This window comes from Capra hircus, chromosome 11 (assembly GCF_001704415.2).
Source record: "Capra hircus breed San Clemente chromosome 11, ASM170441v1, whole genome shotgun sequence".
Taxonomy (NCBI): domain Eukaryota; kingdom Metazoa; phylum Chordata; class Mammalia; order Artiodactyla; family Bovidae; genus Capra; species Capra hircus.
This window is the reverse complement of record NC_030818.1, coordinates 86,433,191-86,569,470: the sequence shown is the minus strand read 5'-3', so window position 1 is coordinate 86,569,470 and position 136,280 is coordinate 86,433,191. Positions and strand designations below refer to the sequence as shown.

Sequence of the window (136,280 nt, the reverse complement as noted above, 5' to 3'; positions counted from 1 at the left end):
CACGTATTGCTGAAACCTGGCTTGGAGAAGTTTGAACATTACTAGCGTGTGAGATGAGTGCAATTGTGTGGAGTTTGAGCATTCTTTGGCATTGTCTTTCTTTGGGATTGGAATGAAAACTGACCTTTTCCAGTCCTGTGGCCACTGCTGAGTTATCCAAATTTGCTGGCTTATTGAGTGCAGCACTTTCACAGCCTCATCTTTCAAGATTTGAAATAGCTCAACTGGAATTCCATCACCTCCACTAGCTTTGTTCGTAGTGATGCTTTCTAAAGCCCACTTGACTTCACATTCCAGGATGTCTGGCTCTAGGTGAGTGATCACACCATCATGATTATCTTGGTTGTGAAGATTTATTTTGTACAGTTCTTTTGTGTATTCTTGCCACTTCTTCTTAATATCTTCTGCTTCTGTTAGGTCCATACCATTTCTGTCCTTTATCGAGCCTGTCTTTGCATGAAATGTTCCCTTCAGTTCAGTTCAGTTCAGTCACTCAGTCGTGTCTGACTCCTTGCGACCCCATGAATCACAGCAAGCCAGGCCTCCCTGTCCATCACCAACTCCCGGAGTTCACTCAGACTCACGTCCATCAAGTCAGTGATGCCATCCAGCCATCTCATCCTCTGTTGTCCCCTTCTCCTCCTACCCCCAATCCCTCCCAGCATCAGAGTTTTTTCCAATGAGTCAACTCTTCTCATGAGGTGGCCAACGTACGGGAGTTTCAGCTTTAGCATCATTCCTTCCAAAGAAATCCCAGGGTTGATCTCCTTCAGAATGGACTGGTTGAATCTTCATGCAGTCCAAGGGACTCTCAAGAGTCTTCTCCAACACCACAGTTCAAACGCATCAATTCTTCGGTGCTGAGCCTTCTTCACAGTCCAACTCTCACATCCATACATGACTACTGGAAAAACCAAAATGGTCACTTAGTATCTCTGATTTTCTTCAAGAGATCTCTAGTCTTTCCCATTCTGTTGTTTCCCTCTATTTCTTTGCATTGATAGCTGAGGAAGGCTTTCTTATCTCTTCTTGCTAGATGTCTTTAAGTTACAATTTCTCAAGGCTAATTAAAATGTCATTTTTAAAAAAAATAAAGCCCATAAAACTTCCTTTCTTTAATTAAACTTGGGATGGGCTCCTTTTTAAAACTTAAAAAATCAATTTCTAAACAATTTTTAAAGGTTACTAGGAAATATTGACTTTTATAATTATTTGTAGTTTACAGTTATTACAAAATATTGGTTATATTCCCCATGTTATAAATGCATCCTTGTGCCTGTCTTACACCCAGTGGTCTGTACCTCCCACTCCCCCACCCCTTTATTGCCCTCCATAACTGATAACTACTAGTTTGTTCTCTCTCTCTGCTTCTTTTGTTACAGCTAGTTTGCTGTAGTTTTTAGAATAAACATAATACATATATAGGCAATATCATACATATTTATCTTTCTCTGACTGACTTATTTTACTTAGCATAGTGCCCCCCAAGTTCTTCCTTGTTGCTGCAAATGGCAAGGTTTCGTTCTTTTTATGACTGAATAGTATTCCACTGTACGTGTTGATGGACCCTTAGGTTTTTTCCATGTGGTGTAGAGTTCCTTTTGAACGTGTTCTTCACCCTGTTTTCTTTCTACCTCATTTATCAGGGATTTTGTTTTATGTATTTAAAAGTATAATAGCGTATTGAACTCATATATGTAAAACCCAGTTTCAGCAATTCACACATGAACCATCATGTTTCAGCTACACCCTCACCACTTCCTCATCCTTGGATTACTTTGAAAGATTTAAACTCAGTCCATGACAATTACCTCTGTGGGTTGTAACGTACTTGTCTGACCACCCCTTCCATCTAGACGTGATGACAAGTCTGGGGCTTAGTTCATCTCTGGGTTTCCTGGGCCTACCCCAGTGCCTGGCACATAGCACACTCTCGTAAAGATTTCTTGATTTAAAATTGTATCAATTAATCACTCCTCATCCTGACCCAAAGTCCTAGTTATTTGTTACCTACATTTTGGCCTTTGGAATACTGAAAACAGCACAGCTCTCTGACAGATGATGGTTGTTTCAAACATGCCCAGTTATACACCGTGTCTCTCCAACAAGAAATGTCATAGCTTAGAGTCAGGAAACACACTTGAAGGAATGCAGTGTTTTCTGCCAGATAGAACAAGGTGTTCTCAGTCCTCGGTGCCAGGATGGCGCCCTCCCTGCAGTCACTGGCCTGAGGGTTCAATCCAGTGTTTTATAGGGTGGAACTACAAAGCAGGTGCTGCTTCTCGGGTGTTTCTAGTTTCATCTCTAGCACAAATATTCAGTCATTAGACTGGGATGAACTTGAATGCAGTGCTTTATTCAGTACCTATCCTTGAAGCTAAGAGCACAGACTTTAAAGCCACACTGCCTGGATCCAAACTCTGGCCCTACCACTGGCTACCTGGATAGAGACTGGAGAGAACAAGTTTTGTAATCTCTCTGCCTCTGTTTCCTCATTTGAACAATGGGGATAATTATAGAATCTGCCTCAGAGGGCTTGACGTAAAGATAAAATAATTGCATGCCATAAATCATTGAGTCCAGGATATCTATTACTTTGAAATCAGGATGTGTCTTGTGTGTCAAGCATATTTAATTGGCAGTAATTTTTCTTCTAATAGTACATGGGATAATGGTGCATCTTATAGTTAATGAGCTTTTAGATTCAATAAAATGTATATGGGGCGCTTAGAACAGTTCCTGACATAGTAAGCACTATGCACTAGTTATTATTAATGCTGGGGAACCAAAACATTAAAAACAGTTTAAGAAAAAAAAAAAAGTTGTAGACTCTAAATAACCTTAAATTCTGTGTTATTAGTTGCCATTCCAGAAACCTTCAAGCAGCCTTCAAGATCCCTCTCCCAATTCCTTACTTCCACAGCCCATTCATCTCCAAATCCTTTTGATTCTCCCTTTCAGATGGAGAATTCATTCTTCTGTGTCCTCACTGTGAGATGAGATCAAATCTCATCCTCTCCCACCTGGCCCAACAAAACCCATTTGTTCTGATCTTTGTGCCTCAAATCTGACTCTCACAGGAGACAAAGCCATGTCTCTAATAGGCAAACCCAATCACGTTAACACTCCAACTCAAAACTTTTTAGTTCTCCGCAAACCTAGAAGAACACATCTGAACAACCTGGCTGCCCCCTTCTGACTTTCCCAGCCACCGCACCTGGTGTTGGCCCCTCCCAGCACCTCTCTCATCCGCGCCCTCACTCCCTAGACTCTCCGAGCTGAAATACATACAGCTTGAAAAATATGAGACCCCCAAATGGGATTGACACACATTCACTATGGATATGATGGATAAAATAGACAACGAACTAGAGCCTACTGTATAGCACAAGGAACTTTACTCATTGCTCTCTGGTGACCTAAAAGGGAAGGAAATGCAAAAAGGGGGGAATATAGTATACGTATAGCTGATTCAATGGCATCACTGACTCAATGGGGATGAGTTTGAGTAAACTCCAGGAGTTGGTGATGGACAGGGAGGCCTGGTGTGCTGCAGTCCATGGGGTCGCAAAGAGTCGGACACGACTGAACGACTGAACTGAACTAAACTGATAGCCAGTTTGCTTTGTTGTACAGTAGAAATTAACACTGCAAAGCAGCTAAACTCCAATGAAAAGTAGAAGAATGTGAGACCTTCTCTCACGCCTCCTTCAAGTCTTTGCACCTGCTCTTCTGATTACTTCCACCCCCCCAACCACCCTCCCCATGTACCTCAGCAACTCCCACTCAATCTCCTTCATTTCCAGGAGGCTTTAAATAACCTAGATTCTCATCATACATTATATGTAAACTCACGGCACTGTTTCTTAACCTAGAACTTACAGATGTATTTGTAAAATAGCATCTCAGGTGTAGTTTTTTTTTTTTTTTTTTTTCCTATTTCAACAATAACCTTTTAAACAGTTGCCATAAGCATATCTGATTCTCTGATTGGCATCTTCTGAAAAGTACTACTGCTCATACCATCACCAAGCTTGTGTTTCAGTTTACAGTTCACTGGTTCCACGTGCCACTGCTTTTATTGTCTCAGTTCAGTGGTTGGAAGGAGAGGTGATAGTGTGAAAAAATACAGTAGGGGCAAGTGTGAGCCTACTGAAAACCCAATGATGTCACGGCCTGCTGTGTGAAATAAGGTTTTGCAGTTGATCAAATCGGTAACAGAGGTGGAAGGAAGTAAATAGGGTGGGGATAGAGAATGTGAAAGCCCTCAGGCCATAGCAGTGCTGCATATTCATTTAGCAAAGCAGCAATTGATTGTCGTTTAAAAAAATATATCAATCATCGTAGTAAATTAATTTGAGTTATATTGGTTTTAATTTTTTTTTCAATTTTGCATGAAAATAACATGAGTTTGTTTTGGTGTACAGTAATACAAGAGCGAAAAGCCTAATAAACTTATAGCTGGGTTTACATTTGTGCATCCTTAAATAAAACACTAGAAAGAATTAAGTCCTAAATGCAACATGACGGTGTCCTGGATTAGATCCTGGAACAGAAAGATGACATTAGTGCAAAAACTGGTAAAGTGTGAATGAACTATGTAGTTTACTTAATAAAAACTTGCACCAACGTTAATGTCTTCAGTTCAGTCGCACAGTCATGTCCGACTCTGCGACCCCCATGGACCACAGCACGCCAGGCATCCCTGTCCATCACCAATTCCCAGAGTTTACTCAAACTCATGTCCATCAAGTCGGGGATGCCATCCAACCATCTCATCCTCTGTCCCCTTCTCCTGCCCTCAATCTTTCCCACCATCAGTTGCCAGGGTCCAGCCCCGGTGGATCCAGGGAATTCGAAGCGAGGACGGAGTCGGAGTGTGGAAAAGGACTATTTAATTAGAAATATAAAGAGATTAGGAAAGAATAGTGTAGTAGGAAAATTAGTGGAGAAAAGAGGCCGAATAAATTGGTTTTCGTGGAAAACTAATAAAACCTCGAGACAAGAGGTTTGCACCATCTACGTCAGGCCACAGGCCCCCACTTGAATAGCGGAGGGTGCCCCGCCTTGGGCTCCCTCTCGTGGGTCTTAGAAGCCAGGGCAAGTAAGTAGACTTGGCGAGCCTCTGTGCTCCAGATGGGAATTCACCCGGAAAAGGGGAGAAAAGAACGACATGCGGGAGCCCAGCATCGGTGCAAGACTCACAACTTTATTTTCAAAATCAGCTTATATACCCCAAGTTGTACATAAATAACGGAATATGCAGAGTTATGCAGGGGTCCTGCATATAACAGCAGTCCTGACCCTCATTGAGACCAGGCTTTCTTTTTGCATACCTTCCTGTATACAAAAGGTCTCAGGTGGTTTACATTATCTTCTGGCCAAGAGGCCTGTTAATTTTTATGGCTCTCTTCCTAGATAAATGTCTATCAACCAGAAAACTTTTTCCCTAGAAGTGTTTTTTCTTTACCCTGCATCACGTTACATTCCTGTAGAACAAAGGTGCAGTGGGTTATAACAAAGAAAGTACTTAACTCAAAGATCTAATGTTGCTAATACCAGGTCTACTACATGTTTTTTCTATATACCAACTATATCTACAAATAAAAGTATGAAAATTTGGCAGCAAGTATTGGCTCAACAAAGGAAACCTTTAATCAGTTCTATTCTAATAATTTTGACTCCTCGGAAGCCCCTACATTCCCAGGATGTTTTAAGCTTCCTGTGCCTCTAGCGGTGGGGAGGCCGCAAACAATCACATGCGCAGCTGTAAGAGTCCGGCAGGCAGGCTAGAAAGCTATCTGAGGGGTTTTTGGATTGAAACTCTCTTATTATGCCCAGGAGATTTATTATCTAAAAGCTCTAAATTATCTTTTTCCAGAAAAAGGTGGTGGGGGGACAGCCCCCTGTTAATGTCAGAAGAGTAGGTGGAAAGCATAACACAGTTTACTGCAGGCAGACTCTGGTTTTTGAGGGAGATGTTCAGGAAAATCCAGGGGGAACCCCTGAGGCCTGACTCGCCTTGCCCATCAGGCCTCTCCGCATGACCTTGTCATGGGTGGGATCTCCCGTGCTGGCTCCCAGCAATCAGTGTCTTTTCAAATGAGTCAGCTCTTCACATCAGGTGGCCAAAGTATTGGAGTTTCAGCTTCAACATCAGTCCTTCCAGTGAACAGTCAGTACTGTTCTCCTTTAGGATGGACTGGTTGAACCTCCTTGCAGTCCAGGGGACTCTCAAAAGTCTCCAACACCACAGTTCTAAAGCATCAATTCTTCGGCGCTCAGCCTTCTTCACAGTCCAACTCTCACATCCATACATGACTGCTGGAAAAACCATATCCTTGACTAGATGGACATTTGTTGGCAAAGTAATGTCTCTGCTTTTTAATATATTGTCTAGGTTGGTCATAACTTTCCTTCCAAGGAGTAAGCGTCTTTTAATTTCATGGCGGCAGTCACCATGTGCAGTGATTTTGGAGCCCCCCAAAATAAAGTCTGACACTGTTGCCACTGTGTCCCCATCTATTTGCCACGAAGTGATGAGACCAGATGCCATGATCTTCAGTTTTCTGAATGTTGAGCTTTAAGCCAACTTTTTCACTCTTCTCTTTCACTTTCAGCAAGAGGCTCTTTAGTTCTTCTTCACTTCTGACATAAGAGTGGTGTCATCTACATATCTGAGGTGATTGATATTTCTCCCGGCAATCTTGATTCCAGCTTGTGCTTCATCCAGTCCAGCATTTCTCATGATGTACTTTGCATATAAGTTAAATAAGCAGGGTGACAATACACAGCCTTGACGTACTCCTTTTCCTATTTGGAACCAGTCTGTTGTTCCCTGTCCAGTTCTAACTGTTGCTTCCTGACCTGCATATAGGTTTCTCAAGAGACAGGTCTAGTGGTCTGGTATTCCCATCTCTTTCAGAATTTTCCACAGTTTCTTGTGATCCACACAGTCAAAGGCTTTGGCATAGTCAATAAAGCAGAAATAGATGTTTTTCTGGAACTCTCTTGCTTTTTCCATGATCCAGCGGATGTTGGCAATTTGATCTCTGGTTCCTCTGCCTTTTCTAAAACCAACTTGAACATCTGGAAGGTCACAGTTCATGTATTGCTGAAGCCTGGCTTGAAGAATTTTGAGCTTTACTTTACTAGCATCTGAGATGAGTGCAACTGTGCGGTAGCTTGAGCATTCTTTGGCATTGCCTTTCTTTGGGATTGGAATGAAAATTGACCTTTTCCAGTCCTGTGGCCACTGCTGAGTTTTCCACATTTGCTGGCATATTGAGTGCAGCACTTTCACAGCATCATCTTTCAGGATTTGAAATAGCTCAACTAGAATTCCATCACCTCCACTAGCTTTGTTCATAGTGATGCTTCCTAAGACCCACTTGACTTCACATTCCAGGATGTCTGGCTCTAGGTGAGTGATCACACCATCATGATTATGTGAATTGTGAAGATCTTTTTTGTATAGTTCTGTGTATTCTTGCTACTTCTTAATATCTTCTGCTTTTGTTAGGTCCCTACCATTTCTGTCCTTTACTGATCCTATCTTTGCATGAAATGTTCCCTTGGTATCTCTAATTTTCCTGAAGAGATCTCTAGTCTTTCCCATTCTATTGTTTTCCTCTATCTCTTTGCATTGATAGCTGAGGAAGGCTTTCTTATCTCTCCTTGCTGTTCTTTGGAACTCTGCACTCAAATGGATATATCTTTCCTTTTCTCCTTTGCTTTTCACTTCTCTTCTTTTCACAGCTATTTGTACAGCCTCCTCAGACAGCCATTTTGCTTTTTTGCATTTCTTTTCCATGGGGATGGTCTTGATCCCTTTCTCCTATAAAATGTCATGAACCTCTGTACATAGTTCATCAGGCACTCTATCTATCAGATCTAGTCCCTAAATCTATTTCTCACTTCCACTGTATAGTCATAAGGGATTTGATTTAGGTCATACCTGAATGGTCTAGTGGTTTTCCCACTTTCTTCAATTTCAGTCTGAATGTGGCAATAAGGAGTTCATGATCTGAGCCACCGTCAGCTCCCGGTCTTGTTTTTGCTGACTGTATAGAGCTTCTCCATCTTTGGCTGCAAAGAATATAATCAGTCTAATTTTGGTGTTGGCCATCTGGTGATGTCCATGTGTAGAGTCTTCTCTTGTGTTGTTGAAAGAGGGTATTTGCTATGACCAGTGTGTTCTCTTGACAGAACTCTATTAGCCTTTGCCCTGCTTCATTCTGTACTCCAAGGTCAAATTTGTCTGTTACTCCAGGTGTTTCTTGACTTCCTACTTTTTCATTCCAGTCCCCTATGACATATTTTTGGGGTGTTAGTTCTAAAAGGTCTTATAGGTCTGCATAGAACCATTCAACTTCAGCTTCTTCAGCATTACTGGTCAGGGCATAGACTTGGATTACCATGATATTGAATGGTTTGCCTTGGAAACGAACAGAGATCATTGTTTGTTTTTGAGACTGAATCCAAGTACTGCATTTCGGACTCTCTGATGGCTATTCCATTTCTTCTAAGGGATTCCTGCCCACAGTAGTAGATAAAATGGTCGTATGAGTTAAATTCACCTAAAATTACTTAAGAATAAAAGTTTTTTTGTTTGCTTGCCTGCTTGTCTTTTAAGAATCAGCTGATATTGAGAGTCCTCCTGCTAGGTCCATAGAGCTTCACCGTTTCTTCTGGAGCCTGCTTACTCGTTTTCTCTCCATGAGCATTACAGGAGGCCTGTGTATAGATTTCCCAACTATCCACCAGGACCAGAACACTTTTTAAAATTTTTGTATTTATTGATTTGTGGCTGGGCTGGCTCTTCGCTGCTGAGTGAGCTTTTCTCTCGTTGCGTTGAGCAGAGGTGACTCTCTAGTTGCGGTGTGCACGCTCTTTTTCAATGACTCCTCTTGTGGAGCACAGGCTCTAGGGTGCAAGGGCTTTAGTAGTTGCTGCACGAGCTTAGTTGCTCTGAGGTGTGCGGGATCTTCCCCGATCGGGGATTGAACCCGTGTCTCCCACATTGCCAGGTGGATTCTTTACCACTGGACTACCAGGAAGGCCCAAGAACCAGAACTCTTGATGCCTCTCACCCCTGGCCTCCCTGCTCTCACGCCTACCTGGACTCTTAGCCCTGAGAACAACCTTTTAGAAACACCACATCAGATGATTCCCTTCTCCTTCTTAGAACCCAGTGCACTCACATTTAAATCCCAGCTCCTCCCTGATGCCGATGCGATCCTCCACCGCCTGTCTTCAGCCTGCCTCTTTCTCCCCAGTGGCTTGGCCACATTACTTGCTTGCTTTTCTGACCTCAGGGTTCTTGCACGTGCTGTTCTCTCTGTCTAGAATGTTCTGACCTTAGCATTTTGCCACTTTGCACCATCTGGATCTCATTTGAAATGTCCCTCCCCACCCCCGGATGCCTTCTTTGACCCACAGCAGTCCCACCCCCACCTGGCTGCCTCCATCACATTCATGTGCTTTGTTGTCTTTCTTACATTTATTACCTGGAATGACTTTGCTCTCAGACACTGATGAAAGTTTTTTTATCCTCTGGTTCCTCCGTGCTCGCCAGCATGGAAGCCCCTTGAGAACAGGGACCTTATCCATCTGACTGCTATACATGTATGTAATTACATGCAACACTGAGAACAGGACAAATATAAATTTGTTGAATGAAAGAGAAAGATGTTATTCTCAGTGATTCCCAAAGATAATGCTCTGTCTTTCAGGCTCTTGCTGATGGCATGGTCTTCCTCCCGCCTGACAGACCCCGTTTCAGAATACTGAAGTTCCTGGTGGCTGGCCACACCTTGCCCAAGCCCACCTATTTCCCTGTTTCTCTAAATCATCGCTCAGGCTTCCCGTAAATTCCTGCACGGGAATTTACACACCTTAAAAATATCATCAACAACTGGATTGGTTTTCTGTTGCTAATAGGAAATTACCACAAACGTAGCGGCTTAAAGTGAAGTGAAAGTTGCTCAGTCATGTCCGACTTTTTGCGACTCCATAGACTGGAAAATCCCATGGGCGAAGGAGCCTGGTAGGCTGCAGTCCATGGGGTCGCTAGGAGTCAGACACGACTGAGCGACTTCACTTTTACGTTTCACTTTCATGAATTGGAGAAGGAAATGGCAACCCACTCCATTGTTCTTACCTGGAGAATCCCAGGGACGAGGGAGCCTGGTGGGCAGCCGTCTCTGGGGTCGCACAGAGTCGGACACAACTGAGGCAACTTAGCAGCAGCAGCAGCAGCAGACTGTAGCCTGCCAGGCTCCTTTGTCCATGGAATTCTCCAGGCCAGAACGCTGGAGTGGGCAGCCATTCCCTTCTCCAGGGGAGGTAGTGGCTTAAAACAGTATCAATATTGACCCACAGCTGTGTATGCCAGAAGACTAGTATGGCATGGCTGCTTCTCTGGCAGAAACCATGGTGTCATCCAGTCTGGCTGGTCTGGAGGCTCTGGGGAGAGAGCGGCTTCCCAGATCATTCTTGCTTTTGGCAGAATTCAATGTTCTGCAGTTGTAGAACTGAGATCCCTTATTATTTCCTTGCTGGCTGTCAGCCAGGGGCCACTCCTAGCTCCCAGAAGCTGATCACAGGTTCTTCCCCTGTGACCGCTCCCCCACTTCCCGCCACGGGCAACTCGCAAAATAGACGCTTGTAGTCTTTCAAGCCAGCCAGAGTAGGTCTCAGACTTCCCCTCTGCATCCAACAGAGAAGGACTCGTGTGAGTGGGTGAGCCCTATCTTAAGATCAATTGATTAGTAACCTTAATTACATCTGCAAAACCTTTTTGCCATGTGATGTAACATAATATCATATTTACAGAGGAGGGAATTATGCAAAGGTGAAGGACATTGGGTCATCTGGGAATCCTGCCTAACCATGTGCAGCTTGTATAGTCGTCACCATCACCATCATTGTCATCATAATCAGCATGGACAGGTTGTCTTTCCCACCCAGAGAAGAAGAGAGTCCCTCCTGAGATACAGCAAGGATTTGAGAAACTAAATTAAGTACACGTGTATTCAGCTATTGGGTTGAAATGCCTTTAGGACTTCCCTATAAAATTTTTGTATTCTTTTAATACTTTGCTCTTGATTATGTGTCCTGTAACCATATTCACTCATATACTCATTCAGCAAATATCTATTGAGGGACGTTCCTGGTGGTCCAGTGGTTAAGAATCCACCTGCCAGTGCAAGGCACAAGAGTTTGATGCCTGGTCTGGGCAGATTCCACATGGTGCGGGGCAACTAAAGCCCACGTGCCACAGCTACTGAAACCTGCATGCTCTAGAGCCCGAGCTCCTCAACAGGAGAGTAGCCCCCACTCACCACAACTAGAGAAAACCCACGCGCAGCGGTGAAGACCCAGTGTAGCCAAAAAAAAATGTAGCTATTGAGTTACTACTATGTGCTCAGGTATTTGTCAATATGTCTGCTTCAGGTTGCTGGGTTCTAGAAGGCATATTTGAAGTGACATTACACCTATGAAAATGCTTTGCAGATGACATTATTATATGAAAATAAGATACTACCATGTAAGTCTTTCTCTGTGGGCTGACTTGGCACACAGATTCCAGAGTCAGTATTATGAGCTAATGTTCAAGTTTTCTGGAATGCACACGCAGCTTGCACATTGGTGCTGCCCTGCATTTTCACATGGCCTTGTGTTATGCTTTTTGTCCATTTTATACAGCTTGGGCAAGAAAGAGAGGAATAGACTTAATATTTTTGCTGTTAAAAAGATTTCCTTTTTAATTATGTTAAATCCACAAATGGATGATGGTGAATTGTAGAATGTTTGATCATGGAAATCTGTTCCCTAGGTAGACACATAATAAACACTTCATGTCTGTTGAATAAATAAATGAACAACTAAATTTAAAAAGTCAAAGTTACATACATGTTCTTAAGAAAACAACTTTCAAAAAAAATAAAAAATAAAAAAAAACAACTTTCACAAATGTTATTGATTTAAATTTATTATTGTTTCTGCTAGTTTTTAAATTTTTTTGTTTTCATTAGTATTACATATATGGGCATTTAGCTATCTTAAACTGGAATGAGTTATTATCTACATTATGGACAAACTTAAGCTGAACTTTAAGTAAGGCTGTGTTTCGTTTTATTGTCTGCTCTAGGTGGTGGTGGTAGGGGGTAATATAAGTTATCTTATTTCCGTAAGATAATACAATCCAACCCTGAAATCTCCCCTCTGATTCTTTCCCTCTTTTTTTCCTCCCTTTATGTTCCATTCATTAGCCATTTAGTGGACCTATTTCCAGACCTCATGCATATTAGAGATAAAAGACTGCATAGAGCACAGTCCATGCTGAAAAGGAGTCCAGAGCAGGAGAAATTAAGCCAGGGGAAGTAGAAGTCAGACTAGAAGGCTTCTTATACTTGACCATGGAGATTCTCACTAGGGCCTGAGAACAAACCAGATCACAGCAAGCACCCCATACCTTGCCCCAGACTGTGGGATGCTACCTCGGGGCACATTTCCCCCTTAAATCACACACTTACACTTTATGTAAATAACACCAAATACACATGGGCATGCATTTCCAGTCTATTTAAAGGAGCTTTTTTGGAAAGTTTAACGTATTTGTTGTTGTTTACTCACTAAGTCATGTCTGTCTGTTTTGTGATCCCATGGACTGTAGCCAGCCAGGCTCCTCTGTCCATGGGATTTTTCAGGCAAGAATATTGGAGTCTGTTGCTATTTCCTTCTCCAGGGGATTTTCCCAACCCAGGGATCGAACCCACCTCCTACATTGGCAGGCAGATTCATTACCGCTGAGCCACCTGGAAAACCTGAGTTTCATGTGTAGAATCCTTTGAATAAGAACAGATGTTTACTGAGACTGAGCACAGGCTGATTATACTACCCCAAAACTGGTGACTTCTGTGCTTGAAGGTTTATCACCATCCCCACCTCTGCAGTGGGATCACTGGCTGACGAGGAAACCACAAGCGAATTCATTTCATCTCCAAATACCCTGTTCACAGCAGGCCTCATCGAACGTAATTATTTCTTGACTCAGTTGTCAGAATTAAGCAGCTAGACTATAATGGTAGTCAATGTTCTCTGTTCTAAGAGCATTCAAAGTGATCAGGTTATAACAAAGGAACAAAAGCCACTGGTTTTGGAAAAAAGCAACTCACTTCACAGATGACCTGCCCAGGCTCTTCAGAGCTCCAGGGCTTCCTGCTCCGTAGAAACAGAGACAGTGACAAGCATGAGATATGCAAAGGCCCAGTACGGTCATGAAGAGCCCTGTGCTCACAAGAGCTTCACCCACACCTGGTTTAAAACTCTGCTGTTACATCTTGAAATTCTTAACAATTTTGGAGCAGGAGACCCTGCCTTATGTGCCCAGTCCCACGTACTGGGCATGATGGGTGCATCAGCAAGGGGCTCCAACTCATTCAGGGGGTGGGGAGGCTTTCGGGAAAAGGAAGGGGCAGTGGATATTGGGAAATGCAGCCAAGAAGGTACAAAAGAGCCAGATAGTGAACTGGTATATTGCATGTTAAGGCAACTGGAAATTCACCCTGAGCTAATGGATGTCAAGCTAGATGGGTGGGGTCAGATTTGCAAAAGCAGCCTTTCAGGCTGATATGTGAGTTATATTTGCTGGGTCCAGCTATTAAGCAGTGATTGCAATTATCTGAGTGAGTAATGAGGAAGGCCTGCACATGGTACCACTAGGGACAAAGAGAAAAATCAGCAGACCTTCATGATTGTCGTTAGGGCTAAGGGAGAGGGCAAGGTTAAATGTTCCTCCCAGTTTCAGGGTCAGGCATGATGGTAGAAAACACAAGAACAGATCCTGGTGGTGGGGGAGGGGTAGAAGGTTGGGGGTATAAATAAATAAATGAGAAGATGTTCATTCTCACCACACTAATCTATAGATTCAATGCAAAACATCAGCAGGCTTTTTTTTTATTTTTTGGTAGAAATTAAGCTGATTCTAAAATGTGTAGCAGTACAAAAATTATTTTCAAAACACTTTTAAAAAACCACAAAGTTAGAGACTATTTAAAGGCCTACAGTAAAGTCACCGTAATCAAGATGGTGTGCTTCTGAAAGAAGAATCAACAACTATATCATGGAAAAGAAGAGAGAGTCCAGAAAAATATCCCAATTTATATTGTCATCTGATTTTCATTACCACCCAAAGTTTGTAGTTTATATTAGGCTTCATTTTTGGTATTCTGTGGGTTTTGACAAAAATGTATAATGACATGTATTCATCATTGTAATAGCGTTGGGTTGGCTCAAATTTAAATTTCAGTTTTCCCATTAGATGTTACAAAAATATTATATAATACAAAGTAGTTTCACTATTTTAAAAATCCTCTGTATTCTGTCTACTCATCTCTTCCTCTCCACTACACTTGAATTTTTTAAAGTTATGAAGAACAAGTAGTTCCTGTGGAAGTGGATGAAATATCTCTGGGAAAATGTATAGATAAGGCTTCTTAATCTGGAATCCAAGAGTCTAGGTGGGCCCACAAACCCCTTGATGATATCATATGAAAAGAATCCTATGTACATGTAATATACACATATTTTTCCTGGGAGGAGAGATCAACAGAGAATCAAAGGGTTCTGTGAGTCCTCAAAAGCCATGAACCTCCAGTGTAGCTCAAGAGAGCAGTGGATAATGAATGGAGACAACAAAAATAAAGGGAGGTCAGAGAAAAGACGCGCAGGAAGGAGCCTGAGTGACCACATAAGACGATGGAGTCATGCAAGTCCCAACAAGGGGTGATTCCAGAGGAGAGTGTTAAATGAGTTGTAGTGCAAAGGAGACTCTTGAGAGCCCCTTGGACAGCAAGGAGATCAAACCAGTCAATCCCAAAGGAAATCAACCCTGAATATTCGTTGGGAGGACTGAGGCTAAAGCTGAAGCTCCAATACTTTGGCCACCTGATGCAAAGAGCTGACTCATCGGAAAATATCCTGATGTTGGGAAAAATTGAAGGCAGGAGGAGAATGGGGTGACAGAGGGTGAGACGGTTGGATGGCACCACTGACTCAATGGACATGAATTTGAGCAAACTTTGGGAGGTGATGAAAGATAGGGGAACCTGGCGTGCTGTAGTCCATGGGATCACAAAGAATCGGATATGAGTTGGCGACTGAACAACAACCTAGATAGGGGAGCACTGATAAACACGACCACACCTGTTCCCTGGGCTGAAAAATGGGAGGAGGATTGTTTTTGAGGAAGTGGTGAGGACAGAGCCAGATGGGGGCGGCCTGAGAAGGGAACAGCGCCCACCTACACACGCTCAGCTGGAGATTCCTCCCACCAGGTGCAGCTCTTCCTGTCTCCATCCCTCATGAATCTGGGCCACTCTAAGCTCTTAAGGCCCTGTCACTTCTCCAGGGAGAACCCTATTTGAAATGGGTTTTCCCAGCTACTCTCAGTCTCATTCCCACTTTTGATCTTCTTTGTAAGAACTTAAAAAAAAAAAATGTTAATTTCTTATGCTTATTTACCTGTTTACTTGCATCTGACCTGCCTTCCACACTAGAATGGAAGCTGCCTGAGGCCGGGGTCTTGTGTCCCCTGTGGTTCCCCTAGCCATGAGCACAGGCTTGTACACACAGTAGGTCCTCCACAGGCAGGGGAATGCGGGTGTGCCTGGCAGTTGGGATGTGAACACAGTGCTGGACATTTAGAATGAAGGAGAGAGACCCGGGGGGCAGTGGAGTAGGGCTCAGGGACCAAGGAAAGGGGTTTAAAGAAAGATGATGATTAAGGGAATTCCCTGGTGGTTCAGAGGTTAAGACTCAACACTTCCGCCGTGGTGACCCGGGTTCAATCCCCAGTCAGGGAACTAAGATCCTACAAGCTGCAAGGCACGGCCAACAATTAAGACAATAACACAGAAAGAAAGAAGGCTGAGTTTGCACGCTGAAGGGGAGGATCGTAGAGTGACGGTGTGCTGGATGATGAAAGACAGCTAGGAGGTAGCTGACAGAGGAGATGGGGGAGGCTTTGGTGATGAGCCGGGGAGGGGGTGCCAGCCTCAAAGAGGGGGACCTGTCATATCCTCTAAACAAGAACAAGGCAGCAACAGGGTGAAGGACTACATAAGGTGGTAAATCCATAGACCGGCAGAATTAGAAGCAACACTGACATCTGAGGGTATCACTTTCCTGGGGAGTGGGGGGTGAGGTCATCTTCAGAATGAAGGCTGCAAAGCCTCCAGGAGAGACTGCAGCCGAGCAGCGAGGCAGACCTGGCTGAGTCACCACAATGGTCTTGGGTCAATTTACCGTGTCCCCCACGAGCGGGGAGGTCTATGAGAGCAGGACCGGAACTAGCTTTCACCACTCAGTCCCTGGCACCTTGAACGGTCCTGGCTCGCGGTCATGGCTCTGCATATCTGTTGAAAGCACAGAAGGGTGAGTGACGGAGGGAAGGGACAACCGGACGGAGGCCACGTGTGGAGCCGGGCAGCACGGGGGCACCTCTCGGGCACGGCTGGGCTGCCTGGGGAGCGGGGGGAGACTGAGCACCAAGGGTTTTGCTGAAATAAGGTGAGGTGGATTCACGGGAAGAGTAGGTCGTGAGAGCATCAGAGGTGCTGATGAGAAAGCAGTTCAGACCGTTTGCCTGGCATGAAAAGAAGCCGCATTGTGAGGAGGTGACCAAGCAGGGGAAGGCAGAGGTGTGTGCGTGTGTGTCTGTGTGTGTGTGGGCGCGCTGAGGGCAGTGCAGTGGGAGCTGGGTATGAGAGCGGGATACTGGTATTTAAGCTTTCCGAGGTGGGGCAGTTTCAGGTGATGACAAGGCACAGGGTGCGGCCACAGGAGTGGGCAGCTGAAAAGACAGATGGAAGGTCCTTGGAGTGGAGGAGCTTTGGAGGCCGGGGATGGACGTTGTCCATGGGGACACTCAAGCCACCCCGCTCGAGCTGGAGAGAACCACCATACCAAAGTCAGATGCTTGGGTCCTCGCAGAGGAGCAGGGGGAGGGGCTAGTGATGGCATTTCACTCATTCATCTTCATTCATTCATTTAGGAAATACCATCGATTTGCTTTGCCTTCACGGGCAACCAGGCAGACAGGAGTCTTTCCTTGACCTACTCCACCGTCTCCAAGGACCACACAGGTCTCTGCTTTCCCCGTCCCTTCCTGGGAAGGGGAAAGGGAGTTGCCCTGCTGGAGCCTTGGCCGCAGCGGCTTCTCCGCAGACGCAGAGGCCTCTGGTCTGGCCACACCGGTTACCCTCGCCAACCCCAGATGTCCTCGAGGTGGCGGATCAGCACGAAGGAGGCAGGTTGACACGCAGCCAGTGTATTTGTCCTGGAAGATGTCGCCAAGTTGCCTACAGGCTCTGGGATCAGGGGGAGGACCTGGAGCACCCTGGGCAGGTCGGGAGTGAGGAGAGCAAGGCACAGAGAAGCAGCAAGTGCCCAAGGTGGGATGAGATGGGCTGGCCGAAGATATGAGGGTCTCCAAGGGCCTCCCAAACTCAGGCATGTGGCTCAGGGTCATCCCCCAACCCAGACCCATGGCAATCTCCCAAGGGATTTCAGCACCCAGTCTCACTAACATCTGGAAAGTCCTGCTTTGTGTGTCACTTCATCAACCTGGTTGACTCTTCAGCAGGTTTCCAAAACACAGAGACTCGCGGAAGATTCATGCTGCTCCTCACGGCGGTTGCGTGTTGGGGGCCCTCATTCCTCTGTGACATTCTTATTCAAAACTCCCTAGGAGTGCAGTGCTCATTTTCCAAATGGAAACCATCCTGGTGTCACTGTCACCAGATCAACCTATGGAGAGAGAAGATGGTCAAAGGGACCTTGACAACCTCCTTTTAAAAACTGCCAGGCAGGAGCCTCCTTTGTAGAGCCAGGGAACCGCCTACGCTGTCCTCCCCACAAGCCCAGCCAAGGGACCGGCTGCAGGCTCTCAGTGGAATGCCAGGACGAGGAGGACAGGACCGGCCACTTCCTCCGTCACTGTCACCTGTGCTCTGGCCTGCTGGCCAGGCGCAGGTCTCCAGGGTCAGTTAGGGAAGAAGAGCTCACAGTGCTAGTCTTGGTGACTCAGATATAGGGTCTGGACGCACTAGGTCATCTCCAGAGCTGGCTGCAGACTGAAGGCAGGAGAGGGGATGGGGGCACCTGGGCCGGGGCATTCCCACTCCAGCCACGAACCCAGCAACTTGCTCCAGCAACCCTGCAAAATGTTGGCTGCACAGTGCTGAGATCAAAGCAGAGTTGAAGCACTCCAGAAATCTGACATACTTGACCTCTGAGATTATTAAGCAAAGCATGCTTCTCAGAACCTCAGGTTCAGCAATGTTTATCAGATGCTGATGAAGCCAAGGTTCATGGCTATGAATATTTATTGATCAAACTATTAGCTATCTGATGATATGTTTGCTGTGTCACAGGATGTATTATGTGATTACGAGAATTCACTCATTACACAGACCTTTACTGGCAGCCGTCCTTGTGAAGATGGAGATGAGGACAAGAGTGAAGCCTGCTGATCCACTCCAGCGATGAGGACAGACAGACGGACAGCAGGCTCTCGGGCCCTGGCTCTGAAAACCCTGAAAGAGGAACGGGTGGGGATCCAAATAAGGATTTAGAAAGGTTTCGCCGGCGGGTCACGCTTGGGTGGCCTTGTTTGTTTTCGGTTATTTTTTTGGTAAATGGTATTTGTGGTTGCTTTCTATATTTTAACAGCTTTATTGAGAAATATTTCACATACCATACAATTCACACGTTAAATTACAATTCTGTTTTTACACAGTTGTGCAATCATCGCCACACTCAATCTCACCTTCTCAGAGAAACTCTTAGCAGCCGCTTTCCATTTTCCTCTAACTCTTCCCCACCCCCTTGCTGCTGCTGCTGCTGCTAAGTCGCTTCAGTCATGTCCGACTCTGTGCGACCCCATAGACGGCAGCCCATCAGGCTCCCCCGTCCCTGGGATCCTCCAGGCAAGAACACTGGAGTGGGTTGCCATTTCCTTCTCCAGTGCATGAAAGTGAAAAGTAAAAGTGAAGTTGCTCAGTCGTGTCCGACTCTCAGCGACCCCATGGACCGCAGCCTACCAGGCTCCTCCGTCCATGGGATTTTCCAGGCAAGAGTACTGGAGTGGGGTGCCATTGCCTTCTCCCCCACCCTCTTGCTTTCCCCCAAACCCTAGACAACTACTCATCTGCTTTCTGCCTCAATGAACTGGCCTATTTTGGATATTTCACCTAAAGCGAATCATGACGATTTATGGTCTTCAGTGACTGGCTTCAGTGTTATCAAGGTTCATCCATATTGAAGCGAGAGTCAGCCCCCCACTCCTTTCTGTTTGTTTGTTTTTTGCCTGGCTATCAGTTCCCTGACCTCGGACTGAACCCTGGCCACAACAATGAAAGCCCAGAATCCTAACCCCTAGTCCACCAGGAAAATGAAAGCCCAGAATCCTAACCCCTAGTCCACTAGGGAACTCCCCACCCCTGCTCACTGTCATTGCCAAATAATATTCCATTGTGTGGATATGCCACAGTTTATTTACCTGTTCATCAGTCGATAGACATTTGAATTGTTTGGGGTATTATGACTAATGCTATTGTTCACATTTGTGTCCAAGTTTTTGTGTGCATGTAGTTTGAATTTCTTCACTGTATACCTGGGAGTGAGGTTGCTGGGTCATCTGGTAACTGTGTTTAACATTTAAGAAACTACCAAACTGTTTTCCAAAGTGGCTGAGCCATTTTTTATTGCCACCAACCGTGTATGAGGGCCCCAACTCATCTCATATCCTCATCAGCACTTGTTTTCCTTTTTTAAATTATAGTTCTCTTGGTGAGTGTGAAGTGGCATCACATAGTGGGCTCAACTTGGGCTCCTGGTCATAAACTTAAAGTGGAATTGTAAGGGGGGAAAACTCTCCTCAATCCTATTTGGGTCTCAAGCTAGGCCTAAGAATTAAACTGACACAGAACAAATTAACAGAAGAAAAGCATACGATTTTTAAAAACCAGAGCAGGAAGCTTTTCCATCTTTCAGACAAGCACACAATGAATCTGTGACAAATGGACAAGACAAAGGGGCTTATATTGAGGGGTAATAAGTGCTGAAGACGTAACCTTGGAAGATAAGGGTTAGTTTAACAAGGATGTTGGAACAGATCTTAGTCCCCGGCTCCCCCCCCCCCACCCAACCCCCCACCCTGCCCATCTCTAGTGATAAGAAAGTCTTTCTTCCCCCTGGATCAACGAGGACACTTTCATATGGGAGTTTTATCTCCTGCTTTCAGGAAAAAGAGCAAGATCAGTGTCCTTCTTGCTCTGATGTGTCTTAAGTGCCTTTCATTCAAAGTAATCAATATGCCAAAGTGGCCTGTTCAGGGGTGAAATGTTCCAGTCTCTGCCTCTATCTGCATGTCTTCTTCCCCATGTGTCTCTGTGTATTCTCTTATGATAAATCCAGTATGATGTCATCCCAATATCCTTAACTAATTATATCTGCAAAGACCCTTTTCCTAAATAATGTCCATCCCATCGACAGAGGAGTTGACAGCTACAGTCCGTGGGGTCACTAAGAGTTGGACATGCCTGAGCAAGCAGGAAACTTCTGCACCTGAGATTCAGGGTGGATGTGAATTTCTGTTGGGGAGAATACTATTCCATCTGCTACAGGAGATGAGAGTAAAGATGACAATGACGTAGAAGAATCAAAAGAAAGAAGACAAGTAGGCAGATATAGATATATTTAAATTTATTTATTTTTAAAATTTTTATTTGAGTATAGTTGATTTACAATGTTGCATTAGTTTCAGGTGTACAGCAAATTGAATCAGTTATATTAATACATGTACCCACTCTGTTTTTTAGATTCTTTTCCCATATAGGCCATTACAGAGGACTGAGAACTGAATAGAGTTCCCTGTGCTATAGCGTAGAACATGTAAGGTATGCTTTGGATTGGCCATTAGGAAGCTACTGAAATGAAGAACTGGAGAACAGAATGGAACACAAGAAAACATTCACTTCATGTTTTTGAAAGGTTGTAATAAAGCTAGGAAAGTCCTTTTGGGTTGCAACAGATATTTGCTTATTTCCACATCTAAACATTTGAATGTTTGCTATATGCCAGGCCATTTTTGGGCTTTCCTCATGGCTCAAATGGTAAAGAACCTGCCTGCAATGCCTGAGACCCAGGTTTGATCCCTGGGTCGGGAAGATCCCCTGGTGAAGGGAATGGCAACCCACTCCAGTATTCTTTCCTGGAGAATCCCATGGACAGAGAAGCCTGGCGGGCTACAGTCCATGGGGTCACAAAGAGTCAGACATGACTGAGTGACTAACACACATACACACGAGGCCATTTTTATTTCCATTTTTATTGAACTTCTGGTGGCGCAATGGTAAAGAATCCACCTGCCAGTGCAGGAGATGAAAGAGACGTGGGTTCCATCCCTGGATTGGGAGGATCCCCTGGAGAGGAGAAGGGCAAGCCACTCCAGTAGTCTTGCTTGGAAAATTCCATGAACAGAGGAGCCTGGTGGGCTAGAGAGCAGGGGGTTGCAAAGACTAGGGCACGACTGAGCGACGAAGCACAGACACAACGAAAACAACAGGACCTTGGTGTCCCCATTTTATAGGCGAGGAAACCTGACTACAGGAGCTTGTACTTGGAAAGGGCACAGCTGATCCATGACAGAACTGGAGACAAGGTCAGAGCCTCTCAAGTCCAAGGCAGAGCTTGAAACGCTGGTGGGTTCTCTTTGCTGGAGCCGGGAGACTCCTCCTCAAGCACTGGCCACTCCTTCCTCCCTCCTGGGTTAACTGCATCAAAGACATGTTAGAAGTGACTGAACGCATGAGTGACAGATGGGTCACGTGTTTACAACTGGGCAGAATCAGTATCTTCCGAAAGAACCCAGGAGGGGGGAAAAGGAACTTGGAAATGAGAAACAAAAGGAGAAAAAGAGGCCAAGGAGAGAGAGGTGCTTTTTAAGGTGGCTGATACTCAGAGCACACCTTGACTGAAGACTGGTAGGGACCGGTCGCTGAACCCTATTGTTTAATCTTCAGAAAAAAGTTATAAAACAGGAATGATTATTATCCCCACTTTACAGCCCCCTGAGCCCTAACTGTGCAAGTTCACTTGGCTGATGAGTGGAAAAGCCAGGAATTGAACTCCACATAGTGTGTTAGAAGCTGCTTCTCTGGACTGGAGGAGTCGTTTAGATATTGTTGTGTAACACTCAGAAGAATGGAGTTCAGATCCCAGGCCTACCACTGACTGTGCTCTCATTCAACTCACTTAATCTCCCTGGGCTTGTTTCCTCATCTGTAAAATGAGGATCATGGCACTTCTTGAATGTTTATATCTCATTTTTATGCATGTGCTATATCCTGCTCCGTGTTTTGTATTCATAGCTTCATGAGTTGGGACAGCTCGAAATTCTGTTTACCATGCTTGTTTTGCTCTACCACGGGTCTGAAAACTGATTTTTTTTTGCAAACTCCACAGAGGCTGGAAGATACTGGAGGAAAAAAAAAAAAAACTTGTTAAAGGAAATGAACACTTATCTCTGTGTACTCAAGTAAAGGAATCGTGAGAATTCCTCGGCTTTATTTTCTTTAAGAAAAAAAAAAAAGAACACCATCAGGATGCTGTCCTTAAAATCACAAGGGTTTTGGCTGGATAACAAAATATAGATCGAAGTACTCTGAGTCCCTAGAGAAAGATGTTGGGCAATAACAAGGGATTATTATAATATGCCAAACGTAATGGCAAATAATATGCCAAACGTAAACCCCTAGAGACCTTCTAAGAAAGCAGAGGGAGTGAGAGATGAAGGGAAGGTTTACTGAGCATAGCGGGTTCTCAGGCTATGACTTTGGTGCTTCGAACACTATTTTCTCTCATCCTCAGAGCAGGCCTGAAAGGCGAGCATAATTGCCCTCCTTTTTAAACATAGGAAACCTGTAGCTCAGCGAGGTTAAGCAGTTTATCAGATTATCTGATTCCAAAGCCTAATCTCTTCCTACAACACCATGCTGACACTCCAGGGACAATTTGGCTTGCATTTTTCTCTTCTAGAGACCTGTCCCTTCAGAAAAACTTCCCTGGGTCCTTCTCAGCTAAGTCTGAACAAATTCACCCAAGCCGATTGCAGGTGGAATCATGCATCATTGAGAAGGGTTGTCTCCATGCAGTAAGGAAGAGGGCACCGTGTGGGAGAGGCCAGTGGACAACAGACCAAAAAGACCACCCTTGTCCTTCTAGTTCCCAAACCTGATGGGACTGTTCCCTTCTGCATGATTTAGCTGGCTCAGTGCACAGCCAGTGACAACTGCAGAAATATTTCTAGAATATTTAGCCAAAGCCAAATTCATAATACGCTAGAGATAATTCAAGGCTGATGGCATTTCCTCCCCAGCTTTTTTTTTCCCAGGAAGAGATAGCATTCTTTAACCTGGGTTGTAACCTGGGTTCTTCCAGAACTGTGTCTACAAACCTGTTTTTATTTTCGTAACCTGGGGGTATTTTATAAATGTTGGTCAAGGCACTTCAACTTAGTGCAGCTTTCAGAGACTTTGGGAGTTGGGGTGGAGAATTTGAACAAGGGTACTAAATGCTGCTTCAGGCTAATATATGGAAGGAAACCACTTTTGTTCTATTGATGTATGGGATGGGAATGCTGTTTTGTATTCTTCCAATATTCTAAAGGGGGCTTCCCTTGTGGCTCATCTGGTAAAGAATCTGCCTGCAATGCGGGAGACCTGGGTTTGATCCCTGGGTTGGGAAGATCTCCTGGAGAAGGGAAAGGCTACCCACTCCAGTATTCTGGCCTGGAGAATTCCATGGACTGTATAGTCCATGGGGTCAAGAAGAGTCGGACATGACTGAGCGACTTTCACTTCACAATATCCTAAAGGATCAGGCTCTACAACTTTTGGTTGATGCCTCTCTCTTTCTGTTAAAGAGTGATCTCACTTTATAGGGAAACAGGAGAGTAACACCTTGATTCAAAATGGATAAGTACATATACTGTCTTGAAAACTGCAAATCAAAAAGCCCTGGGACAAGACAGAGTTGTTTCTGTCTCTCTCTCTCTCTCTCTTTTTTAGTTTAAGATGTAAGTTGTTCAGCAAGATCTCTTTATTTGCCTTTGAAATCAAACGTATCTGACTCAAGTTCTGGTGTGGTAAATTAGTGATAACATAGACTGATAAATTTATTTTTATCTCTAAAAAGCAATCTGTAGCAGGATGCCAAACTTTATGTATAACATATAATCTCAGTCATGTCCTAAAGCCCATATTTGTATATATGAATATACATTTAAAAAATAACACCAGGAAGAAAAAAAATAATAAAAAAATAAAAAATAACAGAGGCAATTTGAATGTTAACAGTGGTTATTTTTAAATTGTGGAAATATAGCCTTCGAGCTCTAGAGCCTGTACTCTGCAACAAGAGAAGCCACGGCAATGAAAAGCCCAAGTACCACAATCAACGACAGCTCCCGCTCTCTGTAACTAGAGAAAACCTTCGCAGCAACGAACACCCAGCACAGCCAACAATAACTAAATAATTAAGTGTTTTTAAAAAAAAAAAAAAAAAAGCGAAAGACCAGAAAGATTGTAGATTCTGAGTAAGATGAGCAAGACTACAGTCCTTATTCTTTTCTTAATCAGATATCCTGGAGTTAATTCATGTCAGACTTTTATTTCACCAAAAAAGAGGAAATCAGATTTATAAAAAGAAGAGGATTCATAAGCAAAGTTGGGGATGCTTCTAAACACGTTGCCCAATCTCTGAGAAGCCAGGTCTCTGAATAAGGAAGGATGGGAAAACCTGTACTTTGATGGAAAGCACAGGTTCTCACATTGAGGACCGGGCCTGCAGGCTTTCTGGGAGCAGTCGGAAGGACATGGGATTTGGATCAGAAGTCTGAGTTCCACTCACAGCATTGCCACTTATCAGTCATGTGACACCAGCAATTCCAGCAACATCTGTGGGCATTGATGCTGTTGTTCATAAAAGAGGTCTGCTCCCAACTCTGTGTGTTAGTTGCTCAGTCATGTCCAACTCTTTGCAACCTCATGGACTGAAGCCCACCAGGCTCCTCTGTCCATGGAATTCTCCAGGCAAGAATACTGGAGTGGATTGCCATTCCCTTCTCCAGGGGATTTTTCTGACCCAGCGAGACCCGAACCTGAGTCTTTTGCATTGCAGGCAGATTCTTTACTGGCTGAGCCACCAGGGAAGCCTGACTCTAAGGGATCTGTCTTCCCTGGTTGGAAAGAATGGTATTCCAGATAAAGTCCAAAATACAAGATCCCAGGTCAATGTCCAACCAGGCCACTCCTTCCCTGAAATTGCCACTTAACCTTCCTGTACACACTGGGTTTCCTCATCCTTGGTTTCAGGTGTCCTCCCTCGGGAGGGAATGTCGCAAGGACTGACTAATGCGCCCGCATGTCCCAATCACGATGATACAGTGGACAGCTGCAGGGAGTTCCGACCTGCCATTCCCGGCTCTACAATAGGATTGCAGGGCCATCTGCTGTGACCTTAAAACTCACATTTCCGTCCTGCATCTGGGGCTCTTACGCATTAGGCTTCTTTTCAGAGGTCTGAAAGCATTCCCCGTAGCAGGTGGCCAGTCTGGCTAGCCTCAGGTGGCAAGGGGGAGCACACACTCAGGGACTCAACTGAAACTTCTTCAACATCCTCTCCCCCCTAAAAAATAATTTAGAGATTTTAATCTTTCCCAGAAACCACTGAAAATACCATCCACGAAGAAGGATGCACTGAAGTTTTCTCCTAGCCTCCAGAGAAAATGAATTCTTAGAGGTGTTTTTGTTTTTCTTTAAACACTCACGCGTTAAGTTCTGGGGGGTTCCATCTGTTGTTTTCAAACAGCACGGATTATGAGCTCAAGCCGCGGTACTACGCGGTAGTTTTATTGATAAATTCCTACTACAGTCACTGCAATTACAAAGGCGGTCAAGTCGAGTGGGCGCGCCCTGCGGTGGACAGTTTGCTTGGCAACCTAGGGCAAGCTCACGCCCACGTCCAGAGGAAGACTGTTCCTCTGCCCAGGTGTTCCAAAACATATACGAACCTGTCGTGGCGCTTTCCAGACACCAACAGACAGGTCAGTTCTGTCTCTTGGTGATCCCCCTTGAGACCCGGTCCCCGGTTGCTGTCAAGGGATGGAGTAGAGGGTGGAGAGACGCGGGGAGGGCAGGTGTCCGGGTCCCCAGTGCCTCCCTTGTTTCTCTCGGGCGTCCGCTCTGCTCCGTCGCGGGGTTGGGACCCCCGTCTGATGCTCTCCAGAATCCCGCCGGTCCCCAGCCCAAGCTGATCGGGGTTCGGGAATCTGGCCAAGACGCGAAGGGAACGGATCCGCCGCCCCCTCGCGCGGCACGGTGGCCCCAGGGGCCCAGCGCCCCGGGCCCCGGCGGCGGCTGGAGGCGGGCTGCCGGCTATGCAAATTCTCGGCGGGGCGGGAGCCGCCTCCCGCTCGGATAAAAGCTCAGGGCGGGGCGCCGCACAGAAGCCGCTGCCTCCCGGGAGCCGGCCGTGCGCTCCGGCCCCGCGCCCGCCCGCTGCCTGCTCGAGCAGCCCGCGGGCTCCCGGTAAGAACGCGCGGCGGCTCGGGGACCCGAGGCGGCTCGGGGAGAGGGCTCGCGTCGCGACCCGGGGGACCAGAGCGAATTGCCCGCGTCCCCTTGGTCCGCGCTCCTCCTCGGCCCACGCGCGCCCTCCACGAGCTTTCTCCGTGGGAACCCGGGCGCCGGCGCCTCTGCTGTGCCCTCCCAGGGGCCGGGGCAGGTGGCATCTCCTCGGGGCCAGTTTGTCCCCAGGCCATCAGCCATCGAAAGCGAAAGGAACTGCGTTCTGTGTGCTCGAGGTTAGGAGGGGTGAAGATTGTCTTGAAGTGGAGGGAGACGGGGGTCGACCAGAAGAGCTTGCACGATGGGACTCTGGCTATTATTATCCTGGGGTTTTTCGTGGCCATCCCGGGAGCTGCTTTGGGAGGCGATGGAAGGGAAGAACAAGCCGAGGGGAGAAAGGTGTGGGTGTGTACACGTTTGAATGAACGGAACGGATCGACTTTAGACGCTGGACAGAAACTTCCAACCAGATTCAGCGTGTTACCCACCTCTGCAGAATAGACACCTAGTCTTGCGGAAAAATGACTTTAATAGTCCCCTCTCTTTCCCTCTCCCCCAACCTTAGTTTACAAAAAGAGAGGTTTTTCTGGAGTGGGTTTTTTTTTTTTTTTTCATACTTATTTGGCTGTACTGGGTCTTAGATGCAGCATAGTTCACCAGGACCTTAGCCAGGACCTGGACCGCCAAAGTCCCTTGAAGTCTTTTAAAACTAGCATCAATCTCAAGGTTGATCAGTTAAGATCTGGGTTTGCCCAGGCTGCCCTTTGTGGAAGTGCCTCCTGTCTGGTTCCTGCATCCCTGCACACACACACAACCCCCACCCCCCACCCCCTATCCTGCATCCCAGGAGAGGGAGAAAAATAGTCCAGGAGGTGCCCAAACCCAGGCTACTGTCCCCCGCTTTGCAATATCCAGTGTGGGTCTTTTTCTGAAATAGGAGAGACAGAAACCGAAGTCCTCCTCCTCCTCCCCTCAAAACCAGTCCGAATAACCTGAGGGAAGGAGGATTTTTGGGAGTCTTTGTGAAGACCGGAGGGCTTTCCAGGTGGAGATAAGCCTCCGGCACATGGCTGTCCTTGGAGCTATAGAATCTGAACTGGAAGGTCAGAGAAGGAACAAATGGGAAGTGGGAAAAGCGAGAGGATTAATTTTGAGGGAAGGGAGTGGTGAACAGGTAGAGATATTTGACACTTGTTTCCTCCTGTTTCTGTTTGTGTGTGTTGCTGTGGTTCTGGTTAGTAGCTGGATCAAAGAAGACTGGAAACATGTCGGAGTTTTGGTTAATTTCTGCCCCCGGAGATAAGGAAAATTTACAAGCCCTGGAGAGGATGAACACAGTAACCTCCAAGTCTAACCTGTCTTATAACACCAAATTCACAATTCCTGACTTCAAGGTACAATTTCCTGGGGAGGAGGAAAGAGGTCATGGGCTGGGGTGGGTGTCTTCTGGAAAGCCAAGGAGAAAAACTATGTCAAAGGCACCAACGCTGAGGTTCAGCCTGGGTGTGATGCTGGACTGGGGGTACAGATGGGACTGGCCTGGGTGGGGGCTTCACGAATAGTCCCAAATTAACTGTGGTGACTGTGGACCCAGAGCCACGGACAGAATGAGGAGGAGACAAGGGTGTGGCTAGCAGTGACTTCAAAAGATGGAAAGGGTGTCTTACACACTTGGGTCCTCAGGAGTTGTTCTCAGATCCTTTCTGTCTTCAACATCTAAGAAAACGTTTCAACATGGTTTAAATGTGCAGGGTTGGAGATGTTCATCCTTGATTGCGTTCTTGGGCTGGGAGCAAGATGGGTAATCTAACATCCCTCTGGTTCTGATGGAGAGAGAAAGAAGGAGGTTCAGTGATAACTGTGTAGATGGCAGAAAGAGATTTTAAAATGAAACAGACATGACAGGATCAAGATATGTGAAATCTTAAAAAAAAATTGATAATCCTTTAAAAATTTATTTATTTGGCTACGCTATGGGATCTTTAGCAAACTATTCAGTTCAGTCGCTCAGTTATGTCTGACTCTTTGCAACCCCCATGGACTGTAGCACGCCAGGCCTCCCTGTCCATCACCAACTCCTGGAGTTTACTCAAACTCATGTCCATTGAGTCAGTGTTGCCATCCAACCATCTCATCCTCTGTTGTCCCCTTCTCCTCCCGCCTTCAATCTTTCCCAGCATCAGGGTCTTTTTCAAATGAGCAAACTCTTAGTTGTGGCAAATGGGATCTTAGTTCCGTGACCAAGGACTGAATCCAGGGCCCCTGCATTGGGAGCATGGAGTCTGAGTCACTGGACTACGAGGGAAGTCCCTGTGTAGTCTTCTTAACTTCCAAAAGAGTAGACTGTTTGCCATGCTTCCTCCAAGAGAAGAAGCGTAAGGCAGTCTTTCTGCCCTACAAATATCTCTTGGGGTCTGGAGTGTATGTGTGCTGACAGTCAGTCCTGTCCAACTCTTTGCAACCCCATGAACTGTAGCCTGCCAGGCAAGAATACTGGACTGGGTTGCCATGTCCTCCTCCAGGGGATCTTCCCAACCCAGGGATCACACCTGCATCGCTTCTGTCTCCTGCATTGGCAGGCGGGTTCTTTACCACTAGCCCCACCTAGGAAGCCCCAGGTTCTGGAGGGATGTTGCTAAAGGCCCAGAGGCAGTTCTTCTAGTGAATTGCTATATAATCCTCTTTTAAACCTCAGTTTGCCTCTCTGGCAAAAGACCCGCATAGTTGTTAATGAGGCTACTGCGTTTGCTAGAGTTTATGGACCGGTACATTGGAGGCCTATACACAACATCTTTAAGTGCATCGTCACCACTCCCACATTATAGATCAGGACGGGCTGAGGAAGGAGACTGGGGCTGTGGAACTGGTAAGCAGCAACATTGGCTTCTGAGCCCATTTCTTGCTGATGTTTCCAGCCTGCTGTTGTTTGTCCATGATCACATATGTGAAGCTTAGTAAACGAAGCATCCACTCATTGCTTACTTACTACATGTGAGGCATTGTATTAGCCCAAGGGTACAAAGATTTAAAAAAGACATGACTTCTGCCTAAAGTTACTTAAAATCAAGTCCTTTGAAAAGGAATAACACTTCTAGGAATATCCAGGCTTCTTGGTTTCCTAATTACTTCTCAATGTCTGATGAGTGGTTGATGAATTGAGATTGAACTTTTTCCTTCTGATTCTGTGAGTAGGCCTTTAAATAACGATTTTGGACGCGGTAGCAATTTCCACAGGAAGAAACAGGTCGTCATAAGTAAGCTATCCTGAAAAGAAAAGGACTTTCCTAAATGAGAGCGGGAGGAAAAGCTGGGCTTGCCCCAGAAAGGTCATTGTTAATAACAGCAGAGAGGGCCAGACAGAAGGCTTGGCTGTACTAACGTGGAGGAGAAGGGCTTTCAGAAATGGTGACTTCCTCGACTGGCTTTTGTCACAGCTTTTCCTCGGCTCTGAGGATTAATCCCCTGGAGAGCAGACTGTCTTTCTCTTTTTCTGTCTTTTTAAAAAAATTTTATCCCACTTGGTTATGTGGGATCTTAGTTCCTCAACCAGGGTTCAAACCTGCGCCCCCAGCATTGGAAGTATGGAGTCAAGCACTGGACTGCTAGGGGAGTCCCCCAGACTGCCATTCTTAGGAAAGTGAGCTGAGGGCAGACCAGGACACATAAAGTCACTCCTTCCTCTGGCTGAAATGCTAGTTTATCCTCTTGGCCAAAAAATAAAATAATAGTAATAACAATAATATTCCCAAATCCACTGGTTTCTCTTGAGAGCCCTTCTCGGTTTCCAGTGTGACCATTGACCCAAGGAAAACTAAGCCAAGATGGAAGTTACAGAATTCCCTGCCCTGGAGTTGAAAGGGCGCTCCCCCACCCCTCTGCTACAAAGTCTGAGCCCCTGACTTCTCTCCCATCTTTCTAGGTGGGGACCTTGGATTCCCTTGTCGGCCTCTCTGATGAGCTGGCGAAGCTTGATATCTTTGCTGAAAGGTAAAATATTTCTTATTTACTACATACAAGTGAGAATGTGCCAATGTTGTCAGAAGACACAGTGCTTTTGCTTTGGCTGGCCCTGGACGTCACAGGAAGAGCCGGGTGGGTCTTCGTGAGGGTGCAGGAGACCTTGAGGGGATTTGCTTGCTCAGGCAGCATGTTTTTTTAGGGGGCTGTCATTCAGAGGACTATGAAATAAGGTGCTGAAACACTTAGAAAAATATAATGCAGCTTAACCCCGCCAAAAGCTTTTCAGTTTTTGGTTTTTTTTTTGGTTTGGGTTGGTTTTTGTAGGAACATATGCAAGTGCACACCATTAAAAATTCAAATTACAAAGAAAAGCTGTCCAGTAAAATCTGCTTTCTTTTCACCTGTTTTCCATTTTCCTGTCTCCTTGTTTTCCCTCTTTTAAGGCAATGTTATTATAATTTTTAGGAAAGCCTTCCAGAGACAGGCTGTACCTGTACCAATAAATATGAGCATATTCTTAAAAATAATTTTATACAAATGATAGCATATATCCTGCATCTTGTTTCCCCGCCCTGAATCCCATTTCTTAGAGATAATTTCATGTCAGCCCATAATTATAAAAATAAATGGCTGTATTACCTTGACTAAATGTAACCTAATTTATTTGAATTTTCCTATTGATGGACATTTAAGTTTTCTAGTGTTTTGCTATTACAAACAACGCTGTAATGACTCCCTTTTTTTGTACTTCTTTGTGCCCATGTAGGAGTGGGAAAATTATTTTAGAACTTTAAAATCATTTATTTAAAAAAATTATTACAAATCTGGTACATAATCATTGGGAAATATTTATAGATCATTATTGTTGTTAATTCACTAAGTTGCATCCATGGACTGTAGCCCACCATGGACTGTAGCCCACCAGGCTTCTCTGTCCATGGGATTCACACATTTTACATGCTTTTCCCTTCATATGTTATACTTTGGATCTCACCATTAACTAGTCCACTGTAATGTTACACCATATGGATTTGCCATAATTTATCTTTCAGGTAGGTTTTAAATAATAATACTACCTTGTCTTGGTGTAGATGAAACTCTGTGGTTTAACAGCTGTTTGCACTTGGTTCTAAGAAAAACACAGATGAAATAGGTGACGAAAGAGTCTTCAGGGGCCGGGGCATACACCTGCCACTCTGCCTGTCCAGGGGAGACCAGGTTTTGGCCGCTTGATCCTCTTTAGGGGGTTTCCTTTTCTTTTTTTTTAATTTTATTTATTTATTTTTGCTTGCGCTGGGTCTTCACTGCTGCACGGGCCTTTCTCTACTTGGAGCCAGTGGGGTCTATTCTCCAGTTGCAGTGCAAGGCTTTTGCATTGCAGTGGCTTCTCTTGCTTTGGAGCACAGGCTTCTTCAGTATTTGCAGTGGGTAGGCTCAGTACTTGGAGAAGGAAATGGCAACCCACTCCAGTGTTCTTGCCTGGAGAATCCCAGGGATGGGGAGCCTGGTGGGCTGCCGTCTATGGGGTCGCACAGAGTCGGACACGACTGAAGTGACTTAGCAGCAGCAGGCTCGGTACTTGTGGCACAGGGGCTTAGTTGCTCCAAGGCATGTGGGATCTTCCCGACCCAGGGATCGAACCCATGCCTCCAGCATTGGCAGGTGGATTCTTTACCACTGAGCCACCCACGGTTGCCTATTTTCAGGGACTATGGACATGTGCTTTTATTACCTTCTCAGGGGAATGGTGATTTGGATGCTATGGCCTTTTCTGATTCATTTTAATGAAAATTGTGTAACTAGGATTTCTAGTGATCACACTAGAGGTTTCTGATCTGTAGCTTGGTGCCATGGGCTAGAAATTACATTTTCTGTGTTCTACTTCCTGTTCAGCCACCCATCACCTAAGAATAAAAAGAAGCCCTTTGTTAGTAACATCTTGCTCTGCGTGGGATGTTGGACTAACCACAAAAAGGCAATCCTAATTATCAGGCAGTTTGTAGCTCACAGTCCTCGAGAAAGAAAACCTTCACCTTCCTCATCTGTAAAATGGAATGGTAGTGATCATCTCTGTGCTTTCAGGGAAGAGTGAAGGGGAGTCAAATCATGTTGAATCAAGAGTGATCAAATCCCAGGACATGTTTTAAGAATCACTAACATCCAAGAAACAAGTGGGTTGGTCCCTTAATATCAGCTCCTTTCAGCAGCTGCTCCACCCCATGGGGAGGTGGGTCTAACAGATTCTGGGGAGCCTAGCCCACTATCCTGGGCTGGCAATGCCTTTTATTGGCAGCCCTGACAAACAGCAGGATGCTATACAGTGAAGGGGCAGCAGCATTGGCCTAAGGAGAGTAAATTGTTAAAAAAAAAAAGAAAGGAAAAGTGTGAATTGTTCCTAGGCCTGCTGCAGAAATGACAGCTAGTCAACATTTTAATTTCTCTAGCCTGTCTTTGCTACCAGTTTTCTTCCTTTCTTCATGTCCTTAAGTTCTTCCTTGTTGACCAGAGCTCCTTCTACCTCTCATAAAATTTTGTGACCTTAGATTATTATCACTTCACTTTCCTTTTTTGTTTGTTTTTTGGTTTGGTTTTTTTCAGTAAGCATTAGAGTTTTATCCTGTGCCTATTCGTTACACAAATGACTTCTGTTTAAGGGAATAATGAGCAAGGCAGATTAAGTCTGTAATTGTGAAACAACACCTGAAGGAATTAAAGAGTTTTTTTTTTTAATATATAAACAGAGTGAGCTATGGCAGAATGAAAATCACTGTGCCTTGTTGTATTTTTTTCCTTGTGGGTACATATTCCCAAGAGCCTTCCTATCAGGAGAAGAAAAGTGGTGTGGACTGAACACCCTGAAATTCTTATTTCTAGCATTCATCCAGTCTGGAGGTCAGATAACTTTTGTTTGGGGGTTAATGCTGGGGCTTAGGGTAAAACAATGGGAAACACTGATAAAATACAAAGATCAGCTTCAGTTAGAAGGGCACAAGTGTTATTAGATAAATAAAGGCTAGCCGGGAATGTAACCCAGGCAGCATGAACCCGTGAGCACTGCTTCTGGTTAGGAGAGCAGAGAAGGATCAGGAGTTTTCAAGGTGTATTGTTTCCACATCCTTTTATTATTTATTTACCTGGGGCACTAGAGTGTTTTTCCGTGTAGCTGGAAGGCAGCTTTTGCTTGCTTACTGGAGCCTTCCGTTTATTTTTGATTGATTGCCCCATACCGTCTTTGGTAATTAACCCTGTGTTTACATTTTGATTCATGAACTTTTGAGAAACCAAATGATTGTCCCTTGAAAGGAGCCCTCCCCCCACTTTTTTTTCCTTTTATGTTTGAGTTCTTCTCAGTATCTTAGCCTGTTTTGTGGTGTTGGTTAAAATATTACATTTCACTGGCGCTTGGGCTGTCAGAGGCACCTCATGAGTTTCTTTGGTGCTTTGGTGACTGTCACCTGCCCCTGAGAGCATTACCTGGTCTGCAGAGTCACTGGTGGATTTTCTTTAACCACGTGGTTCTGTGAAGCTGCCTGCGGGCTGGCTGATGAAAGATTCCATATCCAAGTGTGGATGTCTGTTTAGTGATGCGGGTCTTAGAGAGTCAGCTCTTCAAAGGGCATTCTAGAGACAAACAAAATATATTACCCAAACTTCTCTTCTCTCCCCCTGCAAGAATATCAGGTCAAAATTATCTGCATTGACGCAGCTTAGATTGACTGGACAAATATCAGCTGAATGCCTGTTTATGCTTTCCTCAGGGCTTGGTAGTTCTGCTGCATGTGAGCTGACTTCCTGCTCCCTGAAATGGCTAGTCTTCCCCACATCCTACTCTCCCTGTTATTGCCTGTTTCCCCCCATTCATCTCCCCCAGACTCTTCTCCCAACCTCAGCCCCTACCTTCAGACTCTACTAGTATTGGGCTGGCCAAAAATTTCACTTGGGTTTTTCTGTAAGATGGTACAGAAAAACCCGAATGTGCTTCTTGGCCAACCCAATACCACTGAGCACACCTGTCCCCTCCTTCATAACACCCTCTGTGGTGCCCTTGTATATTTCCTTGTGGCATCATTAGAAGACTGTCTTCCCAGCTAGACTGTAAGCTCCTGAAAACCAGCTGAATGAATGAACAGAAGAAAGAATCCTGGAATATTAGAGCTGACAAGTTCTTTAGAGATCTAATCTCTTTCATGTTCCAGGTGAGGAAACATGCCCAGACAGAAGCTTCTGGAAAGAACTGGGTGGGCTGGGGGAGTAGAGGGGAATAGACCTTTGATCCAAATTCAACAATTTGCCCATTAATGGTCAGTCTGTTGATCTGTGCTTTGCGGTTGTTAAGTCACTAAGTCACGTCCGACTCTTGGCGACCCCATGGACTGTAGCCTGCCAGGCTGCTCTGTCCGTGGCATTTTTCAGGCCAGAATACTGGAGTGGGTTGCCGTTTCCTTCTCCAGGGGATCTTCCCAACCCAGGGATCAAACCTGTGTCTTCTGCATTGGCAGGCAGATGCTTTACCACTGAGCCACCAGGGAAGTCCATAAAATATATTTTAAAAATCAATTTAGTTTCTTTTATTTTTTAAAATGTGGCTACTAGAAATTTTATATACATCTGGTTCACTTCTGTTTCTATTGCACAGCCCTGGCCTAGAGTTGTAGACGTGCTAAGTCGCTTCAATTGTGTCCAGCTGTTTGCAACTGGATGGACTGTAGCCTACCAGGCTCCTCAGTCCATGGGATTCTCCAGGCAAGAATACTGGAGTGGGTTGCTATGCCCTCCTTCAGGGAATCTTCCCAATCCAGGGATTGAACCCCCATCTCTTAGGTCTCCTGCATTGATAGGTACATTCTTTACCACTAGTGCCACCTGGGAAGCCCATAGCTGAAGGCAGTGCTTCTCAGACATGTGAGTCCCCTGGGGATCTTGACAAAATACAGAGTCCGACTTAGCATGTCTGGGCTGAGCCTAGGATTCTGCATTTTTTTCCCAGCTCCCCAGTGATACTGGTGCTGCTGGGGACTACCCTGGGTGCAGCACATTCGAATAGGGGCTCTCAGAGTGTCATGGGGGTCAGAATCATATGGAAGATTTATTAAAACATGGATTTCTGGGCTCCCCTTCCACAATTTCTGATTCAGTAGCTGTGATGTGGGACCTCAGAATCTGCATTTCTGCAAGTTCTCAGGTGAGGCTGATGCTGCTGGTCTCGGTGCTGAGACTGAGAACTGCTGCTTTAAATGGTGATGGGATGATCCATTCCTGGAAAGTTTAAAGCACGTCACTCTGAGGTATTGGGGCTTGCTGCACTTTCAGGAGTAGTTCTGTTCCTCCAAATTTCCAGGATTCTCCAGTTTCCTCTTTGGGAGAAGTGTATCAATTTTGGTAAATTTCATTTTCCTCAAAAATAATCCACATTGTTAACTTTTCCAAGTTATTTGCATAGAATCAGCTATTTTTGTGTTTTGTGATAGTCTCTGCTAATTTTTCTCTCTGTCTCTCTCTCTCTTTTTTTTTTTTTTTTTGGTGTTTTCTTTGATAAGGCCATCCGACAGTTTACCTATCTCACTCTTTAAGAGAAGCAGCTTTTTTTCCTGAATTTTTAAAAATCAATCTTACACTCTTACGATTTCTAATTGTCGCATTTCTGCGTTGACCTTCATTCCTTCCTCTTGCTTCGTTTGGGTTTGTTTCCTTGCTCTTTTCTGCAAACGTAACTGGTTTATGTGCAGCATTCATTTATGTTCTTTTTGTTCATTCTGTGATGTTTAAGGCAATGGATTTTTCTCAGCATATTACATAATTGTTGGCATGTGGAATTTTCATTATCAATTTTTTTCTATGTGTTCTGCAAGTTTTTTAACCTTTATAAAATTTCTAGACTGTTGAGTTTTGTTTGTTTGTTTTGTTTCTGTTTTTGTTTTGTACTTTTGTTGCTTTGTTGTTAGAGAATAAAAAAAAGAGATAAGTGCTATTTCTATCTTTGGAAATTTGAAGTTCCCTTTGCTGCTTTTTCTACGTGTTATACGGGTGCCTATATGGATGCCTTATACGGATGTAGTCTCTAGTTTTCCTTGTATAGAGCTGACATATATCTGTTGGTGCAACAGTATCAATGATTTCCATATCTGCTGTCCATGTTTCTAATCTTGGTGCACTTTGCTACTCTTATTGCTGAATCACCAAGGTCTGTGATGGTTATGGCTCCCTGGGATGTTCTCTGGTGCTTCTGTTATATTGTTCTGGTCTTGAGTCCCCAGAGAAGTGTCTAGGGATGCTGCTGGTTGTCACTTCCCTGTTTTGCTAGGCATCACGCTTTGAGCAATATTGCATAGGAACCTGGAATGTTAGGTCCATCAATCAAGGCAAATTGGAAGTGGTCAAACAGGAGATGGCAAGAGTGAACATCAACATTTTAGGAATCAGTGAACTAAGATGGACTGGAATGAGTGAATTTAACTCAGATGACCATTATATCTACTACTGTGGGCAGGAATCCCTTAGAAGAAATAGAGTATCCAACAAAAGAGTCCGAAATGCCATACTTGGATGCAATGTCAAAAATGACAGAATGATCTCTGTTCGTTTCCAAGGCAAACCATTCAATATCACGGTAATCCATGTCTATGCCATGACCAGTAACGCTGAAGAAGCTGAAGTTGAACAGTTCTATGAAGACCTACAAGACCTTCTAGAACTAACACCCCAAAAAGGTGTCCTTTTCATTATAGGGGACTGGAATACAAGAGTAGGAAGTCAAGAAACACCTGGAGTAACAGGCAAATTTGGCCTTGGAGTACAGAATGAAGCAAGGCAAAGGCTAAGAGAGTTTTGCCAAGAGAACACACTGGTCATAGCAAACACCCTCTTCCAACAACACGAGAGAAGACTCTACACATGGACATCACCAGATGGTTGACACCGAAATTGGACTGATTATATCCTTTGCAGCCAAAGATAGAGAAGCTCTATACGGTCAGCAAAAACAAGACCAGGAGCTGACTGTGGCTCAGATCATGAACTCCTTATTGCCAAATTCAGACTGAAATTGAAGAAAGTAGGGAAAACCACTAGACCATTCAGGTATGACCTAAATCAAATCCCTTATGACTATACAGTGGAAGTGAGAAATAGATTTAGGGACTAGATCTGATAGATAGAGTGCCTGATGAAATATGGATGGAGGTATGTGACACTGTATAGGAGACAGGGATCAAGACCATCCCCAGGAAAAAGAAATGCAAAAAACCAAATTGCTGTCTGAGGAGGCCTTACAAATAGCTGTGAAAAGAAAGGAAGCAAAAAGCAAGGGAGAAAAGGAAAGATATATCCATTTGAGTGCAGAGTTCCAAAGAACAGCAAGGAGAGATAAGAAAGCCTTCCTCAGCTATCAATGCAAAGAAATAGAGGAAAACAATAGAATGGGAAAGACTAGAGATCGCTTCAAGAAAATTAGAGATCCCAATGGAACATTTCATGCGAAGATGGGCTCAGTAAAGGACAGAAATGGTAGGGACCTAACAAAAGCAGAAGATATTAAGAAGAGGTGGCAAGAATACACAGAAGAACTATACAAAAAAGATCTTCATGACCCAGATAATCACCATGGTGTAATCACTGACCTAGAGCCAGACATCCTGGAATGTGAAGTCGAGTGGGCCTTAGGAAGTATCACTATGAACAAAGCTAGTGGAGGTGATGGAATTCTAGTTGAGCTATTTCAAATCCTGAAAGATGATGCTGTGAAAGTGCTGCACTCAATATGCCAGCAAATTTGGAAAACTCAGCAGTGGCCACAGGACTGGAAAAGCTCAGTTTTCATTCCAATCCCAAAGAAAGACAATGCCAAAGAATGCTCAAACTACTGCACAATTGCACTCATCTCACATGCTAGTAAAGTAACGCTTAAAATTCTCCAAACCAGGCTTCAGCAATATATGAACCATGAACTTCCAGATGTTCAAGCTGGTTTTAGAAAAGGCAGAGGAACCAGAGATCAAATTGCCAACATCTGCTGGATCATGGAAAAAGCAAGAGAGTTCCAGAAAAACATCTATATCTGCTTTATTGACTATGCCAAAGCCTTTGACTGTGTGGATCACGATAAACTGTGGAAACTTCTGAAAGAGATAGAAATACCAGATCACCTGACCTGCCTCTTGAGAGACCTATATGCAGGTCAGGAAGCAGCAGTTAGAACTGGACATGGAACAACAGACTGGTTCCAAATAGGAAAAGGAGTATGTTAGGGCTGTATATTGTCACCCTGCTTATTTAGCTTATATGCAGAGTCCATCATGAAAAACGCTGGACTGGATGAAGCACAAGCTGGAATCAAGATTGCCGGGAGAAATTTCAATCACCTCAGATATGTAGATGACACCACCCTTATGGCAGAAAGTGAAGAGGAACTAAAGAGCCTCTTGATGAAAGTGAAAGAGGAGAGTGAAACAGTTGGCTTAAAGCTCAACATTCAGAAAACTAAGATCATGGCATCTGGTCCCATCACTTCATGAGAAATAGATGGGGAAACAGTGGAAACAATGGCTGACTTTATTTTTTTAGACTCCAAAATCACTGCAGATGGTGATTGCAGCCATGAAATTAAAAGACGCTTACTCCCTGCAAGGAAAGTTATGACCAACCTAGACAGCATATGGCAGAGACATTACTTTGCCAACAAAGGTCTGTCTAGTCAGGGCTATGGTTTTTCCTGTGGTCATGTATGATGAGAGAGTTGGACTATAAAGAAAGCTGAGTGCCAAAGAATTGATGCTTTTGAACTGTGGTTTTGAAGAAGACTCTTGAGAGTCCCTTGGACTGCAAGAAGATCCAACCAGTCCATCCTAAAGGAGATCAGTCCTGGGTGTATATTGGAAGAACTGATGCTAAAGCTGAAACTCCAGTACTTTGGCCACCTGATGTGAAGAGCTGACTCGTTTGAAAAGACCCTGATGCTGGGAAGGATTGAGGTCAGGAGGAGAAGGGGATGACAGAGGATGGGATGGCTGGATGGCATCACCAGCTCAATGGACATGGGTTTGGGTGGACTCCAGGAGTTGGTGATGGACAGGGAGGCCTGGCGTGCTGCGGTTCATGGGGTCGCAAAGAGTCGGACTCGACTGAGCGACTGAGCTGAACCGAACGCTTTGGTTGCCTATTGTTTGCCATGTGCCAGGCACTGCATTAGGTGCCTTCCATTTCCCTTGTGGCTCAGTGGTAAAGGATCTGCCTGCCAGTCCAGGAGATGCAGGTTCCCTCGCTGGGTTGAGGAGATGCCTTGAAGAAGGAAATGACAACCCCCTCCAGTGTTCCTGCCTGGAGAATCCCTTGGACAGAGGAGCCTGGTGTGCAACAGTCCATTGGGTCGTGAGAGTCGGACATGACTTAGCAACTAAACCACCACCACCATTTGTGTGTTTCCTCATAGATCCTCACCATGTTCTAGTTGAGAACCCTGATGTTCTCAGAGTTAAGCCACTTAGCTGATGAGCATCAGGCCTTCACCTGGTCAATCTGCTTCTCTCTCTTCCAGGCAGATGGAGGTTAACTTCTTGTCTTCCTGCCCTGGCTCTGTCTCCTCCTTCTGGCCCTGCTGGGACAGTCGCTGCTTTGACAGTCCCCCAGCCAGCTCCCAGCAGGTCTCACCAAACCAGAAGTCACCTGCAGGGAAGGAGGGTTGTTGATTTCTGTGTAGGAGGCGAGCGCCAGCCTCAAGCAACACTGTGAAACTCACAGGTTGACTCTCTGGAGGGGAAATTTAGGATCAGACCCTTTCATTTTAGACCCAGGCCAGCTCCTGGGAGCCACGACGCAACTGTTCTCCAGACCTCAGCAGCCCTGTCCACATCACACTCTTCACGAGACTTGTTTTCAGGGGCTTCAGGGGCAGCTTTAAATGGTTCTTTTTTGGGCACTGACTTCATGTCATTCTTGACGGACAGCTTATATATATCCTTTCTCCTCTTTTGTGGTCTCTCCCACCTCAGTCAAAGGCTCCTGGGGTCCAGGCACTTGTGTTCAAACAGTCTGGGCATCTCCTTTCTGACCATCCCTTCGAGACCCCAGTGAGGACTGAGACTCATGGCCTACGCCTCCCAAACCTGTCCTGTATCCATCCACTCCTCTGCCTTCCTCCAGTTCACCTTCAACGCCTTCTGTGTTTTTGCAACAACCCCTTGACATTGTGACCTGCTCGCTTTTCATCACTGCCCACGCAGCAGCCCCAGTTATCTTTTTTAAAAAACAATATGTGACTTTTTTTTTTTTTTTTGCTGGAAGACCCTCTCATGGTTTTCCAGTGCCCACAGTAGAAAACATACATATGACTGGCTGCCAGACCCCTAACTATCAGATCCTAGGTGTCCCCTTCAAGGTTCACTGGCCCAATCACCTCCCATGATGCTAGCTCCATCTGGTCTTGCACAGCCCATTCCCCCAGCCTACAAGGTCCCCACCTGCACTCCACATTGAAGACGGGGGAGTGGGGGAACCCTGTCCTCATCCCATCTCAGTTAGAATGTTACCTCCTCCAGAGGCCGAGTCCCTCTAGGTCCTTTATTTTAATTATCTGTCTTCCATGTGTGCATGGATGCTGTCGCTTCGGTCATGCCTGATTCTGTGCGATCCCATGGACTGTAGCCCACTAGGCTCCTCTGTCTGTGGGATTCTGCAGGCAAGAATACTGGAGCAGGTTGCTGTTTCCTTCTCCAGGGGATCTTCCTGATCTGGGGAACGAACTTCCTGCATTGGTAAACAGGTTCTTTGCCACAAGCGCCACCTGGAAAGCCCCACTATTTAATACTCTCCTTGTTTGTGTGTCTAATGGAATATCTGCCCTAAGGAAACAGGGGTGGTACTTCTGTGTGCATCTCCTAGAGCAGAGCCTAGCACAGAGCCGGTGCTGAATCAATATGTACTGGGTACACATCCATCTCACAGTAGTGGGCCATCTCTTCTAGCACCAGTTCTATCTGCTGGGGAACCTAAAAAATTTATGGGTCCTGGGGCACCACCTCCAGGGATGCTGATTAGGTTCGTTTGGGGTAGGACCTAGGAATCTGCATTTTAAGGAGGTACTCAGTGTAATCGTGAGTCAGGTGGGCTTCTGACTTTGAGGACCTGTGTTATCAATAGCATTTATATGGCTATTAGCCCATTGGATCCTAACGTACTTCTAGGAAGTATTAAGGCCAGGGATTCTGAATTTATATTTAAAAGATATTTATATTTAAAACAACCTTTAGAACGAAGTTGTTTTTGTTTTCTGAACAGGTAATACATTTACATGTATCAAAGGCAAAACAATATAAAAGGTTTTACATGAGAAGTCTCCCTTACACCCTGCCCATCCAACCCCTCCCCAGCCTCTGCTTAGGAAGCCACGTGTATGAATTGCTTGGATACATTTCTGATGCTTCTTTATGCTTTTTAAATACAATGGAGAAGGAAATGGCAACCCACTCCAGTATTCTTGCCTAGAGAATGCCATGGACAGAGGAGCCTGATGGGCCTGTGGGGTCCATGGGGTCGCACAGAGTCAGACAAGACTGAGTGACAGTATTGTATTTTGAAAGTAACACACTTTCAAATACAAAGTCATAATCCACATGTTTAGCTTCTTGGTTCTTTTTCACTTAACAGTATATCCTGGGAGAGATTTCTCCATCAGTGTATAGAGAACCTTCTAGGTTTTAAACTACCATGCATTCCACGTGGGGGAGGTTTATTAGTCAGCCCTAGAGGTGGACCCTTGGCTTATTCACTTTTATGGAGAAGGGGGCCTGTTACCAACAGTGCTGCAGGGTATAATCTTGCTCCTACATCATTCCTTTGCACATACAATTATGCATGTGTATCTCCACGATGAATTCTCAGAAGTAAACTGCTGGGTCCTGGGTCAGGTGGCTCCGTAATTTTAATGGATGTTATCAGATTTCTCTGACCATTTTGAATTTCCATTAGCAGTGGAATTAAGAGTCCCCCATTTTCCTACAATCTTTCTAATCAAGTGTGCTGTCAAATTTTGGGGATTGTTATGAACCTGGTAGGTAAGAAATGCTGCCTCAGTGTAGTGTGGGCTTTTTTTTTTTTTTTTAAGTGGCTTTATTTAGACATAAATGATGTGCAGTAAATGGCAGGTTTTAAGCTGTACAGTTTGAATGATGAGTTTTGACATTTATACACTAGTGAAGCCATCACCACAGTCAAGGTAATGAACATGTCTGTTACCCTTTGCATCAACACTAATCTGCTTTCTATCACTGTAAGAGTGCACACATATTTTAGAACTCGTGGAATAATATGGTGAGTATTCTTTTTTTGGTTTTTCCACTCTGCCTCATTATTTGAGATTTTTCTATGCTGCGGTATGTATATTAATGTTTCCTTTTTTTTTTTTTTTTACTGCTGAGTAGTATTCCATTTCATAGGTAAACCATAGTTTATTTATTTACCCATTGGAAGATTTCCAGTTTTGGACTAAGTTGTGAATACCCATGTATTATGTACTATTTTTGTATTGACAAATTTTCATTTCTTTTGAGTAAATACTTACCCCTTGAGGCAGCTAGGATCCTGGTACCCAAACTGTGACCCTTAAACCTTTGCATCGCTTCCTGACCCTGGGGGATGGGTATGGCTTGGAGGAGGGCCAGATCAGATCATGGAGGGCCAGATCAGATCATGGAGTCCCAGGGTGTGGCCCCCTTGCTTGGACTAAGCTTGAAATAACAGCTGCATTGAATACTATTTTGTAGAAATAAGGAATACTGATTTTTATTTTATTTTTTTTTTACCATGCCACAGCTTGCAGAATCTTAGTTCCCCAACCAGGGATCAAACCCTTTCCCCCTTATGTGGAAGTATGCAGGGAGTCCTCATCACTGGACCACCAGGGAATTCTCAAGAATACTGATTTTTTTTTTTACAGAAATGCTCATTCTTTGCAAAGGTCACATTCTGGGAGATGAGGTGAAGGAGTAAAGAGGCCATCTGGATCCTAGGTGGGACATGAGTGAAGCCAGAAAGACAGGGAGCCCTTTGGCTCTGAGGAGCGCTGGACTGATGTCCTGCTTCATATCCTCGGGCACTTGTCCAGCCGGGCAGCCAGGATCTGCTGGTCATCTGTGTGTTTGCTTGGAGCCTCTGTATTTTGCAGCAGCTGACGATAGCGGGAGTAATACACTTTCAGAGGTCTCTTTGCATAGTGGCGACCAGAGCACTTTTGCATTGCGATCATTTATATGGAGGAGGGGGGTTCCTGGTGTCAACTCCATGAGGGCAGCAGCTGTGGTCTGTTTGTTCACTACTGTTTCCCATAACAGTGCCTGGTGCATAGTGGACCCAGTATGTTTTTTTGCTGAGTGCAGAAAGCAACCAGTTTTGGGTGGGGGTGTTCGCCAGTGCTGATTGTACTTGTTAGGGGTGCCTTGCCTTGAGAAGGGGGCACTTGGGCTGTTAGAAAGAGTGAGTAGCATCCAAGTGGCTCCAGAAGGCTGGCCCGGGAAGGGCAAGGGAGAGGAGGAGGATGGAGAAAAAGGAGGCCAGACCGGGTGGGGTATTCTTGTAAACTCTGCTAAGGAGTTTGAATGTCAATATTTGACCTTCTTGGGAAACCACTGGTAGAGTTTAAGCAATACAGTGGCATGCAAAGATGTGTATTTTTGGAGATCCCCCTGGCTGCCGTGGGAGGGATGGACAACTGGAAGCTGGGTTGGGAGAAGTGAGGAAAGCCCAGAGTGGGGTGCTGGAGGAAATCTGGACAGAGACGGCATGACCTGCCTAGGACAGTGACCCAGGGCCGGGCCTGGGCTGATTTCTGGTAGCTAAAATACAGTGGGGATGGGAGAGAAGAGGATGGAGCCAAGGAACTCTGGGGAAGGTGACGATATCCAGCGTAAGGGGCCAAACCAGTCCTTGACATTCTCCAGGCTGGGTCTCTACCCTGGAAGCCAAGAAGAAGGCTAAGACTTTTTCTAAAAAATTGCGGTATAATTCACACACTGTTACATTCACTCCCTTAAGGTATAAAATTCATTCGTCTCTAGTGTGTTTACAAGGAAGTCCAGCCATTGCACACATGCTCAGTCTCCTCAGTCGTGTCCTACTCGGCGACCCCATGGACTGGAGCCCACCAGGCTCCTCTGTCCATGGGAATCCTCCAGACGAGCATCCCGAAGTGGGTTGCCATGCCCTCCTCCAGGGGACCTTCCTGACCCAGGGATTGAGCCAGGTGTCTCCTGGACTGCAGGTGCATTCTTTACCCACTGAGTCACCTGAGAAGCCCAGTCCAGCCATTGCCACCATCACATTCCAGAAAGTTGTCTCAAAGAAAGCCCAGTACCCATTGCAGTCCCCTCCCAGGGAGGATCAGGCTGTCCTGTCCTGGTCAGTTCCCAAGGAGCTGTGCGATCTTAGTCAAGTCCCCACCTCACCTTGGCCCCTAAAGGCCCTTCCAGCTGTGACTCCGTGCAGTGATTCTGGGTGGGCAGACTATGTTATGATCATACTTCCATGACACTAATGTTAAGGATTTTTAATGGGGGAGAAGGGCTTGTTTCATTTTATTTTTTATGGTAATCAAGCACAGATGATTCTACTATAATTACCACCTTAATTAGCATCTTGGCATAAATCTCTGTCTTCATTTTTGGGTACCTCCTAAAGTTGCACTTCTGAAAGTGGAATTACTGATTCAGGGGATGGAGACGTATTTAAAGTTGTTTGTATATATTGCCAAATTGTTTCCAGAGAGGTCACAAGAACAGGTCGTTTCATCAGACCCTTGTCAATTGAGTGCCTTTAGAAAACAGTGTTCATTTCCCTGGCAAAATGCAAATGATGTGGGATTGTTTGAATATGGATTTATTGGATCACCAGCTTGAGTAAGCACATTCACAGGCGGTTCTGAGCCTTCTATCCTCCCATTTGTGATCTGCCAGTTCTGGCTGTCACCCTGGCGTCTTCTGAGAGGGCTGTGGGTTGCACCGCTCTGGTGACACTCTTCACTTGTGAGTCCTGGGATCCCTGCGGTTGGGTACAGTGACTGGGCTGCTCGATGGGTGACTTTTGAAAATACTTTGAATGTATCTGTTTTGGCCTGTGCTGGGTCTTCGTTGCTGCTTGGGCTTTCCTCTAGTTGCTGCGAGTGGGGGCTGTTTGTTGCAGTGCGGGCTTCTCATGGAAGTGGCTTCTCTTGTGGATCCAGCACAAGCTCTGGAGTGCTTGGGCTCAGTGTTTGTGACTCCCGGGCTCTAGGACACAGGTTCAGTAGCTGTGGCGCTCTGGTTTAGTTGCTCCACAACATGTGGGATCTTCCCAGACCAGAGACCGAACTTGAGTCTCCCTCATCTCTTGAGTTGGCCGGCAGACTGTTTAGCACTGAGCCACTAGGGAAGCCCTTAGTGGGTTGACTTGTAGCAAACTCTCCAGAACTTAGACATCATCAGGCCCCTCTGCCTATGGATGTCAGGCGAGTGTATTCTCCTCGGTTCTGTCTTGTCTTAGCAAAAATTTGAAGCCATGAGTGTTAGAGCTCACAGCGTGTCGTAGCCCTCAGACAGACCATGTTATAGCTCTCAGGTCTCCGAAAGACTTTGTTATAGCTCTTAGACAGATCGGTGTTACAGGTCCGTGTTACAGCTCAATTTTATTTAGAAAATAGCAGGAAAATCCATCCTTGAGGCATGAGGGCATGCCGACCCAAAGACGCTCGGAGAGAAGAGAGGGGTCCCCCAGGAGGGGGGGGCCCGGCCCTTTGGCTCCTCTTTTTATATGTTTTTTCCTCCCCCCTGGGCCTGCCCTATGTAAATTGGGCTAACCAAGAGTGCTGTCTGTTCTACCTGAGGTCCTCACTCCTGTCTTCGGATCTTCCTTTGTTCTATTTTCCAGGCTTTTTACTTCCTTGTCTTTTAGCCACAGCCATCCTGGACTCCTGTTTCCTATTCTAACTACCTAACAGTCTCTTGCGTTGGCCGCCAGAGTCTTTAGCACTGAGCTACTAGGGAAGCCCTTGGTGGGTTGACTTGTAGCAAACTCTCCAGAACGTAGACATCATCAGCTAAGTTTCAGCTAAGTATTAGCAGAACTGCCCAGTTACTCCTATAAGACCTCAGAGCATTTTAGCACCAATTCAGAACAAGGAGCCTTCCCCCTCCATGTTCCACTAGAGGGCAAATTTTCTCCGAGGGTATGTTGGCTTTTTGAAGAGGACCAATAATTTCTTGATGGCTCAGATGGTAAAGAATCTGCCTATAATGCAGGAGACCTGGGTTCGACCCCTGGGTCAGGAAGAGCTTCTGGAGAAGAAAATGGCTACCCATTCCAGTATTCCTGCCTGGAGAATTCCATGGACAGAGGAGCCTGGTGGGCTACAGTCCATGGAGTCGCAGAGTCCGACACAGCTGAGTGACTAACACACACACACATACACACACACACACACACACACACACACACACACACACACACACACAGAATGTCTATGCTGTGATGTGGGAGAATCAAGGTGCCCAAAGCTAGGGCTGATTCTGGTTTGAGTGATGGGGGAGGAGATGGGTGACTCTGCTGAATGGAATTGCTCTAAAGATGGGAATATCCATCCATTATTGAAACTCAGAGTTTCTCTGAAGCAAGGACAGGATCCACAGTAAGCCATAAATGGGGCCAGAGTCCCCAGAGCAGGGACCTCCCAGAGGCCTCGCTGGGGATCTTTTGTTTCTAAAAACAAAGTCACTGAATTGCTCTGCTCACATTTTCCTGATGACTTTGCTGCAGGGCATGTCCCTTGACTGTGGAGGAAGTGGAGAGACACAGGAGGGGCGGGGGTGAGGTGCCCCCGTTGGGGGGGGCCCCTGAGTCAGCAGCGGGCCGCTTGAGTGGGAGCTTCTAGGCCTCTCTCCCCAGGGCCTCAGCCTGGCTGCAGGCAGTAGCTCTGCGTGTCGGGAGTTTTGGGGTATGGGTCTTCCGCGGAGGGTCTCGACAGCCCCTGGTGTGCTGACAGCAGCTGGTGTGGAGGAGGGAGACTTGCTTTAGAGGCAGGGTGCAGGGTTGCTACGGCCACCAGTGAAGGGACCCGGGTGGGGAGGCTGGAAGCAGGCAGGGGTGGGGCAGTTTTTAGCCTCCCTGAGCCTGTTTGCTCAGCTCCTGGGGGCTTTCCCTCCTTTGTCCTGTGGAGCCAGGTGAGTCTGCCATGTGTCCTCTGAGTGGGCTTTAGTTTGGGACTTCAACCCATGTGGCTGGGACTCAAACCCAGCCAAAACCCACGGTACCTGGTTTCAGGACCTAATCAAGCTCAGATCCTTGATGTCTCATTGCAGAAAGAATTCAGTGAGAGATAAAGTGATAGGTATGAAGTGGATTTAATTCAGATTTGGAGAGAAGCACACTCCACAGACACAGTGTGGGCCATCGCAGAGGGCGAGTCAGTTCAGTCACTCAGTCACGTCCATCTCTCTGCAACCCCCATGGACTGCAGCCTGTCAGGCTTCCCTACCCATCACCAACCCCCGGAGCTTGCTCAAACTCATGTCCATCGAGTTGGTGATGCCATCTGACAATCTCATCCTCTGTCGTCCCCTTCTCCTCCTGCCTTCAATCTTTCCCAGCATCAGGGTCTTTTCAAATGAGTCAGTTCTTCGCATCAGGTGGCCAAAGTATTGGAGTTTCAGCTTCAGCATCTGTCCTTCCAATGAATATTCAGGACTGGTTTCCTTTAGGATGGACTGGTTGGATCTCCTTGCTATCCAAGGTCCTCTCAAGTGTCTTCTCCAACACCACAGTTCAAAAGCATCAATTTTTTGGTGCTAGCTTTCTTTATAGTCCAACTCTCACATCCATGTGTGATTGCTGGAAAAACCTTGATTGAGGATCAAGGTCTAATTAAAATCGACGTGTCTGCCATCTTGGACCCATTTGGTTCTAATCGGTTTATGTTGTGTCCTTGGGCTAGGTCATTCTTTCAGAAAGTTGTGCCCTGTCCCCTTCCCTCCTGTTACATGAGGACCCAGGACAGCTCGCTAGATGGAGCCACTGTTTTCCTCTGTGTCAGAGGCTATGGAAATGGCCTCAGCCCTCCCTGTCACCTCATTGGCCCTCTCCTTCCGGGCATGGTGTCATATCTGAAAACTTAGACCAACCCTAGCCTGCACTGCCCGAATTATCCAGAAAACCCTGGAGTCGGGTGGATACCCTCTCTTTCACGTCCCTGTAGACCTGTGCTCCTTACCTCGGAACCTGATAGCCACGCTCTCCCTACAAGGGAACCAGGTATAGGAGACCCAGTCCCTCCTTCAGAGCAGAGGTGAGGCAGGCAGGTACAGATGGCCCAGCCGAGCACCTGGATGGAAGCGTGGCCCGCAGGGATGCTCTGTTGTGCACGGGCTGTACTGGAGACACCATGTAGGAAGCATCTCATCTGGGCTTGAGCCCCGGAGCGGGGGCCGGTAGGCTTGGGTGCATGGGGATCAGCAGCCTCCTCCACTTCTGTCTAGTGGGGCCAGCCTTCTCCCACTCACATCCCCATGCCTGGAAGAGCCCTGGGACCCTGCATGCCAGTCAGTCAGATGAGTTCCAGGTTGCAGGAGGGCTAGTTGGTGGACACAGAAATCTCAGAACACCTGCCTGGCGGTGCTCCCAGCTCTTGAGCCACCATCCACCTGAAGGGGCAGCAGGAACTCTGGGTGTCCTTGGAGCCCAGAAATCAGCAGTGTTAGGGGTGCCCCAGAGTATTTGCAGAAAGGGAGGACAGGACGTGTCCGTCACACACCTGGCCACAGGCAACTCTGTCTCTCCCGACTCTTACCCCTGCTGTTGCAGGTGCCCGGATTCTGCCTGCTCAGCTCCTGAAGACCCCCTCCCTTTTCTGTTCCCTCCCTGCCCTGCCTCACACCTGGAAGGAGAGGGGCTTGCAAAACACAGTGTGGGGAGATTACGATAGGGGTACCCATCTCTTTGTCTGCACCTCTGGGATCAGAAGCCGCAGTCAGAGCACAGATTCTTCACTATTTGGAGGACGGTGTCCTTTGCCCACCCTGGCTCCCCCAAACTGTGTGCAAATTGCTCCAGGAACACACAGCTGCCTGCCTGTGGCTGGGGGTCCCGAGGACTTGCTGCCACTGTGCTAAGAGCTGGAAGTGACCAAGATTAACTGCAGTTTTATGGTTCAAGCTTCCCCCTGGAAGTTGCTGGCCTTCAGTAGATTCCAGAGTTCCGAAATGGCTACATCGGACAGACTCGCCTAGTGTCCTTGTTGTCTAGGTGGGGAGACAGTTTCCTGGTGCTTGCGACACCTCTGTATGCCTAGAATTCTCTCCTATTTACAGCCATATTAATCATTTTTTAAATAGTTCAGTGGCATTAAGTACATTCACATCGTTGTACAACCATCATCGCCACTTCAGAAGTCTTACAAAACTGAAACTCTGCTAATCCATTATATACTAACTCCTTATTCCCTCCTCCTCCAAGCTCCTGGAAACCATCATTTTACTTACTGCTTCTATGAATTTGATGCTGGGTACTTCATATAAATGGAATCATACAATGTTTATCTTTTTATTTCACTTAGCATAATGACTTCAAAGTTCAGCCTTGCTGTACCATGTGGCAGGCTTTCCTTCATTTTAAAGCCTGCATAATATTCCACTATTAGGCTTCTCTGGTGGCTCAGCAGTAAAAAACTCACCTGCTATGCAGGGTCTATCCCTGGGTGGGGAAGATCCCCTGGATTAGGAAATGATTACCCACTCCAGTATCCTTGCCTGGGAAGTCCCACGGACAGAGGAGCCTGGTGGGCTACAGTCCATGGGGTTGCAAAGAGTCGGACATGACTGAGTGACTAAACCACAACAGCAATATTTCATTATATGAGTAATACTACATTTTATTTGTCTATGCATCCATTGATGAGCACTTGGATTTTTTTTTCAATTGTAAATAATGCTGCTATGTTTATTTATTTTTATTTATTTTTCTTTTGTTTTCTACTTACAAAAGTAATATACATCTTAATCACTTCAAGCATGACATTACAGAAATACATTTAAAGGGAAAGTCCCTGTTCTAGTACACCTGAAAAAGAAAAGAAAGAAAGAAAGTTTAGTTGCTCAGTCATGTCCGACTGTTTGCGACCCCATGGACTGTAGCCTGCCAGGCTCCTCCATCCATGGGATTTTCCAGGCAAGAGTACTGGAGTGGGTTGCCATTTCCTTCTCCAGAGCATCTTCCCCACTTAGGGATCAAACCTGGGTCTCCCACATTGTAGGCAGGACACTTTACCGTCTTGAAGGGAACCAGTATTAACAGTTTTGTATTACCAGAATCGTGTCAGGATTCTCATTTAGGTATATACTGACATACAATTTTTAAAAGTGGAATTAGGTACTGTATATGCTTAAATATTGTTTAATGTTTTATTCTGAGCTAATTTCCAAGTTCCAGAAAAACTGCAAGACTATTCAAAGAATTTCTCTTTTCCACATTTACTTTATCTTCTCTCACTTGCTTTTTCTGAAGTCTCCTGGCAGATACAATGTCCCTTTACTTCTAAATACTTTAATGTATATTTTCTAAAAACAAGGACTGCCACTAATATTGTCCCTTAATACAATGATCAAAATCAGGAATACAATATTATTGTAATTTACTGATTTAGTTTGATATCACCAATTAGCCAGTAGTATCCTTAATAACAAAATTTCATATTTTTCTTAGATAATGGTAAACATTAAGTTGTCTCCCTGTTTTTCACAATTAATTGTCATGTCTTGTTCACCTTGTTTAAACTGGGATGGTTATTCAGACTCTGACTTTTATGTTGAGTTGCTTTGACAAGTACAAGTCAGTTATTTTGTAAAATGCTTCTTAATTTAAACTCGTCTGATGTTTCCTCATGATGAAATACAGATTATGCACTTTTTGCAGGAATACCCTGGAAGTGGAGTTGTGTTCTTCTCAGTACATCATATCAAGAGACACATGCTATTCATATTCTCATTACTGGTGACTTGAACAGATAGTATCTGTTGTAAATTTTCTTTCTTTTTTTTTTTTAAGGTTGAAGTTTAATTTAAAATACTACGTTCATTTCAGGTGTACAGAAAAGTGATTTGGTTTACTTTCCATTATATGTTATTACAAGGTATTTAATATAGTTCCCTGTGCTATGTATTAGGTCCTTGTCATTTATCTATTTTATATACAGAGGGGTTTATATCTTAATCGCAAACTCCTAATTTATCCCTCCCCAGCTCCCTCCTCCCTTGTGGTAAGCATAAGCTTGTTTTCTATGTCTGTGAGTTGGTTTCTGTTTTGTGAAGAAGTTCATTTCTATCACTTTTTTAAAAGGGTTTCACATATACGTGATATTATATCATATTTGTCTTTCTCTGTCTTCACTTAATATGATATTCTCTAGGTCCATCCACGTTGCTGCAAATGGCATTATTTCATTCTTTTTTATGGCTAACATTCCAGTGTATTTATGGACCACACCTTTATCTATTCATCTTTCGATGGACATTTAGGTTGCTTCCATGTCTTGGCTATTGTAAATAGTGCAAACATTGGGGTGAGTGTCTATGTTGAGTTAGAGTTTTCTCTAGTATATGCCCAGGAGTGGGATTGCAGGATCATATGGTAACTATAATTTTGTTTATTTTATTTTATTTTATTTTTTGCCTGTCCTGGGGTCTTCATTGCTGTGTGCAGCTTTCTCTAATCGCAGCAAGTGGGGCTACCCTCTAGTTGCAGTGCACAAGCTTGTCATTGTGGTGGCTTCTCCTGTTGTAGAATGTGGGCTCTAGAGTGTATGGACTTCAGTAGTTTTGGTTCACAGTCTTTCTTTATTTGTTGGCTACAATGGGTCTTCGGAGAAGGCAATGGCACCCCACTCCAGCACTCTTGCCTGGAAAAATCCCATGGACGGAGGAGCCTGGTAGGCTGCAGTCCATGGGGTTGCTAAGAGTTGAACACGACTGAGCAACTTCACTTTCACTTTTCACTTTCATGCATTGGAGAAAGAAATGGCAACCCACTCCAGTGTTCTTGCCTGGAGAATCCCAGGGACGGGGGGCCTGGTGGGCCACCGTCTATGGGGTTGCACAGAGTCGGACACGACTGAAGCGACTTAGCAGCAGCAACAATGGGTCTTAGCTGCAGCATGTAGGGTCTTTAGTTGTGGCATGAAAACTCTTACAGAATTTAGTTCCCTGACCAGGGATCGAACCAGGGCCCGCCACATTGGAAGCCAGGAGTCCTTGTCACTGGACCACCAGGGAAGTCTTTTGTAGACTTCATAACGATGGCCATGCTGACTGGTGTGAGATGATACTTCATTGTAGTTTTGATTTGCATCTTTCTAATAATTAGTGATATTGGGCATCTTTTCATGCTCACATGCTTCTCATGTGCCTGTTGGCAATCAAAACAATTTTTTAATCGGGCAAAATGTACATAGAGTGAAATGTGCGCATCTTAAAAAAATTAACTGGTTGATGAATTTTGTTGGGTACGTCAGTTTAACCAACACCCCAATCAAGTTATATACCGTTTGCAGTTTGTTTTTTTAATTAAAACATGATTCATACATCTTTGGAGAAGGCAATGGCAACCCACTCCAGTACTGTTATCTGGAAAATCCCATGGACGGAGGAGCCTGGAAGGCTGCAGTCCATGGGGTCTCGAAGAGTCAGACACGACTGAGCAACTTCACTTTCACTTTTCACTTTCATGCATTGGAGAAGGAAATGGCAACCCACTCCAGTGTTCTTGCCTGGAGAGTCCCAGGGATGGGGGAGCCTGGTGGGCTGCCATCTATGGGGTTGCACAGAGTCGGACACGACTGAAGCGACTTAGCAGCAGCAGCAGCAGCATACATCTTCCCTTATGGGTTAGAATAAGTTTTTGCCCAGTATTTTAGAGGAAGGAGCCAGAGTTTAGCTTTAGTTTAGTTTAGCCAGACTACCATTGAAGAGCATGGCTTTAGAGTCATGTAGATTTAGGATCAATTTCTGCTCTGACACTTACAGCTCATATAAGGTGCCTTTCAGCTCTCTAAGTACTATTTTTTTCATCTTTAAAATGGGGATGTTACCTAGCTCAAAACAGTGTCTCAAGAATTGAGTCCCTGAAACACCTAAGAGCCCTTATAAATAATTTTTTTTTAATGTAGAAGCCAGTAGAAAAACCAGCAAAAGATGTGAACACTCTATTAACAGAAGAAAATAGTCATTTGTAGAGTCAATAAACCTATCAAAAGCTGTCCAGCCTCACCGATGATCAAACAGATGCAAGTCAGAGCAACAGTGACATGGAATTTTTCAGCTGTCTGATTGGCAGGGATTAAAAAGGTACATAATCTGTCATGTTGGCAAGGGTTTCAGAGGTAGGCGCTTGACAGTACATTGGCTCTGTATACTTGAAGGATAATTTGGCCTCATCTGTTAACATCGTTAACTGCTCACCCCCTTTATCCCAGTAGTTATTCTTTTGTCGTTTATTATACATATGTTCAGTTGCTAAGTCACATCTGACTCTTTGCAACCCCATGGACTTCCAGGGGGCTTCCCTGTCCATCACTATCTCCTGGAATGTGCCCAAACTCATGTCCATTGTGTAGATGAGGCCATCCAACTATCTCATTCTCTGTTGTCCCCTTCTCCTCCTGCCCTCCATCTTTCCCAGCATCAGGGTCTTTTCCAGTGAGTCGACTCTTCACATCAGGTAGCCAAAGGATTGGAGCTTTAGCTTCCACAGCAGTCCTTGCAATGAATCTTCAGAACTGATTTCCTTTAGGATTGACTGGTTTGATCTCTTTGATGTCCAAGGGACTCTCAAGAGTCTTCTCCAGCACCACAGTGCAAAAGTATCAATATGTTGGTGCTCAGCCTTCTTTATGGTCCAGCTCTCACATCCATACATGACTACTGGAAAAACCATAGCTTTGTCTATACAGACCTTTGTGAGCAGAGATGTCTCTGCTTATGTGCCTGTACAAATGGGCAAAGTATGTGTTTTGTTGCAAAATCCATCAAAGCATAAGCAACCCAAATGTTCAATAGAGCAAATTAGTTATGACTCATGTTTGCAATTAAATGCTAACAGTTAATGAAAGGAATGAGGAAGCTCTAATATGGCATGTTAAGGTTTTACAATAAACTGTATAATGAAAAAAAAAATTTAAAACAACATCTAGACTCTCATATTCCTTTCCGTGAGAAAAGTGTTCTGATTTAGCAATACTGTAGTTCACTGATGCCTGTGGTTAATGATCACAGCTAAGTCAGGGACGTTTTTGTTAGGTGCAACAAGCAATTTTTCCAGCAGTTAAGCTTCGTTGGACCATGCTATTTTGAAATGTTCCATGGTGGTGTACATGCCTGGGGGCAGGTGTGCCACCATACTTGTTATGGTTAAAAACTTCATAGAGGCTAGAACTGGAAACAGCAAATAGTCATTAACAGAATGGCAAGTGGGTTCTCCTTTTAGGTCTACTGAGAAGGAGCCCCGTGTGTTATTTAGGTGCTCTGACATTCATTTGTTCATTCAACAAACATTTCCTGAACAGCTATTATGCACCAAAATGTTGCCCTTGGGGCTGGAGTTAGAACCCTCCTGTAAGGACAATACTCAAAGTATGACCTAGGATATGATAATAAAAGACAGCAACCTGCCTTGTCACTATAATAATGATAAGTAGGAACCCTTGACAGCATCAGAAAGAAGTTCTCTGAGAGCAGGGGTTGTATCGTTCACAGCATCTGCATTCATAGCAAGCACTCTAGTGCATGCTTGGCACATAGCTGGTTAATGTCTGGAATTTGCTAGATGAATGAGTGAATGAACAAATGAATTGATAGAATCAGGGTTCTAACAAATAACAGAAGAGGTACTTCCCTGGTGGTACGGTGGATAAGAATCCACCTGCTTATACAAAGGACACAGGTTCGATCCCTGGTCTGGGAAGAGTCCACGTGCCGCAGAGCAACTAAGCCTGTGCACCAGGACTTCTGAACCTGTGTGCCTAGAGCCCGGGCTCCACTGTAAGAGAAGTGACCGCAATGAGAAGCCTGCACCCTGCCACGAGGAGCAGGCCCCTCTCGCCACAACTGGAGAAAACCCGCACGCAGCCACCAAGAGCCACTGCAACCAAAACTAAATACATTTAAAAAAATAACAGAAAACACACTCCAATTAGGATAATTTGAGGAAAGACTCTTCAGGAAGGGGCATGTGAGTGCGTGAGGACTGTTGGAGAAGCACACGGAATGGTTCAGAAACCCAGGTAGAAGGGTGGATGTTGTCACACCTGTAGGCCGTAGGAGGCCAGAGGAATTGGGTTACGGAACTGGGAGGGAACCGGATTCACGTCCCCCCATCTCCTATTGAATCGCCTGGGGAGCCAGAGGGCAGGGAGCCTGAATGTCTCCGTCAGGCTGCACACCTGAAGGTATTTATCACACACGCCCAGGGGCCTGGTTCTTTAATACACTGCTCCAAACTCTGTGAGAGGCGGGGTGTCATCCTCGTGTTGCCGAGGAAACAGGATGAGATTAGCTCCGTCCCTTGCCCCAGCTATCTTTAGGAAGAGGCAGAACTACTATCCTAAGAAATGCCAACATCTGTGGAGATTTTCAACCCAGGTGGCCTGGAGCTGTGGGGCCCACAGACAGACTGTATAGTTGGGAGGGAAATTATTAATTATTAATACTACTCTGGGCCTCAGTCTCCCCATCTTCGAGAATTCTTGTGATGATTCAATAACAGTGATATAGAAATTGGCACGTGGTCAACAAAAGGAAAATGTTGACCTGCGAAGTGTGTGAAACATGGTTTTGGGAGGGAGAGTGTGGTTGTTCATTTTTGGTTAATTACTTTATCCTTGTATTCATCAGTTTTTTGGCCCCAAGCAGATAATGGTTAGATACCAAAGCGAGCTGCTTTCCCCACTCCTCTGTTCTTTTTTTCCCCTCCCTCCTCTCTCTCTCTTCCTTTAACCTGGGGCCTTTCGGTGTCCTCTGCCTCAGTTTTGTGTCTTGGACCCTAGGCCCCTGGGCCATCCTCTGAGTGGCCACATGGCCAGTGCCTGCCACAGCTGGGGAGTCATCCTCCACTCGGAATTCAGGGACCTCTTCCTCCTGCCCGCCAACAGCCGCTCCCTCCTGGGAGCCAGGAGAACCAAGAGAGAGGGCCCAAGGCAAAGATGTGGATCGTTGGAGACTTTGATGCAACCGGCCTGCTTCCTCCTGCAATTCTAACTGATGGGCTTCCAGGAGCGAACACTCTTTGCCACTTATTCTATTAATATTTATAACAATTCCTCAAAATGGATATCATCCCATTTTACAAAGAAGGGAACTATGGATCACAGAGATTAAATACATTTGGCCAAAAATCATACAGGTGGCAGAGCCAGAGAAAATGTGAATGCCGCTGAATCTCCTACTTCCTTATCCTTTCTTAAACTTTCTGGAGCCTTCAGTATGTTTTCTGAAGACTTAAAGAACTTTTCTTTTCTAATTATAAAAGCAGTTTGTGGTTGTTTAGTCACTAAGTCGTGTTTGACTCTTTTCTGACCCTGTGGATTACAGCCCACCATGCTCCTCTGTCCACGGGTTTTTCCAGGCAAGAATACTGGAGTGGGTCGCTGTTTTCTTCTCAAGGGGATCTTCCTGACCCAAGGATCGAACCTACCTGCATTGGCCGGCAGTTTCTTTACTACTGAGCCACCAGGGAAGCCTTATAAAAGCAATACTGGATTATAATAGGAAATATGTAAAGTAGGAAGGACATTTTCACATAGCTGCAGCCATACTGTCTGTATAAGTTTGTGGGTTTTTTTCATGTAACATTATAATACATGTCTTGTTCCACAGTCCTAGAAATTCTTTGTAAACCTTATTTTCAGTGGCTGCTAATAATCCCTCAACTGGGTACACTATCATTTACTTAAACAATCGTCTATTGTCAGACCATCCGGTGGTTTCCAGTTCCTTGCTGTCAGCAACATTGCTGCAAAGAGCATCTTTTTATTCAGAAAGCTTTTTCTGTTTGTCCTATTTCCTTAAGATGGTTTCTCAGAAGTGGAAATACTGGTTCAATTACCAGTTCGCGTTTTATGTCTCTTCATACATATTGCCAAGTTGTTCCCCAAAGGGTGGCTCCAGCAGCGGGGAGAGCATTCTGCGGGTAGTTTTCCACTCTTAACTGGCTTTGTATTCCTTCCCAAAAGTCTCATAAGGAGAATGGCCCAGAGCGTGGTGGAAGTGATGGAAGACGCCAAGGGAAAGGTCCAGGAGAACCTTCTGGCCAACGGAGGTAGGTCCCTGAAGTGCACTTACAATGGTCCTTTCCCAGCTTATTCTAGTCCATTCGTGGTCCCAGCTGTGGCCACACAGGAGGGCTGAAATGACATGGCACCACGGAGGCTCCAAACTGGCACGCCAGGCAGAGACTGTCCACGCCACTTGGAGCACAGTGGCACCGCTGTTCGGAAGACTCCAATCTCCCTTATAATCCTTCTGTCTCATTTCTAAAGCACCTGGCATTTCTTACCTGTAGCTGAACTCCTCAGTGAAATTTGAGATGAAAATGGATTCAATGGGGTTTAGGGGTTAGTTGGCCCACCCACCTTCTCTGTCAGCCTCCCTTCTATCCCCACACCCTAACAGATTTAATCCTATCCCCAAAGGAGGCTGGAATGCCTCAAACAGAATTCTTTTGCTGTGCCCAGTAATTAGATGAGGGTTAGACCAAAAACACTTTGTGTAGCGGGTTTGCATTTGGAATTTCTGTCTCCTACACTGATAGGATAAGCCTGTAGATTCCAAGGATGTTTTGGTCCATGTATTAGGGCACAGACAATTTGAGTGCCCTTAAAATGTGCAAGACAAAAACTCTGAGGCTTTGGGAACCTTAGAATTAGATGTTTCAATATCTGTAGAGATAATTAAACCCATGGGTCTATGCATCAGTATACTGAAAATGAAAGCATATATTCTATTTTTAATATGTCATTTAGTACATATTATTAATATCATACATTATACATATATAATATTGTACAATATTACAACAATACAATATTATACATAATCACACATATATAATATTTTAAATATATAAATATTATAAGTTTATTACATATATATTCATGTCTTTTCCCCCTTGGAACCTTTTCTTTTTTTGGTTGTCACATGGTATGCAGGATCTTAGTTCCCCAACCAGGAATCGAACCCGTGCCCTCTGCAGTGGAAGGGCAGAGTTCCATCCACTGGACCATTAGGGAGCTCCCATCTGGGAACCTTGGAAACCGTTACATTTGCTTGATTAAACTGATAAAGGGAAATGTTCGTATTCCTAAATCAGAGCTTAGTTTTGTATGTTATTGCAGTCTAATGACTCCACCCTCTAACGTTGCAGGTTTGAAAGAAAAAATGAATTATTTAAAGAGTAGGTTGTGTGTTGTTTGCTGTCTGTGTGTGTGTTCAGTGTGACGCCCGCGTGCCCCTGGGAAGGTGGAACCTCAGTCTGGTTGTAGGGATACAGTGACCAGGTGACGACGGATTTCTCAAGTGACAGCCTCGTGGCTTGGGCACAGTGTCCATATAGCACAGACAGCAACGGTTTCTTCCCTTCCCCCTCTTCCTTGCATCTCCCCTGCCTCCCCAGCAGCACTGCATGCCTCCTGGAGTTCAGTATTGTCTTTGGCATCTTTGTGCTTGTGGTTTGCTTCTTGCCTTGATGGCCGTCCCCAGCATCCTCCTGCCTGCAAGGGCTGGCTGTTGGGTGGAGCCTGACATCCTTAAATGCCAGGCTTAGCTTTGTGTGTCCTCAATGGGGGACTCTCATACACTCTTCGAGCCTCTCCTGGGAGAGCCTCTGTGCTCAAACAGGCCATTTCTGGTTTCCCCATCAGAAGGCGTCGTTTGCATTGGTTCTTCTCCAGCCTGCTCAGACTGGTGGAATTGAAACCAGCAAATCCCATTAGGCAGGACATATACAAATCTTGGCAGACCAGAAGTCGCCAAAATGCCTTCCCAAATGCAATCTGTTAATTACACTGAGATTCCTTGCCTGTGTGCTAATCAGAAAAAAATGTTTTGTTGAGTTGATGAACTGATCTTATTTCCCAGCAGGTAACTCATAGGGCCCTAGATGGAAATGCTGGCTTAGGACTACTTTTCTAGATGAAAAACCTGGTCTTGAGGATTTGAGAACTGACTCATTTGAAAAGACCCTGATGCTGGGAAAGATTGAAGGCGGGAGGAGAAGGGGACGGCAGAGGATGAGATGGTTGGATGGCATCACCAACTCAATGGACATGAGTTTGAGTAAACTCTGGGAATTGGTGATGAACAGGGAGGCCTGGTGTGCTGCAGTCCATGGGGTGGCAAAGAGTAGGACACAACTAAGCGACTGAACTGAACTGAGGATTTGAGAATTTGAGCTCACTTGACAATAATGATCAAAATGCTTACATTCTATTCAAAATTCACCTCAGTTAAAATTAGGTGCCATTATTACATTGTATCCATCCTCAGTGTCCTCTCAGGAGGAGAGAATTCAGTGTTATTTGTTTCCATCTGTTTCATTATCTCTAGGCCTCCTGGGAGTCAGGTCCCCATGACTTTCCAAAGCTGGTCCGGTACCCAGCCCTATGCAAACAAAAGTCAAGGACCCTCGGGCAGCGTTCATGGCCCCGTCTTGGACATTCGTGATGCACAGCAGCATAGTAAAGTCTCTGAAAACTGCTGCAGTCAAGACACCTTTGAGTCAGTTTGTCTCAGGCTTTCCTGATAGTCTCCCTGCAGTGTAGGAGACCCAGGGTGGAGCCCTGGGTCAGAAAGATCGCCTGGAAAAGGGAATGGCAACCCACTTGCCTGGAGAATCCCGTGGATAGCGGAGCCTGGTGGGCTATAGTCCATGGAGTGGCAAAGAATCAGACACGACTGAGCGACTAACACTTTCAACTTTCTTGATATTATTCAGATGGACGAGGAACTATTTTTCTTCTAGAGAGTACCCAGGAAGCTAGTGATAGAATTAACTGCAGGAACTCAGGGTTTTCCTAGCAGGTGGGATTTTAATCTGATCTCTGAGGTTACCCCCCAGGTCTTCTGGGCTATGTTTCCTGGAGGGCCAGGAGCCCCGGCCTTGGAGCGGTCAGCCTTGGCCCTTTGCGACCTTGGCAAGTCACCTCCCTGGGTCTTAGTTTTCTTGCCTCTATGGACTTAATCCCTTTATAGTTCTCGGCCTGGGCACTTTGTTTCCGTCTGTTCTTTGCTTCTTGCTGCGCTTGAAGCGGGAAGGACACAGGTGTGTGTGATTGCAGCAGCGCTGAGCAAACGTGCCCTGGAAGCCGCAGGGTCGGAACCACCTGATGGTCCGTCTGGCTGTCTGGCCTCTGTTGGTGTGGTCACTGGTCCTTTGTTCCTCTGCTGCCGGGAAGGCTTTGTTTGGGTTCTTGGATGACATCACTGTTGCTCAAGGGCAGCTGTCTGGGCGTTTTGAGTGTTTTGATTCGAAGTGAGCTCGCCTGGGTCATGGTTTGACCTCACAGGCCTTCGATCCAAGCACGCACTGCTTCCTGGAGGCCAGGCTTCTGGGATTTCAGCCAGGGGACGGGAGGGGAGGGGAGTCTGTCATTACAAGCAGGCAGAGAGGAGGGTGTGGTTTGGGAGCACCCAGAGGGTCCGGGGCTGCCGCTTTCTAAGGCTGAGAACCGTCCTCGGACCACACTGTCACCAAAGGCAGTGTGTGAGGGGCAAGGTCCTCGTCTACGTGATCCGGACAAGGCGCAGTGTCTGGAACTGGTGCTCCCGAATGGGAAGAGGCGATGTCGGAGGAGGAAGTCAGTCACAACCCGGAGGTCCCTGGAGCAGGGAGCTTGTCACCGTCTCCTTATCTTCCCTCCTCCTTCATCAGATACTCACGCTTGGCCATTGAGCTCCAGGCACTGTGCTGGGTTCTGGGCATCCAGAGATGATCGCCCTCCAGGAGCCCGCGGTCTGGGGATCAGACCCACACTGCCTCATGTGCTGTCATGGAAACCAAGGGCTTGGGAGCCTTCACGAGGAGAGGGGCTGAGTCGTAGAGGAATTATAGGCGTTCTAGTGGACAGGAGGATGCATTCATTCTCTTTGGGCTGAATGCTGGAAAGCCCAGAGTTAAGTAAAAATACATGGAGACAAGAGCTTGTCTGAAAGGTACCTCTTCTAAGCAACCTGGCTAGTAATCAGGGTTATTAGGAAGAATCTCATATGAAGCACTTGCCCCTTGCTGGACACTGTCACAGAGCTCTGGGGACACAGAGATAGTCAACTGCCCTCAAGGAGCCTGAAAGGGCAGGGGAATCAACCATGGTTGTATGGCGTCGTTAGTGTGAAGGAGTTGGCCAGCATCCACAGGCTCTGGCTGGCAAGGGGAGGGAGGGTTGGGCAGGCTTTCAGGACTTGGTCTCCATCCTGATGTTTAGGACAAGGGCAGCCGTGAGAGGGAGAGTGAGGGGCTGGGGGTGGCTTGGCTTGGGTGGTGTGGTGTGCCCACGGGGTCTGGAGGGGCCAGTGGTGGGGATCGCCAGAAGGGGACAAATCTGCCTGGCATCGGCCTAGGGGGATGTTTCCTGGTCTCTTGTGGCGGGGAGGTGTTGGTGGCTCCCACCAGGCAGCAAGCGACCAGCATGGGAGCTGTGTGACCATCATGCCTGTCCAGTGCCTGGCCCACAGTAGGGTTCAGTAGCAGCATCAAGGGTGACCACTGACACAGACAAGTCCTTTGTGACCTTCGGTTCTGCCACTGACCATGCCCCTGCCATCATCCAGACCTTAATTCAGCTCCTCACAGGCCTGGATCCTCCCTGCAAAGTCACCTCCCTGCCCTAGTGTGGCAGTCCCCCAATCCATATTAATACCAAATTAGCACCAAAATCCCATATGAGTCAGCTCAGGCTACCATATCAAAATACCCAGACTGGAGCTTAAACCGCGGACATTTATCTCTGGAGGCTGGAAATTCAGGGTCAGGGTGATGGCAGGTTTGGTTCCTGATGAGAACCTGCCTCCTTTGCTGTGTGTTCACACATCCCTTCCTTGGTGGGAGAACACACACAGGATGGGGCAGGGGTGGGGGTGGCTCTCTGGTGTCTCCTTCTAAGGGCACTTAGTTCACTGGGTCAGTACTTCACCTTTGGTGCCTCAGGGGTGGTCTCGGCAATCTCAACACCATTGGAATCTGAAAGTGAAAGTCGCTCAGTCGTGTCCGACTCTCTGCCACCCCACAGACTATACAGTCCCTGGAATTCTCCAGGCCACAATACTGGAGTGGGTAGCCTTTCCCTTCTCCAGAAGATCTTCCCAACCCAGAAATCGAACCCAGGTTTCCTGCATTGCAGGCGGATTCTTTACCAGCTGAGCCACAAGGGGAGCTCTTGGAATCTGAAGGACCTCTCTAAGTCCCGAGACCAGATATATTGGCGTGTGGTTCTCAGGAAGGCGCCAACCCATGACAATTTCCCTGTGTCCCCCCCACATCCCCCCGCTGCCTCCGCCACTGCCTCACCTGCCCAAGGGTGGGGCAGAGAAGGAGCACCCCCCACCCCCAGCTCCACGTTCCTCGTCTCCTTTTCTGGTGGAGGTTACATGACTTACTCTGTGCCAGAGTTTCCTTATCTCTAAGCTGGAGATAATGATAAGACCCAATAGGGTTGAAAAGTAAATTAACTGAAATAGCGGGTTGGCCAAAAAGTTCGTTCAAGCATTTTGGTATCCTCTTATGGAAAAACTCAAATGGGCTTTCTGGCCAATCCAATAGTTCATGCATCCAGGCCAGGGTGAAACACCAACCAGGGTCAGCTGGCTGTGAAAGTCGTCACCAGCATCGTCATCCTTATGTTGAGTGAGTTAGTGAAGTTGCTTTGTCGTGTCCGATTCTTTGTGACCCCCAAGGACTGTAGCCTAACAGGCTCCTCCGTCCATGGGATTTTCAAGGCAAGAGTACCTGAGTGGGTTGCCATTCCTTCTCCAGGGGATCTTCCCGACCCAGGGACCGAATTGTAGGTCTCCCACATTGTAGGCAGACGTTTTTACCATCTGAGCCACCAGGGAAGCCATCCTTATGTTAAGGCCCGTCTAACAGCTCTGCTCGCAGACCTCTTCCCTCCCCCGAGCCCCACTTCATTTCCATCTGCTCCGTGGGGACTTGTCAGCCCCAAGTGTCCGACTCAGGCTCTTCTCAAGCTGAGCCCGTCTCCTCTCGCCTCTACTCTGGCCCAGGCTGCCACCTCCTGGCTGCCTGGCTGAGTGAATGTCCCTGTCTTTCATGCCCCCACGCAACCTGGAAATCCAAGTGTCCCCCCAGGCTCCATTTTGCCCTGGGGTCACTGTCCCTGTGTCCTGTTAAGCTGACCTCCTGCCTCCACCTGCAGGGCTTGGGCCCCCAAGCTTTTCCTTCTCTCTTGCCAACCTTAGACGACCGCTCGGGACACGAGTGTGCTCGCCTGGCTATGCGGCCCCTGGAGGCTTGCGTCTGGACCTGCTTTGCTGAGCTTTCAGCTCTGCTGTTGGGGTTGGAGGGATGCGTGCCCAACTCCTGGCACGCACGAGGGGCTCAGTAAATGGGACCGGAGTCTTGATTGCCGCAGGAGAAGGTGCAGACGTGACCTGACCCCGCTCCTTCCAGCCCATCAGCTTAACCCAGGGATTCCCCGTGCCCAGAAAGTGACGTTGGCCAGTCCATCTGGTCAACACCCAGCCCCCTCCTTCACTGGCCACGTGGCAAACCCTCTGGTCCCCTCAGGACCCATGTGAATACAGGGTCTCCTCAAAGCTCTCCGAGCCCCCCAGCCCTCAGGGCAGGAGGCAGGTGCTGGCTCTCCCCTCCTCCTGCAGTCCTGCCCTCCTCACGTCACACATCTCACTGGGGTATCAGCTTAGACCCGCGTTCCCAGGAGACTGAGGGAGAGCGGGCTGTGGCCTGCCGACCCCAGCATGGTAGCGGGCTGGCCTTCGGTCACAGTGCCTGAATGTCGAGGGACGGTGGCCAGTCCCTTTCCATCTGTGTGAGGGTAGGCTGGGAAAGGCTTACGTCCACATAACCTGGGGTGAGAATCCAGGCCCTTCTTGCTGGCTTCGAGGAATTCGGGGGCCCCCTTAGCACGTCATACACTGAAGGGGTGACCGACTGGGGTGTAACCTGCAGCTGGCCCCCAGGTAGCACCTTAGAGGAGTGCGGGCCCTCCCCTGAGGAGAGTGGGCCCTTGAGAGACTTCCCCCCGTGCCCCCACCGCTCAGGTAGGGAGACTGAGGTGCAAACAGGGTGGTTACTAACATGTTTCCGTGCCCCTCCGCCCCCAGCACTGACCTCCAAGCCCCTTCTCTGCTCTCAGCTCGTTAGAACAATCGCAAACACCCTGGGCATGCAAGGTTTAGTTTGCTTTTGAAGAAAATGAGGGAAAAAAGGAAACTTGTTGAAAAGACACTGATTTGTTCTTCTGACTATAGACGTTATACAAAGGAAACACTCTGACAAAAGCACGTCAGTGCCAAGTGGTGAAGAGCACATACACGAACACTAGCATTTTGCTAATGTTGAAAATGCCTTCGTTAAAGCAGATGTGTGTGGCGCTGGCCTGTCTAGCGCTGGGCATGGGAGGCAGGAAGATTGCTCATCTGCTGGGCAGCTGGCACCCGTGACAGGCTGTGTGGTTTGCGGGGGGTGGCTCAGGGCTCTCTGGCATGCTTTTGGGGTACTTCAAGCCAATAACTCAGCAGGGGGCATGGCCGAACCTATTGGAAAGCGCGGGGAATTCTCCCAGTGTCTGAGTTTCTCCTGACTCAGGGTTCACCTCCTGCGAAGGCAGGGCCTCTCATGCAGAGCTCTGGGGCAGCTGTCTGGGTTCGAGCTTGGGCACAGGAGCTCACCCTTACAGCATCCCAGGGACTGTGGTGAGCTTTTCTGAGGGGCTTAGGAGCTGCCTGCGGGCCTGGCTGGTGGCTGGCCCAGCCTCTGCTCTCCCAGAGAGGAGGGAGCCCCGAGCCTGTCCTTCAGTTTCTCTAATTCCTTGGCTTAAGTGGGGACACTGGCCCGGGCATGGCACCTGGGTCTCAGGAGAGACGGGAAGCCCACTGTCTGCTGAGATGTGTCTGTCTCTTGCAGTTGACCTAACGTCCTTTGTGACCCACTTCGAATGGGACATGGCCAAGTATCCTGCGAAGCAGCCGCTGGTGAGCGTGGTGGACACTCTGGCAAAGGTACTAGGAGGATCTTCTCTCCAGGGTGGTCACACTTCCGTGACCCTGACCATCTGGGGACATTGGAGTGAATCTACATGGCCTTTGGACCCTGGTGAAGCAGGGAGGCACGTCCCAGGATGGCAGAGGCGGGAGGCGGGGTGGGGTTCAGGGCACGCTGGAAACAGGTTGATGACCACCTGCCCCTCTATACCTCTTTCAAAGTTACTTGCTCAGTCATGTCTGACGACCCCATGGACTATTGCCCGCCCGGCTCCTCTGTCCATGGGATTCTCCAGGCAAGAATACTGGAGTGGGTTGCCATTCCCTTCTCCAGGGGATCTTCCCAACTCAGGGATCGAACCTGGGTCTCCTGCATTGCAGGCAGATTCTTCACCATCTCAACCACCAGGGAAACCATATATACCACTTCCAAAGTGAAAAGTGAAAGTCCCTCAGTCGTGTCCGACTCTTTGAATCCCATGGACTATACAGTCCATGGAATTCTCCAGGCCAGAATACCTCTTCCAAACCTACCACTCGACAGGGTGGCTTCATCTTACAGGATACTCCCCTCCAGGGGCACTCTGAGCCCCTTGGTGTTCTGAGCCCAGATTCTGGAGTCGATTCACTGCGTCCCCCTTTGAAAGATGCTGTTGGAGAAGTCAGCCCCTCCCTGACACACCTACCCCCAGGGTGGTTGTTGACCTAACAAAAACTATCAGCTTCAGTGGAACGTTGGGCTTAGGAGCCCTAACTCCTGCAAGGCATTGCCCAGCGTGCCACCCCTGATGACACTGGGGAGCCAGTAAGCCCTGGCCCCACGATTCAGCCTTCTTGGTAAGCCGTGGCCTCCAACTTCTGCTCCATGAATGAAAGTGTCAAAGTGAAGCCCTCTGGGGACATCAAGGGTGTCTCCTGGCATGTTGACTCCTGTCGCCTCCCTGAGGGTGGGCACTGATGAACATTCTGAGATTTAGCCTGATGGTTTATGACCTCTGTCCCCATCTCCCTCCGTGACACATGGAGCCCCTCATATGTCTCCTGAGGCCCACCAGGTGTGGCTGGGTGGGTCAGGTGGAGGAGATGGGGCTCGGGATCCACCGCTCTGTGGGTCTCCTGCTGGCGGGCTGGTGCCCCAGCCGGTGTCTCTGGGAATGAGGGCGGGCCTGCAGTCTGAGGAATCTGGGTGCGGCTCACTGGGCACCCCTTACATCACAGAGGCCCCAGCCCCTCCTGGGACAGTTCGGCAGTGATTCTAAAAGGCCCTTCGAGGAGGAGCTCTGAGAGCACCCGTTCCAGGTATGGCATCCTGGGGGACATTGCACACCTCCACCCCCAAGCTGGAAGCATGCGGTGGTGTTCGGGGCTGGCCGCTCCCTGCCCTGCCACTGCTGAGGCCAGGCTGAGCCAGGCAGCGTGGCCAGAGCTGTGCTCGGCATCTGCTGGGGATGACGCTCGCTGGCGTGGCTGTCCCGGGGACATAGTCAGTGATGAGAGCTCCCGGAGCACACTGGGGCATCAGCTGGTTGGAGAGTCATTGTAGAGGACAGAGCCTGGCCTCTCTCTCCCCCCTGGGGGCCCAGAGGAAAGCAGGGTGGGGAAGCGAACCCTGGTTTGAAAGCACTCGCTGTATGCCTAGAACATTTACTTCCGATACACCCCTCGTGGGCAGGTATCACCTTCCCTGATTTCAGGTGGGGAGGTTGGCTGAGAGGTGGCGTGGCATACCCTGGGCCCTGCAGGGGCTGAAGTAGTGCCCTGGGAGGGGGATGAAGGTCTCAGGTGTGTGCCTGGCTCCGCTTCCCGAGGCAGCCCCGAGATGGCTCCACTGATGGGGTCAGCTCCTTGAGGCAGGCTGGGGAGAGGGTCTGGGTATTGGCTTCCTCACCCTGTGTCTGCCCGAGGAGCACTGGAGTCATGCCCTTGGCACTGGCTCGGGCCTGTTCCCCCAGTGGGAAATGAAAATTAGTTAACTAGAGATATCCCAGTCAGAGAAACTCCCTTCTAAAGTGACCAGTGTCTTTTGGGTGTCCAAGCAGGTCTCCCCACCCGGAGGTGCCCCATGCTGACACGGGCAGGGCTGGGCCCCCGACCCTCCCGACAGCTGGAAGCTGAGCCCACCTGCCTCCATTAATGAAAAAGAGCAAGGATGGGGACCCAGCCCATGCCTGCGGCGATCTCTGTGGGCTGGGCCACACTGAAGTTGTTAAAAGGTCTCTAGATCTCACCAGCCTACAGTAAATAGCAAAGTTTCTTTCTTCGCCGTATGAGTGTCCACAGTGGTTAGTGGGGGCCTGCTTCTTGTCTGCTCACTCAGGGCACTGGCCCTCGGTACCTCCACCACCTGAAGCATCCCTATGCAGGGAGGTACATGGTGTCTCAAGGCTCTGCCTGGCACACATGCCTTTGGTGGTGGGGAGTGCATGCCAGCCAGAGGCCAGAAGGAGCAAGGCTGGGAGTGTTTGGTCCTGGACACATTCTTGAAGCATGGCCAAGTGCCAGCCACTCTGTCCAGAATTGCAGAGTTGACCCAGGTGCAGACCCACCCTCAAGGGGCTCGGTCTGCTGGAGAAAGGACTCGCCTTCCTGGGTAACCTGCTCCGTGGCACTGAGCTCAGAGAGGTTCAGCTGACACCATGTCGTACAGCCAGAGCAGGTGGGCACCTGAGGCCAGGCACCTGGGGAACTGGGTCTTGGCCACAGTGGTCTCATTTCCCTGCCCATCAAGGAGGGGAACTCGGATGTGTTCCTCAAACTTCCAGAACAAGGGACAGCTCCCTATGGTCAGACTGGTGACCTCTCTCCAAACTGAAAAGAGCCTTCTTCCCTGTGCAGAGCATGAAGGGGCTACCTGGGGCACAGCTGAGCCTGGAGACCTGGGCACTGGTCGGGGCTTGGCCAAAGTGGGTACTTAGAGGGACCAGGACGAGGGTCAGACAGAATTGATCTCCAACAGAGCCTGAGGGACACAAGCCTCTTACCCTTCTCCATCAGAGGGTGGAAAGAATGAAAACCACAGTCACAGAAAACTAACCAAACTGATCATGTAGATCACAGCTGTGTCTAACTCAATGAGACTATGAGCCATGCCGTGTAGGGCCATCCAAGACGGATGGGTTATGGTGGAGGATTCTGACAAAACGTGGTCTACTGGAGAAGGCAATGGCAAACCCGTATTCTTGCCTGGAGAACCCCATGAATAGTATGAAAAACCAAAAAGATAAGACACTGAAAGATGAACTCCCCAGGTTGGTAGGTGCCCAATAGCTACTGGAGATCAGTGGAGAAATAACTCCAGAAAGAATGAAGAAATGGACCCAAAGCAAAAACAACACCCTGTTGTGGATGTGACTGGTGATGTAAGTAAGGTCCAGTTCTATAAAGAACAATATTGCATAGGCACCTGCAGTGTTAGGTCCATGAATCAAGGTATTTGGAAGTGGTCAAACAGAAGTGGCAAGAGTGATGGCAAGAGTGAACATCGACATTTTAGGAATCAGTAAACTAAAGTGGACTGGAATGGGTGAATTTAACTCAGATGACCATTATATCTACTGTGGGCAGGAATCCCTTAGAAGAAATGGTGTAGCCCTCATAGTCCACAAAAGAGTCCAAAATGCAGTACTTGGGTGCAGTCTCAAAAATGACAGAATGATCTCTCTTCATTTCCAAGGCAAACCATTCAATATCACAGTAATCCAAGTCTATGCCCCAACCACCACTGCCAAAGAAGCTGAAGTTGAATGGTTCTCTGGAGGTATACAAGACCTTCTACAACTAACACAGAAAAATAGATGTCCTTTTCATCATAGGGGACTGGAATGCAAAAGTAGGAAGTTGAGAGATACCTGGAGGAACAGGCCTTGGCCTGTACGCCTGGCCTTGGCATACAGAATGAAGCAGGGCAGAGGCTAATAGAGTTTTGCCAACAGAACTCACTGGTCATAGCAAACACCCTCTTCCAATAACACAAGAGATGATTCTACGCATGGACATCACCAGATGATCGACACCGAAATCAGACTGATTATATTCTTCGCAGCTGAAGATGGAGAGGCGCTATACAGTCAGCAAAAACAAGACCGGGAGCTGACTGTGGTTCAGATCATGAACTCCTTATTGAAAGTCAGACTGAAATTGAAGAAAGTAGGGAAAACCACTAGACCATTCAGATATGACCTAAATCAAATCTTACAATTGTACAGTGGAAGTGACAAATAGATTCAAGGGATTAGATCTGATAGATAGAGTGGCTGAAGAACTATGGATGGAGGTTCATGACATTGTACAGGAGTGGTGATTAAAATCATCTCCAGGAAAAAGAAATGCAAAAAGACAAAATGGCTGTCTGACGAAGCCTTACAAATAGCTGAGAAAAGAAGAGAAGCTAAAGACAAAGGAGAAAAGGAAAGATATATCCATCTGAATTCAGAGGTCCAAAGAATAGCAAGGAGAGATAAGAAAGCCTTCCTAAGTGATGAATGCAAAGAAATAGAGGAAAACAATAGGATGGGAAAGACTAGAGATCTCTTCAAGAAAATTAGGGATACCAAGGGAACATTTCATACAAAGATGGGCACAATAAAGGACAGAAAAGGTATGGACCTAACAGAAGCAGAAGATATTAAGAAGAGGTGGCAGGAATACTCAGAAGAACTGTACAGAAAAGATCTTCATGACCCAGATAACCATGAAGTTGTGATCACTCACCCAGAGCCAGACATCCTGGAATGAGAAGTCAAGTGGGCCTTAGGAAGCATCACTATGAACAAAGCTAGTGGAGGTGATGGAATTGTAGTTGAGCTATTTCAGATCCTAAAAGATGATGCTGTGAAAGTGCTGTACTCAATATGCCAGCAAATTTGGAAAACTCAGCAGTGGCCACAGGACAGGAAAAGGTCAGTTTTCATTCCAATCCCTAAGAAAGGCAATGCCAAAGAATGCTCAAACTACCACACAATTGCACTCATCTCACACGCTGGCTAAGTAAAGCTCAAAATTCTCCAAGCTAGGCTTCAACAGTCTGCGAACTGAGAACCTTCAGATGTTCAAGTTGGATTTAGAAAAGGCAAAGGAACCAGAGATCAAATTGCCAATATCCGTTGAATCATCAAAAAAGCAAGAGAGTTCCAGAAAAACATATACCTCTGCTTCATTGACTACATCAAAGCCTATGACTCTGTGGATCACAACAAACTGTGGAAACTTCTGAAAGAGATTGGAATACCAGACCACCTTACCTGCCTCCTGAGAAACCTGTCAAGAAGCAACGGTTGGAACTGGATGTGGAACAATGGACTGGTTCCATATTGGGAAAGGAGTACATCAAGGCTGTACGTTGTCACCCTGCTTATTTAACTTATATGCAGAGTACGTCATGTGAAGCACAAGCTGGAATCAAGATTGTCGGCAGAGATATCAATCACCTCAGATGTGCAGATGACACCACCCTTATGGCAGAAAGCAAAGAAGAAGTAAAGAATCCCTTGATGAAAGTGAAAGAGGAGAGTGAAAAAGCTAGCTTAAAACTCAACATTCAGAAAATTGAGATCATGGCATCTGGTCCCGTCACTTCATGGCAAATAGATGGGGAAGTAATGGAAACAGTGACAGACTTTATTTTCTTGGGCTCCAGCATCACTGCAGATGGTGACTGCAGCCATGGAATTAAAAGACGCTTACTCCTTGGAAGAAAAGCTATGACCAACCTAGACAGCATAATAAAAAGCAGAGACATTACTTTGCCAACAAAGATCTGTCTCATCAACACTGTGGTTTTTCTAGTAGACATGTATGGATGTGAAAGTTGGACTATAAAGAAAGCTGAGCGCTGAAGAATTGATGCTTTTGAACTATGGTGTTGGAGAAGGCTCTTGAGAGTCCCTTGGATTGCAAGGAGATCTAAGCAGTCCATCCTAAAGGAAATCAGTCCTGAATATTTATTGGAAGGACTGATGCTGAAGCTGAAACTCCAATACTTTGGCTACGTGATGCAAAGAACTGACTCATTTGAAAAGACCCTGATGCTGGGAAAGATTGAAGGCAGGAGGAGAAGGGGACGACAGAGGATGAGATGGTTGGATGGCATCACTAACTTGATGGACATGAGTTTGAGTAAGCTCCAGGAGTTGATGATGGACAGGGAAGCCTGGCTTGCTGCAATCCATGGGATCGCAGAGAGTCGGCCACAACTGAGCAACTGAACTGAGAGCCTGAGGGCATGTGGAGTTGGGGCTGGGGCTTGTGAGAGTACGAGATGGGCTCGACATAAGGACAAGACTCCGCTCACTGAGTAATGCTAGAAAAGCCATTTATATCTCAAGCCTCCTGTCTGCAATGTGGGGTGCTCTGTAGGGCCGGGATGCTGGCAGTCTGTGAGAGCAGAAGGGAGAAAAATGTAAGCCATTCCAGCAAATGGGCAGGGTGCAGTGTTTTTCCTTAACTGCACCAGAAGCAATTTGTGGCAATTTTGAGAAGTTCAACCAACTTTTTTAACTCTCTTTTGCTTTTCTAACTAGCAACTGGCACAGATCGAGACAGACCTGAAGTCCCGAACAGCTGCCTACAACACTCTGAAGACAAACCTAGAGAATCTGGAGAAGAAATCCATGTGAGTATTCGGGCTCTGAGCTCCTGGCGGCCTCAGGGCCTGGCTGAGTTGGGGTCCAGGCTGGGCTTATACACACGCGTTTGAGATCCTTGGCCGAGCCAAGGTCTGTCTCTGTGTCTGAGCAGGAAGGCCAGAGGCACTCCCGCTGGGTGCTATGTGCTGGGTGGGGAGGTCAGCAGTCGCAGTGGTTGATCCTTTGAACATATACACTGAGTGAAGGAGATGAGGGTGAAGTGGGTCGGGGTCTACCTCCCTCTTCTGTTAATTCTTTCAAGCAATGGGTTGTTGTTTTTTTTTTGCCACAGCTTGCGTCTTGTGGGATCTTAGTTCCCTGACCAGGGACTAAACCCAGGCCACTGCAGCGAAAGTGCAGAGTCCTAAGCATTGGAACCACCAGGGAATTCCTGGCTCAATTATTATTAAGTACCTATTACACTCAGGGCTTATATGTGTGCCATCAGTGGCTTAGTTGTGTCTGACTCTTTGTGACCCCATGGACTGTAGCCTACCAGGCTCCTCTGTCCATGAGATTTCCCAGGCAAGAATATTGGAGTGGGTTGCCATTTGATATTCCAGGAGATCTTCCTGACCCAGGGATCAAACCCATGTTTCTTGCATGCCCTGCATTGGCAGGCGGATTCTTTACCACTGGGAAAGCCCACGCAGGCCTAATATTAGGCCCTGAAGGTACAAAGCAGAATTGAGTATCATTTCTGCACTTGGAAAACTCACCATTATTCATTCAACAAACGTTTACGAAAAGTGTGCTTTGCACAAGGGGTATGGGTATAAACCAGACAGATAAGGTCTAATAGTACAAGGAGTCCGGGACAGGAAGGCACGTGCAGGGTGCCTTTGGAGAGGGTCCCTAAAGGCCTTTTCAGTGATGGCTGGTTGGCAGGGGGAGGAGAGAGGTGTAGGCTCTGGGGCGGGGTAGGCTAGAGAGCCTCTGCAGGATGGCTCTTCAGCCTTGACTGAGGGCTTGAGAACGCTTTCCTTGGGAAGCATCTGCACCTAGGTATTAGTTAACATCACAGCCTGTGCACTGATGCAACATAGTGACAGAGTTTATTTTCTTGGGCTCCAAAATCACTGTGGATGCTGACTCTAGCCATGAAATTAAAAGACACTTGCTCCTAGGAAGAAAAGCTATGACCAACCTAGACATCACATTAAAAAGGAGAGACATCACTTTGCCAACAAAGGTCCCTATAGTCAAAGCTATGGTTTTTCAAGTAGTCATGTATGGATGTGAGAGATGGACCTAAAGAATGCTGAGCACCGAGGAATTGATGCTTTTGAATTGTGTTGCTGGAGAAGACTCTTGAGAGTCCCTTGGACTGCAAGGAGATCCATCCAGTCCATCCTAAAGGAGATCAGTCCTGAATATTCATTGGAAGGACCGAAGCTGAAGCTGCAGCTCTAATCCTTTGGCCACCTGATTCGAAGCGCCGGCTGATTGGAAAAGACCTTGTTGGAAAGATTGGAGGCAGGAGGAGAAGGGGACGACAGAGGATGAGATGGTTGGATGACATCACCAACTTGATGGACATGAGTTTGAGCAAATTCCGAGAGATAGTGAAGGACAGGGAAGCCTGGAGTGATTCAGTTCATGGGGTCACAGTCGGACACGACTAAGCAACTGAGCAACCACGCACTGATAGAGAGCATCTCAGGAACTATAGCTTTGGCCCAATTGCTGGTACAACACCCTTGGTCCCTGTTCTAGAAAATACCATGACCTCAATGAGATTAGGCTCCACTGGACACACATGCAAAGCTATTTCAGGTGAATGTCTCCTGGCTGCTGGACCGACAAGGCGTGCAATGTGAAACGGAGCCCTCATCAGGGCTGTGTTTGCCCAGCACAGCCCAGGTGGCATCTTGAGCCAGCCACTGTGTTGCCACTTGTGTAACTTAAGCTGCCTGTCCCCAGCGATCCCCTCCCAACAGCCAGTGGCTTTGTGCCAGGGCAGCGCCGGCAGCCAAAGTGTTGAATTCAGCTCGGGTGACTGGTGATGGCACCTGGGGTCCTGCCAGCTACTGTAGTTCTGGCCGCCCAGACACAGAGCCGGGGGGCACTTGGCCCAGGGTCCCCGCCCCTCCCTGGGGAGTGTCCCAAGCCTTCCTGTCCCCTGCTGCCCTGGGTGTTATGGGTGTGCCCAGGGGTGGCTCCACGTGCCTTTCTGCTGACCCCGCCTCTTTGTCCCCCGTGAATCCAGGGGAAACCTCTTCACTCGGACCCTGAGCGACATTGTGAGCAAGGAAGACTTCGTGCTGGATTCCGAGTACCTGATCACACTGCTGGTCATTGTCCCCAAGTAAGCGGGCCAGGGTGAGGGGGGGTGGGGGTTTGGGGCTGGGTTGGCGATCACAGAGGAAATTGTCCTGCTCAGTGGAGAGGAAGGGAGAGCCCACCACGGCCAGATGCCGGGGACCTAAATGGCAGCTGTGGAGTTGGTTTCAGGAGCAGCTGATAGAGCTTGTGCTGGCCATAGTGGCAGGAGCGGCCATTTCTCAGACATCCATCCACTGTTGTCAGATGCCGTACGCAGGAGGCGTCTCACACAAGTCTGGGGGCTGTTATTGTTTCCTTGTCCTAAAACCAGAGAGCTCTGCTGGCCTGCCCAAGGTCACACAGGCTTGGGATCAGCGCTCCCAGCTGGAGTCTCCACTGAGTCCTTCCCATGGGCCCCTCCCTGCTGCCTGGGGCCTCCTAGGGAGGTGAGCATTCCAGCGCCCATGGCAGGGCCTTGGGGGATGTTTGGGGCACTGTCTGGCCCCCAGCCCTGCTCCCCTCAGCCCCTCAGGGAAAAGGGCACTCAATTGCCTAGACACGCAATTTCCTCACAACCTTTTCTTAAAAAATCATTAACCGATTCTGTACTCTTGCAGGCCGAGTTACGTACAATGGCAAAAAACCTATGAATCCCTCTCAGACATGGTGGTCCCACGGTCAACCAAGTAAGTGAGGCCTCAGGTCCTGGGTTTGGGGGGCCATGTATGGGCACTCTGAGACTCCCAGCCACCAAACATATCCCAGAGGTGCAAGGGCCCTCAGCCCTCCACACATGTTTGTTCACAGCCACACACTCAGCCACAGGCCAGACTCCCTCCATCTTTCAGAAGTCTACATCCTTGCTGTCTCCTCCAGGAAGCCCACCCTGACTACCTCTGGCCCTCAGCGCTTGCAAGGCCTGAGCAGCACTCTGTGCCGCATGCTCATCTTGGCCTGGATTCTTCCCCACCTGGGGGTCAAGCAAGGGCCTGGCTGTGATGACCGCAGAGCACGAGCAGGGAAGGAAGAGTCTCGACGTGTGGCCTGCTGGGGTCAGAGCAGGAGCGGCCAGTGAGGGCTGGAGAAGTGACTTAGAAGGGATGGAGGAACATATTCAACCCATGAGTGCCACCCAGTGGGGAGAACCAAGGATTTAGCGCTGTAGGCAGGAGCAGGCATAGATCTTACTGTACGATGTGAAGGGAAGAGAAAATTGTAGAAGGGGACACACAGCACGAAGGCGTTTATTATTTAAGCTCTCCAAATGGACAGAACCAGACTGTATATGACTTGAGAGATGCAGGTGCATGGATCACGGGGTACTGGAGGATGAGAAATGCTGAACTGCACAGTGATGACCTGGGGGTGGGCCGCAGGACGTGGTTGGGAGAGAACGTGGGTCTTCAATTGTATGAAAATTGTTCTGTGTCTTAAGCTTGATGGGGGAAGGGGGGATACATGGATATTTGTCATCCTCTATACCTTTCCCTGTGTCTGAAATAGCTTGTCGTTTGAAATGATTTGACAGTGAGTCTTGTGGCTCAGACGGTAAAGAATCCAATGTCAGTGCAGGAGACCCAGGCTCGATCCCTGTGTTGGGAAGATCCCCTGGAGAAGGGAATGGCAACCCACTCCAGTATTGTTGCCTGGAGAATCCCATGGCCAGAGGAGCCTGGCGGGCTGCAGTTCTTGCAGTTGCAAAGAGTCGGATAAGACTGAACGATTAACACACAGACACACACACACACACACACACTTGGGCGCACACAGAGTTCAGCATGGGGGCAGCCCTGTCCACTACCAGCCCAACCCAGAGGCCTCTGGCCTGGCACCTGCTGCAGGGTCACAGGCTCTCCCTGGGTCACAGGCTCTCAACCGATAGCAATCAGGAACTAAACTGAAGGGTGCAGGGAACAGGACAGTCACAGCCTGAGGTCGGAAGGGGAGGCTGGAGGAGTGAGCCAGGGGCAGCGTACCCTCAGGAGGTGGAGGAGGGGTGCAGGCTGGCAGAGGAGCTGCCCTCAAAGCTGGCCTGTTTGGCCAGAACGTTCACTTTTCTCCAGGGCTGGCTGTCCATGGCCACATGCCGGGAGAGCCTGCCACCGGAGGCAGCTTGGCTTCTCAGATTAGAACCCCCAGGCCCTTCATTGTCGGGGGTACCTGCGAGCCTCCTGAGATGACTGTAGACAGGTTCTGGAGCCTGAGTCAGCCCCAGTGGGTGGCTTGGCGAAGCAGGAAAGGTGACCCGAGACCCTGCCCGGGCCCATGGTCAGGCCATGCAGTCAGCAGGATGCCAAGGCCCTCAGAACATGGGTCCCAGTGACCGCAGCACTCCTACGCCAGGGCGTGTCTAATTAGAACAGTGTGACCCTGGACATGAAATGCCCATTGTGGGATGGTTTTTACCAATGGGAACTCTGCCCTGCTTCATTGCACCATGGCATTCGAGAGCTGGGCGCTTGCTATGCACGCCGGGTGATTGAGATCCGTGACCAGCTGGCTCCCGGCTAGTTCATGTCTGGACCACCAGCCCAGATCTGCGCGAGTCTCCAGCATTTTCCTCCAGGGCCTGTGTTCATATCACCCGCGGGCCCCTGCAGCCCTAGCCTGGAGGGTGAGTGAAAGGAGCCGGAGTTAGGCTGCTGACAACACACCACCTGGACTTAGGACACAGGAAGCGTCGTCCTTTGTCCGGTGCCCTTGCTCCTTCCAGGGCCGCTGCACCTGGACCACCGGGCTCCCACTGGCAGCGACCCACCGCCCCCGGGGAAACGATGGACTCTTTCTGGCCCAGCTCAGGGACCTGGTGGTGCAGCCAGTGAACGAGACCTTTTCTCCAACAGGTTGATCGCTGAGGACAAGGAGGGCGGCCTCTTCACCGTGACTCTGTTTCGAAAAGTGATCGATGATTTCAAAACCAAAGCCAAAGAGAATAAGTAAGGGCCGGCCTTGGTGGGTTTCCCCCGAGGTTGGTCCATCTGCCCTTGGAGGGGGTGATTTCTGGTCCGACTGGAAGCTTCTTAGCCTCAGCCACTCGTTTGCTTGTTTTAAGGTTCACGGTACGAGAATTTTACTATGATGAAAAAGAAATCAAAAGGGAAAGGGAAGAGATGACCCGATTGCTGTCGGATAAGAAGCAACAATATGTGAGTGTATGATACCGGCCGGGAGGGTTCTCAGAAAGGTTCTGGGTGGACCCCACCCTACCACAACCCCACCCTACCTCCCACCCCTGTACCACAGGCCTGGAGCAGAAGGGCCCCGCCCAGTCCCCACCCCCCAGTGCCCTTCATCCCCCTCCCCCTGGTGCACACCCCCAGGGACGCGTCCTCCTGGGGCTGCTGGAACAGGTCTGGGGGACAGTGACAAGCCTGCTAACCCGGAGGTGGCACTTGAGCCCTGCAGCAGATCTCACCGAGCCAGGCCCTGCCCTCCAGGAAGGGACTCCGGGATCCGTCCTGAGGATGAGAAAGTGAGGCTCTAAGAGGCGGGGGAGCACGGGCCCAGGGAGAGGAACTTGCCAGCCCCCGGAGGTTGGGCGAGGCTATTGGCACTTCAGGCAGCAGCACTTGTGCCAAGAGCGGCCACCACCTTGCAGAGTGCAGCCAGCGGTCACCCGAAGCCCTGGCCTGCGTGACCTCCAGGAGGGACGTGACCAGTCACCAGCACCTGTATTTACCTCCCCCAGGATTTTAGCAAAGAGTGGATGCTTCTCCCAGAAACTTCCGACCGCTGCCACTCAGAACCTTCTGTGTGAGGGCAGCTGAGCTCAAGGGGGGAGGAAAACAGGTTTTCATTGTTGACATGTGAGTGGTGCGGCTGTGACTCTGTAAAATGGGCACATTCAGGACACGGCCATCCCCAGCTTGGAATGAGCCTGAGCCCCATGGGATGTTTTCAGGTCCCTATTCCCTACTGGCCCCACCAGGGAGGGTTCTCAGAGAAGCTTCCAGTTCAGCCTCTAGTGTCGAGAGGAGGGAGGAGTGGGAGGTCCAGTGTGTAAACATGAGGCTATGTGTGTGTGTGGGTGACGTGCGAGTGCCTCCCATGGGCTGTGTGTTTGCCCAGGGCCTCCTCCAGCCTTGGGCTGGGCATTCTGCATGTCCCACCTGACCTCTTTGGTCAGTGACCTTTGCAGAGGGACTGCAGACACATGGCCTCCGAGTGAGAACCAGGCTCAGAGCCCCCCACAATGGGGCCCCCCCGATCCCCACCTGATCGACCCATCCTTCTTTGAGGAGGAAACAGAAACTGATGACACAGAAGTACCTGTAGGGAATTTCAGCCCCTCTACCCTGGAGGCGGGCATAGCTACCTGCTCCAGTATTCTTGCCTGGAGAATCCCGTGGACTGAGGAGCCTGGTGGGCTACCGTACACAGGGTCACACAGAGTCGGACACGACTGGAGCGACTTAGCACACACGCCCCTCGAGGAGAAACGCACGCGCACAGACAACAAGGGAACACACACTTAGATCTATAATCTGTTGGGCTCCGGCCGAGGCGCCAGGGCTTGGCGCCCCTTCCTGAGGCTAAGGACTGAGCTGGAGCCCTAAGCCCCTTGTCTCAGACCACACTCACCAGCAGAAAGGATGATCACCAGCTGGAGCTGAGGTCCAAAGGGTGTCTTCCTTCACCCCGGCTCACCCGAAACCAAAATAACCCAAGGACGTTCGAGCCCACTCTTTAGCTGAGGCCTTTCCCCGCTTGCCTCAGTCCTGGCCCCAGCCCCCCACGGCGTCGCTGGAGGGGGCTCGATAGTGGCACCTTTCATGGGTGTCCGGGGCCTTTGGCACCCATCTCCAAGCTGGCACAGACCCCCCTGGGGATCATAGTGATACACCTGAACCTGACGCCTGCACCTCCGTCTCAGGTTGCCCACTGGCGCTTTTTACGTGGTGTAGACTTCTGCACCCCTGGCTGCCCCCAGGGAGCCCTGCCCAGTCTCCCTGGAGGGGGAACCGGAGCCCCAAAGGAGACACACTGAAACATTTAGCTCCTTGTGAGGTTCTTGTGGTGCACCCGCGAGCAGGGTCAGCTGGGGTCAGCCCTACCCCAGCTTAAGAATCTCTTCCCGCCTTTAGCCTTCTTTGAGGTGGGACCAGCGTCCTGCGTTCCCGTCGTTAACTTGTTAACCGGAGGGGCCAGGCTGGGTCCCGGGTTTCAGCCCCCTTTGAGAGTACAGGCCGGGATTTTCCTGGGCGTTGCCTCTGTTTGCACAGAAAGATATTAAAGGGTGCTTGACCCATTTCCTGCCTGCAACATGCCTAAGTGCCTCTGATTGCCAAGGAGGCGATTGTGGGCTGGCCTGGGGGAGACACCCTGACGGAGCCCACACAGCCTGGCAGGTGGAGCTGGTCGGTGCCAGTGTGGGAAAGCTCCTGGCCGGGCCGAGGGAGGAGCTGTGGACTCTGCCCCTGGAATACGGAATCCCGGGTCTTTAATGACCTCTGCCACCCCCACCATCCCACCCCCAGGGGGCCAAGGGCATCATCACGCCCTCCAGTCCAACCAGCACGCAAGCCCCCGGGGGGTGGGCTGGCATTCTTGAGTTGCCAAGTGCGTGCTTTTCAAGCCGTGAGAATGATTTCTGTTTTGTGATGCCTGTTTGCTGAAAGATTAATAAATCATTTCTGTGCCCTTAGCAAACTTCCTGTGTTGCTCTTAAAAAGGGATCATCCACCTTCCCGGACCACAAGGTTAAGGTAACCCCGCTAGGGAACCCCGATAGGCCTGCTGCGGGGCAGAGCGACAGAGAGAGAGAGAGTGAGGGCGAGGGTGAGGTAAGCAACCCCCCCGGGAGCCCTGGGGTTCCCTGGCTCGCACGTCCTCGCCCGCCCGCACAGGCACCTTTGGGAGAAAACAAATCTTCGCCTTTCCTGTTACCTACTGTGGCTTTTGAGGTTTTAAATTCAAGGACCCCCAGAATCATGCTTCCTCCTGATCTGCAGGGCCTCTTGGGAGCTGCCCTCCCCTCCCCCAGCAGTGTTGGGTGCTTGCTGGCCAGGCTGCCTTGGTTCTGGCTGGAGGTGGCTGGAGCTGGTGATGGGGCACAGACTGGCTGGGGGCGGGGGGGGGTGGTGGTGGTCGGGCATCTCAGCTGTCTTCCCTGGGTGCTCCAGCTGGACCCACCCCTGACCTCTGCGGGCATCCGCGGAGGACAGGCTCACCAGCAGTAGTGATAGCTGCTGTGGCTGAGGGGCTGTGGCCACGTGAAGTGGGGCCGTGAGGAGACCCCTGGAAGTGGTGGCTGGTGGATGGTGCCAGGACCTGGCAGAAGGGGGACTCCTTGGCAGCACAGTGTCAGATGGAGAAGTCTGCTAGCTGCCTGCAGAGAGCCCTGGGTCAGGGGCTACCCAGCCCCCTGAAGCTTGGTCGGCGGTGGCCCCGTGCGTGTGCCGGGTGGGCTGGCCCACCGAGCCACCCTGGCACCAGGCAGCCCCTGGAGAACACGCACCCAGGCCTGGCCCTGGGCCTTGTCTGACCGACCTGCTGCTTCTGTGGGCCACTGGGCATTTCTTCTCGGCTTGGGGCTCGTTCTGTCAAAACCCATGTCCCTCTGTTGGCCGGGCGTCAAGTGGAATGGCCGGGAGGGGTCACTGCTCTCCTGTCCTCTGCAGGGCCCGCTGCTGCGATGGCTCAAGGTCAACTTCAGCGAAGCCTTTATTGCCTGGATCCACATCAAGGCGCTGAGAGTGTTTGTGGAATCTGTGCTCAGGTGCGTAGACGTGATGCTCTGGGGCCACCTGGCCTCTGCCACCCTCCTTCCAACTGGGACCCCCCCACCCTGCCAGCCTCTGGGACATACCCTGGCCCTCCTACCCTCTTCTGCAATTCTTGGCTCTTGGCAACAGGCTTAGGGATTCCTGACTCCAACAAACCTTCCCTCAGTCCTGAGGCCCCTGCTGTCCGGTGCTGTGTGTCTCCTGCCAGGCTGGCGTCTTGCTCCCCCCACCCACTCTCTGTAGCCGTCCAAGGTCCAGTGGCTCCTGCAAGAAACACAGCACTGTCTCCGTCCTTAAGTTTTGAGGCCTAGCCCTCAAGGCAGCACAAAATATAAAACCCAAACGAACCAACAGCAACAAAACTTACTTTACCTCTTTTTAAACAAATGTGAAATAGGTACACTATTTTGTGGAAAACTTGGCAACTACAGGTAAGCACAAAGAATGAGGAAAAATCACCTGTAACTTTAACACCAAGAGGAAACTGCTAACTCACTGGTGTTCCTAGCATCCTTCAGGCTTTTTGAGTTTGTTGTTTTAAATTTGCAGATACGCATGATTTTTATAAAATGTTTACAAAAATGGAGTCAAGCAGGAACTTTTTACTGAAGCCCATTTGAACATCTCCTGTGCCCTGAACTATTGAGGGGGGTGGTGGGTCTTGGCAGCACTGCATGTAGCTGACTGCACCCCCATTCCCAAAGCTTGACCTGCTCAGGCCTGCAGGTCCAGTCACCCCTTGGCCCCTCTGGGTGGTCTTGCTGGGCTCCTTCCCTGTGTACCCCAAAGGCGTCCTCAGGACCCCATCCTGCACCTGCCTGGTGGAGTGCCCTGCTCTCTTTTCCTTGCCCAGGCTTCCTTGGTGCCCCCTGCTATTCATTTCCCCAGAGGCTTCCCTGGACTTCTGGCTCTTCCTCCCTCCCAGTCTTTTCCTCCTGATCCTTGTATCTGCCAATGGCCTCAGGCTCCTCCCCAAACTTAAGGGCCCCCTTGGACGCCTCCCTCCCCTCATCCTTACATCCTTACCCCTCCCTCCACATCACGGCACCCCTGACCAGCCTCCATCCTGCCTTGACCCTTGCTCGCTCTCTCTCTGTCTCACTCTTTCACCATCTCCTTCCCAGCTGTTGCCAAAGGCTCTTCCTTGGTCCTCTGCCTCCAGCTCATCCTTCATGTGGTTGCCAACGTGGTTTTGTCCAAACACAAGCTGGGTCTGACATGGCTCCTCGTCCCCTCTCAGACATCTCAGACCTCTGCCATGGCAAGCATTGTGAAAACGGACTGAAGGGCAGACTCAATATAACCCAGAGTATTCCAGATATCAACAGGCCCCAGTCTGTCCCTGCTCACCTTGAAAATCATTGGTCCTCAGGCTCAGTACAGCAAAGCCTGCCATCCTTACAGGAGGCCCATTTTGCTCAAGAGCGAGGTCCAGATGCTCCACAGAGGTCCCAGATATTGTATTTAAGCTCAATAAAACAGAGTATATGCAAAAACAATTCTATTCAAAACTATCAGTGTATGACATTTTTAAAACCTATACTTTGATTTCTCCTGAATAGTTGTAATACATCATTATTAAAAAAAAAAACTCAAGTTCAGAAATAGGTACTATGGAAAGTAAGTTCCTGTCAGTTCCACCACCCATGGATTATCCTGGTTAATGGTTTTAAGACTCTTCTTTCCCAAGTTGGGTCATTTATACTTGATGTTCTGCAAATTTTTTTTTCATCTACTAATAGTTTCATCACTATGCATAGAGATACTCGATCTTTTTTCATGACTTTTTCATATTCCATCGTATGGAGCACACATAAGCCAAGAAAACAGGTGTTAAAGCAACTTGAGTTCACTTGTTATCTTGTTCCTCCGACCCCTCGGCCTTTGCCCTCAATTGGCCCTTGCTGCTTTGTCTCTCCTCAGAGTTGGTTCTGTCCTTTTCCCCTACTCTAGGAGCTTGAGGGGAGGGCCAGGGTGACTTGCCTCTCTGCCTGTCACCCAGCCCGGAGTCGGATAGAGAGGAGGTGCTCTCTGTTTGTGGGCTGAATCACGTCAAAGAGAAGTGGACCAGCCTCAGTGGAGGAAGTGCTGGTTCATTGTCAGGCACTTAAATCACCCAAGATGAAAATGGAAATGGGCCCTGGCTAAGTGGTGGGACTGTGATGAGACTGGAGAAGCCGGCAAGGTAGCTGGGTAATTAATTAGTCTGGATCGTGGGAGAGGACTTGGTGGAGAATGGATGTTAGGGAATCACCAGTGATGGTTGATGTGTTTGGATGAGCTCACCTACGGAGGGTCATTTAGAGGGTACACCAGAGGGGAGCCCAGCCTCTAAGGCATCGGGGCAGAGAAGCCCATGGGGATGTCAGAGGTTGGAGGAGGGAAGAGATGGGTGAGTCAGGAAGCAGACAGTTGAGGCTTGACGTGTTTCTGGAATGAGACCACTGGGCGTGAGCAACTAGTGACTGAAGGATGCTCTGGTGACACAGGACCCTGGCTGTTCTCATAGGTGGGATGAGAGCTGAGGGAGTTTTTAAAAAGGGCAAGATGGTGGCATGTGAGCAGGCAGGGGTGGTGACTGCAACCTTCTTAGTACAGAGGGCACAGGTGGAGGGGGAGGGTCCCCACTAGGGGCCCTCGAGGGGATGGAGGCTCCTGTACTGAGTGGTCCAGAAGTGGGGAGCCTGGGGGCGGCTGGATGAGAAAGGAGAGGGAGAGCTGACCCCCTGTTCCTGGAAGCCCTGTTCTGAGCAGGATGGAGTAGGTGTTTGAACTGACCAGGAGGGACAGCTAGCAGGGAGAGGACTAGAAAGTTCTGGGAAGAATGTGGAAGCCCTGAAACCAAAAGGGGGGTGGGATGAGGAAGGGGTCCAGAGCATGGAGGCTGGGTGAGGGGTGAGGGGCAAGGAGCATTTCTGTGGCCAGTGTCTAGATAGGGGTGTCTGTTACTCACCAGACACAGGGGTAGCACGGTGAACAAGGAGCTCACGGGCTGGTCAGGGGAGCAGAGCTCAGCAGATGGCCTCTTGGTTCAGGGGAAGGGTAAACAGCCTCCCAAAGCAACCTGGCGATGAACGTGGTGGGGTGCCCGGTCAGAGGGTGGCAGAGTGATGGTCTGGCTACTGCGTCTGTGAGCTGGAATGCTGTCTCCAGACACACATGTGCCCTGGGCTCTGCATCAGTGACTGTCACCCTTTGAGAAGTCTAGAGGCTGGTGCTTGGACTTCCCTGCAGGGTGGGCAGGGTCAGCTGTGCTGGTGAGGTCGTGGGTGTGCGGTGGGGTCTCCATCCAGGGCACTGGGAGTGGGGTGGGACGTTCAGGAGGGAAGGCAGGGTGAGAGACACTGCTCATTCAAGCGACAGGGGCTCTCCAGGAAGCACTGTGACCTTCTGCTCATTGTCCTCTGGGTAGCCGGAGCTTTGATGACAAGAGACGAGAGCAAAGAAGGAATGAGGGTGTCTGCTGGGCCATCCTCTCACCCACCATTGAGCCCAGGGGCTCCTGCTAGTCCCCGGCAGCATCAGTGGCCCCTGTGGCCCTCCTCCTCTTGGCTCTGGTGGGGCCCAGCTCGCTCAGTGTCCTAAGGCCATGGGACCAGGTAGGTCTTCTGCTTGGTTACAGTGAGGCGATTACAAATGGCCCTTTCATTTTACTTTTCTATAGACCCACTAGGAGACCAACAGCCAGAAATGAGGACCGGGAAAGTCAGGGGCTAATTTATGGGCCTTGATTGTGAAATAAAAACGAAGTAATACTAACAGGTTAGGCAGTAAAAGGGCACCTCAAGGCCAGCTTTCACATGCCTGACTCGGGCATGAAGCATGGTAAGTATTGAATATCCAAGCATTTGCTCACTGGTAGTATATATATATTTAAAACACTGACCCATTACAAAATGCACACTTACTTAATATAGTACTCGGTGTAAGCATTTTATTTTTGGTTGTACTGGGTCTTCATTGCTGTAATGGTGGCAAGCAGGGGCTACTCTCTAGTTGCCGAGCACGGGCTCTAGACCCACAGGCGTCAGTAGTTGTGGTGCACAGCCCCTTGGGTGCTCTGTGGCATGTGGGATATTCCTTGACCAGGGATGGAATCCGTGTACCCTGCATTGACAGGCGGATTCTTATCCACTGGACCACCAGGGAAGTCCAGTGTAAATACTTTGTTGAGATAACACAATAGGAAAAGCTGCCAGCAAGTGGTTTTTACATGTACTCCGGCATCCAAAGTCCATTTAAAATGCTTTCTGTCCACCCAAAACTCAGCAAAAGGAATGAACAGTCTTGATAAACCAGATCTGTGTGTGCTGGTCTTTCAGTGGAGAAAAGTAAAGCCACTAAGCTGAATTTTAGACAAAGGCTTTGGAGTCAAAATATTTTTCGGATGGCCTCCTTTCAACTTGAGCTCTTACCACCTGACAATCACACATACCAAAGGGACCCCTTGCCTCTAAGTCAAAGACTGTCACCATCAGAAGCTGTTGAGCATGTTCTAGAGATTTTTCTGTGCAGAAAAATCTAAAAATTAGCCTCACTCCTGACCCTTGACATTCTGCTCAACGGAGTTTTCTTCTCCTAAGCTGTGTTGGCTGATTTCTCACTCTTACTAAATTTACTGTCAGGTTCATTTTACCCATATTGGCAGTAACTCTGTTACACGCTGGTCTGCCTCAACAGGTATGGACTGCCAGTGAACTTCCAGGCGGTTCTCCTGAGGCCTCATAAGAAGTCGTGCACCAAACGTTTACGAGAGGTTCTGAACTCCGTCTTTAGGCATCTGGATGAAGTTGCAGCTGCAAGTATACTGGATGTAGGTATATCACCCAGAGAGAGCAGCCTTTTACAGTAAGGTCAGCCTCTCCACATGGAGCTATTCCCCCAACACGGTACCTGCCAGACTATTAGAAAAATCTACACTTCACAAATGTGAAAGGTTAACAAGAGATTGTGTGCATGAGTTGGGGTGGACTGTGGCAGGCAGAAGCATAAGACGAGCCGAGCTTATACATTAACGTGACATCTTTTGCAGGCAGCCGTGGAGATCCCTGGACTCCAACTCAGCAACCAAGACTACTTTCCTTACGTCTACTTCCACATCGACCTTAGTCTTCTCGACTAGAAAGATGGGCTGGTACCACTAAACTTGAGTATTCGTGCGAACTACTACAGATGCTTCTTTCCTCTAGCCCAAGAACAATTTAAGTATCCTACAGAATTTAGATTTTTAGAGAAATTGCTCACAAAGATTAGTGACAGTTGTATTTATTTTTTGTAAGTTACAGTAAAGAAATGTCCTCAGTTCTTTGAATTGTCTCTTCACTTATATTCTAATGTAATTCAAAAGTTCAGTTTTCTGAATGTCTTACATGAATGGGGACTTCCTATCAATTGGCAACCTGCTGCTGTATTTCATGTCTTAAGGGGACATGCTGTGAGGGTTTAATAACAACGTATCAAAAACCTTGGGCTAAGTGTATAACCAGCTCTTTTCCCTAGTAGTTGCTGGTGATGGCCCAAAGACAAAAGATTGGGCACAGAGGGCAGTTCCCACTTGACAATCCACAGTTTTTCATCCTTCTATATAAACTCGCTTTACGTTTCACATTTACAGCTGGAACCTGGCCTTGTGGGTCACAGGTAAGACCTGTGTGGCAGCAGGCATCCAGACAGTGTCACATGAGCTGCAGGTTACAGGGAGGACAGACGTCAAGGTCGTCCCTTCACAATATTAATGTACGGGCTGAATACCGCACTCTGAATTTACCATGTGGACACTGATTTCATACGTTTATTGGCATTGTCCAAAATATTGTTTTATTCTTTAATGGAAAAAAGCTATTAATATTCAAATGAAAAGGGTCACATTAAAAAACTTGTAAGAAACAGCCTCCAAGAACATCCAAGCAGCAAGTCAGAGGGAGGGAAAAACGCTTCAACAGCCCATCAGTTTTCTTCAAAATATTACTTGACAGGATACAACTCATTTCACTGGCTACGACAATTCATAGAATTTTTCATTGTTTTCTTGAGACGCAAAAGTTCACTGTTGCAGTGTTTTCAAATGACCAGTCAAGGGTTACTTCTCGGTTAAAAAGGCCACTGGTAGGTTCCTTGGACTGGAAAGGACGTTCCTTCACTGCAGGAAAATCTGCTCCCAAGAAAAGAAAGCTGAAGTCTTTGCGGAGCCTCTCACAACTCATCTTTCTCCAGGTCGTCCAGCTCCACGTCACTCAGGTCAATGTCGTCTTCCACGGGAAGCTGTGGGACAGAAAACCACGGTCAGGCCCTGCAGGGCCTACACAGAGCCATAGGCAGGCGACCCTGAAGCCTGACGTCTCACTTCACACGGTCAGGCCCTGCAGGGTCTATGCAGAACCACAGGGAGGATGACCCTGAAGCCTGACGTCTCACTTCACAGACCAGTACATTTCTAGCGGTGCTCTGAGCACAACAGCTTCTGCTCACCCAGCTCCTGCTTTTAACCCTGCCTATCAATACAGGGAGAAAACTAACAGTGATTTAACTTGTCCTTTGAGGAGGATGGGCAGAAATGTACTGGAATATATTTAATTTCAAAGCCTGAATTTTGTACTTCTCTCAAAGTTACTGAATTCCAGGTTGAATGTTCACTTGAGGGCCAGTAGGAAAGCAACCTCAGTGAATTTCTCTGGCTGTCTCAGTCATGAACATCCAGTGATGCACCCGACAACAGGGAGGATGGGATGAAGGGCCTACAGGCCTGAGAAACTGACACTTCAGGGCTAGGCTCACATCAAAGTTCAGGTCTGAGGGAGAGGTCTTGGGTCACAAGTAGCAAAGATGGGTCGAGAAAGTCAGAGGCAGGACGGAAGCCCCGAGTCCTGCTCATGGCTCAGTTGCCCTCAGGACTCACCTCACCGTCCTTGCCATCCCAGGGCTCCCTGGTGCTGATGGTGGGGAAAGCCCCACCGCCTACAGGCGCCGTAGATCCACGCCCAAAAGACAGCTCCCTGAGGGGAAGATGAGGAGAATACGTGTGTTAACGATGGACGGTTGGCGCCAGTGAAGAAACAACTCTTTGCTCCTGAGAAGTACTTCACAAACTATCTTTTCCATCAGGGACAACAATGTCACTGTATGACAATATAATGGAATTCCTGAGGAAGGCTTTGGCAGCAGATAAAGCCAGTCACTACCAGTAATTTGAAAAACAGCGCAAACATATCTTGCCAAAATACAAGTAAGTAAAAAATGATCAAGTTGACCTAGACATGGACTAGACCAGTAATAATACTTGATTAACAAAATTCCACACTAACTTTAGAGCCCAAGAAGGTTTCTCAGTGCAGCCACTCTCCAAGTTCTGGCCCAGGGAGTCACCTTCCCACCATTCCCTGAACTGCTGTATGGGCAGAACAGAGGGCTTCAGCACAGTCAGACCCTGTGTATACCAGACTCATGCAGGCTGTTACACCAGGATGGCTCAATGCCAAGTGCACAGGGTGGCAAAGGGGCCCGAGAGGAGAAAAGTGGTAGGATCACTTGCTAAGTAAAAGACTTCAACTGCACAGGAAGATGATTCCAAAGCTCTAATTTATGAACATGTGTTCTCCGAAATGTGAAAGAGGAAATTACTCCACTTATTGGGTACTCTAGAATAGTTTGGAACCATTACCACAAAAGAACCAAGTAAACAGTTTGACAAAACAAAAACAACTCAAAGAAGGAAGAAGTTACCTGAGAAACTCATTAATGCCTTGCTCACTGAATGATCCCTTTAGGAGAGCAAATTTCATCTTGCGTGCGTTAATAGCTGCCATGGCAGGGTATCCAAACCCTCCAATCCCCAGCGCATTTTCTAGTTCAGATTGGGCTCCAGCTTCTGTCCACAGCCACCTAGAAAAGTGGATTGATTTTTAGGGTAAAGATCCCGTTTGAATTAATTAGAACCCAATTAGTAGACATTAATTAAAGGACAAAAGATTACACATCAAATAATTTACAGAATGAGATAAGTATAGAAAAAAAAATCAAAAACTAATTTGAGTTTTTTAAATAACATGTTCCAGATGTGCTCCTAAGTAACCTTGGTTCGTCTCCTGTTTCCTACACCCTAACCCTGAATGGACTGGTCTACCAACAGGACCGTTTCTCCTCCCAGTGCCCAAAATACTGTCCAATAAATCTGATGAATTTTCTCTGTTACTTGAAATCCTATCAGTATCATTTGGGGTTATTAATGTTCTTCGGGCATGTAACTTTTTTTTTTAAGTTAAGGATATGTCATAATTCACACATGTAAAAAATGCTCAACCAGACTTCCTGGGTAGCACAGTAGGTAAGAATCTGCCTGCCAATGCAGGGGACACAGGTTCAATCCCTGGTACGGGAAGACATCACATGCTGCAGAGCAACTAAACCCATTGTCACAACTACTGAGTCTACACGCTGCAACCACTGAAGCCCATGTCCCTAGGGCTCGTGCTCCCCAACAAGAAAACCCAGTGCAATGAGAAGGCTGCCCACTGTCAGCTCCCTCTACTCATATAAGGATGAAGGACAAGGAACCTGGGCACACAGCCTCCTGCATGCACAGGCTAAACTAACAGAGGCTGTGCAAGGCCTCTGTGTGAGACCTGCACCCACGTGGAACCTGGGACAGCAGTGGAGATGGAGTACATAGGGCAGAAAGATTATACAGTGGAAACGAGACAAGCTTTGTTCTGAACAATTGCCAACGTCCGGCCCTTGCTCAGAAGAGGGTAAAGAAACATGCCTCTATTTCTGTCTTTATCTAGCCTTCAAGGCTGTGCTAGAATTCAGCTCTGTTACTAATTATTTTTGCTTGCTAGCCGAGGACTCCAACCACCATTAGAACATGATTCCTGTAAGAAAAAGTGTACCATGGTACAAATAAGATACTTGCATTGATTTGTTTCTTCCTAGGTGGTAATTATTTTTATTTACTAAAAAAACACCAGAAGATGAGCCCCTCAGGTCAGTAGGTGTCCAATATGCTACCAGGGATGAGAGGAGAGATAGCTCCAGAAGGAACGAAGAGGCTGGGCCAAAGTGGAAACAACGCTCAGTTGTGGATGTGTCTGGTGGTGAAAGTAAAGTCTGATCCTATAAAGAACAATACTGCATAAGCACTTGGAGTGTTAGGTCCATGAATCAAGGTAAACTGGATGCGGTCAAGCAGGAGACAGCAAGAGTGAACATCGACCATCTTAGGAATCAGTGAACTAAAATGGACTGGAATGGGCGAATTTAATTCAGATGACCATTATATCTACTATTATGGGCAAGGATGCCTTAGAAGAAATGGAGTAGCCATCATAGGCAACAAGAGAGTTCAAAATGCAGTATTTGGATGCAATCTCAAAAACAACAGAAGGAAGCTGGTTCATTTCCAAGGCAAATCATTCAACATCACAGTAATCCAAGTCTATGCCCTAACCACTATGCCAAAGAAGCTGAAGTGGACCAGTTCTACAAAGACCTACAAAACCTTCTAGAACTAACACCCAAAAAAGATGTCCTTTTCATCACAGGGGATTGGAATGCAAAAGTAGGAAGTCAAGAGATACCTGGAGTAACAGGCAAGTTTGGCCTTGAAGTACAAACTGAAGCACGGCAAAGGCTAACAGAGTTTTGTCAGGAGAACACACTGGTCATGGCAAACACCCCATTACAACAACACAAGAGACAACTCTACACATGGACATCACCAGATAGGCAATACCGAAATTAGACTGATCATTTTCTTTGCAGCTCAAGATGGAGAAGCTCTATACAGTAAGCAAAAACAAGACCGGAGGGGACTGGCTCAGATTATGAGCTCCTTATTACAAAATTCAGACTTAAACTGAAGAAAGTAGGGAAAACCACCAGGCCATTTGGCTATGATCTAAATCAAATCACTTATGATTATACAACGGAGGGGATGAACAGATTCAAGAGATTAGATCTGGTAGACAGACTGCCTGAAGAATTATGGATGGAGGTACTGTATAATACTATACAGAAGGCGATGACCAAGACCAATCCTAAGAAAAAGAAATGCAAGAAGGCAAAGTGATTGTCTCAAGAGACTTTACAAATAGCTGAGAAAAGAAGCAAAGTGAAAGACAAGGAAGAAAGGGAAAGACAACCCAACTGAACGCAGAGTTCCAGAGAATAGCAAAGGGGAGATAAAAAGCCTTCTTAAGTGAAGACTGCAAAGAAAGAGGAAAATAGAATGGGAAAGACTAGAGATCTCTTGAAGAAAACTGGAGATACCAAGGGAATATTTCATACAATGATGGGCACAATAAAGGACAGAAACAGCAAGGACCTAACAGAATGAAGACTGTGGCACAAATACACAGAACTATACACAACCTTAATGACCTGGATAATCACAAATGTGTGGTCACTCACCTAGAGGCAGACATCCTACAGTGTGAAGTCAAGTGGGCCTTAGGAAGCATTACTATGAACAAAGCTAATGGAGATGATGAAATTCCAGCTATTTCAAATCCTAAAAGATGATGCTGTGAAAGTGATGCACTTAATATGCCAGAAAATTTGGAAAACTCAGCAGTGGCCACAGGACTGGAAAAGATCAGTTTTCATCCCAATCCCCCCAAAAGGCAATGACAAAGAATGTTCAAATCATCATACAACTGTGCTTATTTCACATGCCAGCAACATCATGTTCAAAATCCTTCAAAGGCAGACTTCGGCAGTACATGAACCGAGAACTTCCAGATATACCAGCTGGATTTAGAAAAGGCAGAAGAACCAGAGATCAAACTGCCAACATCTGCTGGATCACAGAAAAAGCAAGGGACTTCTGGAAAAACATCTACTTCTGCTTCACTGACTACGCTAAAGCCTTTGACTGTGTGGATCACAACAAACTGTGGAAAATTCTTAAAGAGATGGGAATACCAGATCACCTTACCTGCCTCCTGAGAAACTTGTATGCAGGTAAGAAGCAACAGTGAGGACCAGACATGGAACAAAGAACTGGTTCAAAATTGGGGAAGGAGTACATCAAAGCTATGTATTGTCACCCTGCTTCTTTAACTTAAATACAAAGTGTATCATGTGAAATGCCGGCTAGATGAATCCCAAGATGGAATCAAGATTGCAAGGAGAAGTATCAACAACATTAGGTAGGCAGATATCTAAGATATCACTCTTAATGGCAGAAAGTGAAGAGGAACCAAAAAGCCTCTTGATGAGGGTAAAAGAGAAGAATGAAAATGCTACCTTGAAACTCAATATTCAAAAAACTAAGATCATGGCATCTGGTCCCATCACTTCAAAGTAGAAAGAGTGACAGATTTTATCTTCTCAGGCTCCAAAATCACTGTGAAATGTGACTTCAGCCATGAAATTAAAGGACGCTTGCTCCTTGGAAGGAAAACTAGGACACACTTAGACAGTATGTTAAAAAAGAGAGATACCACTTCGCTGACAAAGGTCCATATTGTCAAAGCTATGCTTTTTTTTCCAGTAGTCATGTGGATGTGAGAGTTGGACCAAAAGAATGCTGAGTGCCAAAGAACTGATGCTTTTGAACTGTGGTGCTGGAGAAGACTCTTCAGAGTTCCTTGGACAGCAAGGACATCAAACCAGCCAATCCTAAAGGAAATCAACCCTGAATACTCTCCGGAAGGACTGATGCTGAAGCTGAATCTCCAATACCCTGGCTATGTAATGTGAGGAGCTGACTCACTGAAAAGAACCTGATGCTGGGAAAGACTGCAGGCAGGCGGAGAAGGGGATGACAGAGGATGAGATGGTTGGATGGCATCACTGACTCGATGGCCATGAATTGGAGCAAACCCTGAGAGATGGCAAAGGACAGAGAAGACTGGCGTACTGCAGTCCATGGGATCAGAGTTGGATGAGACTTAGCAACGAACAACAACAAAAAACACACCAACGTGAGCAGAGGAACACAGACTACAGGAAACGCTGAGGAAACCACTTTCAAACAGCACTATACTCTCCTTCCCAAATGATCCTGGGACAGTTTGATAACTCACCCCCACATCTTCTTCTTGTATTTGTCCGCCAACTTCAGAAGAACTTCCAAGTAAGAATTTCTGCCTGCAGCTCCTGATTTAAACAAAGATTTTACAGGTAAAAACAAAGGAGTTGGTAAAGTAATTCCATCTGTTAAGTGTTCTCAGAGCAGGCAGCACAGAACTACTGGAGAGCGAGCCCCCACTGGCCATACCCGTGTCAAGAATGTGGGGCAGCACGGCCACGACGCAGAGCTGATGCTCCTCACACGTCTTCTTGGCGACGTCCTCATTGATGATCTGTGGGGTCCAGAACACAACGGGTGTTGGAAGACCATGTGACACAGAACCCACAGGTCTGCTTGAACAGACTGGGCATTGTCACGCTTATTGAAGAGCAAAGTAATTCAAGAGCGAGATTAGGCTCTTCCCAAATAATACTTCCTGTGTGCATTACAGAAATATGAACAAGAATTCCATTTTTATCTCTTAGCCATCTATCTGCGGTGGGGACGAGCCATTTGTATGCACACATGGTCTCTGAAATCAGGATGCCTGAGCACAGCCTTGCTCTGATGTTTAGTCTTTTAGACAGGTAAGAAAGCCATTAACATGTATTACATATTCTCATGGATTTGAGGCTTTCTTTGCCTCTTCCCCATATGCAAAATGGAGATAAAAACAGTATCCACCTGTAAGTGTTCATATGAGAATTAGGTGCTCAATAAATGTTAGCTATTATTTTGAGAATGATAAATGAAAGACTGGATTTAATTTTAATGAAGCTAAGGTACCTTTTGCTTACAGTGCAATTACTTTAGTACTGAAAGTTATGAAAAGCTGCAATTTATAAGACAAGTTCTCCCCATCTGAAAGTACAAAAACACTCTAAAAAGAACAATTTAAAAAAGATAAAGAGCTAACTGGCAAAGACAGAAAATGTCTTTACTGCTTCAATGTGGTCTTTCATCAGACTGGAAAAGCACTCCTTACTATAGGTGATGAAGAGGTTTACCTCAAGCAGCTCAGGAGGTGGGGCGTTATCAGAAAACAGATCGAGGGCCCGGGAAACAATGTCGGATCTCGTGCGTCCCCCGTCGTAATCCACAGGAGACTCACCTTTCTGGAATATCTTGATTGTAGGGAATCCCCTAATCTATTAAAAATTAAAATTTTGTTGCTGTTTGTTGCTAAGTCGTGTCTGACTCTTTGCGACCCCCATGGACTGTATCCCACTGGGCTCCTATGTGGTATTTCCCAGGCAAAAATACTAGAGTAGGTTGTCATTTCCTCCTCCAGGAGATCTTCCCAACCCAGGGATCAAACCCGCATCTCCTACATTGGCAGGTGAATTCTTTACCACTGAGCTACCAGGGAAGCCCCCAAAATAAAACATCAGAGTAGATATCAAATTAATATTTAATAATAAATAAGATGATCTTTATGGCTAAAACTACTTTATAGGTAATTTAACATAACAAAAACACTCCTTGGCCTGCATCAGTGTCTAAGGGGCAGCATGCAGAGGTCTATCAGTCAGGGGATATTAACAGTCTCACTGCCAGACTTAGCCAAATCTTATTCAAACGCTGGACATACATCAATACAGTAATATATGTGCTCGAGAACAAAGGGACAAACTTCAGAAGCTGTATGAGTAACCTGTGAAAGCCTGGGCTCACATTAAGCCCGTAGGCAGTGCAATGCTGAAAGCAAAACCAAGAACCCTCAACAGTCTTGAGTCCCGTATTTACTAGTTAAGATAGCGAATGATTTCATTTCTTCATTACAAAACGGCTAAATTCCTTTCCCACCTCCTAGGGAGACCAGGAATACACGATGGAGCGACAGCTGAAAGCAGCGTGTTTCCAAGAGAAACCAGCCTCCCAAGCATACTCACCCCGTATCGGCTGGCGAGAACCTGGTTCACGGTGGCATCCACAGCTGCCAGTTTCACTTTGCCTTTCGTTTGCTCTTTCACCTCTGTAGCGGCCGCGGCCCATTCTGGCTCTAGGCTACAGAAAACACCCTGCATTTCAAAAGGGTATGCCAACTCTAGGCACACATCCTTTAACTGCTGCACACATTTCCATCCAGTCCAGTGAAATCACACTTGGGAAACACTCCGCGTGCAGCTTTATGAAAGCTATGATGCCCCACCCTCCCACATTCACTTCCCCATCCTTCATCCATCATGCCCCTCCCAACCCTGGATGCCAGCTCCCTGCTCATCTCTGAAAACATGACAGAGGAAACACTTGGCGCAAATGCTGAGGTTTAACATTCACGTAGAGCCAAAACTTTGGGGGAGAACATCTTGGGGATCACCTAGGACCTGCTTCAGCTCTTCAGAAGTGAGCCAGGGGAACAGACTAAAAGCACTGTGACTTAAAAAAGTACCTGGTACAAAGCACTTACTTTTTGCAGTGTCCACACCAGGGAGCATAAAACTCAACCATCCAAACATCTTCACTGTCAAGGACATTCTTGTCAAAGTTGTCATCCGTCAGCTCAATCACGTCCTTCTTACTTGAACTGTCACCTCTGCCCTGTCATTTGTGACATTAAACCTTAGGTTACAACTTGGCCAAAAAGAACACTATCACCATTCTAAATATACATATAGCAATAATCAATTCTACATCTTAACAAAGTTTTGAATTCTTCTTCCAAGTGAAAACTATTTCACTCAGATAGGGAACATTCCTTAGTATTATTCTTTTTACCTGGCAAACAGTATTTACTTTCAAAGAATTACTAGTACACTCAGTATCACACGTAACATGAACCTGAACTCTACTTTTGCTGCCTTCATTAAGAGAAACCCCAGTGAGGCTCACAGAACCACCTCAGTAACACTGTTCTCATTCAGAACCACGCTGGTTCATCCTGGATACCTACAGTTCAGATAAAGCCCCTACTACTTGAGAAAGCTAAAAACAACACTTAACCCTTTTATCTTTTCGAAGCATTTTCTTTAATACTAAACCTACAAAGCAGTCAGAATTGATATAATGCTTTCTGTTGCCTGGGCCAAAAGCCATCAGCATTGAAAAGACAACCTGTGCTCATTAAATGTCTTAAGTTTGAGATAAAAGGCATGAAATCTCTGGTAAGCTAAGCCTGTATAAAGAAGCTACTCCTACTGGTCTCCTAGAAGTGAAGGGCTGTTTTATTACGTGCGCAGGCAGACCTTGGAGATCCTGTTGGTTTGGTTCCAGACCACTGCAGTAAAGCGAGCATCGCAATAAAGAAACTCATATGAATTTCTTGGCTTTCCTGGTGCACATAAAAGTTATGTTCACACTATACTGTAGCCTATAATTTTCGTACCGTAGTTTATTCAGTGTGCAATAGCATTATGTCTAAAAGACAATAAATATCTTAATTCAAAAATGTGTTAATGCTAAATGCTAACCCTCATTTGAGTCTCTAGCGAGTCTTATTTCTCTGTAATAGCAACATCAAAGATCACAGATCATAATTAAATCACCATAATTATAACAAAAACTTTAGAAATACTCCAAGAATTAACACAATGTGACAGGGTGAGCAAACGCTATTGAAAAAATGGCACTGACAGACTTGCTTGATGCATGGTTGCCACAAATCTTCACTTTGTAAAAAAGGCAATGATTTGAGAACTGCAATACAATGAGGTGTACCTGCATGTATCAGGAAGAATTCAATGCCTTTTCACAAAAACATAAGCACATCATGGTTAAAATCCACATTTCATCAAGGAGATCTAATATATCCATCTACAGAACAGGAATCTTCTTCCCTATCCAGTTGTGTGTGTGTGTATGTGCACGCATGCTCAGCTGTGTCTGACTCTTTCTGGCCCCATGGACTGTAGCCTGGCAGGCTTGCTTCTCCGTCCATGGGATTTTCCAGGGAAGAATACTGGAGGGGGTTGCCATTTCCTACTCCAGGATATCTTCCTGACTTAGGCATTGAACCAACATCTCTTGTGTCTCCTGCATTGGCAGGCATTCTTTACCACTAGCACCACCTGGGCTCTTTATCCAATTATGTGTGAATAAAAACGTCCAGGGATTTCAGCCTGACTGCCACAGACACAGGCCAAATTTCATCCGTGTTTGCCCAAAGTTGACCTGGAGGAGAGCATATCTCCCTCTCACCACTTTGGAACTACAAACACCATGGAGGCCAGAGTTCAGCTTCCAGGGCCTAAAGCTCTTTCTCTCTTGCTGTCTTCCAAACTCTTCCACTTAGGCCCAGGGCCAAGGAAGCCATTTTGGGGCCTGGTTCTTGGCCAGCAGCTCAGCTGTGGTGGACGCCCCAGGGGTGACTGGCTAGGAGCAGAGACCACAGGGGGCCACACGAGCAGCTCTGACTCCCTCTGCAGTCACTTGACTCAATGTCCTCTTATTATTACTATTTTTTAAACTCAAAGTCCACCAATTAAAACCACTTTTAAAGATCATTATCTTCTTTGTAGAGTTTCCCTGGTGGCTCAGCTGGTAAAGAATCCACCTGCAATGTGGGAGACCTGGGTTCTATCTCTGGGTTGAGAAGATCCCCTGTAGAAGGGAACAGCTACCCACTCCAGTATTCTGGCCTGGGGAATTCTATGGACTAGTGCATGGGCTTGCAAAGAGTTGGACACAACTGAGCAACTTTCACTTTCATGCCCAGTTTACAATCAGGCTTCAAGATCATGACACAGGTTAAAAACTGACATTATACAGAGCCTTACTTGTTTTCCAGAGCTGTAGCCACTGCCCCGACCGCCAAGGCGGTCTTTCACAAGCTGGCGCAGAGCACTGAGGGCAGCGTCCACAATGGCTTCACCCGTTCTGCCACCTGCAGGGAGACAGGGGCATCAGGTGAACAGCAGTGGGCAGGCTGGGTGTCTATATCTGATGCTAGCTAAAGACTGGAACAGACATGTCTGTCAGCTTCATCAGATGTTCAAACAGACCTACTCGAGTGTCTTTAAGACAGGACCAGTTTCTTCTAGGATGTATTTCCTGCTTAAACTTTACACCGGGAAAACTAATTCCTCTTCTTCAGTTTTAGGTTATTAGTGTGAACAAGGACATTCTATTCACCCATAAATACCATCTACTACTGAGAATAGTTCACTGCAATGTCTACTGAATGTGTAACATGTACACAGATGAAAAAGGTTATCTTGTTAACAGAGCAGGATAAATTTCTAAACACAAAGTACCAAATGAAGGGAATGGAAAAAACTATTTAAATGAGATTAATGGGTAGAAAGGACTGGACAAAGGAGGATACGAGGCATCCGAAGCTAAGAAACTGGAAAGCAACCTACTTCCTTCTACCTTGTATAAAACACAGTTATTCTGGGCTTTGAGGTTCTGTAGCTAAACTTGCTCTTAATTTCAATCCCTGTATTTACAACAGTGGCACTAACCTTGGGAAGTTTACCAAGAGCTATGTGCTCAAGAACAAGTCAGGAGACTCCTGATTTACTCAGAAGAAAATGGACAATATATGTCTTGAGATCATCGGAGTTCAAAGGCAAAACTAACAAGATCTCCTCAGAAAGCTTTTTCTTTATTAGAGTTTTCTAATCAAACTGCCCAGGGAGAGATAAAAACGTCTAAGAACACTTCAGACCTGACATTAGAAAGAAAGTACAGCACAGCAGTACTCAGAGTGTGTTCAGATAATCGTCTACTACATCCTGGCTGAGATGTAGTGACCAAGCATGTCACTTCCTAAGACAGGCAGGCAGGCAGACCTCAACATAAAAACAGCCTTCTGCTCCTTATCTACTGCAGACACCCCACTTTCTGAGTCAGTGCCCCTCCCAACAATCTCTACCTAGAAGTACACCAAATCAAGAAATACACTAGGGAAAAAGACAGAGAGGGTTTTCTCATTCTAGACCAAAGGCGAGCAAATTCTTCCTGCAGAAGATCAAACAATCATTATTTTTGGCTCTGCAGGCTACACTGCTCGTTGTAGCCACTTGACTCTGCTGTCTTACTGTAGAAGTAGCCACAGACAACACCAGTGAAAAAGCATGACAGTGTTTTGAAAACTTATTCACAAAACCAAGCAGCAGACCAAATGCTAACCCCTGCTCTAAACATTCAATTTTCACAAATTAGCAAAATTAAAAAATTGTATTCCAAAGCAGAAAAGCAGGTGTTTACTAAGAAAAATGCAACTTTGTTTTATGGAATTTTAGAGCTATCTTGAATATGATACCTATTTGTGACATCTTAAATAACAGGCAACTCTATAAAAGAACAGCTGACTAAAGTAACATTTAAGTCTTGAGACTCTGGAGCCAGAGTTCTCTCCAGCTGCTTCAGTAACTCACAGCAGATACAATCACCTCACCTATAAAAAGGAGAATGTGCAGGACTTCTTCATTATCAACAGTTTAAAAGACTAAATAATAGCTTTAATAATTCAAATACTATGTATGTTTACAAGATTTAAAGACTCATGGGCAAAACACTCCAGGGTAATATCAACAGTTCAAACTGACTTTCCAGTTATAGGACTTTCTTTTCCCACTCTTATGCTCGAATTCCTAACAGTGAAGGGATGAGCACTCAGAGCAAGAAAACACTTGCAGATCTTTAAAAATACTATATAATTACAGAAACTTATTAAATAGTAAGTAATGAGTAAAATATCTTGTTGTTGTTTAGTTGCTAAGTTGTGTTCAACTCTTTGCGAACCCATGGACTATAGTCCGTGAGGTTCCTCTGTCCATGGGATTCCCCAGGCAAGAATACTGGGGTGGGTTGTCATTTCCTTCTCCAGGTAAAATATTGAGTAAATAGTATTTTTTTTTTTAAAAACTAACAAGAAAAAGGAAAGCACAAAACATCACTACTCTATCATTGCTAAGGCCGTGTGGTCTAAGCTAGCATAAACAATAATAATTAAAAAAACCTTTCACCTGTTTGACACGTTTAATCTCTGAGCAACTCAGAAGATGTAGGAAATCACAGATCAGGAATTTCAGGCACAAGGCAAGTGAGAAACTTGTAGGCAGCAGGGCCAACAGGTTACAGAACCCCAGGTTCTCTATCTGGTCCTACCCACTCACTTCAGAATTCCAACCAAGGGCATGAAGTAATTAGGAAAAGTTCTTACCTTGATAATCTTCTGGTTTGTTTTTGTTGGATCCAAAAATCTTAATGGTAGGAAATCCCTGAACACCATACTGACCCCCTAGGGACTGATGTTTGTCTGCGTCAACTGCACCAACTTTGACAACATCCTGTGGAAACACAGAAGGAATATCCCTTTTTCTTTCAACCACAGCAGACTCCACAAGAACCCATCATCTGATGATGTAAACTCAGAGACAAGATAATAAAGGGCAGGGTCCTATTTGCCAACAGAATTATGACAGCGGTAGCCTGGGAAACCAATCCTAAATGGAGGGCTGGACAACAGGCAAGTCAGCCTGTGAGGAAACTCAGCAGCTCCCAGAAATAGCCCGACTAAGCACAATTATGCCACTTCACTGGGAAACAGAATTAACGAAAATAGACAAGACATAATTTAGAATGTACAGTAGCCCCTTGTTCCCTACATAATCCTGGAAGCAGAACAAGAGTACTGGGTTTCAACATGCAAACTGACCTCCTACTGTACATTAAGCCCATTTGCTTAAACTTATTTCAACATACACAGATGAACACGAACATTATAAACTCACTTTCAAGGCAGTTGCTGCTTTCTTCCATTCTGGTGTTAACCTCTGGCAGTGGCCACACCTTGCAGGGGATAAAAATACAAGGAAACAGTCAGTCTTTGATTCCAATTCGAGAAACACTCCCCAATGGTCTCCTGAGTGCCATGGACTGGGGGTGGGGGTTTGCAGGGAGAACAGCACTAAAAAGACATGATTGGCGACCAGAAGGAGCTCACTGTTGTGATTTCACTACGATCCTTTTTTTAAAAACATCATAATAAAAAACCTTCCAAACTACTGCCAAGTTAAATTATATTTAAACAGTTTAAACAAATACTATCATTTGTAACTCCATCCCTGAGGGGGAACAGCAGTATTTACCTTGCTGAGTGTGCCTCAAGTGTGGTCTGAGTTCTTTGCTAAGCAAAATGCAGATTCTGAGACCCCCAAGGAATCAGAGTTCCTAAAGAAGAGGTTCAGGAACCTGTCTTTAGTAAGTCCCACTAGTGATTCTTCAATCTATTAGGGTTTGATAGCCCCGACATAGTCCAGAATTTTCATCTTATAGATGAGACGACTGTTTTAGAGCCTGGTTCTGTGGGGCCTGCGTCTTAATGCGCTATAGCTCCCATGGCAGCTTGTGGAGTTAAAATACACATGGAGTCTCAAGTCAGTAAGGCTAAGGAGTGAAAAGCCTTGACACCACAGGTGGTGATAAAAGAACAAGGGGAGTGAGACAGAGACACACAAGACAAGGAAAAATATTCTTCATCTTTTAGGTACTAGTACTTGGGAAAAATTACTGTGAAATGTAACACACAGACAAGTGCTTTAAAAAAGAATTATATATACAGAAGTCTATTATGTGTGTATCAGCCATCCAGGTTATAGGCAGCTGTATTACTTTCATCACCGTGTAATACCCATGTATGAAGACAGCGTAGCTAATTTAACTATAGGTGACTATTTCCTTTTTTAAACAAAGTCAATTTTCTTTTAATTAGGTCTCTAAGCACCTAATGAGCCAATGCCACGTGCCAGGACCATGAAGCGCACTCTTCACACAGGATTTCATCTCATCGGCACAGCCACCCTGCAGGCAGGCTTCGTGGTCATTTTCATTCTACAGATGATGAAACAGAGCCTAAGAAGATAAGAAACCCTTCCAATGTCACCCAGTGACAGAGCTGCCTGACAGGTTTTCCTGGCTCCAGATCCCATGCTCTTAGTCAGTATGTAACATCACCTTCCGGGGGCCTAAGCATAATCCAATAGTTTAGAAGTCAAGATCTTTCAGCAAAGGGCCCTGAAATGCTGATTCTACCCACTACCTACACAGCATATTTTGCTATTCAGGTAAGCTACTTGGAAATCTAGGAGTCAAAATTTTACAGAACTTTATGCCTCTTTAATTTCAACTTATTCTAATGAAGGAAGGACTTAAATCAGAGATTGTCAGAGTACATACACCCTGTAATTTCAATGTTAAGCAATGTAAAGACAGATCAAAATGCCACAAATATAAATATAGCAGCACACCCTATAACTCAGGGGTTTTTCACTGGGGTCCACGGATCCCCAAAGGGATAGTGGACAAGAATTTAAGAGCTCTGTAAGCTTTGATTGGGGGGAAATCCTCTATTTTCACTAACCTATAATTAAAATTTAGGATTTCTTTCAATTATAAACAGTAATAACATATCATAGTGGGTTTGCACTTGTGACTCTGTCAAAAATAAAAATCACAGCTATTTTCTCACCACCACTATAGCTGGTGCAAGTTTCTTTCAACATCATTTACGTTCATCACCATTTCAGAATTATGGTAGCTAGCTGTTAAAATCTGCTGCTGGACCTTGCTATTTATAGTCTCTGTAAATGAGGACTGCAAAACCATATCAAGATTTACTTTGATAGTTTAATAATCTTATTCCAATATTTCAGGTTTCCTTTGTGATCCCATAGCTTTTATTTTATGCATGTAAAACCTTTATTCTAAGGAGGAACTCATAGTCTTCGCCAAGCTGCCAAAGTTTAAACACACTGAGAGGTTAAAAGCACACTCTCTAATGAGACATTCTCTCATCCAGGACACTAGGAAGCAAAACTTTGCCAGTTAACAATAATAAGTAACTACTTGATCCAGAACCTTCTCAAGCATGCTGACTGGTTTTGTTTTGAAATGAGGTATATTTTCTTTTTTTTTTTAATTTTAAAATCTTTAATTCTTACATGAGGTATATTTTCATATACTGTAGCTCCCCCCAAACAAGGTAAATTACCAATGCCATAAACGACAAAAAATATCAAACTTGTAAAAGCTGCATACAAAGGCATTCAACAATATTAAGCCTGTACAACTGCCATTTGTACCTTTACTAAAATGAATGAACGAACCTATACAGAATTCTTATTTGGATAACAAAGAAAAAAACAAAAGGAATTTTAAAAAAAGTATTAAGATGAACAGTATTTTCATAATGTAGTAACATAAACTTTTAAAGTAAAGGATTTTACCATGATTTGCTACACTGAACTGGAACTGAGTTTCTAAAACTGTTTTCTTTTTCCAAAGAAAAAACTGAAAAGCAATAAAGGAAAATCTTTATTATTTAGGCATTGCCTAAAAAGCGCCTGCTCAAGGACTGTCTGTAAGATTCCATTCACTACCCGCCCTGCCCCTCAGAGGACCACTCTGGACCTCAAGTCAGCGCACAGCTCACCTGCAGATACAGCTGGTGGTACTCCATCTCCTCTCAGGCACCTGTCACCTGCAGTCTGCAGCAGTGACAGTCTCATGCCTATCCTGCACCAATTCCATTGATCTGTTTCTACACGTTTATTTGTTGGGGCTTTGGTTTTTTCATTAAGTATTTTAACTACATAAACGATCAGTGCAATACTGTGTAGTTTGACTGTGTAGATGACCCTTGAATAAAGAGAGTTACAGGTGCTGCTGACCTGCTGCAGTAGAAAATCCACATATAACTTTATAGTCAGCCCCCTGTATCCACAGATTCAACCACAGTGAATTGTGTAACAACGGAGTACAAATTTGTTGGGGGGAAAAAAAAAGCCCACATTTAAGTGACTTGCACAGTTGTATCTTCACTGCAGGTTTCTTTTTTCCCCCCAGAAGTAGATGCAAAGCAAGAGAAGAATTTATCTTCAGCCCACTTAACATTGTCCTAAAGACCAGGTAAGTGCGTCTTCCTAAAATCCCTTCTTTCTTGCAACTATTAGCTACTTCCAGCATTTTTTCCTAACTGACTCAAACTCTGCATCCTTTAATAGTCAATCAACCCTTTCCCTCTTGTCTTTTACTTTTTACCATTATGAGATTTCTTTTCATTAGCATTACCTGGGTGTGTCCTGTACCTCTTTTAAACAATCAGTAAATTAGGTAAACAAGATGGCTCAATCGACAACTACTTTATAATTACTTACCATGGAGCATAGAATTCTACAAGCCACAAACTGTCACTCTGAATAACTTCTCGGTTGAAGTTTGAGGGGGTTAATTCAATTACATCATCACTAGACGAATACAGACCATTAACTGTTATAAAGAGGGTACAGCTCATCAGACCTGGAATGACAAGAAACATACCATCAACAGCAGGGTTCACGCTCTGACTGGAAAAGTTCTTTTCAACTAACCTAGGCCATTCACATAGAGGGCAGCTTGGGTCAGCTCTCTCCTAGCCCTCTCCTTCCTCCACTCCCCCACTTTCAGCCTGGCTACTGTTGGAGCTCCTGGGATTTTACTCTCTCTGGGGCAGTGGTGAACAAGAAGGGAACAGACGGCCCACACCCTCATCTCTTGAGCTGTGTTGGGAACAGATTTAAATACTATTCTTAGCGCTTTCCCTATGCTAACACCTTCATTCTGTACAACCACTCTATGAGGCAGGACTATTACTGCCATCTTCTGGGCAAGGGTGCTGAAAAACTGGGACGTTCCATCCAACTCTGAAACCCTGGATAATCCACCCACTATTTCTTGTGTTATTCAAATGCATTATTAGCATGCTATTTTTATTAAAGCTTTTTGACGGGAAAAATAACTATTTGACTCTTCGACTAGACTGTGACTCTCTTAAGGACAATGATTTTTTTTAGGTATCTTTCTTGCTACTAACATTATCCATGGCATATCATCAGGCACTCACAGCGCTGCTGGATGAGCTCTGAATGTTCACGTGAACAACTGACAAAGGGAGGCAGACAGTCTATTACAGTATTAACAGTTTAGCTACCCTGTGGACCAAATATATTTCTCTGGCTACTCATATGCCACCTTAGCCACAATTTCATATGCTTACTTTGTAGACAGGATTTAGATTTCATGTGGAACTTTTTAAATAACCCAATAGTAAACTTCGAGAAGGAGTACATATTGACGTTAACTGTTCTATTGCTCAGTCCTCCACCTTACACCTACTAAGGCATTCTGAATTTTCAAATCACTTTCAAATACATTGGATCCACTTGATTTTTCACAGCACTACTACTTAGAATGTGAGAATCATCCTGATTTTGGAAACATGGGCAGATAGAGATCAAATGGCCCATCTATGGTCACACCTAAAACTGGTAGAGCAGCTCTGACTCCCATTTCCAAGCTCTATCAATTAAACCATGTTGTCTTTTCAGTACTCAAGATAGAAAGATTCAGTACGCCATGGGCATGAATAATAATTACACTGCTTGAGGAACACTGCATCTGAATTACAGTATGACTAGCACTGTAGGAACTTCACCGTGAACTCTACCACACTGTAGGAACTTCACTGCAAACTCTACTAACAGTGATGTGATGCCACTAAAGGTTATCATGCAATGGGTATGATCAGATTTGCTTTCTATAGAGTCTTCTGGCTGCAATGTGAACAGGGGATGGAGAATTATCAGGAGAGTGGTTTCACATAAACCGAGGGCAACATGAAATGAACTACAGTAACAAAGGCTAACGGGAGGTCAAGTAGCCAAGACTGAAAACTGCCTACTGGATATATGACGACAGAGAGGTCCCCGGGGCCCTGGGCGGTCATGGTAGAGAAGCGAAAGTAAGCAGCAGTCAGGCTGCACAAGGTTAGAGAAAGCAGGAGGGAACAAGCTGGTGAAAATAATACAGTATCTTTTAAAACAGGTTTCTTATAAAGAGCAGGAGACACCAAATCAATGTTGGATAAAAGGAAGTTTTCTTTTCAAGGATGGGAGTGATTTGAGCATGAAGGGAAGAAATATGTGGAGCAGCAGAGACTACTACAGGGAATAATGGAACAAAATGCCTGAATTACGAGGAGGGGAGTAAACCCAGAGTCAAAGAGAGGGGTATTTTGCCACAGGATGAACTCCTCTTCCATTTCAAGAGGTGGAGAAGGGTGAGTGTGGACGGAGGTCAAGCCAACCAGAAAGAGGCTCCTTTTATAACTGCAGGTCAATACAGCAGCCACATGGGGCTACCCCGAAGGGAGGCATGCTGGAGGTGTAAAAAGCACACTGAATCTCAAAGACTTGATCGGGGAAAAGAGAAAATCATCTCATCAGTATTTCTGATATTGATTTCCTCAAGATATTTTAGATATAACGGATATATATTAAAATTAATCTCACCAACTTCTTTTTGTCTTTTAAATGTGGCTACCAGAAAATTTTAAGTTACCATATAAATTTAGCATTATATTTCTATTGGGTGGTGCCACTTAATAATCTTTTCTTTGCTGTGGAAAAGATCAGAGTTGGACACATTCACTAAAGCAAGTAAATCAAGAACTTAAGTAGAGACCATCCTAATTGTCAGTAAGCTTGAGAATAAAACTGGTCTTGGAAAATCTTCTATGGATTTTTAAAATATATTCATCTTCTTTAAAGAAAAAAATCTGTATGAATTGTTATTTATTCAATATATTGAGCTCCTTGCAAATTTTTAAAAATAAGAAAAGCAAACAAACAAACTATAAACAGTTCTGCTTAGAATGAATTATTAATATTTTGGTAGATATTGTAGCTGACATCTCTCTACATCATACAGAGGTTTAAAATTTTATATAAATGTCATCTTATTATACATTCCCTTTTGTAACCTTTTTCACTCAAAATAAGTTACATTTTCTACTAAGTAGCCCCCATGTAACCATTTTTAATGGCTGTATCATGTTCCTAATCCACTACTGATATAATTTGATGGTTTCCACATTTGTTTTTCCTATTAAGAGGCCAATGCTAAAAATTCTATTTATTCTCAAATAAATTTGATTATTTCCCTAAGAAAAAATCTTACAAGGGAGATGGGGTATGGCTACCATTTTGATATATGTATCTGTTCAACTAGCCTCCAAAAATTGACATCTCAACTAAGAATAACACTTATAAGACACTATATACAGTTAACTCATTTACTCTAAGTGGTATGTGTCATCATGCCCATTTTTAGCCCAGGAAATGGAAACACAGAAAAGGTAACTTGTCCAAGGCCACGTAACTAAAGAGTAACTAGGAACCCATCCCCAAATTTTAACCAAAGGACTGGACCCTGCGGGAGTAAATCCCAGAAGGGGCTACAGACTGTGCAGGGGAATCACATTTGTCAATCGGGAAGAACAATGAAGAAGGCACTCTCCTCTTCATGCTGTTCCAAGTAGGTTGGAGTCATTATAAGAGGTTTTAATGACTGTTTCACTCATTAAACAGTGATTTTTGTTTAATTGTTCACCTCAGGAAAGTGGTACGAAGATGGGCATGCCTAATGACACTCGGTATAACATAAACTTTAGCGTTTTTTCCCTCGAGTAATGGTGCTGGACTTTCGTAACTTTCTATAAAGTAGCCTGGATCTCACAAGAGCACCCTCCCACTATAATGGCTATCAATGGAAATGTCTTGATAAAGGTTCAAGAACTAAATTCTTTAACAGGCAGTAAGACCTAGCAGGGTTAGAAGGAAATCAAACATGCTACTCCAAAAGCATTAAAAGGTGTACAAAATCCAACAGCAATAACAGCAGTCAGTAACTACCCCCTACAAAAACATTCAGCCCACTTAAAATGATAAGAGTTAGGTCTGTTGATAGATAATGATCTGTTTCTAATATTCACGTGGTCATTCCACTCACTGATAACTTGCACCAATGGGAAATTGGAACATCCAAATGTCTAGAAGCTTTGTGAGCAGATGGTTTTGCCATCTGTGGCCTCCTATTATTCCCCAACAGTAGTTAAAGATGCTATAAATCTACATCAGTAACCTCTCTACCTCACCTGCTAGCAAGAGTACATGGTCCCAAAAAAGTCATCTAGAAACCGAGAGGGTGCCCCAAAAGGCTACCTTAAAATAACGAGTCAACTGAAAGAATAATAGATGCTTTCAAAGCCCTGTTTGAATTCACTTGCAAGCAACTAAACAGAAACTTAAGTTCTTTGCTCCTCATCTATTATCTCTACAATAATATGGCAAATATTTCTCTTGCTTTCTCTCTTTAGGTATATATACATACACACAAACTCCTTAATCCCGAGAACAACTCTAGGGAGTACAAGCCCAGAGTGGTTAAGTAACTAGCTCCCAGTCACCCAGCTAGTAGATTCGTGGGACCGAGGCTGGGACCCAAACCTTGCTCTCTGGACCAGCGTGCTCAGGTACCCACTGTTACAGCGCCTTGATTGGGACCAAGAGGGCCCAGGGAAGGAAGGGGATCCTCCATCTCACTACTGAACTCGCTAAGACATTTACCTTAGTCTGGGTTCGATTTAGTTCTGAAAAGTTCAATCACATCTAAAGCGCTCTTGCATCATGAAACCCGCTTTAAGAAGGTACTGCTGCCTTTGAAGGAAACTTCTGATCGATTTCAGGACTAGGTTTTGATATTGCAGGTTTTTCACAAGTGGGAATTCCATAAAACGGTTGGTGAGGGCAAGCTGCAGTATGAGGAGCCCGAGACTCCCCCCGAACACCCGAGGCCCAGAACAAGGTCCCCCTTCCAGGTGCCCCACTCCCACCCCAATACCCAGCCACGGTCAGGGACGAGCCATAGTCGGTCTCGGGGGGTTCGATCGCAGCTCCCGGCCTTCGCTCACACCCCGCCCGCCCCTTCACAAGAGCCCGGCGTCCGGCACTCGGCCCCCGGCTCGGGGCTGTCCCCAGCGCCCCGGGTTCGAGCCCAGCCTTGGGGCTCCCGCGAGCACACGCTCCACCCACCACCCCAGCCCAGGTGGGATGCGGTCGCCCCTCGCCAAGGGCTCCCTCACCTTCCCGCGCGCCCCACACGTCTGCTGGAGGGCCAGCGCAGGGTTGGGGGAGGAGGGGGAAGCTCCGGTCAAGGACAGTCTCAGTTCGCGGAGTTCCCCTACTACCGCCGGGGCTGCCTCTGCGGAATCGTCCGCGAGGACCCGGCCCGCGACCCTCCTCGCCAGCGCGGGGCCCGGGCAAGGCCAGGCGCCCGCTTGCTCCCCGGACCTCTCAGGCTGTTCCCCTCACCTCACCCCCCGGCCTCCCGGACGAGGAGGCCCAAGCCTACCAAGCACCAGGCGAGCCATGCTGAGCGCCCGCGCCGCCACACGTTCCAGCTGCCGCCTCACTGCCGCGCCGCGCCGCGCCGCGCCCCCACCGCCCCTCGTACCGCCCTCGGCTGGCGAGGTGAGCTCGGGGCGGGGCGGCGCGGCAGGGGCGGGCCGGAAGACGTTCGCCAAGCCGTGGCCGCGGCTTATTGGTCCCGGCAGACTTCGCTCATTTGCATAGCCAATGACAGGCGGCCGGGTAGAGGTTACCGGTTTGGGTTTTTGCGGGGGCGGGGTGATGGGCGGAAGGAGGGACTAGATGGGGGGCGGGGCAGAACAGTGGTCCGCCCCGCCCCCCACCCTTGTACCTCACGTACCCACAGGCCTATTTTTCCGTACTTGTTGTTTCTGGGAGTAAAGTAGTTAGTGTTGTTTTTCTCTCGGATCCTTACGGTTCTGTCTTTTCCCCACTCGCTTCTAACCAGTCTCTTTCCTTCCTTCATCCCTTGCTTCCCTCCACCCCCCTAATCCTCCACCCATCACCCTCTTTGTCCCCAGGGAGGAAAAGTTTTTTTGGGCCGTCAGCGTATCTACGACCTTATTAAAAATGACATATTAATTTGTTTCACTCGTTGTGCCTGAACAAGTACTCAGTTATTAAAAACACTTGCTAAGCACACACTGTACAGAACACAATTCAACAAGTATTCATTTTGTTGAATTAAAGTTCTCACGACCAGGGCACAAGACTGCAGTTTTTCACAGACAGGCCCTCCGTTCTCTGTGGAAACCCTGCGGGGATGAAGCTTCACGACTCCTCATTTTCAGGGTTTACTTCCTCCTCCCGGGAGGGACCCTACCAATGAGTTTACATGGTCATGTGTTTTGTAACATTTGCAAAAGTGAAATATTTTCAGCATTACGGGCTAAGATCTCTGCATCTTTCCACTCTGATTCCCTTTCTTACGTTTAGAGCAGACTCGAGCATTTTGGTTTTGTGTTACTAATGTATTATCACCATGGTTTATTTCTTCGTAATTCTTAGTGCATGAAACAGCTCTGATTTTGGCCAAAGCATTTATGAGATCTGGGAGTAGTGGAGGCTGGTAGGGCTTCTTGGAGGAAGTGGCACTGGAGCGGAGTCTGGAAGAAGGAGAAAGTCTGTCAAAGCACAGAGAGGAAAGGGAGTGATGAGGGCACAGAGGGGTGAACTGACACCACGAAGAGGAAGCTGGCAGCAAAAGCCAGATGAAGGGGTGGTGCTAGGGGCTGTTTGAGAGACTTTAAGATCATGTAGAGCCATGTAGATTCCTGAATTTTGATTCTGTAAGATCTCTTTGAGTTTATTGATACTTTTGTAAAATCTAGGATTTGGTGTGTTGGGGTAAGTTTTAGGGAAAACTCTGAAATCCCAGCGGCTTCTACCATAATGGTTTGTTTCTTACTCTCATTGGAGAGCAGCTTTTCCTGTGGTGATTCAGGGACTCTGGGTCCTCACACCCTACAAAGACACCATCCTCTAAAACAAGTGCTTTCAACATGGGAAATACTGCCCCAAGGGGACAAAATTGGATTTTGGCACAGAATAATAAGAAAATCTTAAATATTACCAGGGCCACAGTACAGAAACAGAAATTTCATGGGAGAGAAGAAATTAGGAGAAGAGACATCTAAAAGTTCTCCTTAGGGGTTATTGTTGTTCCTCGCTAAGTCGTATGCGACTCTTTGTGACCCCATGAACTGCAGCATGCCAGAAAAGGTGATGATGAAAAACCAAGTAGAGAAACAGTGCTCTAGAACAGGGCTGTCCAACAGAAATACAATGTCAACCACGATCATACACAAAATTTAAAAAATTTTAGGAGCCATGTTGAAAAGGTAAAAAGAAGAGATAATTTTAATAATACAGTTTGACCCTAAATATTCCAAATTTTATCATTTTAACATGTAATCAAGAAAAAATGATTGATGAGCTATTGACATTTGTTTTCATACTAAATATTTGAAACCCAGCGTGTATTCTATGCTTGTGTGTGCGTGCTCATTCGCTTCAGTTGTGTCCGACTCTTTGTGATCCTGTGGACTGTAGTCCACCAAGCTCCTTTGTCCATGGGATTCTCCAGGCAAGAATATTGGAGTGGGTTACCATGTCCTCCTCCAGGGGATCTTCCCCACTCAGGGACTGAACTGGCATCTCCTGAGTCTCCTGCATTGCAGGTAGATTCTTTACCCCCCGAGCAACCTGGCAACCCCGTATTTTATGTTTAAAGCAAGTCTAAAGTTAGGGTGTCTGGATGATGTCTTAATCCCATGTCAGGAGGTGAGTCCTCATGGTGTAGAGCTCGGGAATTAAAACTATCCTCTCTACCCCCAAACTCCCAGTGTACAATGTTGGGACAGGACAGGACAGGAGAATTATAATAAATGGTCCCTTTCAGAAAGGAAAGTGGTAGGAGATACACAGAGGTCCCTGGTTTAGGGCCATTTTGAAATGGGTGGATGTTCTGAATTGGGTGGAATCATTCTGATGGGTGGACACTGGAAGAAGGCTTTGGTTACAGGTGTGAAGAAGGCTTTGGTTACAGGTGCAAACAAAGGAAAAGTTCACTCACTCATTCACTCAACAGATATTTCCTGAATATCCCCTTATTTTCAGCACATTGGTAGGTCCTGGGGGTACCAATGTAATGAAGAGCTGTTCCTTGCCCAAAGGAGCTCACAGTCCAAAGTGGAAGGCAGGTCAATAAAAAGTTACAGTGAAGGTACATACAGAGAGTTCTCTGGGGTCATGAAATGAGCCATTAATCTGCTCTGCTTGAAAGAGTCTGATTGGAAGAGGGTTCCTGGCATGGCAAGGAGATGTTCCAGGCACGGGCAGATTCATGACCAAAAGCACAGAAGTGGAGAAATACATGGTGCATAGAGAAACCTGACCAGCCCTCCACAGCAGGTTGACTGGGACCAGTCTCAACAGTGACACTTTTATCAAAACTATGAGTTTTAAGAACAAAAGATTAAACCATTTTACATAACAAACTTTCTTGAATTCTAGAACTTTGGGCCGACATTCTGTAGGGCTCTTTAGGTGCTCAGCAGTTAAGGATGGAGCTTTCCAGCATTGGGTGGCTGAGATTGGAGACAGTTTCAAAAACTCTTGCTGACCTTGGCTGGAAGCCAAGCTGATCAAACACCAGCTCTGGGCCATTGTTCCCAGAAAAGACAAAAAAGGCAGCCATCATATCTTCTGAAGTACCGCAGGTTCCTCTTCTTGTTCTGTCCTCAAAGGCTTCATCTCCAACCAGAAAAGAATAAAACAGATGATTTAAGTAGCAAGAGAGGACTATCCAGAAATCCTCATATTTTTTAATAGAACAATGAGCAAAGTTAGTGACTCAAATTCCCATCATGCTTCATATGGTTAATAATAACTATAATAATAAATAATAGATGATAACTTTGTATGTGCTTGCTTCAGAACTTTTTAAAGCGGGTGTGGTGATATTGATGAACAAACTGGACACGTATTTTTCATTTCATTTTCTATGATTTCCAGCCCCTGATGCTTAGCTACCGTGATTGCAGCTTGTCTGCCCTTCTCCATCAACCCCAAGTTTCTGCAGCAATCTTTCTACCCTGGAAAGAAAAGAGAGGAAGGCTGTGGGGCTAGATGAGAATATGTACCTCTCACGTGGGTTACATTTGCTCAGAAGTAAGTGATATGAAAGCCTTGAGGAAGAAACTGGAATATCATCGCACCTCTCCTTGTTTGATACTCGTGTGTGTGTTAGTCCCCCAGTCATGTTTAACTCTTTGAGACCCAATGGACTGTAGTCCACCAGGCTCTTCTGTCCATGGGATTCTCCAGGCAAGAATACTGGAGTGGGTTGTCATGCCCTTCTCCAGGGGCCTCTGATGTTGTTGTTCAGTTGCTCAGTGGTGTCTGACTCTTTGTGACCCTACTTGTTGTTCAGTTGCTCAGTTGTGTCTGACTCTTTGTGACCCTATGGATTACAGCATGCCAGGCTTCCCTCCTTCACCATCTCCCAGAGTTTGCTCAGACTCATGTCCACTGAATCGGTAATGCCATCCAATCATTTCATTCTCTTCTGTCCCCTTCACCTCCTACCTTCAATCGTTCCCAGCATCAGGGTCTTTTCTAATGTGTTGGTTCTTCACATCAGGTGGGCAAAGGATTGGAGCTTCAGCTTCAGGGTCAGCCCTTCCAATGAATATTCAGGACTGATTTCCTTTAGGACTGACTGGTTTGATCACCTTGCAGTCCAAGGGACTCTCAAGAGTCTTCTCCAACACCACAGTTAGAAAGCATCAATTCTTTGGTGCTCAGCCATCTTTATGGTCCAACTCTCACATATGTACATGACTACTGGAAAAACCATAGCTTTGACTAGACAGAGCTTTGTCAGCAAAGTAGAGTCTCTGTTTTTTAATATGCTGTCTAGGTTTGTCATAGCTTTTCTTCAAAGGAGCAAGTGTTGTTCCATGTCTGGTTCTAACTGTTGCTTCTTGACCTGCATACAGATTTCTCAGGAGCAGGTAACGTGGTTTGGTATTCCCATTGCTTTAAGAATTTTCCATAGTTTGTTGTGATCCACACAGTCAAAGGCTTTAGCATAATCAATAAAGCAGAAGTAGATGCTCTTCTGGAATTCTCTGCTTTTTCTATAATCCAACAGATGCTAGCAATTTGATCTCTGGCTCAGCCACACACAGGCTCCTAAATCTTCTGTCTGTAAGTCCTCACATTTGTAGAACCAAAGCAGGACCCATGAGTTTAACTAGTGGGGCCTGAATTAGTTTTCTAGGGCCCTGCTAACAAAGCATCATAGGCTGAGTGGTTTAAATAACAGGAATTGATTTTCTCACATTTCTGGAGGCTGGAAGGTCAAGATCAAGGTGCGGCAGGATTGGTTTCTCCTGAGGACTCTCTCCTTGGCTTGTAGACGGCCACCTCCTTTCCATGCCCTCCAGGGGCCTTTCCTCTGTGTGTCTCTCCCTCTTATTAGGCAACCAGTCCTATTGGCTTAGGACCTCACCCTCATGACTTCATTTAATCTTAATTACCTCCTTAAAGGCTCCGTCTCCAAATACAGTCCCACTGGAGCACAGGGCTTCCACCTATGAATTTGAGGGGACACAATTCAGTTGGTAACAGTGATGGGTCATTTTCCCATTGGGAAGAACATCCCAGGGAGGGTAAGGAAACTTGTGGCAGAAAATTTGTATAAAGTCCACTGCCGGGGTCCAGCCTCAGCAGAGTCCAGGGATATCCTCAGGATGGATGACGTTGGCGGGTGAAGAAGGAACGGAATGAATGAGGGAGGAAAGAATAGGAGCGAATAGTGTGGTGGAGAAAATAGAGGAGAAAAGAGGCTGATGTTCCTTGCTTTACACAGAAAATCAATAAAGTCTTGAGACAAGAGACTTGCACCGTCTATGTAGGCCCAGGCGCCCTTCCAGTCTCCCGAGGGAGTGAAGACACAGGGCGCCTTCCCGTTCAGGTCTTAGAAGCCCAGGCAAATAAGTAGACACAGCGGACCTCTGTGCTCCAGATGGGAACTAGCCTGAAAGAAGAGTAAGAAAGAGAAAGAAAGAAAGACACGGGGAGACCAGGCTTCTTTGGTGAGCTAGGCCCATCACTCTATTTTCAGAGAGGGCTTTTATACCCTGAGTTGTACATACCGCAAGGTGAAAAATGCAGAGTTGACTCAGCATTCCACCAGTATTAACTTTTATTGATACCAGGTTCTTTCCTGCAAGATTCTTATTTTTTGTACATTATCTTCTGGCCCGGAGGCCTGTTGATATTTTATGACCCCTTTTTGATAAGGGTTGGTCAGCCAGAACAATAATTTTCCCTTAAAATGTTTCTTCTTAAATTCCTAGCCTGCATCACCCTTAAAGTACAGAGTTACATTTTTATGGAGCAAAGATTCAGCAGCTTACAGCAAAGAAAGAACTTATTAACTCAAAGTCTAATGTTGCTAATGCTAAAGCTGCTGCTTGTTTTTTCTACATCCTGACTATATGCACTCCCAGGAACACAATGGATAAGGGATGTGAGAACTTGGCAGCAAGCATTGGCTCAACAATGTTGCAAGAGTCTGGATAAACCTGCCAAGTAAGCTAGAATGCTAACTGGGGGTTTGAATTGAAGCACTCTTTTCATGCCCATGAGATTTATTAGCTACAGCCCTAAGTTGATTTTCTCCAGAGAAAGGTGGTTGGGGATAGCCCCCTGTTAATGTCAGAGGAGTTGGTGAAAGTCATGAAAAAACAGACAGATTCTGGTTTTGGGGTAGATGCCTGAGAAGGGGGGCCCCTCGAGGCCTGATCTCGCCTTTGCCCATCAGGCCTCTTCCTCATGACCTTTGCCATGGGCGGGATTCTCCACGCTGGCTCCAGGCAGTCCACATAGATTCTCACCCAGCTTCTGCAGTTCCAACATCCAGTAAGGAGCCCTGGCTCAGAGCCTTCTGCTCTGGTCACAAGCTCACTGAGGAGGGGGTTTGCCTAGTCCTCTCTGATCCTCATGTGGCCCAGCTGCTGGCTGACCGCACGTCATGCCCAGTGTCTTCCTCAAATGTATGCACCATTTTCATTTCACTATTAGGATAATTCACATTCCTTGATAATAGGGCTATCATTCAGGGAGCGTACGCCCTGCGTCAGATGCTGTGTGACCGCTTTACTTGGACTGTCTCGTGCTGGACTGGCAGTCATCCTGGGATGAAGTCACAGCTGTGTCCCTGTGTTCCTTGGAGCAGACTGAAGTTGGGAGGTGGAGTACTGTGCCTGAGGGCCCACGGGTGATGAGAGGAGCAGGAGATCCTGCCAAGCTGGTCTGCCTCCAGGCCACGCACTCCGCTCCATGCTGTCCTGGGGCTCAGGAGCGTTTCATTGCTCAGGCCTGGCCCCCGGTGGCCCTCCAAGCCTTTCTCTGTAGAGGCCCCAGCCTCATCTATGGTCGCCCCAGTTGTCTACTCTACATAGAGCCCCCAGAATTCTCATGCAGTCCTGATGTATATGCTTCAGGAACAGAGAGCACGTCGGTCATGGAGGGCCATCTTTCTTAACAGGGCCAGACTCAGCACAACTGCTGCCAAGACACATTGGGCCAAGAGAGGCTGGTGCCAGCCTGCACCTGGAAGGTGACAAACACCATCATCCTCTCCCCGTGGAAGCTCTGATGGCCGCAGGTGCTCCCAGGGGGGCAAAGAAGGGCATGCCCTTTGTTGGCCCATTAATGTTTCTTGGAAAAAAAAAAATTCCCCCACCCTCACTTATGGAATCTAGCCTTTCCCTCCCACTCAGGAAGCCCATGGGTTTTCTCTTGGGTGATAGTGATGCTGTTGGAAGGCTAACCTTTTATTTTCTACAGCAAAGTAAACGGTTTGCAGATGTGAGTATTATTAGCAACAAGTTGCTTTCTGCACCCTTAGCATTGATGGTAACACTGTCGTGACATAGTGGATAGAGTCATGGCTGTATACCTCCGTCTGGGTCCATCTAGGCCCAAGGGTCTCCAGATGCTAATTCTGACATCCTAGTTGTCCTTCTGGATCAGAGCAAAGAACTCTCCTCAAGTACCAGTGTGGGGCTTCCCTGGTGGTCCAGGGGTTAAGAATCCACCATGCAATGCAAGGGACACTGGTTTGATCCCTGGTCCAGGAACATCCCACATGCCATGGAGCAACTAAGTCCAGGCACCAAACTACTGAAGCCTGAGTGCCTCAGAGCCCGTGCTCAGCAACAATAGTAGTGTTAGTAGCTCAGTTGTACCTGACTCTTTGTGGCTCTACAGACTGTAGCCTGCCTGGCTCCTCTGTCCATGGGATTCTCCAGGTAAGAATACTGGAGCGGATTGCCATTCCCTTCTCCAGAGAATCTTCCCGACCCAGGGATCAAACCCAAGTCTCCTGCATTACAGGCAGATTCTTTGCCATTTGAGCAACAGGGAAGACCACAACAAGAGAAGCTGCACCAATGAGAAGCCCACTCACTACACAGAGAATAGACCCCGCTGTCGGCAACTAAAGAAAACCTGTGCACAGCAACAAAGACCCATCACAGCTGAAATAAATCTTAAAAAAAAAAAAAAAAAAGTACCAGTGCAGTGACTCTTGTTTTAGAGTTACTCTTGATAAACACTGCTATTGAGCACAGCGCCAAAATCTGTACCATTCTCCCTTCATCCACATAGAATTGTAGCCAGGTATATGGCTGCCCAGGAGGGCACCGGGGTTTCCCTCATAGCTCAGATGGTGAAGAATCTGCCTGCAATGCAGGAGATCTGGGTTTGATCCCTGAGTCCAGAAGATCCCTTGGAGAAGAAGGCAACCACTCCAGTATTCTTGCCTGGAGAATTCCATGGACAGAGGAACCTGGTGGGCTACAGTCCATGGGATTGCATAGAGTCCGACACAACTGAGCAAGCAACTAACACTAACACGTGGCTGCCCAGCCTCCCTGCCCTGCCCAGCTGCCTTGTACTTGACCAAGTCCTTGCCAATGTAGTGAGAGAGCAGGTGATGCCTCGGTGACTTAGCCTGGGACTCCCTTCTCTCTTCTTACCTGCTACTTAGATGTGGGGCACCCCCACTTCCACCATGCGGACCACCTCAGTACCCTTGGGAGTGTGGGACAGTGATTGGAAGGAATCTGAGTTCAGAATGACTGTGGGGCTCAGTGCCGCTGCTGTGGCACTGATGCTACTGTGAAAGTGACAAAGTGACGTTGCTCAGACATGTCTGACCCTTTTGCGACCCCATGGACTGTAGCCTACCAGGCTTCTCCTTCCATGGGATTTTCCAGGCAAGAGTACTAGAGTGGGTTGCCATTTCCTTCTCCAGGGGATCTTCCTGACCCAGGGATCAACCCAGGTCTCCCACATTGCAAGCAGACTCTTTACCCTCTGAGCCACCAGGGACCAAAAAGATCCTATAGCTCTAAGCTGTTACTTTTTGAAATTGAATTGCCACAACAGCTTAGCTTTGCTTTGCCTAACACAGGGCTTAACATTGTCATGGTGGAGATTTTGGCTGATGTATGAATGAGAGGACTGGGGCAGAGTGCTCCAGGGGGCACAAAGGTCTTCCTAGGGATGCTCCTCTGAGTTTCTCATTCATTCTGAGGCTCAGAACACAGCAGAGCAGGGTCTTGTTCTCAGTTAGAATAAGTGAGGAGAAGATTTTTTTAAATTGTAGTAAAACATACGCAATATAAATTTACCATTTTAACCAGTTTTAGATATATAATTCAGTGGCATTAAGAATTCAATGGCGTTCACATTGTTGTGCCATCCCCACCATCGTGTCTGGAACATCTTCCATCTTCCCAAACTGAAACTCTATACTCATTAAATAATAAACCCCATTCTGCTCTTCTCTGGCCCCTGGTACACACCCTTCTACTTTCTGTCTTATGAATCTGATTAGTCTGCTGCTGCTGCTGCTAAGTCACTTCAGTCGTGTCTGACTCTTAGCGACCCCATGGACTGCAGCCCACCAGGTTTCTCTGTCCATGGGATTTTCCAGGCAAGAGTACTGGAATGGGGTGCCATTGCCTTCTCCCTGATTAGTCTAGGTACCTCAGATAAGTGGAATCGTAAAAACATTTGATCTTTTGTGTCTGGCTTATTTCACTTAACATAATGCTGTCCATCCTTTACAGCCTTGCTGAAATCTGCCAACTTTCCCGTTTTCTCTCAGTTAGAAGTATCGGTGCTTGCCCCTCTTCTACCCCCAACTCACTTCATCTTGCTTCCTCCATCCATCTCTATCATCACCCCTTGAGAAGTAAGAAGTGGAGGGCAAGATTTAGTCAATCAACTGTCACTTGTCATGGAGCTGGACAGGGTGCCCACTGCAAGGCAAGCCCCCAATAAATGAGTGTTGAATAAATGAATGATAACCGGGAAGCCAAAGGGGCAGCGAGAAGAGAAAGAGAGGTCAGTGAAGGCCCGGTCCCAGTGCCCCTGCGGGGAGGGCTCTGGCTGTGCACTTGGGTGTCACCTCCTGCTCAGCATATCTGAACTGACCTTAAGAAGACATCCAGGAAGCGGAAGCCTGGCTCAAGGAGTCAGCGAGCATTTTCCCTCTGCACCACTGTGGGTGTTTCTGTGGTTTTGAAGATCATAGCCAAGGTTTTTAGTGTGGTTCAGCAAACAGAGGCAACTGGGCACAGGCCCCTTATCTGGGTGTCTTTGCTAAAGAGGCCTTTCATAGACCAGCAGATGGCTCCACCCTCTACGCCTATAACGCATCAAACAGGAGGCTCAGATATGGACCCAGTGGCATTTGGTTCGTGATCTGGCCTGGCTTCTAGGCAAAGCTGAAACCAAAAAATAGGGAGGCTACTTCAGAGGGTGAGCCTTAGTCACAGATTTTGCTGTTCTGGCAAGACTCAGGAGAGCTTCCTGAGGACAGAGACAAGGATTTCTTTCTGAATCTCCTTCCTGAGCAGTCTCTTGCTGGAACTTGAGTATCAGCCATGGACTGTTTTTATGTTTTGTGTCCCCTTGGGGCTTGTCTGGGGCTGATGTAAGAACACTCCAGGGTCTCAGGTTAGCTTGTGCTAATCTGGGCTGGAACTAGCAGGCACTGTCCCCTCTCCCCACTCCTGGCTGATATCACTGAGGCTCTGTCTGTCGCCTTCTCACGTGAATAGGACATAGGAGGCTCCCTGTGCAGCTAGACGGCACTTGGGAGGAAAGGGGGCTGGCAGAAAGCCACGGTTATACTTGATCGCTGCCAGGGATGTTGATGTTGAGCCTGATCCAGACTTGCTCTGTTTTTCCCCCTAATCTGATTCCTACGAGGACCTCTGAGAACTAGGGGGCCCAAGCACGCTCCTAGGAAACCTCTCCTTCCGGGAGGAGCACAAAGGCAAAATGACCTTCTGCCCTGGCTCTGCGGGGCCTGGCAGTGGTTCCCCCCCACAGCATAGGCGGCTCCCGGGGGAAATTTGCAGGGAGAATTCCCTGCACACTGCTGAGCCCAGGTCCCAAGATCAGTGAAGTGGGACTCCCTCCTCTGTGCTTGTGAACAGGACAACTGCGTTCAGATTCACGGGTTGGTGTGGCCTGGGGACATTTGATTGTATCACCTTCCAGCAACCTGGCTCCTCTGTAAGAATTCAGGTCATCGGAGGCAGAAACTGAGGGTTCACCCTGGATGCCTTCCTCTCCTCTCCTGGGCCTGGGTCCCCAGGCCATCTCCATTGCTGCACTGACCTCAGCAGGTCTCAGAATTCCCTGTAGCTAACTATACAGGTGCCTTCTGGGTCTCCTGGTACCTAGGGACTGTCCTGCAGAGACCCGCCCTGGGCGGCCCCTAGGACCGCTGGAATGTCCACATTTCACATCCCCACTCCCTTTCCTGGTTGAGCAGTTTGGCAGTGTCCTGCTTCTTCAAGTTCTTGCCCCTGCACCTCCCCTGTCTGATACTACTCGTAACTCTGCCAAGAGCTGTAACGCCAAGGATGTTGACTTTCTGCTTTCCAAACAAAAGGTCCTGTGATTGCCAAGATCTGCCCTCATTAGCAGGCACAGGGGATGGTAAACTTTTTTTTCCCTCTTTCACAGAAAGCATTAATCCCTCAGATGTGTCCGACTCTTTGTAACCCCATGGACTGTAGCCTGATAAGTTCTTCTGTCTATGGAATTCTCCAGGCAAGAATACAGGAGTGGTTTGCCATTTGCTCCTCCAGGGGGATCTTCCCCACCCAGGGATCGAACCTGGGTCTCTTACATTGCAGGCAGATAGATTCTCTACCATCTGAGCCACCAGGAAAGCACAGAATCAGTCACCAAATCCTGCCAAATTTGGAAACTAAGCAGCATTTCTCCTTTCCATCCACACAGATCCAGGCTCAGCCCAGGTTCTCAGGCCTGAACTATTACATGTACCTCCTTGCTTCACCTTCTTCTGGTTCTCTTCCATCCCATCCTTCCCCAGAACTTTCCAGAGCTTTTCAGAGAGTTCCAGAGGTTGAGAGAGGCCCAGGACCCTTCTTTATTTCATTTTTGGAGCCATTAAACCCAGAGATATGTTAAAGCAGGGTTATAAAAAAAAAAAGCAGGGTTATAAGATTATGATAAAATTTTACATGTTTACTTTTAACAGAATTAATGCTTTAAATTCTTAAAATATAATGCTATCTGGTTGTGTTAGTCACAAGATGGTTGTAGAATTAAAAAAAAATTGATACTATATAGCACATCCCAAGTGGTGTGACCTGGTATTAATAATAGGATACAAGTCGAAAGTTTCACGAACTTCTCATTTTTTTCTACCCTGCCGGTGAGTCCTTGGAGCTAAATATTGAATGTCATTTGCAGACAACCTCGAAAGTCTAACTGTGGATTTGTTTAATTAGAGGCCGGGTGAAATGGTGGCACAAATCAAATGTCATTGGCGGGGTGGCTACACTGTCAAGTTCAAAGGCCTTCATGGCAGCAAGCTTACCTGCGCGCCTGGGTATAATTAGAAAGGCCACCAGGTGGCGCTAGGCCCCCGTGCTGGAGAGCGCAGTTCATTTCCTCCTTCTCAGGCCCACAAAAGACCCTAATGCTGGGCAAGATTGAAGGCAGGAGGAGAAGGGGAAACACAGGACGAGATGGTTGGATGGCATCACTGACTCAACGCACAGGAGTCTGAGCAAGCTCCGGGAGGTGGTGATGGACAGGGAAGCCTGGCGTGCTACAGTCCATGGGGTTGCAAAGTCGGACACGACTGAGTGACTGAACAACAGGCCCAGAGAGCATATTCCAAAGGGACTGTAGGTCATTCCAGATTGCTTTCTGGAAGGAGTATCCATGAGCTCACTCTGAAATCCAAAATCCAGCCCATGGAGGCAAAGAAATGTTGTGAAAGATATCTAAATTCAGTTAAAAGGAGGAAAAGAGTCCAAGTGAATATGCAGGATGTAGGCTGAGCTGAAGCAACAGACTCCACAGCACAGACGAGAGCTCGAGTCCACTCCCCAAGGTGACCTCTGTCGGCTGACTGTTCAAGGGGCAAATGGACCGGCTGCTGCAGCCTCCTCTGGACACGAGCCACTCAGAGCAGCTCTTCAGGAGAATATTCATTCCTCCCCCAGTGAACCTCTCGGCCTCTTCTTGTCACTGAGGACTCTGTCCTACATGGGCGCCAACCAGCCTCTGCCCTTCCCTGAGCCGTGGTCTTTCCCACTTGTTAACTCTGAGGGCCCTTGGGGAAGTGCGGGGACCTCCGCTCTGCTTCAGGCCCCTGCTGAAACAATCCTACACCACCAACCTCTTTCTTTCTGGATTCCTTTCACTTCCAGTTCACTTGGGTTAATTTCAGCTTAATACTTGGAGCCAGAGATGAATTTACTGCAATAGGAAGAATATGGTGAGCTGGACAGAGAGGCTTTGAGATGATTGCCCCTGTGACCACTCTCCCTCACCCCCGACAAGCCTTCCTTTGACCCGTGTGGCTGGGGCCACAGCCCTGCCCAATCCTAGGGGCCCTGTTTATATTGTAGTCTATGTAAAGGGCCCACAAGCTGGAATCAAGATTCCCCGGAGAAATATCAACAACCTCAGATATGCAGATGATACCACTCTTATGGCAGAAGGCAAAGAGGAACTAAAGAGCCTCTTAATGAGATGAAAGAAAAGAGTGAAAAAGTTGGCTTAAAATTTAACGTTTAAAAAACTAAGATCATGGCATCCAGTCCCATCACTTCATGGCCAATAGATGGGGAAAAAATGGAAGCAGTGACAGATTTTATTTTCTCAGGCACCAAAATCACTGCAGACGGCAACTGCAGCCACAAAATTAGAAGACGTTTGCTCCTTGGAAGAAAAGCTATGACCAACCTAGACAGCATATTAAAAAGCAGAGACGTTACTTGGCCAACAAAGGTCTGTCTAGTCAAAACTATGGTTTTTTCCAGTAGTCATGCACAGATGTGACAGCTGGATCATAAAGGCGACTAAGCACTGAAAAATTGACGTTTTCAAACTGGTATTGGAGAAGACGCTTGAGAGTTCCTTGGTGGACACCAAGATCAAACCAATCAATCCTAAAGGAAATCAACCCTGAATAGTCATTGAAAGGACTGATGCTGAAGCTCCAATCCTTTGGCCACCTGATGTGAAGAGCCAACTTGTTGGGAAAGACCCTGATGCTGGGAAAGATTGAGGGGAGGAGGGGAATGGGGCGACAGAGGATGAGATGGTTGGATGGCATCACCGACTCAATGGACATGAGTTTAAGCAAATTCTACGAGATGGTGAAGGACAGGGAAGCCTGGATTGCCGCAGTCCCTGGAGTCGCAAAGAGTCAAACATAACTGAGCAACTGAACAACAACAACATCAATGTAAAGGGCACCCTCTCGACCTGTGGAAACCCCTGGCCTGGCTTTTCTGCCAGGACTCTCCCGCCTCTGCAGAGTCACTCGGTGTGCTGAGAATACACTGAAACCAGCCTCGCTGTCCAGGGAGAAGGTGACACTTCCTTCCTGGCTGAAAGCCTCTTCTGGCAGTGTGGCTATAGCCTCTCACCTTCCAGCTGCTTTATGTGACAGTTCTGTACACAGGACGGAGAGGAATCCCTGCCAGCCCTCCCTATAGCCCCATAGCCCATAAATAGGATGTGTCACCGGTGCTGATCCAGGTGCAGTAGGCAGCCTTCAGATAACACCCAAGGCTGCAGCCCACCTCGCCCAGCCCGGTGGGCAGGCCAGCTTTGCTGGAGGGGCGGACGTCAGACCCAGTCTGGTCCAGGCTGGATCCAGCCTGAGGAGTTTCGGGGTCTCCTTCCTTCTGCCACTCACTGTCTTCCCCCTCCTTTCCCCTGCTCCATACAGCTGCCGCCACCTTGTCCTTCTTTGGGGTTCCTGGGAGCGGGATGTCCAGGAAGCGGGTTCTCAGGGCAGCTTTGCAGTTATTTCTCTCAGTTTGCACAGGCCCCACCACACTGGGGGTTTGCAATCAGTGCTACAGTTGGGTAGTAAATGTCACAGAAAAGGACAGTGGCCCCAGGACTCAACGGACCCTTGGAAGATTCACCTCCTGACTTCTGCCAAGTAAGGGGTGACTGCAGTCTGCTGGGGACTTTTCTGAGCCCCTTCTCAGATGTTTCCCAAATGCTCATGTCCTTGGCACAGACCCATCTTTCTCCCAGTACATGAGTTTGGAGCTGCTGCAGGGTAGAGCAGGGACTCGGGACCACGAGCATCCCCTGGGCAAAGTGCCCATGCATAGCCGGCTCTCCATGATTAGAAGTAGATAAAGAAATCGAGGCTGGAAAGGTTAAACCATGTCCTCAGGGTAGTGAAATTTGCTTAGTTGTGTCCAGCTCTTTGGACCCCACGGACTGTAACCCACCAGGCTCCTCTGTCCATAGAGTTCTCCAGGCAAGAATACTGGAGTGGGTTGCCATTCCCTTCTCCAGGGGATCTTCCTAACCCAGAGATTGAACTTGGGTCTCCTGCATTGTAAACAGATTCTTTACCATCTGAGCCACCAGAGAATCTTCAGGGCTAGAAGCTACAAAGTGTCTGGGAGTGGAACTCTGGGTACCAGAATCCTGGAGTAGGGCGGAGAATGGTTATCAGAAGCCTTGGGCACTTGTAGAGAATTCTCCTTTCTCCCAGCCCTCATCAGTGCTTCTCTGTATTCCACTTATCTTTAGATGATGCTGTATAGACATGAAATTCTAAAATTAATTCCTCTTCCCTCTCCCAACCCCCAAACTTCTGAAGAAGATTTAAGCCCGGTATTATGAATTTTCTCAATATTGTTATGAAAGCCCAAGAGCTTGTACAGTAAGCAAAAGGCAGGTCTGAAGAAAAATCTGCAATGCATTTTTATCTTTTTTTCTGGCAGCAGCAGCTGCGAGATCTCAAAAGGAGGCAGCAATTCCATTTCCATTCGGGCTCCACTTCTGAGCAGAGATTAAAAACGTAGAAATCTTGAGCTGGATCAAGGGGAAGCTGTTTCTACGTGGGCCGCAGATGCTGCCTGCAGCAGTGTGCTTTGAGAGGAAACGACCCTCAGTGGAAACGGAACATTCTGGAACCTTCTAGATTTGTGTTCTTCCTGCTCAAAGTCTCTGCTGTTTCCTGGGGGACCTGGGCACAGCTCTCCACCCCTGGCAAGTAACAGCCTGGGGTACTGCCCTGGGCACACACTGGCCTCTACAGAATGGGGCTCTGAGGGGTTGGGTCTCACTGAGCCTGAACCGCCCAGGTGCTCAGTGACCACGTGTTGATGGGATGAAGGACTGGGGCTCTGTGGCCTCAGGGAGTCTGCTGGGTCCTTCTGTTATAAACACAGAGAGGTGGGCACTTCCTTTCCCTTGGACACTGAGCACCCGGGGCCACAGTGGCCACTCGGAAAACGTTTGTCGAGTGAATGAATTTTAGAGTGTGTGTTTATGAAATGGCTTCTCTGGTGGCTCAGCTGGTAAAGAATCTGCCTGCAGTGCAGGACACCTGGGTTTGATCCCCGGGTTGAGAAGATCCCCTGGAGAAGGGAAAGGCTTCTCACGCCAGTGTTCTGGCCTGGGGAATTCCATGAACTGTATAGTCTATGGAGTCGCAAAGAGTCAGACACAACTGAGCAACTTCATTTTATTTTTATGAAATTAGTTATACTTCTGTGTTTACTGGGGCTTCCCTGGTGGCTCAGACAGTATAGAATTTGCCTGCAAAGTGGGAGACCCATGTTTCATGCCTGGGTTGGGAAGATCCCCTGGAGAAGGAAATGGCAACCCTCTCAAGTATTCTTGCCTGGAGAATGCCGTGGACAGAGGAGCCTGGTGGGCTAGTCAGTCAGGTCCCAAAGACTCAGACACGACCTAGGGACTCACGCTTTTGCTGTCGCCTTTGTGTTTACTGAGCACGTGTGCTGGGCCAGTGGCCGCCTCACACCGTACCTGGATTATGTCCTGCAGGCCTCCCAACCAGTCTGTGAACCAAACATCATCTTGCCTTTAGACGTGAGGTGGCAGCAGAGGTTCAGGGTCACAGGGCGGGACGGTGAGGGCGGCACACCCGAGCTCGTCAGTCTCCAGAGCCTGGGTTCCTGACCTCCCAGGACTGCAGGGAATCCACATGATTCCAAGTGCCCACCATCGCTGTCTGGGCTCCATCCCTGGGGCCGTTTCTTGCAGCCCTGTGCCCTCGGCTCTCTGAATGCCCCAGCCTCAGGCCGGATGCCGGCGGCGGGAGGGGAGCCGGAGGCTGGTATCATCCAGCAGGTGGCACTGCGGACGCGCTGGAGTCTGCACCGGGGGCCTCGGAGGCCGGGAGGCCGGCGGGGGAGCCCAAGGTAGGACTCTCAGTGCATTTGAATTCCTTTCTGTGTGACGCGAAATCGAGCTAGTGTTTTCATGAACCAAACATTTTGCTTTGGACTAAACAAAATTTGACTCAGATCCATGAGGACATGGACTTCCCTGTAGCTCATACAGTAAAGAATCTTCCTGCAGTGCAGGAGACTGGGGTTCCATCCCTGGGTTGGGAAGATCCCCTGGAGAAGGGAATGGCAATCCACTCCAGTATTCTTGCCTGGGAAATCCCATGGACAGAGAAGCCTGGGAGGCTACAGTTCGTGGGGTCACAAAGAGTCAGGCAAGACTGAGCGACTAACACGTCACTTCACTTCACGAGGGCATTGGTGCAGAGCCTGAGTGTCGCCTTTTGTGGGGACCGCAGTCTCAGCCCTCAAGTCCAGTAAGGGCTTCAGCCACGCCTGCAAACTGTAAAGTGTGGCTCCAGCTGGAGATGATCCTGTGAACCCAGGTGAGGGAAGTGTGTTACCTGATCTTTGGCCTGTTCCCCGCCCCCCATCCCCCCAACCCCCTCACCTCCACCCCCGCTCCCCCTCCACCCACTGCGCCCCCACCATTTTCTGTGAGACAGAACTGATTGGAGTTTTGCACGAGGAAACGGTGGCCTTGTCAGTATGGACCATGACAGCAGTAGCTGAAACAAACTCTGGCTTCCTGTATTACCTGGCCTGGGTCTCACAATGAGCCAGGGCAACATCAGGAAGCTGCATCTGAAATCTGGCCTTTGCACAGACGGCTTTCCAGCTTATCAGCGAGCAACACTTGTTCAGAGGCCAGCCCCGCCATCCCGCACATTTGGGACCTGAGAACAGGAACTCACAAGCAGATTGAATTGTGTCCCCCACCCCCAATTAATACACTAAAGTCCTAATCCCCAGCGCCTTAGAATGTGACTTTGTTAAGAAACAGAGTTGTCATAGATGTAATTATCACCTAAATCAAATCCCTTATGATTATACAGTGGAAGTGAGAAATAGATTGAAGGGCCTAGATCTGGTAGATAGAGTGCCTGATGAACTATGGAATGAGGTTTGTGACATTGTGCAGGAGACAGGGCTCAAGACCATCCCCATGGAAAAGAAATGCAAAAAACCAACATGGCTGTCTGGGGAGGACTTACAAATAGCTGCGAAAAGAAGAGAAGCGAAAAGCAAAGGAGAAAAGGAAAGATATAAGCATCTGAATGCAGAATTCTAAAGAATAGCAAGAAGAGATAAGAAAGCCTTCTTCAGCGATCAATGCAAATAAATAGAGGAAAAGAACAGAATGGGAAAGACTAGAGATCTCTTCAAGAAAATTAGAGATACCAATGGAATATTTCATGCAAAGATGGGCTCGATAAAGGACAGAAATGGTATGGACCTAACAGAAGCAGAAGATATTAAGAAGAGGTGGCAAGAATACACAGAAGAACTATATAAAAAAGATCTACATGACCCGGATAATCATGATGGTGTGATCACTCATCTAGAGCCAGACATCCTGGAATGTGAAGTCAAGTGGGCCTTAGAAAGCATCACTACCAACAAAGCTAGTGGAGGTGATGGAATTCCAGTAGAGCTATTTTAAATCCTGAAAGATGATGCTGTGAAAGTGCTGCACTCAATATGCCAGCAAATGTGGAAAACTCAGCAGTGGCCACAGGACTGGAAAAGGTCAGTTTTCATTCCAATCCCAAAGGAAGGCAATGCCAAAGAATGCTTAAACTACCGCACAATTGCACTCATCTCACATGCTAGTAAAGTAATGCTCAAAATTCTCCAAGCTAGGCTTCAGCAATATGTGAACCGTGAACTTGCAGATGTTCAAGCTGGTTTTAGAAAAGGCAGAGGAACCAGAGGTCAAATTGCCAACATCCGCTGGACCATGGAAAAAGCAAGAGAGTTCCAGAAAAATATCTATTTCTGCTTTATTGACTATGCCAAAGCCTTTGACTGTGTGGATCACAAGAAACTGTGGAAACTTCTTCAAGAGATGGAAATACCAGACCACCTGACCTGCCTCTTGAGGAATCAGTATGCAGGTCAGGAAGCAACAGTTAGAACTGGACATGGAACAACAGACTGGTTCCAAATAGGAAAAGGAGTATGTTAGGGCTGTATATTGTCACCCTGCTTATTTAACTTCTATGCAGAGTACATCATGAGAAACACTGGACTGGAAGAAACACAAGCTGGAAGCAAGATTGCTGGGAGAAATATCAATAACCTCAGATACGCAGATGACACCACCCTTATGGCAGAAAGTAAAGAGGAACTAAAAAGCCTCTTGATGAAAGTGAAAGTGGAGAGTGAAAAAGTTGGCTTAAAGCTCAACATTCAGAAAACAAAGATCATGGCATCTAGTCACATCACTTCATGGCAAATAGATGGGGAAACAGTGGAAACAGTGTCAGACTTTATTTTTTTGGGCTCCAAAATCACTGCAGATGGTGACTGCAGCCATGAAATTAAAAGACGCTTACTCCTTGGAAGAAAAGTTATGATCCACCTAGATAGCATATTCAAAAGCAGAGACATTACTTTGCCAACTAAGGTCTGTCTAGTCAAGGCCATGGTTTTTCCAGTAGTCATGTACGGATGTGAGAGTTGGACTGTGAAGACGGCTGAGTGCCAAAGAATTGATGCTTTTGAACTGTGGTGTTGGAGAAGACTCTTGAGAGTCCCTTGGACTGTAAGGATATCCAACCAGTCCATTCTGAAGGAGATCAGCCCTGGGATTTCTTTGGAAGGAATGATGCTAAAGCTGAAGCTCCAGTACTTTGGCCACCTCATGCGAAGAGTTGACTCATTGGAAAAGACTTTGATGCTGGGAGGGATTGGGGGCAGGAGGAGAAGGGGACGACCGAGGATGAGATGGCTGGATGGCATCACTGACTCGATGGACGTGAGTCTGAGTGAACTCCGGGAGTTGGTGATGGAGAGGGAGGCCTGGCGTGCTGCGATTCATGGGGTCGCAAAGAGTCGGACACGACTGAGTGACTGAACTGAACTGAACTGAAGATGAGGTTGTACAAGAGGAGGTGAGCCCCTAATTCAGTGTGACTGGTGTGCTTAGCAAGGGGGACCCTCAAAAGGAACCAACCTTGCTAACACTTTGACCTTGGACTTCTAGCTCCAGAAGTGTGAGACCATCACCATGCGCTGTTTAAGCCCCTCGGTCTGGGGTACTTTGTTACAGGGACCTCAGGAACTAGCACCCTGGGAGAGCCATCTGCTGGGATGTGTCCACCCTGGACATGAGGAGACGCCCATTTCTGTCGGCCTCATTTTGCCCGCAGGGCTGGAGGAGAAAGACCTGTCTGTTTAAGAAACTTCCAATCAATCTTGAGAAAGAAGAACGGAACTGGAGGAATCAACTTGCCTGACTTCAGGCTCTACTACAAAGCCACAGTCATCAAGACAGTATGGTACTGGCACAAAGACAGAAATATAGATCAATGGAACAAAATAGAAAGCCCAGAGATAAATCCACACATATATGGACACCTTATCTTTGACAAAGGAGGCAAGAATATACAATGGAGTAAAGACAATCTCTTTAACAAGTGGTGCTGGGAAAACTGGTCAACCACTTGTAAAAGAATGAAACTAGATCACTTTCTAACACCATACAAAAAAATAAACTCAAAATGGATTAAAAATCTAAATGTAAGATCAGAAACTATAAAACTCCTAGAGGAGAACATAGGAAAACACTCTCCGACATAAATCACAGCAGGATCCTCTATGATCCACCTCCCAGAATTCTGGAAATAAAAGCAAAAATAAACAAATGGGATCTAATTAAAATTAAAAGCTTCTGCACAACAAAGGAAAATATAAGCAAGGTGAAAAGACAGCCTTCTGAATGGGAGAAAATAATAGCAAATGAAGCAACTGACAAACAATTAATCTCAAAAATATACAAGCAACTTATGCAGCTCAATTCCAGAAAAATAAATGACCCAATCAAAAAATGGGCCAAAGAACTAAATAGACATTTCTCCAAAGAAGACATACGGATGGCTAACAAACACATGAAAAGATGCTCAACATCACTCATTATCAGAGAAATGCAAATCAAAACCACAATGAGGTACCACTTCACACCAGTCAGAATGTCTGCGATCCAAAAATCTGCAAGCAATAGATGCTGGAGAGGGTGTGGAGAAAAGGGAACCCTCCTACACTGTTGGTGGGAATGCAAACTAGTACAGCCACTATGGAGAATAGTGTGGAGATTCCTTAAAAAATTGCAAATAGAACTGCCTTATGACCCAGCAATCCCACTGCTGGGCATACACACTGAGGAAACCAGAATTGAAAGAGACACATGTACCCCAATGTTCATCACAGCACTGTTTATAATAGCCAGGACATGGAAACAACCTAGATGTCCATCAGCAGATGAATGGATAAGAAAGCTGTGGTACATATACACAATGGAGTATTACTCAGCTGTTAAAAAGAATACATTTGAATCAGTTCTGATGAGATGGATGAAACTGGAGCCGATTATACAGAGTGAAGTTAGCCAGAAAGAAAAACACCAATACAGTATACTAACACATATATACGGAATTTAGAAAGATGGCAATGACGACCCTGTATGCAAGACAGCAAAAAAGACACAGATGTGTATAGCGGACTTTTGGACTCAGAGGGAGAGGGAGAGGGTGGGATGATTTGGGAGAATGGCATTGAAACATGTATACTATCATATAAGAAAAGAATCGCCAGTCTATATCCGATGCAGGATACAGGATGCTTGGGGCTGGTGCACAGGGATGACCCAGAGGGATGTTGTGGGGAGGGAGGTGGGAGGGGGTTCATGTTTGGGATCGCATGTATACCCGTGGTGGATTCATGTCAATGTATGGCAAAACCAATACAGTATTGTAAAGTAAAATAAAGTAAAAATAAAAATTAAAAAAAAGAAAAAGAAACTTCCAATCTGACTGAGGCACCTGGATGGGAACTTAGCCTAGACTAGGAGGGACTCCCCAGATTCTTGACCCCAATCCTTCTTTTGTAGGAGGATGGAGAAATTGTCTTCTTTTTCTGTAGAAGTAACTTGTGTGTGCATGCGTACTTAGTTGCTTCAGTTGTGTCTGGCTCTTTGCAACCCTATGGACTATAGCCCGCCAGGCTCCTCTGTCCGTGGGATTCTCTAGGTAGGAATACAGAAGTGGGTTGCCATGCCCTCCTCCAGGGAATCTTCCCCACCCAGGGATCAAACCCGCGTCTTCTGCATTGCAGGTGGATTCTTTACTGCTGAGCCACCAAAGAAGCCCCAGAAGGAACTTTAGCCCTCTAAAACCCAAACTCTCATCTTAGAAGTCAAGTAAAGGATGTTCAGGGTGAGCCCTGAATCCACCTCCCCTCCTCCCCCTACCACTTACCTACACCTCAGCATCAGCTGGGGCCAATCCCAGTTCCCCTCCCTGCTGGGTGTTTATGTCAGCAAAATCAACCACACTGAATTCAGGGATCACTCTGCACAGGGCCAGTGGCTCTGCCCTAGGGAATGGAGACTCTGGCCCAAGGGTCAGCTTTCTGTCCCACAAACCCGAATCCCTGCAGAGGGACAGGGGCAGGCACTGTGGGGCTTCTACTCTCACCAGAGTTTGGTCATCCTAAATCCCAGGGACCCAAATTAGAGCCTGAAAAGAAGGCACATTTGCCAGCTCAGCTGAAGACACACCTCCATCTCCTGCCTTCGGGGAGGTAGAGCTGCGTCTTTTTTGGTACCCAAATACTGAGCTCTTCCCCAGCACCAAGAACTCATCGAATCATTACATTCACTGATACATCTCTTTGCTAAACCAAAATTACTTTGATCACTAATGGAATGGGAGTGGGGAGCCAGCCCTCTTTTTCTGAGGGTACCTCCCAGGGAGCAGAGCCAAGCGGAGGCTCCTGAAGTTCAATCACAGATGGTCACACTGCTTTAAGGCTCTCTTTGTCCTGTGACTGCAGCTGTGGACACTGTCTCTACATCAGGCTGCAGCTTCCTTGTCTAGACTAGAACTGGGGCTTTGGGGTTCCAAGGTTTTAGAAAAAAAATTTTTTAGGCTTTTTAAAAAATGGAAATATAGTTCACACGACATACCATCCACCTTTTAAAAATGTCCAAGTCAGTAGCTTTTCTTATCTTCACAAGGTTGTATAACCATCACCACTCTCTAACTCCAGAATGTTTTCTTAATATTGTGCCTTTTTTATTCTCATATAGTTCTGTGGGGATTAGAAAAGAAAGAAATGGCTTACTCCATATAACAAGGAAGCCCTCAGTGTAGCAGGTAGGGCCCAGCAAACCCACCCAAGACTCACCCAGCAGGCCACACCCCCTCCACCCCCATACTAGCAAGCTGTGAGCACAGAGAAAGGATAACATCTCTCTGAGGCTCCATTTCCCCATCTTTAAACATGATTAATGATTAATAATGATATGTCCCTCTTACAACAAGAAAATCCTGCCTCTCTTAAACAGTAGATACAGGACTCTACCTGAGTTTGGGGCTGAGAAGGAGAACCTCTGGAGGCAGCCTGCCTGGTTTAGGACCTGGCTCTGTCCTTTGCCTCCCTTCTGTCACCCTTCTCCCATTTTCATGAGCTCTGCCATGAGCATGCTGCCCCCTCCCCCTGTGGTGGGTATAACCCCCTTCCTCTGGGCGGGGGGACATTCTCATAAAGACTTAACTAAATACCCAAGGAGAGAGACAGGAAAAGGAGGACAGAGCATATATTCTGTATTTACACCCTGCTTACCTCCCCAAAGTGTTTGAGGCAGTGTGTAAAGATAATTCAATATGACAAGATTAAAAAAAAGTGGGTTATCAGAGAGAAATAAAAATGGGGGGAGGAAAAAATAAGATGAAGCTGTGGGGAGGTTGGGACAGAAAGCCCACATGATTTAAGGAACGCTTTCAAATATAGATTCATTTCATCCTCACGGCAGCCTGGTGAGGAGGTTCTATTATTATCCCATTTTACAAGCGAGGAAGCCCAGGCCCAGGGAGGTTATGCAACTTGCCCAAGGACTCCCAGCTACTGTGGAGCGGACAGGGGATTTGAAGCCTGGGAGGCCCAGGTGGGCAAGTTCCTGCAGTCCTTGCTGCTTCCTGAGTCCCTGCACACACAGATGTGGGCAGAGCCCCTCCCCTAGCTGGAGCAGGACAAACAAGGAGTGTCTTTCAGTTCAGTTCAGTTCAGTTCAGTTGCTCAGTCGTGTCCGACTCGTTGTGACCTCGTGGACTGCAGCACGCCAGGCCTCCCTGTCCATAACCAACTCCTGGAGCTTACTCAAACTCATGTCCATTGAGTTGGTGATGCCATCCAACCATCTCATCCTCTGTCGTCCCCTTCTCCTCTTGCCTTCAATCTTTCCCAGAATCAGGGTCCTTTCAAATGAGTCAGCTCTTTGCATCAGGTGGCCAAAGGTTTGGAGCTTCAGCTTCAGCATCAGTCCTTCCAATGAATATTCAGGACTGATCTCCTTTAGGATGGACTGGTTGGATCTCCTTGCAGTCCAAGGTCTCTTAAAAGTCTTCTCCAACACCACAGTTCAAAAGCATCAATTCTTCCGCGCTCAGCTTTCTTTATAGTCCAACTCTCACATCTGTACATGACTACTGGAAAAAATCTTTGATATCTTTGAAAATGTCTCAGAAATCATGTGCATTGTTTTATTTTACATTTCTCTGTCTGTGCAATGGGATGTATAAAATTAGACTTCTGTCTGAGTTTCCACTGAGGCCCTGAAGGATACTGAATGAAGAACAAGAGGTCCGGGGATGGTCTCTGCAGGGAGCTCAGACCAGCTCTGCCGGCATGGGTGTCATCACCTCCAGGGCGCTGGAGGGGCAGAGGCTGTACAGGGGCTTCTCTGGAGAGGTTAAGGTGACCACGTGGATAGGCTGGCATGGATTTCAGGAATGGAGGGGCCCAGAGCCGTCGTCTGAGTCCCTCTAGAAAATTCTCAAGGTGAAAGGCGTGTTAGCTAAGATGGTAGTGTTGAGAGCTGCACTTCTTTCACTCACAGGTTCACTCCACAAATGTTTATGGAGGTCCCTGGGTGCGCATCTGAGTTTTGGGTGCCAGGAAGGCAGCTGAGAACAAGACAGAGTGCCCTGATGACCTTACATTCCAGTATGGGGCTGTGGAGAAGCAAAAGGCTGAGGGGTTTCTGATCGCACAGCTGGGTGGTCACTGGGCTATGGCCGAGAGCCCTCCCCTTCGCAGGCCCTAAGGATGATGAACTGAGAGCAGTGCTGACGGAGGCCCACTCCAGGCCAGGCACTTTGTATACTGGACTGCTCACCCTTGTGCTTGAGGAAAGTAGGGATTAGTAGACCCATTTCACAGAGGAAAAATAGAGGCCCAGAAAGATCACAGGAAGGTGAGCACTGAGGCCCACACGGAAGCTCTTTTGGCCGAAGCTGGCCACTCTCCCCGCACTTGGATGTGCTTCTCTTGAGCTCCCAGTTTGGAGAAGGCAGGAATGGACTCCCCTTGGGATATGTCTCTGCTGGGCTCTGACACACAGGCCAAGGCTCCCATAGGAAAGCTCCCTGGAGAAACCTCACAGAGAGGTCTGATCTGGATGGACCCCCACCCCACCGCAAGAAGCAGGTTCTGAGCAATTTGCTTTAATCATTTGTAGATTTTTACCTTGTCAACGGTTCCCAGGAGTTTAAGCAAATGCTAATTCCATCAAGATTGTTCTCTTAATGATTATGTTGGTTTGTATTAGAAAACAGCTTAATTGGCAGTAAACATATCCCAGTTGGAACCCTGCAAGATTGTAGGTGATCTCTTTACAGGGTGCATTCCCTTCTAAGCAGGGTCTGCTGACCCAAACCAGATGGAGAACATGGACTATTTCCAGGAGGACACCTCTGACTGACCAGGGGGAAGGGTGTGGCCCAGGGACGCAGAGGTGATGAGTTGGGAAACAAAGCCGTAGCCACAACCCACTGTCCGTCTTCTGTGTCATCTTCTGCAGCTGCTCAGAAACCAGCCTCGGTGCTCAGAGAACCTTCCAGTTTCCAGTCCTGCTTCTGGACAGGCCTGCGTGGAGGTCCGGCTTGGCAGGATGGGGATTATCCATCCTGGAAGTCACACAGGGTCACTGAAGTTCACTAAAGCAGAATATGACCTCAGTCAGCTTCAAGACTGACCATATGGCATTTTCCAGCACAAAAGGGAAGGAGAACAAAGATGCTGAATTTTAAGAAGAAAACTCACCAGATACAAGGCTTCTTTCAGGTTCTTGTTATTTATTAAAATCTGATTA

At 46.9% G+C, this 136,280-nt stretch overlaps 2 protein-coding genes and 1 long non-coding RNA gene across 9 annotated transcripts; 2 read left to right on the top strand and 1 right to left on the bottom strand.

Moving 5' to 3' along the window:
• Positions 26,153–86,796, top strand: ATP6V1C2 (ATPase H+ transporting V1 subunit C2). 7 transcript variants are annotated; one of them, XM_018055658.1, is made up of 14 exons: positions 26,153–26,173; positions 27,939–28,090; positions 30,616–30,683; positions 57,880–57,965; positions 65,802–65,896; positions 72,397–72,488; positions 74,711–74,809; positions 75,384–75,452; positions 77,610–77,702; positions 77,819–77,912; positions 80,412–80,549; positions 81,387–81,484; positions 86,172–86,304; positions 86,524–86,796. In XM_018055658.1, exons 2-14 carry the CDS (start codon positions 27,962–27,964, stop codon positions 86,611–86,613), a joined length of 1,284 nt encoding a protein of 427 aa, XP_017911147.1. In that variant the 5' UTR covers positions 26,153–26,173; positions 27,939–27,961; the 3' UTR covers positions 86,614–86,796. The 7 variants fall into 7 exon arrangements, 6 of the variants coding, with proteins under 6 accessions (XP_017911147.1, XP_005687061.1, XP_005687060.1 ...); XM_005687004.3 differs by lacking the exon at positions 26,153–26,173 and adding an exon at positions 26,566–26,932; XM_005687003.3 differs by lacking the exon at positions 26,153–26,173 and adding an exon at positions 26,566–26,932 and having other exon boundaries at positions 27,936–28,090.
• Positions 86,741–109,804, bottom strand: PDIA6 (protein disulfide isomerase family A member 6). The gene is made up of 13 exons (XM_018055659.1): positions 109,675–109,804; positions 104,604–104,745; positions 101,181–101,238; positions 100,610–100,736; positions 98,217–98,323; positions 95,912–96,042; positions 95,394–95,508; positions 94,509–94,649; positions 93,709–93,793; positions 93,515–93,587; positions 89,211–89,369; positions 88,387–88,483; positions 86,741–87,752 (listed from the first exon to the last, which is right to left on the bottom strand). The coding sequence occupies exons 1-13, from the start codon at positions 109,691–109,693 to the stop codon at positions 87,684–87,686; spliced, it is 1,323 nt and encodes a 440-aa protein (XP_017911148.1). The 5' UTR covers positions 109,694–109,804; the 3' UTR covers positions 86,741–87,683.
• On the top strand, positions 88,490–89,678 carry LOC108637160. The gene is made up of 2 exons (XR_001918847.1): positions 88,490–88,713; positions 89,543–89,678. It is a non-coding gene; the product is annotated as an uncharacterized LOC108637160 (long non-coding RNA).

What these genes read in the sequence shown, in the direction of transcription:
- ATP6V1C2 (XM_018055658.1), top strand. Translation starts at nt 27,962, where the DNA reads ATGTCGGAGTTTTGGTTAATTTCTGCCCCCGGAGATAAGGAAAATTTA. An exon ending in TCACAATTCCTGACTTCAAG is followed by an intron (nt 28,091 to 30,615) that starts GTACAATTTCCT and finishes CCATCTTTCTAG; the next exon opens with GTGGGGACCTTGGATTCCCT. An exon ending in GTGGTCCCACGGTCAACCAA is followed by an intron (nt 75,453 to 77,609) that starts GTAAGTGAGGCC and finishes TTTCTCCAACAG; the next exon opens with GTTGATCGCTGAGGACAAGG.
- PDIA6 (XM_018055659.1), bottom strand. An exon ending in TTCTCGCCAGCCGATACGGG is followed by an intron (nt 94,650 to 95,393) that starts GTGAGTATGCTT and finishes AATTTTTAATAG; the next exon opens with ATTAGGGGATTCCCTACAAT. An exon ending in TACAAGAAGAAGATGTGGGG is followed by an intron (nt 89,370 to 93,514) that starts GTGAGTTATCAA and finishes CCACTTTTCTAG; the next exon opens with GTGGCTGTGGACAGAAGCTG.